The sequence below is a fragment of the Numida meleagris genome, chromosome 3 (assembly GCF_002078875.1).
Source record: "Numida meleagris isolate 19003 breed g44 Domestic line chromosome 3, NumMel1.0, whole genome shotgun sequence".
NCBI classification, from domain to species: domain Eukaryota; kingdom Metazoa; phylum Chordata; class Aves; order Galliformes; family Numididae; genus Numida; species Numida meleagris.
In genome coordinates, this window is record NC_034411.1 from 30,996,054 (window position 1) to 31,136,787 (window position 140,734).

Genomic DNA, 140,734 nt, shown 5'->3' on the forward strand with positions numbered 1-140,734 from the left:
ATTGTATTAAAAGTGATTTGACAAGCAAAAAGGATTAAAAATTTACAGGACCAAGCAGTTAGGTATCAAATAGCTGCCCCTGTAACTGGACCTCAGTGGTGAGATCAGGAGAGGACAGAGAGGCCAGCAGCACACCTGCACCATCCATCATAGGATCAGTTAAAATACGGATGGGAAAAATAATGCAGCAGAAGAAATAACCTAACAGAACAGGGGGTCAGTAGAATTACTTAACTGTGACAACCACAGTTACTGCAAGGGCAACATCTTCAGAAAGAATTTCACTGTGACTGGTTCAGCAGACCTCTTGCCATTATACGGAGAACATCGCTACTTCAGCACTGACAGAAGAGACTCTAGAGATCTTTTTTTACGTAGCATGTAAAGGCCACTAGCCCACATCTTTTATTGAACTTTCCTTCCCAGGGGCTCTTATTGAATTTTTCAGGGTTACATCCATTTCATTCACATCCCTGACCTCTTCATTCAGGCAACACAAGTCCAACATGATGCAAAGAACACCATAGGGAGAGACAGTTTTTCAGGTACGTGGATCCATAGTCTCAAACAATTCACGTAGAGGGACAGGAAGAGCACAGCCCAACTCAACATCAGCTCATTCCTGGCTTTCTTACCTGCTGTCTGATGCTTCAACAAGGATTCATTGCTTCCTCTTAAGTAGACACTTTTCCCAGTTCTTTCTCTGAATCTGTAAAACACAGATGAATACCCTCTGAAAAGCTTTCTCTGGCACAGAGTATCTGTATTTAATAGATGACTCCTTCCAGTGGACAGCCTCCACCTGGCATCACTCAGATCTAGGTCATCCGCAGCCTTGCCAGACTTGCACATCACTTGCATGCCCCGATGCCTGCCAATGCACTATCTTGCCCATTTAAAAATCCACCCACACTCAATCTTTCACTGCACGCCACGCTGTGTGCTTAAGCTCTGAGGCAGAAGCAGGTCACTACGGTTTGCTGAGATCTTTTCTTTAAAGTCTTCCCATGTTTCCAGGGCTGCTCTCTAACTCCACCGTAGGGAGCACCCCTTGTACTCGAGAAGGCACTCAGGCTGGAAGATAACTTCCCACCTGACCCCCAGGCTTGGCAGATGGTGAGTGCCGCTCCCTCCACCGCAGCTCTGACTGTACCAGTTATGTTCTGATTCCTTAAAACACGCACACCGGCCCACACTCGTTCTGCTTCTCAGCTCCTACTCCAGCACCTCCTGCACAGATCCTGCTCCTCGCCCCTCTGCACCCCACGTCCACCCGTCTCCCTCCGGCAGGGAGAGCCCCCATAGCGGAAGCGGCGGCCTGCGGGACCCCCTCCCGCCGCCGCCCGCCCGAGAAGGCCGGCGAGGCCCGGGGGCAGGGCCAGGGCTCGGTCCCCGGCCGGCCGCCGTCCCCGCTCCCAGTCCCCGGGGCCCCGTCCCGGTTCTGACCCGGTCGGGCTCGGCTCCACCCGGGATCCCCGTGACTTTGCGACCGGTTCGGCCCCGCTTCGACCTCGCCTCGGACCCGCCCCAAACTTTGCCCCCGCTCGGCCCGGCCCCACGCTCTCACTTCAGGCCGCCATGTTGCCGCGGGGCGCGCCGGGTAATCCGGCGGAATCCCCACGCCGCAGCGCGGTGCGTCATCGGGCAGCACGGGAGAGGCGGGGCCGCGCGTCCCCTCCGTCACCACGGCAACGCGCCGCGCGGAAACGAGGCCGGCGGAGGTGAGGGGCGGCGGGGCGCTACCAGCGGGAGGGGGGCGGGATGGGAGAGCGCGAGTGCTGACGTGAGGGGAACGGCATAGGATCATTGAGTAGTTTAAGCTGGGGGGACCTTAAAGCTCATCTAGTTCCAACCCTTGCCGTGGGCAGGGCTGCCACCCACCAGCTCAGGCTGCCCAGGGCACCCTCCAACCGGGCCTGGAGTGCCTGCAGGGATGGGGCACCCACAGCTTCTCTGGGCAGCCTGTGCCAGCACCTCACCACCTTCTGAGTAAAGAATTTATTCCTAACCTCTAACCTAAATCTCCCATCTTTCAGCTTGAAGCCGTTCCCCCTTGTCCTATCACTATTAGACCGTGTGAAAAGTCAGTCCTCGTCCTGCTTGTAAGCTCCCTTTAAGTACTGGAAGGCAGCAACGATCTCTCCTTGGAGCCTTTTCCAGGCTGAACAAGCCCAACTCCCTCAGCCTTTCTTCACAGGAGAGGTGCTCCAGCCCTCAGATCGTCCTCGTGACCCTCCTCTGGACCAGCTCCAACAGCTCCAACAGCTGCACATCCCTGCTGTGCTGGGGGTCTCAGGCCTGGACGTAACATTCTAGATGGGGCCTTATAGGGCAGAGGGGGACAAATGTCCCCGAGGCCACAGATCTCAGTGCTGTCAGTGGGGCCGGGGAGATGCCAAAGTTGAATGGTAAAGCCCACCTACAAGTCCTGAGGACTGCTACCTGCCTCATGGGGGCTGATGGTAAAGGTGAACAAGAACAGGTCAAATCTGGATACAGCTATGGTCATGAACTTTGGTTTCTTCACTCCATTTTTCTACACTTGAAGATTCAGCAAGTTAATATGTTTTACCTTTAAACCAAGGTCATCCCATTTGTTCCATTCTGAGCTCACACACGTACTTTGCCCATTGCCTTCTAGGCCTGTCCTTACCCTCTGTCCCTTCCCTGTCATTGTTTCTCTCACAAACATCTCCCGAGTTGATGTCCGCATGGTGGTTATTTGAGCCAAGTCCAGCAGAAATGGTAACAGCTGAGAGAAGTCCTGATACTATTTGGATGATATTCCCAAGTGTATTACATGTACGCAGCCTTCAGGTCTGCACTCAGGTAGTGAAAGGCTCAGAGTACTGCAAGCCCTGCCTACATAGTGCCTTCTCTTACACAATAGAGGACAGGTGCTCAGCTGGGCCCTACTTCATGACCTTGGGAATACTGTGCAAAACCGTCTGCTGTGCACCCAGCAAGTGCCGCCTGCACTGTGCCACGCGTCAGCAGGGATATTTCAAGAAAGCCTTCAATCCTTGTGCCCCCATAAATTCTCCCAACCCTCCCTATGCTGGAGTCAGATAACAAGCAGGAGGACAATGGCTCCAAGAATCCAGGCTGCCCATCTGCTCCCCACTTCCAGATTCTTGCTTCTGCAGCGCCAGCTGATGAAATTTTCATAGCTGATGAGGTTTCCCATTTCCACGGGGCCTTACTGCCTTGGAGACCTCACAGTTGTGGGCTGTTCAGGTTTCTGTGGGTGTGCACTGATGGCAGCGATGATTAGAGTCCTTTCCTTTCTTAGAGTAGGATCATAGAACCGTAGAGAACCTATGACAGAGGGTCTATGGAAAGGACCTCCAAGCTTTTTACAAGTTTAGGTGCAATAAGCCCTGCAGGATGGAGAGAACTAGACTTTCAGATGGCCTCAGCATGTAATGCTTCTATTAAACACAGCTCTTCTCAAAATCAGATCCCAAGGTCAAACAGCCAAAGGGAGACAAAAGCAGAACTTGGGATGCCTGAGCACCAGTCACCTGCTCTGAGCACGAAGAAAACCCTGTGCCCAAATACAGAAACCTCTGACTGCCAACCCCCTTCCCTCTCTGCCACCACACATATGTACCCTTCCTTTTCATTTATCCAGATTGCTTGTGAGTTGGACTCAGTGCTGCTCTGAGCCAAGAGAAGTGACACGATGCGGAAGCATGACGTTGTATTGCATTATACTCATTTATATAGCACTATTCGTGCCAAAGTCTTGTTCCCTGCTAGAGCCAGTTGCTCACTAAAGCCTCTGAAGTTCAATTAACAAGCACCAGGTAATTTAACACTTGACTCCCAATAATCCCTTTATTTTAAGGGGCCTCTGGCGGATGCTGAAGCTCTCAGTAAACAGTCCTAGAAATACATTTGAGATTCTCCCAAATACCAGTTGAATTTATGACCCTTAATGAAGAGCAGGGAGGAATCTATTCAAAATACTTTCCAACTGGCAGCACTTTATATAGACCTCTGTAACTTTATAAAAGGAACCCCTGCAGGGGCAGGTGCCACCCTGCGGAGGGACAAATCCCTCTGAAGTGCCTACAGTGAAGAAGTAGACACCATAAATAATGTCTCCCCACCAGAAAGCAGGGCAGGCTTGGTCCCCTCAGGTTCTGAGGGGGGAACCAACCTTCTGAGGGGCCAACCCAGGTCAAGCTGGGAAGACAACGGACCAGGCCACCCTTTGATGATCCCTGCCTGCAGAATGTGTGAAGTCCCATTTCCTCCTGCTTGAAAGGACTCTCAGGATGCACTCACTTTTGTACAGCAAAGTGCAGTCAGCCTGGGACAGCCAAACATGTCTGTGGATGCAGAATAGGATGGCCAAACAGTCCCTCCCAGCATGCCTGGTTAATGCATCTACCAGAGAAACATCCCACCAGCAAACCAGCTGCTAGCAATACCCAAGGACAGAATTAAATCAATTCTTCTACGTAAGAGTGGGGCTAAATTTTACTGTGAAAGCATTCCAAAAACACCTGGAATTTGTTCATGGAGAAATACTTTGCTGTCAGGATCACAAGCAACAACGGCCAAAGAACAGAATTTTGCTGACCCAACCAAAACTGCTGTGTTTGTCTTATGGGACTGCCTAAAGGCACCCGTCCACGGTTGGGATGTAATTGTGCTGGGTGCTGTACGGACAGACAAGCAGACACAATATCCTGCCCCCAGGGCTTGAATCTCAGAACCTCTTGATTTTCTTTCAAAGCATCTCTGGGCACACAGGATAAAGGATGAAGGCAGGGCTGAAGAACAACAGCAGCGAAGCACTCGCATGGGACCCTGGCTCCTGGTCAGCTCAGAGGTTTTGTGCCATAGTGAAGTTTGAGCAGAGGGATGCACAGCTTACCCTGGTATATCAAATGTATGTAAGGGCCCTTTTCCCTAACCTGTACATCTGATGAATGCATTGCATATCAACACTTCCCCATTACATCTGCTTCCGGTGCATGTTTCATATATTTATATATATGTACGTTGAAAAATAAAACCAAAAATAATAAAACAAATAGATATCAGTGACCCCTACTGGCCATTTCTAACTAGCCACTACAAAGCACAGCTTGCTGTTGCCTTTTGTCCCCAGCGTCCCCTCCTGGGCGCAGTGACCGGGGCTGTGGCAGCCCCTTGCTCCTCGGCCGAGCACTGGCTCTGCACTGTGCTCACCCAGTGAGCACGGCCTGCTGCCCACCCTGCGCCCAGTGCAGTGACTCCAGCTCCCACCATGTGAGGCTTCAGGGCTCTGCCGTGCGGCCTCACCTCGCCTCACCCAGCCAATGCTCTCTGCTAAGCCTTTTTGCCCCTGGGGATGCCAGTGCCAGCACAGGTGTACCCTGCAGTGGAGACTGAGGAAATGCCATCTTTCCATGCCAGAGAATTAGCCTGGTGAAGGGGCAGAGAGAAATGGTGCCCATGCCCAAGGGGAAGAACAGCTGCTTGAGTGCAAGAGAAAACCCTACCTGGGAGCAAAGGCTGGAGTAATGGTGTCAGCCTCAGACCCAGACTCTAGGGCTTCTAAATCTGTTCCCCTTTGTTGAAACTTGTTTAGCTTGTCATGCTAATAAAGGGTTTGAAGTGAGCTGAGCTACAAGTATGTGGAGAGGAAGGGGGGATGCCTCTCAGAGCCTGCGTGGGGCAGCGGGTAGGGCTGAGGTGGAGGCCTAGGGCCTGACATGGCGTTGGGCAGAGCACTCACCCATACATGAGGGGATGTCGTGCACTCATCGTGCACATTAGGGCAGTGGTGGTCGTACCTCCCCGGAGTGCACAAATGGGGGGAAGGATCCAGCCCCTCAGTCCTCGCTTCCCTCTGAGGGCACAGTAGGGACTCAGAGTCTCTTCCAAGAAGAGGCATGTGGCTGTGTGCTGTCTCCTAAGGAGGCTTTCTGCATGCCTGGCTTGCTTCTCCAGCTCAGAGAGACTTTTTTTTTGGTGAAATCTGCAGCGCTGCCTTCCCCATGCAGCTCTTGTTGTTTATAGGGACGGGTCCAGGCAGGCTGGGGAGGAATTACCTTTCCCTAGGACACGCTTGGTGCTTGGCTGAGCGCACCACTTCCCTGCTCCACGAGAGCTGTTGAAGGCCAAGGAGACAGTTAGTCTGCAATTAGCCTCCCCCTCCAACCATCGTCCGTGCCCCCCAGGGCTGGTAATTATGGACTCCCATCCTTTGTACCCAGGGTCCAAGTCTTTCAAGGCATGGGCTCTGGCTTCATGAAATGACCTTGAAATTCACTGCACCAGACTCCTGCCAGATTTCTCTGCAAACACAGAGATACGCCAACCTCTGCAAACACCTAGGAGCAAGCTCAGAGACGAGCGCTGAGGTGGCTCCAAACATTCTCTTCAATAGACTCCCATTAAATGCTCGCGTGGTCCCGGTGAGATAGGGAGGTTTTGTTGCTAGAGCTGCCAGCTGGAAGAAGACAGGACAGGGCAAGGCTGGAGGTGGGCTTCGAGGCACCCCATGGTGCGTGCCAGGAAATGGAAGGCCTGGCAGAGGTCCTCTGCCAGCTTCTCCTTCGTACCTGATCTTTCCCAACCTCCCCTGGCAGTGGGAGGCTGCAGGGAGAAGAGGTGCACCTCCTGAGGGCCGTGCCCTGGGACAGCTGTGGCAGTGGCTGTCAAACACAGAAAGGGAAGCCAAAAATCACAGGGCAAAACAAGATCTTACACAGTGAACTCATGGGGGCTTTCTGGAAGGAGATGGCTCAGTTTTTTGAGCTGTGGGGGCTAAAGGTGATACGTTATTTCTCCAGCCACCCACCATATATACATGTCTCTTTCCCTTCAAGTGTATTTGAAGTTAACTAGTCAAGTATATACTTTTTTTTTTTTTCTGGTGGCTCTGTTCTATCTTGGAAAGAAGTACTCGACTTGTGATCAAGGAATCCATATCTCACAACAACATGTGACTTTTCCAGCCCCATAGAGCTAGTTTGAGGCTGACATGTAGCTCTGAGCACTGGGAATCATCTCTCTGGAATATCTCATAGAACTACTAAAGCAGCCATCAAGACCTTGGCCATGGTGATGGGAAATGTCAGCTGAGCCACTCTTCTGCAGCTGCTCTCCAGTGGGTGCGTGTGGATGGTGCCTCCTCACACTCAGCACCCTTCCTCTCCCAGGCACCAGTCCTCCTGATGCAGGGGAAGGTAGAAGCCTTACCCCATAGTGTAGTGCTCATCTTCAACACCCTGGAGCAGGAGGGTTTATAGCTCTTTGGGATCCATTACTCTTCATCCTCACCATCTATATAAATGTCCAGTCATTTTTGTAAGCCTACTGAACATCTTTTCATCTGGCAATGAGTTTCCTGGATCATCAGTGTTTAGGATAAAGGGGATCCTTCCTGTCGTTAATTTTGATTGTATTATTTCTGATTTTCCTAAGTGTCCTGCCAGGCCACAAAGGATCCAAGTAAAAAAGACTGCTGCATCTTGACAATGTTCCCAGGGACTTCAGGGTCACAGGGAATGTGACACTGGGCTTGGGCAACATTCCTGAAGGCTTTGGGAAAACACAGAATATATCCTGGGGTAGCCCAGGGAGGCTGCCCTCACTGCAGCACTAACATGGAGGAGGGTGAGTACCAGAGAAGCTCGCAAGACCTCTTGCAAAGCCACCAGGACTGAGGGAATTGAAATCTTGTCTTAGAATCATAGAACGGTTTGGGTTGGAAGGGACCTTAAAGCCCATCCAGTTCCAACCCCCTGCCATGGGCAGGGCTGTCACCACCGTCTCAGGCTGCCCAGGGCCCCATTCAATCCAGCCTTGATCGTCTCCAGAGATGGGACATTCACAGCTTCTCTGGGCTGCCAATGCCAGTGCCACTTCCATTCCCGGTGCCATTTCTGATGGTCTCAGCCACCAGTCCTAGAAAGTTCTGAAGGGCTTTTGGAGTATTTGTACCACAGTAAAATATAGGGCAGTGTGGAACTCGATGGATTCACCAAGACTGCACACCTCTCTCCTCTCCATCCTTCCCCAGATCCACCACCAGTCCTGCTGTTGCTGTTGACCACGTGTGTTGCTGTGTTTCCTCCCATCCGCTCTCTGCGGGGTGAGAGATTACTGAAATGGTGAAAATCACACGGGAAGAGCCAGGAGCTCCTCCACCCTCCACCCTCGACCTTCACCCTCTCCCTGCCCCTCTCTCACCCACCCCCTCCACATCCCCACTGCAGGCACAAACACCTACTGCCCATGGAAGCTATTTCTAAGCAATCTCGAGCATCTGGGGAATGAGGCTCTGAACAAATATTGGAGCGTGCGCGTGCAGTGAGTGCACACACACACATCCACACAGAGACGGTGCTGCTGCAGAGTCAAATATAGACCTTGGGGAAGGGGAACAATGGCTGGGGTTGGGTTACATGGCTGCAGGGCCAGCGAGCTGCTGATGTTTGTTGTGGGCTGGGGTGGGATGGGAGAAACAAGGGGGGTGGCATGGGGGAGAACATTTGTTTTAACCCAGAGACCCCGGGCCGGTGCTGCACAGCAAGCGTGCATACGGCGGAGAGGGTCACCCCGAGCCACGGGAGAGGATGATGGTGTAAGCTGGCAGCTCAGAGGTGTTTGCAGCTGTCCTCCAGCTTTTTCTGCTGCTCCTCTGCCTCCCTCGAGGGACTGCAGTGGGCAGGAAGGGGTGAGTTTTTCTAGGAGCCTGCACAGAGAAGAGTTTCTTTCTCTTCTTGCACTGGGGAAGGTTCCTCAGTGGAGGAGAAGACGCAGTATCACCCGCTGCTGCAGCCAAGCATCCTCACCCCTGATGTCCAGCTGTCTCCAAGGCGCAGGCTGCAGACACCGGAGGAAAGGCAAGCAGCCTCAGCTGGCTTTGACAGGTAACTTTTTCATCTCACTGGGAACGATGGTTCTGCGTCAGAAGGATGGTATGGGAGGGAGCCTGCAGCTGGCATGTGCAAGGGAGAGGCTCAAAGGCACTGTGGTGATGGGGCATTCCCAGTCCTGCTCTGAGTCCCTGCTTTGTGGGGTTTCCTTCATAGGACGGAAGAGCACTGGAGGGATTCTTATGGCTAGGAAAAAATCCTTCCTAATTCTGACCCAGCAGCTGTTCCATGTGAGACGCCCCTAGGGATGGCATGGCAGGGATCAGAGCGTAGTAGAGCCGGGTCCAAGCCAAGCGCAGGAATCCCCTCCTCAGCCCCCGTACATTGGGTCTGCAAATAGAGTCACCTTGCTGGAGTCATCATGGGCAGCCTGGGGACAGCCAGAGCAAGGCTCAGAGTTTGCTGGGGGATGGGACAAGAGCCCTTCAGTGATGAGGAAGGAGCATGCTTAGGGTCCATCATGCTTGGTGTGCCTGTTGTCTGATCCCTTCTGCACCCACTTTTCTATGCCCACCCCTCCCTGTCTGTGATCCTCACACCAACAGGAATAAACCAAACCCCAGATCCCATTTCCTCCAATGTGTTCACTTCACCCCTCTGAATCCCTGCCATGGTTTCCCTTCTCCACTCCCCTGCCCCGGCATGCAGATCTCCAGCAGCCGATTTCCCCTCCCTAGCCTTGGCCACAGATTTCACCTCGGAGAGGACTGTTATGGGGAAAGCCACGTGTGTGGCTCTGCTCACTGCAATCCAATCCCACCTCCCCCTCCCGCACCACTGCTGTTGTGGATACAGATGCTTGCGGGTAGCGTCGCACAGTGCTGATCTGCAAGAAGTTTTTCTAATGTTCATTCAATCAAGCAAGATTTAGCTGCACCCAGGTATGGCCTTGCAATATGGTGCAGTGCTCAGGCAGATATCCACAGAGCAGAGTGAGAGCAAGATGGAAAACTGCAGGAAGCATCCCAGAGCTGGTGCACCTCAGTCGGCACCTGAGCAGCAGGAGACTGAGAGCTGCCTGGTCCTCAGGGCCTCTGGAGCAGTTCCATAGGGTGACCAAGACAGGAGGAGGCAGGCAAAGAGAGGAATGGTGTTCCTACCTGACAGGAGAGCAGAAGGGAGACAGAGAGGAGGCACATGAGGTGGGAGCCCATGGTATAGCTTCATAGGGTTGTGCTGTCCAAGCAAGCTGAGGTCTGCAGGCAGATGAGGTGCAGAGCTTGGACTTTGATGGGGCTAAGAGGGTCGTGGGTGCTGCAGGAGGTGAGAAAGGGAGGGCAGGGATGTGATGAGCTTTGTCCATCTCAGTGAGGAGACAGGAACCGGTAACACCCTCACAAGTACCAGGAGCATTAGGTTATTCTTGCTTCCTGGTGGAAAGTAGCAAACTTTGGGGGCCAGCGCGGTATGGAAAAGGGGTGGAAGGAGTCTAATTAAGGATAGCTAGGCCTTGGAAGGTGGTGGAGTAATCCGGTCTTGTCGAGTGGCAGAAAGGCCGTGCAAGGTGAGGAGAAGCACAGGCAGCTTTTCCTCTCAAAGACTTGGCTGCCCAGCCCCTCACAGAGGGCTATCTCCATATTGGAGCACCAGTGTCTATGCCTTGTGAGTGGCAGCAAGAGAAGCACTGGGGACCACAGCTTAGTGGAATGACTCCTTCCTGGCAGCTTGGCAGGATGCCTTCTTACTGGGGTGCCTGCCTCATGTTGCTCCTCTGCTTTAGAACTTTAAATCCCAGAGTTTGAAAATGGAGGTGCTCTCAATGGAGGGCTTGGAGCTGGCACGGAGGGTCTGGGGAGGCATTTTCACTCCCCTCAGTATCTTGAAGGTTTGCGAAGCCTTTGGGGGGCGGATCTGGTGGGGTTTCCTGGCGCACGGGCAGAGGTGCTGAGCAGGATGTGACCAATACCGGGCGGGAGCCCGGCGTTGCCCAACTCCAGCAGTGAAGCCTCCGTGCACGGGGACGTCTGACCCTGCCCCCTCCTTAGGTGTTCCTCTGGAATCCGACCCTCAGCCCGGGGCTGCCCGCATTCGTGGGTCCGGGGGCTCAGCCCGGCCCGCGCATTGACCGTGGGTGGGGGTCCTGCGTGTGGCCGCCCCTCGGAGGCAGCAGGAGCAGGGCAGGGGTGAGCGGGCAGGGCGGGTCGGGCCGAGCCGGCCCGGGGGGGCTGCCTGCGGTTTGGGGCTGCGGGAGGCGGGATGTCCCGGGGAGGGAGCAGGGATGTGCAGGCACACGCAGCCGCTGGCAGGCGGCCGGGGCGCACGGCGGCGGCGGCGGCGGCGGGCGGAGCGGCACACGCGGCAGCTCTCTCCGCAGCCCCGCGCCTCCCCAGCCCCGCCGCCGCCGCCGCCGCCGCGCCGGGCATGGCCGCCCCTCGCCGCCGCGCCCCGCGATAGCCCCACGAGCCGCCGCATCGCCGAGGTGAGCACACCGGGGAGCGGGGCTGGCCCCGCTGCGCGGCCCCGCCGCCCGGGGGGCAACGGGGCCCGGGTGCTGCGAGGCCCCCCGGCCGGAGAAGGGGAGCGGCGGAGCGGGCACCCCCCGCCCGGACCCTCTCGGGGGTGCGGGGGGATGTGGAGGGGTCGTGAAGCCACGGGGGTGGGGAGGGTGGGAGGGCGGGAGGGGAGAGCCGCGGCGGCGCGGCATCTCCCGGCGCATCCTGCCGTGCCCCGGTAGCGCCGGGCTGGGGGACTGGGGAAAAGCCCTCGTTCTGGGGTTCTCCCTGGTCGCCTCCAGCCCGACGGCGGTTCCCGGTCACCCGCGAGGGGGTGTCTGTAGTAGCCCCCGGGGGGGCTTTAATGCCCCAGGGCACTAGAGAGGATTAGGGAGGGGGGAGTGGGCGCGTCCCTGCTCCCCAAGGCCAGGCCCGCTGGCACCCCCATGGGCTCCGGTTGCCCCCTGGGATGCGGCCACCGGTGGCAGCACCCGGAGGTCTGGAGCTCGAAGGGGCAGCAATGGGGAGCCTCGCGCAGCGAGCTTTGCAGTGACGCGCGGTGATCGGAGGTCGGGCTTTCAACAGCCCTAAGGGATGGGCTGCCAACTGCTCGCCCATCAGCCCTCAATTATTTTATAAGTTTCCTAGGCATTGCTTCACCCTCCTCTGAAATGCCGCAGCTGTCCGCCACTGCCCAGCATTTTGGGGCAGGAAGCAAAGGACAGTCCAGTGAGCACAGTGACATGGGGAGCATGCAGAGGGAGGATGCTGTGATCCCTGCTGGAATTTGGCTGGGACGCTGATGAGCACATCCCACAGTCTCTCTGAAAATGCTGCGTCCTTTGTGTCTAATGTTTTTTTTTTTTGTGGTGAGATGCTGTGAGCAGCATCACTGCTTAGGGCTCAGTGTGTGACCTTGTCTGGTCCAGGTGGGTTGAGCCATTAAAAGGGTCCCTGGCGCCTCATCCTGCAATGGATGTGGATGTGGGGGGACTTCTTTCCAAATCTGGGCAGCCTTCCATGTAGCTACAGACCCAACACAACCTTCTCTCACTTCAGAGTGGCAGCGGCACGGCCCCTGCCCATCACACCCACGCAACGGGACGGAGCTTGCTCCATGCCACGCTCCTCATGGAGTGGCTTAACCCCTCCCATCTCATTATAGTAATATCCTTATGATATCACCCTAGAATTTCCTGCCCTTAACAACCCCAGAAGGCTGGGAGGGATTGAAGTGTTTTTGGAAAGTGTTTAACGCTCCTTTACAAGGGCGGGAGGTGGCTGGAAAGTCAGGGGGTGCAGGAACTCAGGGTTCACGGGGCTCTCTGCCTCTCTGCCATGGGGCTGAGGGAAAGGGCTGCACCCAGCAAGTGAGCACTGCTCAGGGCTTCAGCCCTGGGACCTATTGCTTCACCCCCTTCCCTAACAATGCTGTTTTCCATGGTGCTACTTACTGCCCTCTCACCACCTAGATCCACCCGACTCCCTGCCCTCCTAATTGAGCCAGAAGGAGCTTCGCATCTTAGCCACCGGCTTATGAGGTTTGCTTGCTGCAGGCAGTGAGTCTTTGAAAAGCAGCCCAGGTGCTGTGAGCATGGGATAGATGTAGTGCAGGGACCTCACATCTCGCTAAACATGGAGCTCAGGTTCCCCGATGCGGGGAGGGAAGGTAGAGGTCCCCATGGCAGCAGTAGTGTTCACAGGGCCTTGAGCGGAGGAGCGGTGTAGCAGCCTCAGCTGCTGTGCATTCAGCACTGGGTGTATATGTTTAGTCTCCTGTATGCACGTGTTAGAAGGCTTTTTGGTTTTTAGTGCTTCAACCTTGCCTTAGAGGAAGAAGCGTGGAAGGACAGAGAAGTGTGCTGTGAGAAGCCCATACAAAACTGAATGTTTCAGCTCATAACTCCCAGGTAGTGGAGAGGAAGGGATGCACAAGGTGACGCTGCAGTGTGAGCCAGAGGCCTTTCCTCAGCCAGCTCTTTTCATCTCCATAGGTGTTCATCTCGGTGGGGCCACACTGACCATGCTCAGGAGCTTCTGCCTCCAGCTCATGTCCTTGCTTTGGATCCTCTTGGCCCATCACCAGCTTGCCCAAGGTGAGTCTCTGGGTCCTGCTCTTCTCTATCCACCTTTCCAAATCCATCCCTGGCATGGACAAGACTCCTCAGCTCATCATGCAAAATAGAGCTGACCTGACATGGAAGACCAGAAAATGCTGCTCTGTCATCCAGCACCTGGGAGGTGACTAATGGTGACCGTAAGGCCCTGTTATGCTGGGAGCTGGGTGGCAGTGCTCGAGCAGGTGGGCAGTGAGGGGTTCTAGTGCCTCACTTCTCAGTGGGATGAGCCCGTGGGGAGAGGCAGGGTGAGAGGGGGAGAAGATCCTGACCCCAAATGGCTAATCCTGGATCCTGTGAGGCAAAATCCTGAAGATTAGCTTGCCCTTCCCCCACTCCGGATAAGTGCTGAATTCCCAAAGCCATCTGCCAGGAGAGGTGCTCACAGGCAGGAGGGACAGTGATACCCAAGCCTGGGCCAAGCAGGTCCAGCACCACTGCCCTGGTTGGGTTTGGGAGGCTCATGCCTCCTGGATGAAGGGGCCTGATCAGGGCAGGTGATCACCTGCTGGCCTGGGTGCACGCTGCGCTCCTGCGGAAACCTCTGAGCAGGTGACGGGGCAGAGGGGGAGGTTGGGGTGAAAGCAGACACTGGGCTGGAGAGAGCAGGCCGACGTGGATCAAGGGTGAGACATGGCATGGCAAGGCCATGGCTCAGTTACAGCTTCTTTATGGTGGCCTTTAAATAAATAAGCAGAACTGGATACCTGCTCCTCAGGGTGAGGGGGGGGTGCTCGGGCTCTGGCTTCAGACTGCTGCATGCAAACAGTTTTCCTCAGGCATGGGAACATCCCGGAGACACAAAGGACCCATTCTTGCTACTTCTACCTTTGGTCCCTTTGTACCGTGTGTGTGCCTGAGCCTTTTTGGCCCAGTGGTCAAAGTGCTGTAGCACAGGCTGCAGGGTCCTATTCCTCCTACATACAAGCCAGCAGGGCTGGAGCAAGTCTGGGGTCAACCATGATCTCTGCTTAACCTCAGCCCCCTGTCCCTGCCTTGCAGGTGATGACTGCAGCGAGCACTGCAACCTGGCCCACGGCAGCTGCGACCAGGATGGGAAGTGCAGGTATGCCCACCTCCCTCGATGCCTTCATCTCCCTTCACCCACACCCCAGCCTTGGCAACGCCCAACCGAAATCGCCCTCTGCGCAGGGAGACTTTTGCCCTTGCAGTTTTTAGGCTTTCCCTTTTGGGAAAGGAAAGCAGCTCACGCCTCCTGTTTCTGCACCACAGTCTGTGGTACCCAAGGGAAGGGGTGCTTGCTGCCCACTCTCAGTTTATCCTGAGGTTTATATTCATGCTGCTTTGTTTATAGCTTCTGCAGTATCTGGTGCCACCTCCGCTCAGCCCTGCTTCCATAGAGATGCCCTCTTTTCTTAGAACTTGCTGAGAGCTGACAGGGTGAGGGAAGGCCACTGGGACACCATAGCTTTGTTTTGCTGATGGCTGTGGCCACCGCACTGCTCCTCTGGGGCCAGAGGGCTCGTTGTATCCTGCAGGGCTCTGTTTTCCCACCATGCTGCACCCATAAGCCTGTAGACTCACAGAGTCATAGAATATCCTGAGTTGGAAAGGACCCGTAAGGATCACTGAGACCAACTCCTGGCTCCATCCAGGACTTTTCAAACTCAGACCATATGTCCAAGAGCGTTGTGCCATGACCACTGCCCTGGGGAGCCTGTTCAAGGGCCCGACCACTCTCTGGTGAAGACTCTTTTCCTAACACCCAACCTGACCCTCCCTGTAGCTCAGTGCTTTCCAAAGCACGTGAGCACTCACTTGGTGACCACCCACTCCAGTACAGGAGCTCTCATCTCATTCCCTGGGGTTTTTGGTGTTGTGGACAAGGCTTCTCTCTGGCTGTGTGGTGGGAGATACACAGGGGTTGCGCAGTAGGTACAGAAGAGCTGGGTGTCGTGATGCTGCCCTGTCCCCTCAGGTGCGACCCAGGTTGGGAGGGCGAGTACTGCGAGGAGTGTGTGCGCATGCCGGGCTGCCTCCACGGGGCCTGCCACCAGCCCTGGCAGTGCATCTGTCACAGCGGCTGGGCCGGCAAGTTCTGCGACAAGGGTGAGTCCCGGGCTGGGCGGGTGGCTCTGCAGGGGACAAAGGAGCATGATCCAAGCTCATCCCCATGCTGCGCTTCAGGGTGCTGCAGCTAAAGCCCAGCTCACTCCGCACTGATAGGAGGGATGGCACAGCCAGAAGCCACGTGGGGGATGCAGCTTGGGCTGCCAGGAGATGGGATGTCCCTTGACTGTTCCCAGCTGCATGGTGGGAGCTGCATGACACCTGCTTCCCTTGGGCTTCTTGCTGTGGCCAAGTGCTGTTATCTGGCCTAACAGTGCAGCACCTCTGTGCCACCACCATGGTGTGCTCCTGCCGGCTGGCACTCACAGCACCAGTACATCATGCAGGCCCGTAGGGCAACAAGGAGTCTTCTTGCTACCTCTAGGCCTGGGCTGCTAGTGCCTGTTGGAAGGAAGGAGAGAGGAGCTCTGGCCACTTTCCCATCCCTGCTGGGCCTGGCAGTGTGTGGGAACTGAAGTGGCTGCGCTGATCTTCATTTCTCACTCATTCCACCTTTTCCTCCCCCCTCAGATGTCCACATCTGCGAACATCAGTCCCCATGCCAGAATGGGGCTCAGTGCATCTACGACCGAGATGGGGACTACTCCTGCCTGTGTCCAGAGGGCTTCCACGGGAAGGACTGTGAGATGAAGGCAGGGCCATGTGAGAAGGCAGGGTGAGATACAGCATTGTGATTACAGACAGCATTAGCTGCAGCCCAGCTTGGCTCACGGTCTCCGGATTTCCATGTACTAATGGAGTTAAGCCAAAACCATCTTTAGCTTTAGTTTAGCTTGGCATGCTGCAGTCTCACTGGGGCTGTGATCTGAGCGGGTTCCCATCCCTTGTCAACGTGGATGCAACGAGCTGACACCAGTTGTTCCTTGAGGAGCACCAGGAAGGCCCGCATCCTCCTCAGATCCTTGGCCTGTGGCCTCTTCCCATTGGGCAGCTGCCCTGTGCCTTGGGGACATCCCACCCTTGTCACTGGGGAGGCAGAAGCTCTGCCTTGTCCTCCTTTTGGTGCCTGCTCTGTGGTGTGGCAGCCAGCTCCAGTAGTGTGTTTCTATCTCTGGGGCAGGGGGAGCTGCTTGCTCTCAGGGGCCATGACCCATCTTTCTTCTCTCCCTGCAGGTCTCCATGCAAGAATGGGGGGCAGTGTCAAGATGAAAATGGCTTTGCCAGCAACTTCACCTGCCGGTGCCTCGCTGGCTTCGTGGGGGCTCTCTGTGAGCACGATGTGGATGACTGCCTGATGCGGCCCTGCGCCAATGGTGCCACCTGCCATGATGGCATCAACCGCTTCTCCTGCCAGTGCCAGGTGGGCTTCGAGGGGCGTTTCTGCACCATCAACATCAACGACTGTGCCAGCCAGCCCTGCAAAAACGGGGCCAAGTGCTACGACCGCATCAATGACTATGACTGTTTGTGTCCTGACCGTTTCACTGGCAAAACCTGTGAGATCTCCGTCCCCGAGCCCACCTGGGCTCCCCCCTACCACCCTGCAAACCACGAGAGCAGCTGGGCGATGAGGAGCACCACCAGCGAGATGCCCGAGGTGACACAGCCAGAGCCCGTGAGGACTGCGGTTACGGGGCGGCGTGTGGCCAACCACAGTGAGAAAGTGTCAGGAGGAGGATTGTTAAAAATCTCTGTGAAAGAGGTGGTGACCCAAAGGGACTCGGGGCTGAGCGAAGCCCAGCTGGTGACAGTGCTGGTGTTTGGGGTACTGACAGCGGTGCTGGTCCTCATCACTGTCCTGCTTATCCTGAGGAACTGGCAGAGGGGCCGACAGCGGTCGAACTGGTGCCAAAGCCCTTCGCAGGCTACCAGGAAGCTCCAAGATCAGGAGTGCCAGGTGGGCATGTTAAACGCAGTCCTGATCGAGCCCAGGAAAACGACAGAGCTGTAAGCACTCTCAGCCGGGCCCCTGCAGGTCATCGTACTGGCAGACCCCTCGAACTGCACCCCTGGCAGCTGTTCTGGTGCAAACTGGGCAGTAGGGAAGGGCTCCTCGGGCAGCGAGCACATTAACAAAACCCCACGGTGCTGAGCATGGAGCAATGGGCCCAAACCATCTCCACCCAGCCAGCGCCTGTGCGAGTGGAGGTAGGGCTGTGTGGGGCCAGCCCTACAAGGGAGCAGCACTGGTACCGCCCCAATGTGAGTGCTTGGAAATGGGACTGGGAGTGCTGGAGCGCCGTCTCACAACTGTCTTCTGCTAGGTCCTCTGCAACTTATCTCTGTGACTACTTGGAAGTGGCTTTGCCCTGTTGTTTCTGCTGGTGTTGGGAACGTTTCTTCTGGGGCCTTCGGGATGGCTGTGCCTGCTCAGGGATCCCTGCCCTGGGACAGGGTCTCCCAGCTCTTTCTGGAGGTTGTAATTTCAGATGCCATGTTCCAAGGGCACAAGCACATGCTCTTGCTCTGTGGCCTTGTGGTCGTGTGAGCCAGTTTGGAGAGACTCGGGAGATCATTTAGGGTCTCCTGCTCTTTTTCCGCCCTGTGACACCCCCTCCTCTTTGCCATCAGACTTGGCATTACAAACATGTTCTGTACCTTCCTCCCGATGATCCGTGGGGTCTCCTCCCCCCACTTATCAAGCCGTCCTTTCTGATATGGACACAGACAACAAAGCTCCTTTCCCACTCCACTGTGCACTTCTGCTTCTCTGTTTGCTGATGGGGAAGTGCATGGCCTGCTCCTGTGTGGGGCACTCAGGGCTTGAGCCGGTCCTTCTCACGTGCCCTCACAGGTGAAACTGGAGCTGGACGAGGCTGGAGATGTGCTGCAACTGGCTCAGGAGCAATACAAGATCCAGATCCTCATTTTCCCTGCCAGTCCCTCCAAGACAGGCTGCTGGCATTAACCTCAAACCAGCCACTGCAGTGTTTCTTGCTAGTAACCAGGCTAAGCTCCCTGCAAAGGATGTGAGGACAGGATACAGAGCCAATGATGACTGTGGGAAGCAGATAAGCACTGCGTTCTCCTTGCTAAAGCGAGGCTGAGAGGTACTTAGCCTTGGTACCAGCTTTGCTCTGCCTTTTCTGGTCTGGTGTACAGCAAAGATGGCCTCTCTGCCAGGGTTGGGATTTTCTATGCCTCGTCATAGCAATGAGGGGTCAAACAGTGGAAATCTTAAAACCAAAACAACAAAACCACCCCTGCTACTGGCCTGTAGGGTCACAGAACAGGGTTCAAGGTCATGTGCAAAGAGCACTCAGCCAGGAGAGAGACCTGGGAGAGGGGACTGGGGCTTCATCAGAAAGATTATTTTTTTAATTCATGGATGGATAATGTACCTTTATCAAATAAAACAATTACAAGCCCAGAAACTGTATCAGAGGATGATAAAATAATTTAGGTTGAAGGGATTTCTGTACATCAACCTCCTGCTCTCAGCAGATCCAGTTATATCAGGTTGCTCAGGTACTTGTCCTGTCCAGTTGTAAGTATCTGTATTTTCATCACTGCCCTCAAGAGTGCAAACCCAAATTGTGGCACGTGGACTGTTCCACCCCATGCTCTGGCCCAAAGTCACCATAAACCTTTTGCCGCCTGGCAGCCTTCAGCTTCGTTGCTCTGGCACTGTCCTGCTGGGAGAAATTCAGAGATCATCTCAGGGCCTCTTTGACCTTAACATCTCAAAAAATCAGAGGCTGCTTAGCTTGAGGCCAGCATTACCTGTCACCGAGCAAAGAGGGACATGGCTGCAGTGGGTAGGGACCTGCCTCAGGACAGGGTAATATCTGCAAGGTGTTGTCTCAGAGTGGTGAGGAGAAGACGAAAAGCCAAGAGTAAGTCCAAGGGCGCTGACAGGAAGCTGAAAGAAGCCATGTGTGTGTGTAGCTGGGAGCAGCGGAGAGGTCAAAGGGAGTTCCCCTAGAAAAAACAGTCTTGGAATAGATTAGCCTTAAGGACCCTTAATGTCATTGCATTCTGGCCTTTTGGAGGGAAGTCTCCCCTGTAAGCCAGAGAAAGAGCAGCAAGATCCCTGGGTACAACCTTCTGGGGTATTTGGAGAGGCCAACGGTCCCCAGAAGTTCTAAGAAGAAGGAAGGGTTATCTTAGTGCAGAGGGCACCACTCCTGCAGCTCACAAGCAAGTCTATGTTTGGAGGCAAAGGGGAAAGGGACCCAAATAACAGAAACTTCACAAGAATGTTTCCTTTTTATTTTAAATTGCATATGTGAGACTGAGTCTCAGATTAGGAATCACTGATTCTTCAGTGAGCAGAAAAGCCCTTTGTAATCTCAAAGGGAAGCCTTGGAGGGGAACAGTGCCCCACCAGCCAGGCTCGCATGGCCCTAAGCACCAGTTCACATTTTTCCTACTAAAGGAAAGACTACAGTGCCATGTTTCCATTCCTGAGACACACAGTCATTGTCAGCAGGAAGCAGCAACCCCTCCTCTCACCTCAGCAGCTCCTGGCCCTGCAGGGATGGGGTTGACAGCTGAGGCAAGACGAAAGGCAGGCATGGACCCGGAAGGGCTGCCTGACCTCAGCCCTGGAAGGAAGTCACTGCTGCCCACTGTGCAGCAGGCGCTGAAACAACGAGCCATCCTTTTTGCTTAGGTAGGCAGGTGAATCCAGCTCTGCCACTCTTCCAGCCTGCATCACTAGCACGCGGTCTGAGTCCAAGATGGTGTTCAGCCTGTGGACAGCAGATGCCAGGACGCACATTAGTGGAGCTGAGGAGGAAATCCGCACACTGCTTCACCTGCTGTCAAGAACTGGCCCAACACATGCCCAGCACCAAGATTCACAGAGCTGCTCCTCATGCACTCAGGGACATGCTACAGCCCAGTTCTCCAGGGATCCTCTGTCCACTATTGAAATACAAGATATTTCTATCCTCACAGCAGAGTTATTGAGTTGCTTCTGTTTGCCCATCCAATTAATGGCTTGCTCAAAACTGAATGGTGTGGGACAACCACAGGTACAAAATCCCATCATCACCTCTCCCTCCTTACTGCTCTACCCTGTCTCAATTCTAGTGGAAAAGAGGCTAGGGCCATTTCTGACCCAGCCTTGCTGCTTTGCCTTCTGTCACTCCCTCCTCTGCTGGTTCTCCTCAGTAATTGCTCTTTCATCAAAGAAAGGTTGACCGCACCCCAAACACACACCTCAGCCCACAGTGTGCCTACCTTTCTACTCTAGCTCTGCATAATCTTCCTAGCGTTGGAATCACGTTCCCATCTCCTGCCTCCTTATCTAATCCACTTAACATGACCCACTCAATTCCCTTGCAAGGCCTGGCCCACCCTGCCTGTTACCCACCACTCCCACTTGACAACAACCCCTGTCACCTGCTTGTCTGATTTTTACTTTTGTGGTAAACCTGGTGCTGGGAAGCAGTTCCCTTTAAAACATCCTACGTTCCACTGCATGACCTTCCTCCAAATTCTCTTCCACTTGGCAGCAGTGGGAGCGTTCTGGGTTGAGACCACAGCCAACCCATCCCTTCTCAATATCCAGAGCATTTGTGTTTTGCACTCCTCTGTCAGTGCCCATATTCTGCTTTGACTCTTACATTAGATCTCTTGGCTGTAGAGCAAGCACTGCTGCTGTGTCTTGTCTGGGCAATGTCTAGCCTGTCAGCATCGGATGCAGGCTGGGACCAACACTCATAGGTCTGGAAAGCAGAATTACCAAGCGCTCTGCCTCCCCTGGCCAGACGCTGTCTGCAGCCCTTCATCTTTGGTTGTCCTGCAGTGCCCTCTACTGAGCCAGAGCCACCTGCTCCACTTGTATGCCCAACTGCTGCTTTCTGTGAGATATTTCTCCATTGCTCCTTGCCTTATTATGCAGAACCACACGGTCTAGTTCACCCCCAGTCCCAGCAGACAGCGTCCAAGAGAGTCATTGGCCATACAATATTTCCCTCTGCTGTCACCCAGTTTCTAGGTACAATGTTTTAACCGCCCTGCTCAGCTCAAGCTCCAGGCACGGCAGGCACAGCCACTGCTCCTTCTGAGAGCATAACACTGTGTCAGGATGAATTTAGACGTGGAATGATGGTTCCTCCATACCTGTGAGCAATTGTCAAAACAGTTTTGTCAGCAAAGCGCTGGCGGATGGTTTGCTGCAGCAGCTGGTCTGTCTTCTGATCCACACTGGCTGTGGCCTCATCGATGCACAACACCTGCCATGGACAGAGAGTGAAGGGGGCACCCAAGCATCAATGGGGAGACCCCAATCTTTGTCAAGGAACAGTGTGACAAGGTAGCATAGGTCATCCATCACCACCACACCCCACTCCTATGGAGCACCCTACCCTGTTGTGCCAACACAGTCATTGGCAGCTCACTCCCTGCTTTGCTGGAGGCAGGCACTCACCTTGGCCTGCGTCAGGAGGGCTCTTGCCAGACACATCAGCTGCCTCTGACCCACAGACAGACTCTTTCCTCTCTCTCCCAGCTCACTGTCCAATCCACCTGCAGGGGTCAAGCTGAGCAGTTACCACACCACGCTCTGTGTAGACAGCTCCCCCAGTCTGGGTTTATTCCCAGCAGCACTCAAAATTCCAATCCTGCTAAGTCCCAAGCCTTTGAAATCAAAGCCTTTCTGCTTGGATGCAAGCAACATCTGGCAGACACAAGATGCACTGCTAGTACCATGGCTATGGCATCTCTGAGGCTCCGCCTTAGCATCCACTGGGGCATAGGCTCATCAGCAATCTTCTGCCATCCAATTTATCACCTGACAGTCTCTTGCTACTAAATCTCTGGGAATGCCACCGGGGTCTCACTGGCCTTTTCCCACTGGTGCTAGCGGGACCTCATTGAACCAATTCCCTACCACAACTACCTGATCCCTTTTCCTCAGCTTCCTGAACAGAGGCTTTCTCTCCTCCTCCAGTAGCAGGGCTCACCACCTCTCCACACTGGCTCCAGACTCACCCATCTGGGTAACAGCATCCCACAGGTGGCACTGCTCTAGCACCTCATGGAGTTCAGCATCTGTCCGTTTTCCCTGAGGGTCCAAGTTCTCTCGGATTGAGCCACTGAATAAAAATGGATCCTGGGGGATGATGGCCAGTCTAGATCTGCAAGCAAAGGAGAGCCGAGGGCATATGGAGCGGGTTCTGCAGAAAAGCAATGGCCTCTTTTTTTCCCTCTCCTGGGATGCTTTGGCTGCATGTCTTAAAGGCACAGAGATAGGGCTTGGGTCACATATTCAACTTGGTTTCCTTAGCACAGTTCTACAGAAACAACAAAGTAACTCACAAGAAACTGCCACAGACAAGAGAGTAAGCCCTTTCCTCCTGACTCTTCCTTTTGGCGTCCAACCAGTGACAGCCTTCAGCTTCCAGACCCCCCTGGGCTGCCCCCTGCTCTGCTCAGCCCTCTGTACCTCAGTTCCTCCAAGCCCACCAGCCGGCTGTCAACACCATCCAGGAGAATACGGCCTGCTTTCAGCTCCAGCATGCGGAACAGTGCCAAGAAAAGGGTGGATTTTCCAGATCCTGTGCGACCCACGATCCCCACCTTCTCTCCAGGGTACACGGTGAAGCTCACTCCATCGAGTGCATTAGGAAGGCCTGCTCGGTAGGCCAGGACCACCTGCTGGAACTCCACAAGCCCTTGGCTTGGCCAGTCAGTGGCAACCTAAGAGAAGAACCAGAGTGAGATAGAGCATGAATGTGGCTGTCAACTACAGCTCCACATCCACACAGGCCAAGCCTCACTCATCCCTTTGGATGATTGCCTGGCTTTTGAACAGACTCAAGGTGCAGCTCAGATCTGTCTCCTTATACACTTTTTTTCTCTCACAGTTTAGCCCTAGCACCCTATTCTGCTTTTTGACCCTTTTACATCACTCTGGCCTTCAACAACGCCTGTCCTGAGGTTCGTATCCCTGGGGATGTACTGGTAAAGGATGAATGATTGAAGCAGATTCTGTGGGTGAGTGCCTTTCAGCCACTCACTGGAACCTTTTGATCTCCCTCAGGAAGAAATCACAAGGCAGAGGGCCAGAAGATGGGCCAATCCCTGAAAACATGTTTAAGCTTTTACCTGGACCAGTTTATCCTGGAGCTCCATGGGGATGTCTGTGGTATATTCCTCTGTCCGCTCCACGCTCACCATCATGGTTTCTGTTGAAGTGAAGCTGGAAATGAGGCCTGAGAGCAGGTTTGTGACAGACAGGGCGTATGAGAGTGCCAGGCCCACAAGTCCTGAGAGGACAAAAGCATAAGCAAGTATGTTAACGGCATGGAAGGAGCTGGGATCTTGGTGGTAAGATAAAAAAAACAGGAGAGTGTGGGATCTCACTGTCAGATGGACATGTGTAGAAGGAGGAACAGGAACCAAAGCATCACACTGTGGGGGACATGCAGAGTGACAAGGAGCAGGAGATCTGGATCTTTCTCTGGTATACAGAGATGTGCAACTCTGAGCTGAGAGAAGAGGAACCCCTGGGACACAGTTTAAGGGTGAGCATAGAACAACCCCTGGCAGCTTACCTGGATTTCCGAGCTGCTTCTGGTGCTGGATGATAGCAATTCCTGCAATAGCTGTAATCACAGCAACCCCAATCATTTGCAAGCGAATGTCCAGCCACTGCATTGCTGTGTTGCTGGCAAAGAGGCAGCGCTGGTTCTGTTCTAGGCGCAGCTGATTCTCCAACTCAAACCTGGTGGAAGCCAAACAGGAGTTCATATCAGACTGTGTGCTACCCAGCCCTCTCTGCTACTGCCCAAGACCATGGGCATTCCTGCCACTCTGTAACAAGCTCCATGTCAAGATGACACTGATTTGTAAAGCCAAAACTCCAACTCTCTGGGTGCTCTTTCCTTCCACTCACCTCTGTGTTGCCCGCATGGCTCTGATGCTGCTCAGTCCTGAAAGTGTCTCTGAGAAATGAGTGTAAATGGGAGACAGGGTGACACTGTAAAGGCGCTTGAGCTCCCGTGATGTGCGCCGGTAATAGCGCTGGATGGAGAAGTAGAGAGCAGCCAGCGGGAGTAAGACTAGGCCAATCCAAGGGAGACCATAGGTGATTATCACCAGCATTCCTAAAAGCCCATACATGTTGGCCAAGAAAATGTTAAGGATAAATGGCAAGCTGTCATCCACACAGTATAGGTCTGAGGAGAAGCGGTTCAGGATCCGGCCTGTAGGTGTGGTGTCAAAGAAGGTGACTGTGGCCTGGCAACAGAGGATTGAGAAAGCAAGAGACAGTCAGGGGCACCTAATCAGCTCATCAGATAAAAACAGCAGAAACCTACTTCTCACACCCTTACTCCAAACTATGAGAAGAACATCGGAGCAGAATGACTTGCAAGAACCCTGTCCTGTTCTGGATTTTCTGACCATTACCTTTATAACTCTCTGGAGCAGTCGTTTGTGAATGACAATGGCAGCACGGATAGTGCCATAAGCAAAGAGGAAGGCCCGAAAAATGGTGAAGAGAGAGTTGGCCCCAGCAATGCCCCCATAAACTGTCAGGTAGAAATTCACATCCACCGAACCATTGGACGGGATTGGGGCTGTGTCCAGAGCTTGAATTGGAGAGCTAGAACAGAGAAGGAGGAAGATTATGAATCTGTCAAGGTCCCCGTGGCAGTAAAATCACACTCAGGGTATCAGAACTCAAAAGCAGACTCAAGGGGAAACCAGGATACTTTAGCCTGATACTCCTCTTTTGCCCTGCTGAGACAAATACTGATCACTATGCAGCCAGAGGTTTTCCATCAGCCTCAGGTTACAAGCCCTACACGCACCTAATAAATTCCCTGTCTGGCCAGAGATTTCAATTCTTTCTTTCTCAAAGCAGTCTTACAGATCCCCGCCCTGCAATGGGATGGTCTCAAGAAGGGTACTCAGGAAATGCACAAGGGCAAAATGAATAAATGAGTGTGTTTCCTTCGGCATCTCCTGCCGAGCATTCACTTACACAAGCCCAACAACGGAGAAGAGAAGCAGCTTTGTGGAAGGCAGGGAAGCTGAACAGACCATCACAGAGCTATTTGCAGTTTGAGATATGCTGGAGATCCAGTGTGAGAGCCACCAATCCGAGATATTTCTGGATGCTACAGAGAGAGACAGACTGCATAAAGGATTCAATTTTCAAGTCAGCAAATACAAAGCAGAAATGTTGGAAGGGAAGCAGCTGGGTAACTTCTGTTATTGTCACACTGCCCTGACCAGTCTTGCCTGCCTTTATTCTGCACTGTTACTAATAGAGCAGGAGCAAGAGAACTGCCATGATCTGCAGCAGTGAAAGGGAGCTGCTAAAGGAACAGACACACAACTGCTGCAGCAAATGAGAGGCTAGATTCTTTTCCCACATATTCTCCCACCATTCCCAACATACTATTTCAGTTTGTGGAAAAGTGTTCTTCTTGGTACAGGAAGAATGCTCAAAACTCCAACTCTTTTCTTTCCCTAGATTCCACAGAGCCAGGAAAAAAGAGGACAGGAATATTTAAAGAAAGATGTGCTCTTAGGTCACTGCCTCACCTTGCATCAGGAGCAGTGAGAGGAGGATTGATAATGCTAAGCAGCTGCCCACCGCCAACCAGTATGCCTTGTAGACCTGAAAGTCCAGAGCCCCTTCTTTCTTCTCCTCCTCCTTGTGGAGGAGACATTTGTCCTGGGATGATTCTTCTGTCTCTGTCTCTACAATTTCTTCTTGGTCCTGCTCATCAGAGTCTGTCGGGACAGAAGCAAACAAAAGTCAGTGTAACATTGATACCTCCTGCAGCTGCTCCTTGATGCCAACAGAGCAAGTCTAGGCTACGAGGAAGACTTCTATTCCCTCCTCTCTCCCCTTTCATGATAGGTACACCAATCCTGGCAGATTTTCACCCAGATCTGAACCACGAACAGAAAAGCAAATTCAAACACTGTTCCAGACCAATAGCTGATGATACCTAGGCCTTCTCTTCCCCTCTGGACACAATACCCACAGATCAGCTCTGCCATAGGTGGTGAGAGCTCTGCTTCAAGGCCAAGAGCCATCAAGTATAGGTTCTGTCTGGGTGCTCAGATGATCCATACTGTCCCAGCCACCCCCAAGCTTGTCAGTCACACACCTTTATCATTCCGCCTCTTGTTCATGTGCTTGAATTTGGGGACAGATTCCACGAGAGGTAGGATATCAGCTGGTGGGCCTGCAAAGAAAGACATGCAAATGTTTCAGAGCCTGAGATAAACAGATGATTCTTCCTGATTATTGCTATGAAATGGCCCAGGTTTGTTCTTATGACATTCCCTATTTTCTCTCACAGCAACTGTCCTCTTGAAAGTTCTTCTCCATCTACCCTGCCATGACCTTCTCCGTTATCAGCTTTCCATGTTTGTATCTGTGGATCCGTATGCTCCCTTCCACACAGTCTTCTTTGCCCACCTGCAGAGTCCTCAAGCTCTTTATCCTTCCTTGGGTTTCCCACTAGTTACTCCTATTCCCTAATGGCCATCTTTGCTCAAGCCACTCCAAAATGGCACAAACGGATGCCTGTGAAGACAGCCACTGTACCTGTCTTGATTATCCTGCCATTGTCCATCAACAACAAGGCATCAGCCTTCTCCAAAAATTCTGTCCTATGGGTGCAAAGGATCCTGGTCTTGTGTTGGAGAATTCCAAGAATGCACTTCTGCATAAGATGATTGGCTACATCTGCATCAACTGCAGCCAGGGGATCATCAAGGAGGTAAAGCTCTTTTTCCTGAGAAAAAGACAAGAGACAAGGATACAGCTCCTGCCTGCTCAGGGCTGGAGAGAAAGCTCCAAGTTCCTCAGCGAGGCACACTGCCAGCACCTTTAGGCCAGCATGAAGTGGTTTAAGGCACGCAGCCAGAGCACAATGTATATCTGCATGCTTCCAACTTCTTTACAACCAACTTGGCACAAGGCACGGCACAGCTGCTTTGCTATTTACCTGGTAAACAGCCCTGGCAAGGGCTATTCGAGCCTTCTGACCCCCACTGAGCGTCACACCATTTTCACCCACCTCTGTCTGGTCACCTGCTGGTAAAATCTGAAACATCCAAGAAAATCCATTTAAAAGGGATAGGAAACTACTGGGGACTAAAGATGAGAACACTGAGATCCCTCTTCTGATTCTGTCAGTAACTCTTTGGGTGATACCTCACAGAAAAGGAAACAATGCAACAGTACATACACTGGTTCTGCAGACAATTGGCAAGCTTGGCAATATTTATGCCACTAGACTCTCTTACGTTCCAGAATAGGCGCCACATATAAACTACCCACTGAGCAACTTCTGGTCAAAGAAGCAAATAGGAGCTCCTAGTTCTTGACGCTTCAGAAACTCAGAGTCTGGGTTATAAACTCGGAGAAGGAGGCTAGCTTCTCACCAAGTCTAACAGCAAGTTCATGGGCTAACATAGCCACAAGCTTCAAATGTTCAATACATGCACTACTGATGGAGGGACCACAGACTCAGAACCTCTGATCCAAAAATACATCAGCTGCTGATAGGTTCTGGTTGAAAAACCTGGCAGTCAATGCTCTGCAGGAATATCTTCCATCAGAATCAACAGTTTTTGGCTTAGCACAGAGGAAAACATCCAAAGTGCTAACAGAGCGACTTTACACCTTAAAGAAAACTGGTGCTGAGTATAGCCTGGGACTGTTAATCATAGTAAAGCTGTGCAACTGGGACACTGGAAAAGTGGGTTAAAGCCCGCAAGAACGAGAACTCCTCCCAGTGAATCTCAGGCAGAATGTACAGCTGAGGAAGCCCGAGAAGTTTCACAGTTCAGGCACTCACATTCAGATCCTCAGAGAGGGCACAGGCCTCCACCACCTCCTCATACAGCCTGGCATCATATGGTCGCCCAAAAAGGATGTTCTCACGGACAGTGGTAAATTGGATCCAAGGCTCCTGTGTGGCCAGACCAAATCCTTGCTCCAGGTCACAAATATATACTTGTCCACCTTGTCTGCAAGCACACCAGAAGTAAGTGGAAAGACAACAAAAGTAAACTGTTGGTAGACCAAAATGACCAATAAACATGAGTAGCACTCAATGGTCCCTGCCTGCCATGGTGTGGAAGGACCAGGCAGGGAGAAGTCCTTATGTTACTTACTTAACGAGCTCTCCAGTGATGGCTGCAAGCAGAGAGCTCTTGCCAGAGCCAACCTTCCCAACAACTCCCAGGAGCATTCCCTGTAAAGGGAAATGAAAAGGAGCAACCTGATATGCTAATACACAGCATGGATTTCCTCCAGTCCATCTCAGCTCTGAGAGACATTATATGTGTCCTAAACCTCTGGGGCAAGAGAAAAATCTGTCTTCACATATGGCTCATAAAATCAGGAAAATGTGCCATCCTAGTTCCTCTAGTGCCATCTTTCTGTTTCCTCCTGCATTCCTGCTTACCTTTCTCACTGAGAGGTTCTCAATGTGCAGTTGCAGAGTGCCTGTGGATACAGGCTGGCTGGTGCTTTCTTCTTTGACTGGCATCCATGAAAAATCTGCACCTCTTATATCTATGGCAGAAGCTGTACCCAAAGAGCTACCTGCAAGGAAAAAACAGCACCTACAGTGAGAATACCATAGAGTGACAAGAGCTTGGCATCACAAATACTATCAGCTTTGCTCCCAAATGGAAGAGGCAGAAACAGAGCACAGCCAGGATGCCCTGGACCCAACCCCAGAGTAAGACACTTGCCTACTGACTTGCCCTTAAACTTATACCTCTTTTTCTCCAATCTTCTGTTCTCCACCTCCCAGCGGACACACATGGTGACCTGCTGGCTCTCAGTGAGACACTGTGAGGATAAGCTGGTTTTATTGTTGAAGGTGAAAGAACAGCAGGGAGCTAGAAAAAGGCAAGGAAGGAGAAAAATGGAGTTGTGATGATTCAGGAGAGGACACTCAAACCTCCTTGCCAAGGCAAAGCTGGGGTTTTTGATGGCTTCATTATCAGAGGAGCTTTGGATGGAGGAAGGAACAGCTTCTTTTAAAGGCATACTAATAGTGGGATTCTTTGAGGACAAGCAATGGCCTATGTTTGGTAAAGAAAAATGCTGTAGCCTTGTCTTCTGTTTTTGACAGAAACGAAGAGCCTACAGTCTGCTTCTGACAACTGGAGTCATGACTCATGGTGTGACAGACGGCTGCTCTCCAATGCTGCCTTTCACATCTCAGCTCTTTGCTCCAGATGTCTCCTGCCCTGGGTCCCAACCCTGCCAGCATCCTTCTCCATTACCTAGGGCATAATAAGCTTCCAGGTCCTGGTCCACGAGTTCAAGGAAACGCTGGATTCGATCCAGGGAAACTTTGGCTTCCAAAGTCCCATTCAAAACCCATGGGAAGCTGTTGAGGGGGAGAATGAGCATCCCCACAAGGGCCAATGCTGTGAACACCTGCATGGGTAGGGAAACAACCATGAACCAAAGGCAGTACCTCCCCTGCATCTTGTATCCTCCAAATGGCTTAAAGAGTGAGAGCCCAAAAGGCTGTGGGGAGACACAGGGTGAGATCATTTCTTAGAGAAGATGCCTCAGGGCTGCAGCCCTACTGCAGACTGTCCTCTGCAAGAGACAAATTTGGAGCTCTACTACCTACAGTGAACAGTGCTGTCACTTGCGATCTCCCCCTTCACTCACCTTTGTGGCAGTGAGTTGGTGACCCATCAGGACATAGGTGATGAAGATGACAATGGAGACAACAACTGGCAGTGCTGCCCACAGATAAACACACACAGCATCCAAGTACTTGATGGCTCGCAACTTCTGCAGCTCTTTAGCCCGACAGGCATTTATCCTGGTGCTGAAGTGCTTCTCCCAGGCATAAAACTTGATAACACGAATGCCACTTAGGAACTCTGTCATTAGCTGCAGCCAAAGAGGAAAAGCACAAAGTAGTCAGCGTCTGCTAAACACACCAAATGCCAGCTAGGCTTCTGGACTGTGCTCAGGTTTGCAGCTGACTCCTGCTTAAGGGCCAGGCTACAGATACCAGGGGCCTTTTATTGCTGACAGAAATATAAACTCAAGTGGCAGCTGCTGGGAACTTTGCTCTCATTCATTCCACCAGCTTGCTCAGCTACCTGTGCCTGAAAGGCTCACGAGAAGGCAAAATACTATACAACTTTCCAGCCAGCCTGTGTCCAGAGCCAAGAGGCTCATATCCAGCAGCTCTGGTATCCCTGCAAATTATTCCCCCCCTCACTCCTGCTCTCACGTCAGCATGTGCAGAGCAAGCCGAGATGTGCCTGTGCCTGACATGAAAGAAAAGCAACAAGAGAGATGCTTAGCAAACTCATCTTGAAGTAGCTGGAGGAGGTCCAGCACATCCTGTACTACTAGATACACCTTCTGTCATGAAGATAAATATCTCAATAGTTCCAAACAGCTGTGGAAAAGCTGACTGAGGGTGCCAAGCTAGAGTGAAATAAAACCACCACATCCATGATCGCTGCATTTGTCCAGAGTGCAAGACACCTCACCACTGACAGCATTACTGGAGTAATGGGATGGAAGCACCTCTAAAGGAAGCAATCAGGAGCCTCGCCTTAATTACTGTATGCAGAAGAGGAACCTTGCAAGAGAACTTCAATTTGTCCAGGGGGAAAGACAAGCACTAGAGGATCACTATCTTGTGGGTGGGGAACGTGCTTTACCCTGAAACACTTTTGAACCCCTCTAGCACTTTGCCCGATGGTTGTGATTCAGTACTACCACTTGAGATTCACTGCAAACAGCCAAAAAAGCCTATGTTCTGGGGACAAGCGGGGAGAAAATATAACAACAAATTCACTGAGCCACCAGCTTCCCCTCACCTTGACCCGCGTATCCTTGTGCTTCAGCATCTCTGCGTTGCTTATCATGATGCGGTTGGCTATGACCTTGTTGATGGGCACAAGCAGCAGTGCCAGGGCCAGGCCTCCCAGAAAGGCTACACCCACTTGCTGGTAGAGGAGATAGAGTGTAATGGCAAACTGGAAAGGTAGGCTCCACACCTCGTGGAAGCTGAGACAGAAGTTGACCAACCTACTGGTGTCTGTGCTCATGAAGTTGACGATTTCACCCACAGTGAAACAAGAAAGGCTGGTGCTGCCAACACGTAGAGCCTTGCGGTAAATGGCAGAGATGACAGCAGCCCGCACCATCAGCGTCACTTTCTGCACCTCATAGCTGAACTGGTTCCGCAACAGTGCACCCAGGAAGGAGCCAGCAAAGAGCCCAAGGGCATAGAGCACCCCATGGCTCAAGGGCTCCTGCCGTGACTCCATGAAGTTCACCAGCAGGTTCAGAAGCAGAGGGCCTGAGAAACCGAGCAGGCTACCGGCCAGCTTGAGAAGTCCCAGGGAGTAGAAACGAAGCCCAAATGCTGCATGAAGCACTGAGAGGAGTTGCACAGCCTCCTGGGCATGGTGTGAGCTGTCCAGGGCATTGCTACTTCCATCACATCCAGCAAGGATTGGGCTAGTAAGAGACACTGTCTCCTCTACTTGGTGCGCAGCTGCTTTCTTCTGCCAGCAGGCATAGAACTGATCACAGACCCTGGCAGCCTGCAGCTTTTGAGGAAGCAGACAGACATCTTGTGGTTGGTTCAGCTTCCACTGATAGCCACGTTTCATAAGAGGGTTCATCCAAGCATAAAAGAAGCGTGAGAGCCAGCTCTCACCATCTTCTGCCACTCCCAGCTGATCTGACACTGAGATCCCTGACTCTGAGACGAGCTGATCCTGCTGCCAGGAGCTGTTAATGGAGAGAAATTCTTGCCTATCAGCAGCAGGTAAAAGGTAGCTAATCACATACATCAGCAGAGAGGCCAGTTGCAGACAGAGAATGGTGAACCTGGAGGAGACAGCAGGGTGGGCAGGAGACCAAGCTGTCCCATTTTGGCAATATCGCACCAGTGTGATGAGGAGGGAAGGCAGCGGTAAGAGAGTGAGGAGAGCCAGGGCTGCAGGGCCCCTAGTGGAGCTGTGAATGGACCTGAAGAGCACGAGGAGAGCGAAGCCATGAGTGAGCCACGTCAGTGCAGCAATGCCACTGGCTAACACTTCCAGGTATACAGGGCCCAGCTCCTGCTGAGAAATGGTGGCTGGTATTATATCAGCGAGGAGTAGGCCAGCAAGTACAAACGAGGTGGCAATTCTGCATCTCCAGCCTGGCCTGTGAGACATCCCAGAGCCAGATCTAGAGGAGGAAAGAGCAGAGAAAATCTTCACAGTTGATATTCCATCATGTCTCAGTCAGCACTCTCCTTTCTTTCTCCCCTCATCCTTCCTTTATCCATTCATTCTTACTTCACCTCCTTGTTTTCAGTTCCCTAGCTATCTAACTTAGTCAGACTGTAGGCATTGTTAAACTAGATCAGGTCAATAAAGACCAATATCTGATCAATATCAGAGATCCAGATGCTATAGAGAATAGCCTTTCTCTTCAGAAATTTGTTTGCAAACTGATGTTTTGTGGTCAAATGAGGCTCCAATTTAGGATTAACAGAAAAGTATATTTAACCTCTGGATGATCACATTCTGCATCACATTTCTAAACCTAGATTTCCTTCATCTTTGCAATATTTTCTCTAGAAAGATTATTTTCTCACTTCTGCTTTCAACAATACTGTCTAAGTAAAGTCCAATCTGTTGCTCTGCAAAAGATTTCATCATCATTTGGGGCCTTTCAATATCAGTGAACATTGTCATGCTTACAAATTCAAGAAGACAGTAAACAAGAAAACTATTTTTAACTGAACTCCTCATTACCTTACATACATCTTCCATACAACCTTGTATTTAAATCCTCGTCCAGAAAACTTCCAGTTTCCTCAACCCTCATTCACAGAAATTCTTTTCACTATTTTTTTTTTTTTTGTTATTTTATTCTCAATATTCTCTATTCTTTCTGGATACCTTTCTGCAAAGGGGCGACCAGAGCTGAACACAGTACTCAGAATTAGGACAGATGCTGACAAATGCAATGGCATTACAACATTGTGTCTTCTCTAATGACATAAACAGTACATTTCGGGACAACTAATTTCCAGCCCTTCCATCCCGCCTCCAGTCCTGCATAATAACCAAGTGCCAGACAAGTGAGTTGTCATACCTTGGAGTGCCAAGGAAGCAGGCGCTGACCGCAGCAAGGATCACATGAGGAACCACGTTTAATGCCAGCTGATTAAAGCAATGGCCAACTCTGCCATGAACCCACACAGGGAGTGGATCTTCCGGGCTGGTCCCACACAAACCAGCCAGGATGTTTTCCATCCTTCACTGGGAGCAGAACACGAGAGATGGAGCTCCTGAGGTTGAAAAGAGCAAACAGCGTGAGGCACGGGACGAGCACAGCCCCGCTCAGCATGGACTGCGATAAGGGATGAACATAGGACCAGAAACAGCTTCCTGGGTCGGGCAGTCCAGGGCTATTGCACACCTGGTGTCTTATCAGCTGCTCTGCAAAACAAGCAAGCTCCAGCTGGAGCTACACTGCCTCCTGCAGCCACCCAGAACCTCACTGCTCCGGGAATGCCGTACTTGCTGCTCACTTCCCGGCGGAGTGCTTGCATGGCCAGCTCATCCTGCCAAATTAACATCAGGGAGCATTGGCCTGCCTGCATCCCGCCTCAAAATATTTTGAGCTGTTTCAGCTATCATCTACCAATAGCATTTCTACACATACTCAAAGGGGTACGCACAAAGGTGCTCCTTAAAGCAGCGCGTAAGCACACCCTTGTGCCGGCATCCGTGCAGGGAAAGCGGCAGGATTTGCGGCCCCGTGCTCTGCTTTGCAGACTGAAGCACACGCGGGCCGCTTCGGGCCTTACACCGTCCGACCAGGCCCAGCCGAGCGCTGGGGCCTCTGGGTCTCTCCTGGTCTGCACCAACGTCGCCCCGGGGCACGCAGCCCCGCGAAGAGCCGGCATGGCGGCGCCCTGCCGCCGCACGGCCAACTTTGACCCCTGCCACCCACCGTACCTCGGCTGGGCCTGGCCCTCCCCCGGCTCCGCGCTGCCCACGTGGAGGAGCGAGGGAAGGGGCGCCTCGCACGCCCCCTTGCGGTTGGGAGGACGCGCTGCTACTGCTGACTGCACAGCAGGTGCTCCGCGTACTCAACTTCCCCAAACCTTCCCTCAGTACTCTCTCTTACCAGGAAAAATTAGTGCATCTCTGACAATAATTCATCACCGCTAACGAATTTTACTTTCAACACACAGCTCTTCGGGGAGGCAAGCGTAATCTGTGAGGTGCTGAGGAAGCAAAATGCCAGTGACATTCCTGTCTGGGAACACAGAGCAATTCAGCCAGAGGAGTGAGGCAGCAGAGATAAGAGCAGGCACTTGGACGCCACAGTACCCTCTAATCATAGTTTCCGAAAGAAGTAGGAGGAGACAAAGACATAGCAGCTGGCACCACCACAAGGATTTCTGCTGTGGGTTTATGAGGAAGGACAAAGCATGGGAAGACTCATCTGGGTGTCTGCCATCCCTACAGGAATCCCCCACAAGTTCAGGAACTCCTTCCACATCACACCATTCTCTGATTTTGTTCTTGCCATGTGAGAAAAGATTTTTTTTTTCCCTCTTTTGGGCAAGCTTTACTGGTTCTCTGTCCTCTCTGCAGGAGATTTCAGTACCCTCTAGTCTCTGTACCCATCACATCAGAGAACTGGCTTTCAAGTGGAGACTGAAGTCAGTGCCAATGTACTGCTCCTTCTTGGAGATGTACAGACACTTAGCTGTTATGAAAACCATCCTATAGAGGAACAAGGTGGCATTCACTCTGATATTCATTACTGAGAGCCCTTATTGCCTTAGAATATATAAATCTAAAGAGGGACAAAAATTTCTGCTCTGGTACATATCAACCTCTTGGCATAGCACCACTTTCCTAATTCTTTGCACAACATTGTTTACTTTTTGTCTTTGAGGATTCTTATTTCTTATGGTCCTTAAAGTGTCAGAGTTCCAAGGCTGCCTTTTCACATCCAAGCAAGCTACTGATCTATACTAGGTAGGCGCCTTTAGTCAGGCTGCTCTTCCTTCCAAAAGCCATTCAAAGGCTCCTAGAATAAACTTTTCCGTGGAGGCCTTGATAATTAGTTTACATCCTCTGCATCCAAGGAAGCTTCCCTTCAAAAAAATGAAATAAGCAAATTCTCAAGACAGCAAATAGAGACATGAGAGTCTGAATCATGATCTGCACACAACTGAAGCTTTCAAATCTCATGGTTCCAATGTCTTATTTAATTCCAAATGAAAAATAAATAAATAAAAGTTCCCCAGTTTTGTAAGACACCAAAGAAGTCCTCAGATACCAGGACTAAGGATCACTCTCTCTCCCTTGAACTTTTCCACTTGGGCTGAAAGATGATCAGCTTTCAGATGCCTCTGAGAATACTAATCCACCCCAGATAATCTGAAATCACTGGTGCCGCTCTGCCTAAGTACATTTAAGTAGGAGCAAGGCCAGAATATAAACATGCCTCCTTTTTATGCTTCCTTTCAGCTATTTCACTTTCCTGAATACTGCTGTCTGTGACATTTACTGCTATGTGTTTGACTTAAGATATGCGCCATGTGGAATACATGGCTGTGGGTGTACTGCTTACCAGTAACTTGTGCTCTATAGAGATACACCTGACATATATCAAATAATCACAGCATTCAAACAACAACCAAAAAAAAATCACGTTTAATAGCCTTCCCCACAGGCCAACATAGGCCAGATTTTATTAACTGTATATTAGTCAGAGTTTTTCCAACAGTCTAGACTGAAATATCTACAGTGAAGTAAAATAATTTGGCAAAGAATGACTGTCCCCCCACCTTTTCATATGAGTTTATTTTGTAACAGATTATTTAACACATAATTAACCTTCCCCAGGACTTGGAGTCAGGAAAGGACCGTAGGCTCCATGCCTATTCCACTTTCCAGCTAAAAGTAAATACTGAACTAAAACAGAAGCCAGTCTAGACAAGCCTTAAATCCAGAAATACCAACCTTGTGATTACAAATATAAAATCTCTGAAAGCAATTTTCTATTTGGATGTATTTTCTGTGCTTGCAGCCAGGGCTCCCATATCAGTTGAACCATCCTCAAATTCTGTGACATCATGACAGAAGTTGACTTGATTACTTGGCTCAAACCAAAATCTTTCAGGAATGGATTACTTTGCCTGGACCTGAAGACACAATATACCTATTTCACACTGCTTTCCAAGGGAAAAAATAATGCAAAGTTCAAAAGACATAATATTTTCCACTACAATTTCTCACAAGAAAGCATTCATTTTGTCATAAAAACACAGAATTCTCTCTCTTTTTACTAGTAATCCAGCATTTTAACATTAGAACTGCTGTGTGGCTGCCTCACAGCCCTGTCTATTCTCAGCTCAAACAAATGACAGTAAAAAACAGTAATTAAGATATGTCTTTCTCTACATTGTTTTTTACTTGCGGCCCAAACTGAATTAACATCAATTCTGATTTTTCTTTACTCCTTCATGCATTGCTACTGCTGACTTTTCTTACTTTGTTCTTTCACTTCTCGATGTCATTTGCTCCTGTGACTTTGAGGCCCCACGAGAATTCAGACACCTTAGTACCCCAACTTTGCCCTCAGCATCCAATTAGCTAGCATCTCTCCAAGCAACAGCTAATTGCAAGTTCCTATAACCAAGATGAGTTTTGTAATCCCAAACAGCAGCTTGGGAGCTGAACAGTACAGCAGTACTACTGTACAGTAGTACAGCAGAGTGACTGGCACTTCCTTTGTTCAGTGTGAGTCTGGACCATCTGTCACAGAGTACAACAAACCACTGCAAAGCAGGTAAGGACTTTGCTTGACTTTTGACCCTGAGTACCTTCTCTTGCAAAGAGCTGAGAACTTTGAATTTCCTCTGCACCACTGGACCCAAACTTCAGTACTAACCTTAATTTAACTGAATCCCACCATGGATTCTCAGTCTCCTTAAAAACTTGTTTCACTAAGGCACATGACTGTAAAGTGACACTACAGTAAACACAGAATGAGTTTAGAAGGTGTAAGGTTACATTCAGTAAATTAAGAGGGTGTTAGAAATTGTTATTAAGTACAAGCCATGCATTACCCTCCAACCAATGAATTTTTCTCATTTGAACTTGTTTTTAACACCACAGTGAATACACTGTTTCCTTTTTTTCCCTTCCCTCCTTTCTTCCCTTAAGCAGTTTACTTGCTAACATGTAGCGAAGTTTTAGTGAACTTCCTGACCGGTTTGAGACATCTGGATTCCTTCAAATTCCAAACGGCGCTTATATCTATCACCATAAACCACCAATCCACTTTCTTTAGACCTCCTTTGGATACAAGGCCAAAAGAAAGTTAACAAGTATTTTACAGTCCTAGAATTTTGCAAAGATTTTTCAATATTATACATGTAACATTACATGAAACACTGACAAAAACAATTTACTGGGTCTCTTGGTTGTTTATTTTTATACCTTTGACTGTTTTGAAACCAAAAAAGTTCAAAGCATTTTCTTTTTGAAACTGATGTAAAGAAAGCAATGGTATGGAAAAGATGTCCAAAGCCAAATGAGTAAATTCTCTGTCTTTTTAAGCTGTTTTTAACTTTTTTCAGTTGATGAAACTGAGTGCTTGACACAGACACCCACTGAGGCAAGAAAGTGAAAAATCAGAACATGCCTAAGATAACAGTATACTCCTTATAGTAAGTGGCTAGTTTTATATCGTGTCATCCAAACAGAGGAGAGATTTCCAAACACACATCAGCTCTGTAGTTACCATGAAGCACAACCTTGTGCCCCTCCAAGTGTAACCCTGTCTGCTGCTTTGGGTTCTCAGCTGGAAAAAGTTCAGCATTAATTACCTCCACCACCATTATGTTCTCCTTGCAGAGGAGGCAGACTTGCAGTATGCTGGGAATCTTCAAAGAAATTTGTATCCCAAGACACTTATAATTCAATTCAGGTCATAAATTAAACATTATCAACCACTGGAGAGAAGGAGGTGAGTGGACAATGGTAACGGAAAGTAATAGCTTCTGCTTCCTTTGATGACTGGTGTTAATGGAGTGTATTTCCTGAGTGTGGTGGCTCAACTGCCCCCCACCTTTTTATTAGGGCTCTGGTGCTTGGTGCAATTCCTCTCCTTAGACCACATGCCAGTCTTGGCATAAATAGTGAAAGGTAGAGGACCAGTACGTGAAGGCATTCCTTGTGCCTGGCCCCTGCTTTCCTGTAAACTGCAATAAGCAGCAGACAAGCGTTAAAGCATCCCCTTATCATACCCAGACACTTGCTTCTCCTCCCATCACCTGGGATGGATCATCTCCTGACAGCCTAATGCATCTGTACCTGGATCACAACTTAAGGCAGGTAGAGCAAAATTCATGAATCCAGCAAGCTCTGGGGGTTTGCACAACTGGTGAGATGTACCAAAATTTTTTGCCATCCAAGGGGTCTGGTACAGAAAAGTACCTGACAAGAGTCAGTTAAAATTACTATTTATAGCTTCCAAGGTTAAGTGAAACTCATAAGAGTTCTTCTGGATCACAACAGGCTGTGACTAGCATCTCCTGAGTTGGGGCACCTCTCAGACACTTCAGATCCTCAAGGCCATCTATGGACAGATACCAGTGTGAAGTCATTCTATTGCAGTCAGCCTCAATTAGTGCCTGTAGAGGAATAACAGCATATTGCAAGCGTTTGCTCTAAATGTGAGTAGAAGGAAGCTTTACATATAAGCTAAGCTCATTCTTCTTCCAGCCATCTCATTTTTTGTATGTTTTAACGAGACATTTGTTTCATAAGCATGGGTGTTGAGATACTTTACAGGAGTCACACATTTCTGTGCATCTGTATGAGTACATTTTGCACCTGTACCTACACATCAATTTAAGATATCCTGTTATTAAGTTTGTGTGAATCTTGTCATCCACAAATCTCTAATCAAGTCACTGGTTTAATGATCGCTTACTTCATTAAATCACTTTATTAATCTTCAAAATGGCTAACGATTAAGTTTTGTTGAAATCTAACCCCTTTATTTACCTCATGTCACCAATAAATCTTAAACTGTTGCTAAACATAACCAAGAGGGAAGCCTATTTTTATTTCCAGTGACAACACCAAGCCCGTGCAGTGGAGCACTCATTGGGAAAACGTCAAGGCAGGGCAGTTAGTTTTAGCATGCAGTTGCACCTACCCGCCGCCAACAGAAACACACGAGAGTACCAGACAGACCCCCACCCATAAGCCTGATGTTCTATTTCGCCCCTGTCAGTACCAGCGCATCACCACTCTTCCTGAGAAGAAATTCCTCCTAGTAACCAACTTGAACTTCCTCTGGCGCAACTTGAGGCCATTACCTCTCGTCCTATCGCTGTTACCCGGGAAAACAGACGTAGGTAAACCCATGACACAAATGCCCAGCACCGCTGGAGCACAGCAGCAGCTCACGCCACCTGCCACACCGGGGACACACACAACCTCTCACTGGCGGCCGCCATTTTGTGCGGGCGTCCCCCGAGTCCCGCCCCCCGCCCCCTGCCGCGCTCACCCCGCCCCCCCTGCGCCCGTGCGACTCGAGGGGGGGGTCGGATCGGGAACGCGCGCAGAGTGGTCGGTGGCGCGCACGCGCGGGGAACAGGGGGGGGCCCCACGAGGTGGGGGCCGGGTCAGAGGAGCCGGGGCGCCCGCGCAGGCCGCTGGGACCCCCCGGGCCGCCGCCGCCGCCATCATGTACCGCTCCAGCAGCGGTCGCTCTGGCCCCTCGTCTTCCTCGTACTCCCACCGGCTCAAAGAGAGCGGCTCGGCGGGGTCCCGCGCTTCCCGCACCAACACATCGGGGCCGGGGCCGGGCCGCGGCCGGCCTCCCCCGCCGCCGTCCCCCACCGCAGCCGCCACCGGCGCTTCGCCGCCGCGCCGCCACCGCTCCCCGTCGGGCCACCGCGGCGCCTCCCGCCGCTCCCCATCGCCACACCGCAGCCGGAGGCCGCCGTCGCCGCCGGGAGGAGCGGGGTCCGGCGGGACACGGGGCCGCCGGGGGAGCGAACACGGAGACAGCAACAGCCGGGTAACCGCCGCCGGGCTGCGGGCGGGCTGCGGGCGGGGGGCGGCTGTCAGGCCTCGCTACCTGATCCCGGCACGGCCCGGCCGCGAGGCAGGGCCCCACGCCGTCCTGCGCCGGGAGAGGAGCGGTTCCCCCCGCGTCCTGAGGAGCTCCGCGGGGGGATCGGTTACCTCCACTTTAAGGAATTTTTTTTTCTTTTTTTTTTTCCCCGTTATATTTTTATGTCTCTTTTAACGGCTCAAGCCGTTTTGGCTAAGTCTGGATGATGATGCTTTTACTGAGGGAAAGGATGCAGCTGATCTGTTTCCTCCACCTGTCACAGTGTTGTGTTATTGTATAAATCTTTTATTGATGGAAAGGTAACTTTCTTGGTAAGGTGTTGAGTGAGTGTTTTGTCTGAGCGCTTCCTGCTGTCACTGATGTGCAAAGGAGGCTTTGTTACAGGTACTGATCTTGAGATAGGCACTGCTTTGTGGCTGGGGCTGCGCACCAGGTGTGCCACTCTTCTTACTCAATCCATGCAAAATCTGACTTGGATGTGAAGCTATGATGTTGCAGCTGAAGTGACACCACCATGGGTGCTTGTGGTTGTACCTTTTTTTTGGCAAGTGGCATTCATTCACTCAGGCTATCTGTTGCTCTTGGTGCAGAAATTGTCCAGTAGCTGCTGTCTTGGTAAGTCATAGGTTTGCTGTGTGCTCATGTTGCTCTGAAAGAATTTTGTGCTGTGATGTTTTAGGGAATGGTTCCCTGGTCATTTAACCCAGCATATGTACAATTAAAAGGAAGGATGCTCTCAACGTTTTCCTCTCGCTCTGCACTATATTCTGTACTCATACTTGTGTTTGTGAAGTTGCAAAAGTGAGCTGCTTCGAGAGACTGATTTGGCTGAAAGTTAATTCAGCCAGCATGTTGTCTGCTGTGATTCAATGCATGGTTGGACCCCGAGAGAGTGGGATTGGCCTTTGTGATGGTGGTAGACATTCTTACAGGATTTCCTTGAAGCTGCATCTATGGAAGAGATGGCAGATGACTGTAGTGGAGTTAAAAGTCAGCTATTAGTAGGTGCTGGGGTAGCCCATCCTGAAGGTGTGGAAAGATAATACTGTGTTTGACAGTTAAGCTGGGCTGAGCAGCTTGCCTCTGGCCATTTACTTTTAGGTGTTGTTCACTATTATCTTAGCCCTATAAATTGTTGAGGGAGTAGCCTTGCAATTTGTCTTGCTAATGAGATCGCAATTGAAAATAAGTTTGTTTGTTTCTTTTTAATAGAATGGATTTTTAATATGATTCATGTCATTTTACATTGTAGCCTGATGGACAGTGACACGGTCTCAACTAAGGGGATGGTAAATAGGGATACTGCAGCAGGACTTTGTGAGATTGGTGTTATCATCACTCAGTGTCTTTTTGCTGTGTCTGCATAGGTTGGGAATGTGAGTAGGCTTTCACAAAACTTCTGATGCTGAATGTGTTGGTTCAGACTTGGAGAAATTTGAATCAGAAGTGTTTGATTTGCAGCCTCTCACTTCTTCAGAAAACAAACAAACAAGCAAAACCTCTCTTTAGACAAACACTGAAAGAATAGTGTTTGTCAAGAACAGTGTTATTTTGCACCCTTCTGGCTCAAGTTGCAGGAGTCACTGCAGCAAGTCGTTACACATTCACAATGTTTTTCTTCCCTATTCTAACTTCAGGGAGAAGGACTGAAAAAATGATGATTCCTAGAAGTTAGGCTCTAGTAAATTAGCTAGTGCTAAACTGATAATCCCAATAGGTTTGTTGTTTGTTTACAAGAATGCTAGTGTGTTTAGGGAGAAACTTTCTTTCGGAAGCAGCTCTCACTGTGTCAGTCAAATTGAGATGATTTAATACAGCTCTTTAACTTGAATTTTGCACTCTCTGGCATATGCTGAAGCCAAGTTTAGCTAATTCTCTGAATATGTACTGTGAACATTTTTTCCATGGAAGTTTTTGCCCACCAGGAGGTGTTCAGTCAGCACTACTTCTTATTTAAAAGTGATGTTAATGCATAAGATACATGTATGGATTGTTTTTATTTTTTAGAATGACTGTTTACAAAATTAGAGAACGATAAAAGCTGGGAGTATGCTGATGTTTTCCAGACAGTGGAGCTAAATGTGATTGGAATAAAATCAACAGCAGATTTGTTGGGTCAGCGTGCTCTGGTAAAGTTTTAACAAAGTTTTCAGACCTGTATGACTTCAGACCCCCTCTGCAAAAGCTGAGGAAAAGTAGTGAGTTACACAGTAGTGTTAATAAGTGGCATTTTGGAGCTGTCACTGAAAGGAGATGAATTCAGATGCGAGACTGAGAGAAAGAGGGGTTTAAGCTGCAGTGAGGAAGGAGGACTTGGAAGAGGGGAGTGTAAATGTAGAAGACTACGCGTGGAATGCAGACACTGATGGGATAAGGGCATGAGGCTGAAGAGTAGAAAAGTTACCGTCCCTATGGTTTATATGAATTGGAATATGGAAGGAGCATCCTTTGAGATTTCTTGTTCCCTTTTCTTGATTCTGGGCATTGTGTTTTTGAGATGACAGGCATGCATTCCCAAGGTATCAGCATCACTTTCGTGTGTAACTGAGATGTTGACTGTATATTGGACATCGGAAGTGTGGATGTTGTAAGTTTCCTAGTAGCTGGGGAAAACTGTATGGGAATTGGAAGAGCATGGAGTGGCAACAGAGGTTTGGGGTGAGCACTGGAAAATGTAATGGAGGTAGAGGAAGGTCAGAGCTGTGCAGCAAGAGAGTTTGGCAGACTGTATGTGTTCTTGCAGGGCTGACACATCATAGTGCTTGTATTTTTGCCACTGGCATGCATGTTTGTTCTTTTTATAGTCTTTGTCAGCTCCTTTGCTTTCTTGTAAGAAAGTTAGCTGAAAGTGGAGGACTGGGATATTTTGGGTCAGCAGAGAAAGAAGAAATTAAGTGCTGATATGCAACCAGTGCATTTTATATGGTAACGGTAACTGCTGTTTGAAAGCCTGAATAGGAAAGGAAGAAAACACAGTGCAGGGCATAGGTAGGATTGATTGGCGGTGGCACTCCACCATGCAAATGCTCTTAAAACTTTAATTTCCCCGTCAGAACAAAAAGTTAAATACCTTAAACACCTTAAGCGCAGTCTCTAGGTGGTCTGTATGGCAGTCGTATACATCCTGAACTAACTAAATGTAAACTATTTCCCTCTTTTGTCCAGAAGTTCCTTCTAAGGTATAATCATCACTTCTCAGTCACCATTTTCTGGAGATACTGTCATATATGTGCCCACCTTGCCGTCAGCCTTGATGGCAAAAAGGTGCCATTCAAGATAATCGCATCTCCAGGGAGCCCTCAAAATTCGGTGTTAAACGGGGCAAGTTTGAGCCTTCCAAGTGCGTTTGTGTGAGATGCATGCACCTTGTTTATGTTGTATTTCAGCCAGACTGGTCCAGGATGATATTGTACTATATAAAACAGATGGTCTTAGGAAGTCATTAGGGCGTATTCTGATAAACGCTGGGATTCAGATTAATGGAGAAAAACAAAAATCAGTTTGATTTTACCTTAGAACAAGGAAATGCACAGTGGATTCTAGCGCCGATTTGTACTGCAATTAAATTTTGTTAGATGAATTTGTGAGGCAATCCTACTTTCTTGTTGTAGGTTATGGAATGTTCTTTCGTTCTCTTGGAGGATTGAGCTCAGTCTGCTGCAGCTTCCTGGGGCGGGCAGCCTGGATGCAGCCAATGTAGTGCACCTGCAGCTTGCTACTGCTGTGAAAGCACGTGACTGGCTTGGCAGAACTGAAGCAGGTTCTTTGTTTTCTGTTAAGCAGAATATAAACCATGGCTGTTTAAAAAAAAATAAATCAAGTATCTCTGCCTTTAGTCTGCTTCTTATGGAACTCCCTTACCTTGGTCATTCCCGAATTTTGGTACCATGTTCTGAAAGGATACAAAGCATTACTTAACAGTAATGACATTTTCTGTATTGGGTATGTCTCCAAATGGAGATCTGTGCAGAGCAGTTAGCTCAGGTCTTTTCTGCTGTAGTTTTTTCAAGGGTAACTTTACATAACTCTGGTTTGGTTCTACCGCTGATAATGGGGTAATGGAGTTTCTCCAGCCACTGACAGTTTTAGTATTAGGTTGTGCTTATCCACTGAAAGCAGCATGAGATGAGGAAAACTGCTGAAAACATCACTGCTAGGAAAATCTTTGTTTGCACTGGTTTATTCTATGCACTGTGTTGTTATTAGGGATGGAAAGGGCCAGTAATGCAAGCATTTTTATTAAGATATTCCTGGCACTGTTTTTTATGTGATATTTGTTTAGCTGCTTCTGCTCTAACGAAGAAGAGAGCACAGCAGCGAATCTGGGACTTGTTGAACTTCTCTGATTTTCCACCTTCCAAAATGGTAGCTTATTAAAGGTAATTTTGTGTTGAAAATTTCCCTTTTAGATAATATAAATATAGAGCTTATTGCTGGCAGCTAAGGTGAGAAATGAAATGCTCTTAGTATCCTCTCTTTAGTAACTGTAGGCTATTGAGATATTTGGAACAAATGTTCATCTAGTTTTTTTTTTTTGTTTTTTTTTTTCAATTGATCCATCCACTCCAAGTCTCATTTATTAAGCAGAGTCTCTTGCCTTTCTGTAGCTGAGATTAAAATTCCCTGATTGATGGGCTTGCACTCTTTCTTCAATTTACAGAGACGTTCACCGAGTCTCCGCTCTGAGTCTTCACTGGAACAGAGTTTGCGGATTACTGTTGGTAATGACCGGTATTGCATTGGCACGCCAGAGCGAAGGAGGCTGCCTGATAGACTGGGCTCACCAATTGATAACCTGAGTGACAGGTATGGTCCTCTGCAGATGGGAACTCAAGTGGGTGAAACAGTGAGAGTATGAGAATGGCTGTACTGGGTGAGGCCAAACGTATAATTGGCCCAGCAGTCTGTCTGTCTGCTAGGGATTGACAGTGAGTGCATAGGGAACAAGGGTAACAGGGTAAACGTGTAGCGATGCCTCCTTGGAATACTCCCCCAGGCTCCAGCAAGCTTTGGCATGGGGAATTCCTGAAGAAACATTGCTGCCTGTGTTCATGGTAGCCCCAGACAAGTGTTTGTTCTCTGACTTCTGTCAACTGTTTCTTGAACCTATATCAACTAAAAGTGCCTAGAGTATCTTGCAGGAAGGAGGTGCTTCATTTGACATATCACAGCTTCAGTCACCTTCTGTTTCTTATGAAGCAACCTAGTCCTAACATAAATTAAGGCTGTGTATGGATAGTGTAAATCTTTGATTTCCTCATTTACTGGGAGGAATAACATACTTTCTTGATTTTTGATTTTTAGAGCTCTAGCATAGCTTGAAGAAAACCTATTATTTTGGCTTCAAAAATCCTGCGGAGGGGAAGTGAACACAGTCAGACAATCTCGTACATGATAAAGTGTTAGAATTCTTAGGGTTCCTTGATTGGAACTGAAGAGAAACACAGTTAATGAAGAGAAGTCAGTTGTGTTATAAGTACTGCTGTGAATGCTGAAGTTTAAATATTAGTAGGTACTGTTAGAAAATCTTTGCCTACCATGGAAGAACAGGTAGAATCTGGCAGAAGAAGTAAAATAAGATTATCTTGTTCAACTGAAATTGTTTGCTTTGTTTTGAGTTGTAAACTTAAAGCTGGGGTACTTTGTGCCCCAGAGCAGGCATAATGTAATTTCAGATCAGGCTCAGGCCTGCAAAGCAAAAAGGCACAGTAACATCACTTTTTGATGCAAATATCCCCCAGCTGTTTAAAAGAGAAAAAAAATTTAAAAAGGAAGTGAGCAGAATAAGTGAATTTCCTGTCTCTCAAGTGTAAGGGTAAGTCTGCAGGTGTGGAAAAGCGAAAGAGAGTTTATTTTTCAGTACTGTCACTTTTATGGCTTTACGTCAGTTCTTCTGGAATCAGTTTTTGACTTGTAAATTCCCTGTACAGTCTGCAGTCTTCTAAACAAGATGAGTGCATGTGCCTGGAGAGAGTACAGTGATTGGAAGGAGCAGGAAATTAGAAGTAGGAGAACTGGCTCTGTGCTGCTCCAACAAATTTAGAACATGGTGGTGTTGCCCCATTACTTCATTTTCTGCAGCGAGGTTTTATATGTAACCTGTTTTGTGGTTATGCTTCCTGGTTAGGAATAACCATAAAGCGTAAAGCATAAAGCAGAGTTTTATTTTAACATGAGAATGAAAATGGCTGCTGTGAGGATCTTCACTCTCTTGATAAGCAAATAACTTTCACTTTATCTCTGTTACTGGAAGAAAAATGGTAACAAGGTAATTAAAAAAAAAAAACACACAAAAATCATGTCAGAGTCAACTCCTGAGAAGGTACTGAGGTACTGAAGTGATGAATTGGAATGAGAATAAGAAGTCAGACAATGTAGACCTCAGTTTTTAAGTGACTTGCTATTTAAGTGTAGGTGTGAAAGAGCTCCATGTGGTTAAGTTTTCTTTTTGTTTCATTTTGTGGTTTTTCCCCCTCCATTCTGTTTGTGTTGTCTGTGCTTGACTGAGTGGTGCCACTGTCCAGAAGCTTAACATGACAACCTAGTCATCCCTCAGCTTTTCTAAAGCCAGTAGATACTGCTTATGGCTTGCAGATTTATTCACTATTTATTATTTTGGTTGTTTTAAAGAGACAGTTGGTAGTTGGTTAAGGATATTGTTTATCATGTTTTTTTTCCTACTGTATGATTGCCTTGGTTCCCAGACACTGACTTTATCACTGAACTTTAGAGAGTAGCTCTTACTGGTGATCATCGTTGGCTTTAATATTGAGCACATCACATTCATATTGTACACACAGTCCCTTCTTGTTCCTATTAAAAAAAAAAAGTATTTTATGAAGATGTGTTTTCTGATTTTGAAGTAACTGGAACAAACAATTCTGATTTTTGTTATCCTCAACTATTTTTCCTGCCTACTCGGGTTTGAAGCGATCTCTTCTGCAAAGGGTTTTGGGGTGGCAGAAAGATTCATTAAAATAGAAAGGAAATAAAATACCAAAATGTAGATATCAAGCATGCTTTTGGATTCTCCTGCAGACATAGATTTTTGTGATGCCCTAGGAAAATTTCATGGGGTGTGTGTCTATGTGCAGATCCATCCTGAAACATCTGTAAGAATTTGTTCCAAGTTTTTAGGCCTCCTGCGCATGTCTAAGTAAGGTTGCTGAATGCTGCTGGTCTGTGACTTTGAGGTCACTTAAACAGTTTGTCTTCTTTATCAGATTAGTCTTTTTTGTTTCCTGGAATCTTGCTTTATCAAAGTGAAGTATGTATATTATTTACCCTCCCTGTCTTTCATCTCTTTCTATCTGAGCTGGCATAAGCTATACAGAGCATCCCACCAATTCTTTCATCTGAGATTAATGCTGAAGATTAGACCATATCACTGTGGAGACTTGGCCTGCATTAAGCTGTGTTCTGAAATAGCAAATTTTGGCTTGATATCAAGAGTGACAGCTGGCTTGAATGTAAACAGCTCGTCAAACTTCCAATTCAAAGACGGTTAAGATGGAGTCCTATTGGTTGCTCATAGCAGAATGCCATTGTTTATTTCTGTTCTGATGTATATAAACACACAAATATGATAAAAAGTAAACTTACCTCACATCAGTTTTAATTCTTTGAGGCATTGTCTCTGTGTAGTCTATGGTCTGATCTTTGATACTGCAATTTCCAGTAGTTCTTAGACTCTGTGTTGAGGAAGGAATTGGGATGCTCAGTGTGGTACCACCTTGTATCCTCTCCCAGGGATGTAACATACTGAGTGGACTTTACTGACTGAAAATTGAACTATATTTACCGAGTACATATTTCAAAGAGCCATAGTTTCCATAAGGCAAGTAAACCTTTTTCTCACACCTGTATTTAATCTTTGGGTTTTAAATCTGTGTCCTTGGTATTTGGAGTGTATTTAGAACATTCTTTTTGTTTTAAGTGTAGTAGGGTTTGCTGTTCCTGTCTTTCTGATGTATTATTTCCCCTTTGTTGCTGCAGTCAGAGTATTTGGCAAGCATGGGTGCAAACTATTTGCTCAAAAATCAACGGAAGGTGTATGGTGAAATACATCTGTTACTTGACCAGCATGTGTAGGTATAGCAGGCTCTCATGGAAGGTGATGGTGATGCTAAACAGAAACTTTTGCTTTTAAATAGATTATTTTGTATAGGCTATGAACAGCAACTTTATGTACAAAACTTAGCTCATTTGTAGACATTTTCATGCTTTTAGAAGAGTGAAGGTATATGGTTTGATATGGAAGATGTTACGTCTGGTATCACAGATACTGGTGTATGCCATATTTTTGAAGACATAATGGGTCAATAATGCATCTAATAATGTAGAAAATGCTTTGCAGTGATGCAAGTGAGAGATGAAGTGAAATTTCATATTGGTTTTGTTCTTAAATATGCATCTGTGAACTATGAAGATAAAAAAGGAAAAGGCTTATTTGGTCACATTAGTTATTTCTTGGTCTGGTGACTTAAAAAACTGGGACTGTAATTTTATCTGCAGGGTTGTTTTTTGATTTTGTTTGTTTGTGGTGGATTTTTTTTTTTTTTGGAAAATGTTGTCTCTTGTGACTTTTTGTCTCTTCTCAGATTTATTGAGGCACTTTTCTTAGGAGGAGGATGTGATTTTTGAAGATTCAGGCAGTCATACATAGTTTATCTCAAGCTGATGTCTTAATCAGTCAAGAGAAACATTTTTCTAAGGTTTCTGACTCATTGATTTCCCTTAATTGAACACATTTGCTTCCCATTCTTGGAGGATCTTGCTAGATTTTTGAAGTATCTGAAAACAAAGACAGCAATTGGCAGTTTTAAAGCGGTTTGGTTTGTTTCTGCGTGATGTAAATGACAGTGGCAGAGAAGTTCTTAGGGGCTGAGGGGAAAAGGAGTTGGTTAAAATAGTACTCCTGATTGGAAGCGTCTGTAGGAGTTGGTCCATAAAAGGATAGACCAAGAGACATAGCTAGCTATTCCCAGGTTGTACTAGTTGTAGTCCACTGTGTATAATAATGTAGGGGCTGGCACAAAGAAATGATACTCTTACATTTACTATTGCCGATTCATAGATACCATGTAAAAAACTATGCTTCTTTTTTAGGTAAAGCAGATTATGACTTTGACGATCCTGTCTATAGATCTTTTGCAACAGAAAACATTGCTGGAATTTGTGGTCTTCTTCCAGCACTGAAGTTAGAAAGAGGATCTGGTTGCATGTGCTAGTGTGAAAGTGAATTATACCTTGAATAATTCATATGAAATGGGACCTTAGCATCTTGCTGGGAGAGGTGAGGAAAGGGGTTGTGGCCTGAAATATGATAGTAATGTTTTTTAAAATGGATAGTCTCTCTCCTTAACAGAAATAAGTCCATCCTGTCAACTTTTCAAGGCTTGGCTGCAGTGTGAATCGAATTGTTTATGTATGTGCAAGTGACTTCATAGGAGAGAAGCATAACACTGTTAAAAAAAGCAATGCTTTCTGTCCCCTACCATTTAAATACATAAAATATTACTTCTGTTTAGTGATGGGGATGCTATTCCAAATTTGATTTGGAAATTTCTTACTCTTGAGTGAGAATAAGACATGGTTTCTCTGACTCAAGCGCTTATGTTTATTCTACGCTTCTCTTACGCAGGGATGATATGGCTGATGGTCCGATATTCACCAGAGGCCTTTCATGCCCTCGAGGCTTAGAGAGATACCTGTCACATGAAGATCAACCTTCAAGTCCCTTCAGCACGAGACACGATGAAGACTACCGCAACCGAGATGTTTTTCTTCATCCTTCAGATTATAGTCCTCATTATGGTCGTCGAGAAGAGCTGTCTCGTGGATCTGACAGAGATGGTGACAAATTTAGGAAATCTTTCTACCCATCAAGACCAGAAGAGAGGGGACGAGAAATAAAGCGTCCACGGTATGAAAAAGATGAGAAATTGCATTGTATGAGTGGAGAGCATCAAGGTTTCTCATCAGGAACACGAAACTATCGCAGACGAAGCCGCAGCCGCAGCCTTAGCCGCAGTAGAAGTCCAAGCCCATCATACCTGAATGAAGAATTCCGAGAGCTGGACCGTGCCAGGAGAAAAAGAGAAGAGGAAGAACGTAATAGAAACTTGAATCATGATGTTTCAGACAGTGGTTATGTGATCCCAGGCTTGGCTAACACACTACAGACTTCTGAACCTCGGTATACATATAGGCCTGAGGAAGTACCATCCATGCCCAAAAAATCTATCTTGAAGAAAAGAGTGGAGATGGAAGTAGAGTCTCCTGTTCAGGTTTGATCTCTGTCTATGTGTCTGTCTCTTCACTACTCCTTTCCAAAACAGTCACTTCCTGATATAGATTTCCAAAATAGAAAAGTCAAATGCTTACATTCTCCTGTCTTTGAAAGGACAGGTATCTTTTTGCAGGCCTGTACAATTTAGAATTGCACTGGAAGTTTTAAATAGTGAAGGCAATTAATCAAGGATTATATATCTGTAAAATCTGAGGCAGAATGAAATGTTCTTGTTGAAATTTGTCCCAGAACGCTGAGATTGTGTTGAAAAGCTGAGTCTTTTTGCATACAGGCCGTCAGGACATTGATAGAAGCTATGCCTGTCATCGTTCCTCTTTCTGTTTCTTTATAATAGACTAAGAAGTGCCTGATGAATCCTCAGTATCTTTGGCTGCAAACATCTCTGAGTGTCCTTAATTCTTCTCTTTAGACTGTAGGCTCACGTTAACCATACTTAATTTATACCCAAGCCATTCCAGTCGAGTTTGAAAATCAGAGTATCAGCGAAGTTGGGACCACTGTGATAAATTTCTTTTTGCATGTTTTAGCGCATCACTTTTGATCTGCTTATTGTACTGATCAGTGACATGTTTATATCAGGAGGTGCCCCAGTACTGAAGATCCTGTTCTATGCCTGTGTCTATTTCATTTGCCATTAATTATGCATATCTGAAGAAGTGACTGGGAATATTCCCAGTACAGTTACTTTTACTTGTCTTAAAGTGTTATATCCTATTTGTCTGTGATTAAACTCAAAACACAGATGAACTTATGTTGAAGTGTTTCAGCTTAAAAGTTTCATTTCCTAAGCTTGTCAAAAAGTTAGTGAAATACAATTCTGATTTTGTGTGTTCTCTAGGATGAGCTAGTCTATGATTCTAGACTCACTAGACAATTTTTTTTTAATATTCTCTATTTCTCTTCCAACTGTGAATTGCCTTTTTTAACTCTTCTCTTCAAATGTGATCTTGAAGAGAAATGATCGTGTTCTTTTATTCTACAAGGTACACATTCCCCTCAGAAGGTGCTGTAGTGAATAATAACTTCTCTGTCTTTCAGCCCGAGGACTTTTCTAGCGGCTCTGCTCCCAGCAAGGATCTTCCTCTTCTTTCTAGTCATTCATCTTTGCCCCAGAGCAACAACGCAGCTCCATTTTCCTCTGAAGTGGAGAACTTTCTCAAGCGGTTTAACAAAGACTCTGTTATGGAGTCTGCAAACAAAGAGTTACATGATGGCTTATATGAGTGGAACCCACTTTCTGCAGCTCCCAAGGACAGTTTTACATATGAAGAGAAGTTTGGAAGCTTCTTAAGTCACAAGGAGAAAATAGAACCCAAATCAGAGCCTGCTGATCGCCATACTGACTTCCTACTGCCTCATGAGAGGGCCAGTCAGGATGGCAGTGGTTTCTCCCGAATTCTGGGCATGATGGCTGATTCTGTCAGTGCACAGGAGAAGCGGAGGCGTAGTTTTCCTGACATAGAGGATGAAGAGAAATTTCTTTATGGTGATGAGGATGAAGACACTAAAACTGAATCACACCTTGTTCAAAAGCCTCCAGTGAGTTGTAGCAATGAGATGATAAGCCAGAAGGTGAGCCTACCTCCATCTTCTCCTGCTCCAGCTGTCAAGCTGGATCCTTTAGAAGAGCCTAATGCTGAGTATGCCAAGATCCATGACTTACTGAAAACCATTGGACTTGACATTGGTGTTGCTGAAATCGGAAGACTAGCCATTCGTACTCAGGAACGCCTTCATGGCAAAAAGTTGGCATCTCGTTCTCCTGATCGTCGCTCTTCAGATACTCGCAGAACGGACCCTTGGGACTTACGTCGCAGCCGAAGTGACACTCGTTCTCCAGAGTCAGGCCAGCAGCATTCGGCATCACCTCCCATTTCTTTCCAGCAGTCTAAAGATGCATCCTCTCTTCAGAAGTCAGAATATGCAAAGAACACGCCAGGAGGACAGGACATACCTCCGTGTGCGCCAGAACAGCCTCTTCCTTCTGTTTCTCTCATTCCCTCAGTTCCACCAGCTCCCGCTAGTTTGCCACCTACACCTACTTCTGTTTCCCAATACCAAATTCCCAACTATTCCCAGTTCACTACCGCTCAGATGCCCCCAAACTATCCACCTCCCACACTGGCCCCTCCAGGATATGACGCATATGGGCATTACATGGCTTATGCAGCTCCTGGCTGGACCATGTATCCCCCTACCCAGCAGCCTAATCCTGCGTTGCCAGAAGCTCATGGGCTTCTTACTATGGCCATGTCAGCGAACCCCACGCGTCCCAACCTCCGAGTTATTGAGACAGTTTCTATGAGAAAGGATGCTACCGATGTGAAAAGAGATGGTTCTGTGCTCGTTCGTGTCCCTACCACTCCTGCTCATTCCAAAGTGCCCCTTCGTCCATCTTCACACCCTCTCAAAAGTACCCCAGAAAAGATATCAGATGAAAAAAACCGAGCAGCTCAGAAGCAGAAGGTATGCTATATATTCTAATGTATCCAAATATGTCAGACTGCTTGCTTACTGGGCTAGAAACTTTTTAAATGCACTGTTTTTAGCCTGAGTGGTTCCAGTTTAAAACTAGTTGGACTACATTTGCTTTTGTTAAAGATTTCTAGGTACTTATCTGTTTATTCTGTAACAATTTAAAAAGTACATTTAAAATACTCCAAAATTGCACACTTGTAGGTTATAGATTAGGGCCAAACATAAGCTTACAGAAAGACACTTGGTAGCCACATCTCAACTTTATTCCACTGAGCTTTAGATATTCAAATCACTGAAGATATGTAGGTACATAAATACCTGAAAGGGTGGTGTAAAAAAGACAGAGCCAGTCTCTTTTCAGTGGTGCCCAGTGACAGGACAAGATGGGCACAAATTGAAAAACAAAGAGCTTCCATCTGAACATGGGAAAATGCTTTTTTTACTGTGCGGATGACTGAGCACTGGCACAAGTTGCCAAGAGAGGTTTTAGGGATAAACAAAAGTTTTGGTCTGAGATAGCCTCTTTGCTTTTTGTTTGAAATGACTTAAATAGAAGTACTTAGACTAAATGCTATTTGAGCAGATGAGTACATTTTAACTGTTTGCAGAAATAATAATTTCTTCAGCTGACATTGTTGAATTTTTGTTATTAATGAAACTTGGGCACTTCTGAAAGAGCTGCATTGGCTAAAGGTGTGGGGGTTTCCTCCTGCTCTGACATGCACTGGTAGCTCAGCTGTGTGTCTTGGCAGGACTTCCAGGTCTTTGTCTGCACTACTCACACACAGAGTTTCGTGGCTTGGGCTTAGTCCAGTTCTTTGCTAAGTGCCTTGAAATTTAGCAACTTTCCTGCTCCATTTGATGCCCCTGTGCTGCCAGAAAACCCGAAATGACAAAATGGTGTTTTATAATTTAAAAATAATAAAAATCTTATGGCATTCAAGAAGTGGCCTGACTGTGTTGGTAGAAATTCTCCCATTGGTATATGTAATATTTACTCAAGACAGGAATCCTGCTGACACTTATATTGCCATAGTAGTAGTGATTCTCTAGTGAGGACTAGGCCTTGGATCAGTTCTTACTTGTTCGAGGAAGGAGTCCGTAGTAAGCTTCAGGAGCATTGTGAGGGTAGGAAATTGGGATTTGTGTCCTGGAAAATTAGTTAGAAAAAATGAAGGGAGGAAATTGTAAGGATTTCTCATGTTTCATTTTAGCATATTGGCTGGTTTTCTTCGATGGGAGTCAATGCAAACTAGTGAAAAGCAAATGTATAAGCTCCTCCTGCTAGACTTTACTGAGCAAGAAACAAACTTCATCCACGTGTTTAACTGCAGACACTGATGCTTGCAAAATGTTCTTGGTGATACACTTAAGATCACATTGAGGCAGAATCCTAAATGATTGCTAAAATTGGGCAAAGTCAAATTAGGAGAGAAGGTCAAGGGCTGTAAGGTCTTTTGTCAGTGTTGCATTATGCTGTCTGTAGAGATTCTGTGTGAGTTTTGAAGAACTGTTTAACACTGGACTTGATGGGCCCTGTGAGAAGATAGTGAGCCAAGCCTCAGTGCCATGAAGAGTCTGTCAAGCCAGGCAGTTTTCGAGAATACACTGGCCAAGTTACCACATTTAGAAAATGGGTGCTACAGCCTGTAATAGATTAGAATGAGACATGTTTTCTGTCTTATTGATGGCTGAATTACATCACGGGGAACTAAAATTTCTATAATAGTTCTTGCTAGTGGCAGCAGCAACAGTGCTAATAAATTGGTCTGTGTGAATCAGGGCAAGAAAAAAATCACCTTTCTATAGAGTTGTAAGGTAAGCACAGGTATAGTTACCTGCAGATGCAAATAAAGATAAGTATTTGTTGTGTTATAATACTCAAGAACGTTTTGAGAATAGTGAGCAATGTTCTGTGACTGGCAAGCTGAGTTCTTGCTGTCTTGTTCACAAGACCGATTAACTTATGGTAGGTGGAGAAGAAAATCCAGTTTTCTTGCAATCTGTTTAGGTGATAGAAGAGAGAGAAAAACTGAAGAATGAGCGAGAAGCACGGCAGAAGAAGCTTTATTATCTGAAGACTGAACTGGACAGGCTTCGTAAACAGCAAGGTATGGCACGTCTTCCCCCATTTATTTTTTTTTCCACTAGCAGTACCTGCTGAAAGTGAAGACCAAAATGTATCGGCTTTACTGTAATATTTTCATACTCAGGGCTGTGCAGAACTCTTGAGAAACCGATGACCTAATTACTATATTAAAATTAATTATGTCGAAATCTGACTGTTACACTGAAGCAAACAGCTGCTCTTCAGTCTTCTTTAGTAGCTTGGTAGGTTAAAAGAATTGCAGTTTGTGTCTTCTAGTGCTTTTTTAGAAGAAATGACGAATAGCAACTGAAGATGTCAGCATGTCTTTCAATTTTTATGAATCTTATTTGGAGAAGGAAAAGTCCTTTCTAACTTACTAACTTATGTTATTTTAAAACTTTTGTTTTTATCAAAGTAAATATTTCCACCACTCGTAGATTATCATTTCAGATTATAATGTATGATTAACATAGAAAACAATTTTGCTTACTTGATCATACAGTAATTCTTAACTCGGTTCTTTCTCTTGAGGATTGTGCTGCCTTTGTTAGGAGTGTATATTAAGGCAACCCCTACAGAGGTAGATTGTACAGATTTAGTGGTATTGTACCTATGAGTTGGTTCCACCTTTACAACTTCATAGTCAAAATTTAAGTGTAGTATTTTGTATTTGTATTTTACTTGTTGCTGGAATAGCATGCAGATCTTAAGACAATTTTTGTGTTGCATTTCCAACTATTCTATTTCCTTGATTGGCTCAGGAGAGATGTTGAGGAAAAAACGACGTGAGAAGGATGGACACAAAGACCCCTTGTTGGTTGAGGTGAACAGACTTCAAGAGAATATTATGAAGGAGATTTCAGAGCTCCATAAAGAATCTGATGCAGCTGATAAAAAGCAATCTGAGCTTGACAAAGTAGCTCAGATCTTGGGGATTAACATATTTGAAAAACCCCGGAAACCGTCTGTGGAAACCAAAGATTCCTCAGAAAAGAACAGCAAGTCTGAAAACACAAAAGGTCTGGAGAAAGCAACTTCCTCCAATAAGGTAAAATCTACTAGGTTGTATACTAATGATTTTTCCATTAAGAGAAGAGGGAATTGGGGAACAGCTGCTCCCAAACATTCAACAGAAGGTTCATTTTATGGCATTTGTTACCACATCTCATATGCTGTTTTTGATTGTGTATGCAGGTGAGAGTAAATGTAATCAGAGTTTATAATTTCCCGCAGAGTTTGTGCAATTCAGTACCACTTACTGTTTTTTATCTTGGTTTTGTGAGGTGTTGGATGGTTTGAGCAGTAGCATAAGTGTTTGTAGCTGTTAAGTCTCAACTCCATATTGAGAATGACAGACTTTTTTTCTGTACAATATTTCCAGTATGGCCTGCCAAAAAGGAATATTTGTCCAAGTTTTCTGAAAGTTTGGAGCATGTTATTTTTCTCACCAGGTGATGATATTAACAAATCATGGCAAGACTTAAATATGATTGTCAGCTTAACATGATTATTACGTATATGCTATGTGTTCTTTCTTAAGAAATGTCAGTATGTGTTGTGGTCGTCTCTCTGACTTGGTCTCTAAGTGGTGGATACGCTAGAAGAGGCTTATCAAGTTCCAGATTTTTTTTTTTTACTCTGGAAGTTGTGTCTGGTGATAGTAGCATCTGAGAGGTTGTATGTGCATTCAGGACTATATTGATGTTGCTTTCTGATGTATATTCAATTATGTCACTGGTATAGATGAAGGAAGATAGTAGATGCTTTTTGTGTACGCCTGACTTTACTGTGTATTTTTTTGCAGAAATTAAAGTGTTATTAGGGCCAGAGGTGAATCCTGTAAACTTTTCCTTATGTTTCATCTTGGTCTGGTTCAGGGAAGTCATTAGATGTCTTTCATTTTAAGGCTTGTTTTTGTGTTTTATTTTTGCACCAAAATCTAGTATCGACTTATTTTTTTACAAATTATTTGCATCAAACACCACATGGTACAAGTAAGTAGACAAGAACATCTGTTAAATCCTACATTGCATTAAGTTATATTGCTTTCTTTTCATGAGAGAAAGTATGTGTGAATGTATCTTTCATTATTTTTACTTCCATTGTTTGCATTGTCTGAACCCATAATGACTTGTCCCCCTTTTATTGTTCCTTATTTTAACATGGAATGTAGGATGCTGACCTTAGCCTCTGAGATTCACCTTATAATTCTGATTGTTAACTTTTGTTTTTGTGAAAAGAAAGATAGTGCAGACTTTTGGACACTGAGATCAGTTTGCTTGCCCAATCAAGGGGCAAAAACATTTACGCCTTTCTGCATCTTCGCAAGCTATTTTGTGGTCTTTTGCTGCTGAGCTTGTGTTTGTGTATTGTAGTTACAAATTGCAAAGGTGAAACTAGTCTTTTACTAAAAAGACATCCCTGAGCTTTATCCCAAGTTTCTGTTGATGTGGAGGTAAGATACTGTGATCTAAAAGTTGTTTATGTTTTGCTAATTGTAGAAGCACAAACGAGTTAGAATTGGCTGTCACTCATTTATTTGAGAAGCATTGTGTTTTGTAAAGTTCTGATTGAGATAGTATTTTATAGGATATATTGTATGGGTCTGTAAATAACGTAAAAGAAAACACTTCTTAGACATCGTGAACGTCCTTCCATGCATTTCTTACTGATCATAAGTTGATCTTCTCATTGTTTAAGAGAATGTCAGCTTTGCTATGTTCTTGCAGATAGAATATATGCAAATATTCACTGAATCACTTCTTACTCTGTACCAAGAACTAGATTGCATTGGGATGTGGAGATTTCTGAAGCGCATAGTGGCGTGGATATTTCTTCATTGCTTGTGTTACTGTTTAAGTTGCATGGAATGGTATAAGGAGAGAACCTGTCCCTGTTTATCAAAAGGAATTTCAAGTAAGGCAGATGTTATTTGTTGGTTTTGAGTCTGCTTAAGTAAATTTGTTTGACACCGCTACTAAATAACTTGGAAATCATGCAACTGGTTTGGGCCTGCTAAGTTTGGAAAGGTGCTGTTCTTCTCAGAATGCCATGCAGATTAGAAATGATAACGTGGTGGGCTTTCAGCCACTGGGAATGTAAATCAAAACTCAAAATACACCTAGTACTATCCACTAGTATGGTAAACTCGGTTAGCAGGGCTTGTTCATTGTCTGTTTCAGGGATTATTTCTTTTGCTACTCACAGTGTTAGCATACATCAAGATTCTGAGCAAAATGTATTGATTTTGGCTAGTGTCCTGAAAGGTCTGTGCATTACTGTATGCCATCTTTCTGTACAAATCAATGTAAGTATCACATGCTTAACTCGCAAGATGCTTCTCTGTATGTACTTAGGTAATTAACTGAACTTTATTACTGTTAAGCAACGAGTCTTCCAGAGAATTCAGGCACTCAAATAATCTGATAAAATAATTGAGTTAAATACTTTCAGTCAACTAACTTTTACTTCCTTTTTCATTCTACTTTCATCCAAGCTACTTTTACAGTAACTTCTAGGTGTTTCTAGCAGAACTTCTAAGTGCTTTTAGGTGTTCCAGGTACTGTTAGCTAGTACTGTAAATTGAAACTATTGAGATCCTTGTGTGAAACCCATAAAGTGGGAAGGGTGCATGCCTTAGGGGATTTGTTCATTTGGTTCCTTGATTACCTACAACCATCCAGCCATTACATCTGGGATTCTTACTGGAAGCTCTTCACTGTGACCACGCTGCATCTTTATCGTCAATACCAGCTCTCTGAAACAGTGGATTTAGCCTGGGCGCTAAAAAGCAGGTGATATATACTTTCTTTTTGTGCGTGTGGCTTCTGCTGGAGGCAAGATCTGAGTTCCAGAGCATTATGTCTGTCCTACCTTGTCTTAGATAAATGTTTCCTTTTGTTTAATTTAGGAATCAAAACCAACTAATGAAAAATCCAGAGGCAGGAGCCCGAAGCCAGCAGAATCCTCTTCACAGTCCTCCAAACATCCTTTCCAGTTGGCCAATATTTATGAGTATTATGATGCAGGGAACCACTGGTGCAAAGACTGCAATACCATCTGCGGGACCATGTTTGATTTTTTCACACATATGCATAATAAGAAACACAGACAGGTATGTGACAGGCTTCCTTCACTACATGCATTTCATATTGCTATAAATATTAGCACTGAAACATACATCGCAGAACTACATTTGAAAGAGAATCTGAAGTAATGAACGCAAGAAGCTGTTTATCAAATTCAGAAATATTGGACTCAAGCAGTTTGTACAGCTACTGGTGTGTTCTGAGTAGTGTAAACAGGGCTTGTATTCAGTTCACTTGGGACCTAGTGTTTGATATTTTTGTTTTGTGTTTGCCTGTCCTTCGATATTGTTTATGTCTTACCCTCTTCACAGGTTATTCTCACATTATAAATTACAAAATGGGGGGGAAAAGTGGAAAACCTAGCTCCTGTATATAGTTGTACATTGATTTTAATATTCAGTGTTCTGGAAGGATGTTAAAAAGGAAAAAAGAACAAGTGTAGTTTCCTTGCTAGTGTAATATGTGAGCCTGTATACCTCTGTCACTGTGCAAATAGACCCTGGATCCTTACAACAGACCTTGGGCTTCGAAGACCCAGAGTGAGACCAAACAAGACTCCATAAAGCGCATTGATAAGATAACTGTTCCTGCCAAAGGTATGTTAACTTTTTTAAAACTTGCATTTCTTCTCCCTTAGCCCTCCAGCAGGTTCCAGTTACTCAGGGAAAGGAATTTCAAAACTTCACATAGTTACGGGAGCACGTATAGATACTGTATTATTAGGTAAATGGCAGATGATGTAATTTCCTGGTTCTTCTTGTGGAAAAGGAGCAAGAATGTAGGAAAACATAGTACGGTTCCTTCTTTTCTCTGTAGAATTTAGTTTTTTGTTTTGAATATTGGGTGACTTTTTCCCAGTGTAGTTCTGAAGTCGTTTTTACTAACATATTAGAATTCAGATCAGAATATGACCACAAAATCTTGCTCTGTTTGAGCACATCTTGTGGAGTACTCCACAAAGTCTTGCAACAGACTCTTCCATTGAACGTATTTAGTATAGAGGTCTCCCTGAAAAAGTACTGATGAGTACTTGGTAGGATCTGCAATGTGTTAGATAACTGCAGGAGGTTCTGCAGGCACAGGGATGCACTTTTGCTAAACTTCAATGTGTTCTTTTTATAAACCAGATGTTTATTATTTGAGGAGACTATACCACAAAGATGGAAGATAGATGAAAACTATAGGAAGTATTAGCCTATTTGTATAGAGGATAGCTGTTATATTGTGAAGAGCAATGACAGTTTTGAATCACAATAATCAAGCTTCTTCACTTTACATGATTGCTCCTACTAGTGGTATTTACCATTCTGTAAGCATAAAGACCACCAATTTCTGTTTCAAAAGTGTGAACAGGAACATTGCTGGAGGTTTTGCTGTTATTTTTTGATGCGTTTATTTGGCTTTGTTAAAAGCTTAGCATTTTTTAAACTTTGCTTTCTCTGATTGTTCCCTTCGGCCTTTTCAGGGTCTGAATTTCTGATTCCCATCACTGGTTATTACTGCCAGCTCTGTCATGAATTTTTTGGAGATCAAATCTCAGCTGAGCAGCATGTGAAAAGTCATCCTCACAATGAAAAATACAAGGTTGGTAAATGATGTACCAGGAGTGAGTGATTCCTTTTGTTAGCTTTTATTTGCTCTATCATCTTTTCCTGAAGAATTACATTTTGACATGGTGGGTTGGGTTATTTTCACTGTTTTGCACTGAACTGACTAAGCAGAGCTTCCCACTGCATAGAGATCGATCTTTCTTCTGCATAAGGTTAAATTGTGTTTAAGTACCAGTGTTGATTTTCAAACTCTACAGAAGAGTGACAGCACAGCTGGAAGCCACCACTCAATTTGCATTAAACTACAGAATGTGGAGTTTATAGCATCTCAGTTTCTCTGTAGGAAAAAGTTCTCTGCTCTCTCAGTGTTGAGATGGCACTTACTTAACAAGGCAAAGCTGTTACAGAACTGAATTGGTGTTATATTTTTCATTGAAATAGTTGCTAAAACAGTGCCATTTATTTCCTTAGAAATACATAGATGAAAACCCACTTTATGAAGAAAGGAGAAATCTAGACCGTCAAGCTGGATTGGCTGTAGTTCTGGAAACGGAGCGCAGGCGGCAGAATGAGCTGAAGAGGAAACTAGTTGAGAAACAGAAAGAAGAGAAGGATGAGAAGAAAGCAAAAATAATAAAGAAAGAGGAAACAAAGAACATCCCAGAGCTTGGAGAAGGAGCTAATGAAACTCAAGACAAAGTAGATTCTTCTGGGCGAAAAATGGGTATTAAGCTTAAGCTGAAGAAGGAAGAGAAGAAAGAGGATAAAAAAGAAGAAAAGAAGGAGGAATATAAAAAGGAATCACCAAGTCAGACATCGTTTGGGAAATTCAGCTGGAAAAAGACTGAGAGAGAGGATAAAGCCCCAGGAGTAGCTATTCCAAAGGAGGAGAGTATGGAGGGAAACAAAGAGGAGAACAAGTTTCAGTCTGGGAAACTCCATGCCAAGTCCATTGAAATCAAGCTGTCTGGGAAAACTGTTATTCCACACACTAGCCCATGGACACCAGTTGCTTATACATCAACACAATCAAAAATTCTACCCAATCTACCAGTCCCAACTATGATTTTCAGGAAATCTACTACTGCAACAGTTAGCAAACCTGCACCTTTGAACACCTTTTTATCCATCAAATCCGCTGGAGCCACCACCAAACCACTACCTGTGGTAAAAGAAACCAATGCAGATCTTCTGCTGCCTCCAGATATCATCTCAAAAGCTTTTGGAGGAGAAGAGGTAATATTAAAAGGGTCAGAGGAGGATTTGAAAGCACCAGAGAAAAATGAGTCTTCTCAGACTTCTGATATACCACCTCCTCCACCTCCTCCACCTGCAGTCCAGCAGGCTGCTGTCATCCCTGCAGATGAAGTAGCTCCAGGTGTGTCTGAAAGTGAACAGACAATGCTGGCAATGCCTGTAAAGCCCCCTCCTCCTCCTCCACCACCACCACCTTCTACTGCTTTTAGTGAACAGGCAAAAAAGATAGAGAAACGAAACTCTTGTCTGGCCACTGCCAATGCTAAAGATCTCTATGATATTTTCTACAGTAGTGGTGGAAAGGGTTCAGCTGACAGCAAGCTTGCAAGTTCTACGCTTCCAAATGGAGAAAACTCTAACCTAGCTAAACCTGCAGATTTTCCTGCAAGCTCTGTAACAGTCAGTAGCTTATCCTCCTTTAAAGAGGAATCTCAGAATGTGGCTACTGAAGTTAGCCAGGCCCACTCAGCTGAGAGAGGCACAGTAATGGAGAAAACTGGTTTTCAGGAGTGTTTAATACCTAATTCTGAGACGAGTGGTGACACTGAAAGTGATATTCAGAAGGACGTAGGTAAAAAATCCCAGGCTCTTTCAACAGATACTCAGATTAAATTGAAAGAGGGGGATTCTACACAGTGCAGTAATAAAGTAACAGGCAGTTGGATTCTTGATGAGAATCACGCTGAAAGGAACAAGAAGATATTTCAGCCTCAGCTGCCAGAAATGTCAGTCACAGAACTGCTAGAAGCAAAACCTGCTTCTCATATTCAGATGCCTGCAGAAAAGGGACTTGTGGATGTAGCAAGTCGAGTGCAAGCAGACAGCAAGGAGTTCTGTGATCTGCAGACAGCAGAGATCCAAGAGAAAGTTGGACAGGAAGATACAAATAAAATTGCAGTTGGTAACACAGATGTCCCTGGCACTTTGGAGAAAGGTGAAGTGAAGAAAGATGGGGAAATAAAAGCAGTAAAGCCTGAGCTTAGTCTAGAACAGATTGAAATTCAAAATTTGGGAGATCCCAATTTGGTAGAGGAAAATGTAAGTGATAGCTGTAGAACTGTTTCAGAAACTGATAGTCCACACTTGCTCAGTGATTCTCAAAACACTTCAAAAGAAAAAGCTTTAGTAGCAGTAATGACAGAGCAAAATTCTACTGACACTTCCTTAAAAGATGTGAAACTGAACAGTGTGGCTTTGGAAGCACCCGGAGTCCTTGGCAAAGCTCCTCAGATTTCAGAAACCCAAAATAAGATTTCAGAATTGACAAGAAGTCCTGCTGAATGGGATGCTTCTGGAACCAACAGAGAAGAACAGGTCATGGCAACCAGTTCTTACTCTGAAAGTGGTTGGAAATTATCAAATACTCCTAATGTAGAAATGAAAACCTGTTCTAATAAAATTAGTGCTTCAGAATTGACAGAGATAGAGCCAGAGACATCTCTCAATAACACAAAATCTGGAAGTAGCACATTAGAAGCACAAGAAAAGGTTAGACCTGAACTGTCAGGCCATGCAGTATTAGATAAGCAAACCCAAAGACAGGAGGTTGCTTGGTTAGTCAATGCCTGCTCAGCGAGCATTGTTGAACTTAGATCCAGTGTAGAGTTAGTAGTTGAAGTTGAAAAAAAGTCACTAGGACACACCGGATCTGGTGAAACATTAGATGATATTTTTGCTAAGAGAGACAGAAAAGAAGTAGGAATAGCAGGGTTTTCTAGGGCTTGCTCTGATCTTGTCCAAGAGTCAGCAGTTGCTTTATCAGCAGATTTCAGTCAGCATCTTTCAGAAGAAGCTGTCAACAGGCAAACAAAGCGTGAGGCTGTAAGAACCTCAGCAGACAATGACTTTCATCTGAATACCACTCACTCAGGATTTAATACTGAGCAATCTGAAAGGCTCTCTCCAAGTGTTAGTGTGGATAACAAGAAAGATTCCTTGAGATCAGAAAATACGAAACGCAGTGAGACTCCCTCTGAAAAGGCAGAGCTCGAGTTCAAAAGCACAGATTTTCATTTGGGAAATACTAAGGCAATACATGAAGACATCAGTATCCTTCCAGCAGGACTTTTAAATACGAATGTAAAAGAAGTTTCAAAACTAGAAACTATTGCATCTGTTAAACTGGGGTCAAGCAAACTGAGCAAGGTGGGCATTGGAAAAACAGTGGATGAAGCAGAGATTACTGATTCTGCCACGTTTACTTCTGGTAGCTGGGAAGGGGAAGATAAACTTTGCACCCAGGTTTCTCAAACAGCTGCATCGCATCTTGGATTGCAACCCTCAAACAATGACGCTATGGAAGCAGTCATGCAGGTTCCAGAAATGCAGGGCATTTCTCCCATGTCCGAGACCCTTTGGCAAGTGGAGCAGAGAAAAGGTGGTGCTGTTGAAATGCTGTCCCTGAGCTGTGATGGAGGCAGCAGACAAAGTCAAGCATCTGGATGTGTGGAAACGTTCCTTCCTGGGCTCAAAGAAACACACGGAAAGGAGGATGGCTCAGGGGGCAAGGGAGTATTCACTATCCAGAGCAAGAAGACTGAGCAATCAGAAACCACTGACAGTAGTTTGGAAGCTACAACAACTTCAGGAATTACTGAAAGCTTAGCAGAAAGCCCAGTGGGTTGAAATGAACCCAGCCAGCCCCAATATTTGAGGAGCCAGGGCTGGGGTTACGTGTATGTTTTTTTGTTTGTTTGTTTGTTTTGTTCCAGTTGAGGGGTCTGGGTGCATTTTGCATCATAGGACATGGCTAAATTGAAACTGAACATCATCAGAAACCAGACACATATGTTATTCTGTACATAGTTAATTGTGTAAAATGTTTTTTCATGTGAATTTTTTGCCAATTTCTTTTCTACACTTCTGCTATTAAAATGGAATCTCTCCTTTATAATGCGTGCGTCTTTGTTGTTTATTTTGGGGGCTTCTGTTCTTCGAACACTTCTGGATGATTTCCAGCTCACCTTGTTTCTGTCAGTAGCATCACAAGTAGTCCAACCTGTGGGACGAGCTCAAGAACAGCAATTTAGAACTTGAGGAAACGGAGACTTGCAGAAGAACTAAAACTGAATATTTCTTTAAGCTGTAATGCATGGTTTTGTTTACTTTCATTGTTTGAAATGCAAGAAATGTGATTAGAGTTAATCTTTTGTTTGTTTATCTGTCTTTGTGATTTGTAATCACTGCTGTATTACATCTGTACTTAAGCTGTTTCATGGAATCATAGAATTGCTCAGGTTGGAAAGGACCTTCAAGATCATCAAGTCCAACCGCAACCTAACCATACTACTCTAACCACCCACCACTAAATCATGTCCCCAAGCACCACATCCAAGGTTTCAGTGTATTGTATAAGCACGTTTATGGATGCCACATCACTAATCAAGGGGAGAAAATCTGTCCAACTGGCTTTTGGAGAAGAAGACTAATCGGTAAGGCTCTGTGGCCTGACACCTGGATCAGACATATTGAGGTCACTTACATGTTTTGAAATGGGCTTTCTTTCATTGTATTGTGATCCAGTAACTGTTTGTGTTAAATCATTTAGCAGCTGACCAGCTCTGAAGAAGTAGAAGACCAGAACCCTGGTGTCAGGAATTGGACTCGCTTCATGTGATAGAGACACATGCATGCCTATCCTGAATGATCCTAGAGCTATCAAAAACTCTAGAGTGATGGTTTTCATTTGTATAGCTTATTAAGGACTAAAGTATTAAATGTGTTTGCTTGGATAAAATGAACATTTGAATTTGTAAATTGTTTAAAAAATAAACATATGGTGTTCAACAAGACTTTCTTCTTATTTCTTTTTTTGTTGTTTTGTTTTTTAGCTCTAGGGAAGTGTTTTATTTCAAGTACTTTCTACCTCCTGTGGTAGCTCATAAAATTGAGAAGCCGTAGACAATGAAGATATTCAACAGTTAGCCTGCTCAGTAAAAACCTGATTTATTCTCAGCTGAAGTCAGTGGAAGAACTTCTGTCAACATCATCGCTGGAAGTTTGTTTGAAATCCTAAGCCTTTTGTAAAGGAGGGAGGGAAACAAGCAGAGTTAATATTTCTGTGATCACTACCAGCACATGGACTTTCAGAGGGGGAAAAAAATGACATTTTTTCTTCTGTTTCCATGACTGTGTAAAGATGATATTAAACATTTTTCAGAGTTGTTATTGTGCTTTTTATATTAGAAATATAAGAGCATACAAGAGTGTAATGTGAATTTGTAAAACTAGAGAATGTGGTCAAATCACCAAAGAAAAAAAAAAGAAAAAAACAACCCCAAAACAAGAAAGAAAGATGGTCCTGAGAGAGCCTTTTTCACAATTTTAAGCAGTTCCTGCATGGAATGTAAGGAGAATTTGTTAGTATCATTGCCCTACTTTCTTCAAATAACCATTTGCTGTCAAAAACAAAGAAAACAAGGTTTGATATGCTTTTGATAATTTTTAAGTGGAAGTTGGGTAATGGGTAGAGATTGTTTAAACTCTGTTTTTATTTTTATTCTTTTTTAAAGTTCTTTGTAGTTGTTTCTCGGTATTCTATAAATGTCTGATTATATATCTGAGCTTATTTGTTCACAGTTGACAGCTGAATATTCTACCTCTGTGTTCTTTTCAGTTTCTTCGGTGAAGTGCCTGCCCTTGTAAATCTAACATGGAAGAGGGTGGACCTAAGCTTGCGTGCCTTGTATTGAAGGATAACAGTGCAGGGAAGGGAGATAGGAAGGGAAGGCTGTTTTTTTGTTTGTTTCTGGTTTTTTTTTTTTTTTATGCTTTTAAATGATGATGTTTTGGAATACTGACCACCTGGCTAGTTTCATTTCTCAATTCATATTCATGAAGGTCTCGGTATATGCAACAATAGAGAAACCCATTTGGACAATCTTCTTCAGACATCCTCATTCAATGTTGTCTTACTTGTGTGGGAAGTGCTCTTTATTAACTTTATTTTGGTGGAAAGGACATCAACATAAACGCAATATCCTTTTTATCAGTTGCTTCTACAACTAACGTTGGTGGTCAGCGCACAGCCCTGCTGGCCAGGAATGAAGAGCACCTAGCACCAAAGGAAAGCAAGAGCTTTGCAAATGAGAAACTAAGAGTTGTTACCTTGTATTTGTCTTCAGCTTTCCAGAAGCTAAGTCTTCATTTGATACGAGTTAAACAATACTTCTTTTCATGCCTTTGGTCAAATAGTTGTTCTGTGCCTGAGTGGTCTAGGACACTATTCTGCGCTGAAAGTAAGATTCATTTGTTGTTTTTTGTTTTTTTTTTAAGGTAGGAGTAAAAGATACTCCCGGAACTGCTGGAATGGGCAGGAACAAAATGAATGGTGTGGACTATGACATGCAGGCATATTGGTGGAGGCATTTGTTGTTTAAAAGTTTTTGAAATTGCATGTATATTTTTTTGATCTACCTATTTATTTATTTATTTTTGCTGTGGTTTTCAGAGGCATGCAGTAAATGATTTATCTACTGTACTGATCCCCTGTGCTGGCAGAGCTGTAGCGTAGTGCACTGACTGGGAAGCCTTAAGTTCTAGGCTGGCCTTGGATGCTTGACTCCAGATCCTCAGGAGGAGGGGTGAGTTAATGGAGGGGGATTTACTTGTATGTTTGAATGGTGCAATATGACATTACCTCTCCTTCCTGACCTAGTTCTTCACAAGCTCCATACGCGATAAGTTGCCTTTCTCCTAATTTTTAGAAAGCTGCTGATAGGGAGTAAATAAATCTACTTGATTTTTTCTTTTTTTTGCACATTTTCAAAGCAGACACAAATACCTAGTAAATTACAAGGGTGATGAATTAACTCCAGGCATTTATTTTATACTGCAACTTTTAGTTTGCCATGTTGGAGGCTGGCAGAAAGACCTTTCTCTTGGATGAAGTCTGTGGCAGAACAGCTTTTTATTTAGAGGCAGTAAAAGAAGAGCCATGGAAAGGCAACTGGCATTCTGTCTATGTATTGTAAGCCCTGGTTTTTTTAAATGTTTTTGCAGGTTTCTTTTAACACCTGTGGTCTATTTAGAAAGTAGAAGCAGCTGTCAAATATTTTAATTATGCTGAAAAATTTAAAAGCAGAAGTCATGGTTTAGACAAAATTATTATTGTGGTAGTCTCTTGAGTATGCATATCTTGCCTCTAGCTTGCTGGAATCAATTCTTTGAGATTTTACTAAGCAGCATATGGGCTTTGGGGAGGGTTGTGTGTTTGTTTTAAATGGCCTTGTGAGTGGAAGTAACGTACCAACCAGTGTTCTGTTACTAGTTCTTTCTAATACATGTCTGTTTTACTGGTAGAAATGACAAGTAGGAGATTAAGATACAGGGTCACTGATACTTCTTAATTCTTGGCAAGTGTGGAAATAAATTCTTATCTAAGGGAAGCCCCACGAAGATCTTAAATTTTCCCCGTAGACAGAGATAATTTGTATTTACCAACTTTCTTAACTATTTTTTTAGACTGGTAGATCCCAAGTGTTGTTTTTTTTTTTCAGAAATATCCAGTATCTCCCAATAAGGGAGAGCAATGATGGCAGAAGTAGGTTGGTTTGTTGGTTTAAAGAGACAACTGTCCACCAAACCAGTACACCCCAAAGCATGCTAAAATTATACTTCTTTAGTGTAGTGACAAGTTTAGGGTTGAAAACTTATTTCATCTGAGACTAGAATTACATGACCGAGAATGTCTGTCTAACATGTTGCAGAACTCAGACTTTCTTCCCCTGAAGAAATGCAAGAGATACCACATGGGATAGGTTTTTCTGGGGGCACTTAATGTGTAATTGTGTTGGTTTATTACTCTCAGAATGTTACAGAAAGGCAAAGGGAGCAAAGTCATTATCTGGGATAGAATTAATTCCTCTTTTGCCCCCTACATGGAGTAAGTGGAACTTCAAGTTCAAGTTTATAGTTGCTAGGCCACCTTTTCTGTCAACCAGTATGGATGTATTCTTGGCTGTAACCACCCTGAGCAAAATAAAGCAGCTGCAGTCTGTTACTTTGTCTTAGAGCAGAAAACTGAGACTCTGTACTTAGTGTTAATTCTTGGGGTTTGGTTTGTGATCCTACCACCACCTCTTCTTAGGCTCTTCTTGGAGTGAGAAGACTAAGTACTTTTAAGTTAGCATTTATACTTAAGTTGCTGTAATCATTCCCAGAATGCTTGTATAACAACTGGGGATGCAGAGAGCTGAGGCATCAAAATTGTGAGAGTACATGGTGGAGGATGGTCGAGTAGCTACAGCAAATAAAAGCTGTATCAGAGCTACTTCATCTCTTTTACCAATAGGCTGACTGCAGAATATTCAGTTTACAGAGAGCAAAGCACACATATAAGGTATTGTTTTCAATTCTTAGTAAAATACTTTGAGAAACTTCTTTGTGAGGGAGCTTTAGCTGGCATCTAAGCAGCAGTGAAATAGTTGGGAAACAACCCTGTTTAGTTTGATTGATGAATGTAGAACTTGAATGTTGAAGCAAAATAACACTTCAGTAGCAGTAATAGCTGTGAAGACTAGTAACGAAGCGCAAAAGCTTGGTAACAGGTACCCAATAAAGAAATGATAGGGATGATCCTCACATCAGTACACACATTAAGCCATTCATCTCCTGTCAGATATGAAAACCAGAAATAAAAGAAAAATGCCAGATGATTAGATGAGAGGACTCAATATCTATGTACCTGAAAGATAGGTATCTAGAAATACCTGGTTTGCAGAAGAACAGGACAACAAAGTCCATCAGCAAAGCATTGTCGGTGACTGCTTTTTCTTATAAGAACTGAAGGCTTAATGCAATTAAACCCATTTAATATGGTGCTTTCCAAGGACTTTTTACAGTTTAGGTCCTCTGGCAGTTAGTTTCATAGATTATGTTACTTCACCAAGTGTATAAGAGAGGCTTAAAATCAGTATATCTTGATTGTATGTCTAGCCAAACATCCAAGATAAGATTACAAAACTAATTCATACCTGTATTTCATGCATTCAGTGCAATGAATTAATGCAGTGGATTCAATTTGGCTGCTGGGGAGAAATTCCATACCTACATTTGGTACAGTACTTTATATAATGCACATTTGATGTATTCGGCATTTCGTAGTAGACAAGTGTGGACAGCCTACTTGAAGCTGGCTACAATGTCTATAGAAGAGAGATCATATCATCAAAGATACTAATATACCTGTATTATTCCTCTGAGGGTCAAATTTGTGTTTCAGAACTCAAGAAAGATGTAAGATAAGATTAAACACGGTACTTAATAAGGTTAGCATCCAAGACCAAAGCATCAAATACATAAATTCTGGTATCCTAGTTCTTACAAATCCTACTGTGATACCTGCATTCACTGTATGTTCAACCATAGCTGTTTTCATTCTGTTTTAAGCTTTCCAGACTTCTTCCAGACTATTTTAAGTCCTTTTGGGTTTTAGAAAGGCCTCAGACTTGGGAATATAACAGCCAAACTCACCAGATGGTCAGAAAGAAGGATTTTAGGATGAGCACTGAATTTGCTATAACAAGCCCATTATTCCCTTTTTTGGCTTTTGGTTAATTTCCACAGGAGCTATGAAAATGTTATCTAGAGCTGCTGGGCTTCTGGAATCCTCTTCTGAGAAGGTGGGTGCACATTTGCATGCCTGGAATAGTATCTCTTTGATTTGGTATGAGAGCACATTCTTTGCATTATTAAAATGATTAATCAGTGAGGATTTTCTGTATTAGATGTTGAACATGGTGTTCACGGGTCTGTCTGTAATGTAAGTTCTTTTGCTAGTGTCCAAGAAGACCGTGTATGTGTAGATACTTTTTTCTCTTGTTTTAAACAGTACTATTTTAAAAACAAACATTAAACATTTATGAAATAACACTGGACCCTGAGTGCTTTTTGTTTAAAAACTTTTTTCTAAAGAGGATGAACAGTATGCAGGCTACTTCAGGATTTAATAGTTGCAAGAGAAGGAACTTGTTTCTGAAGCTTGTTGATTCACTGGGCCTTTCTGGCTCTATAGGATCTCTTGGAAGAGCTGCTCAAAGGAGGGGAAATGGCTTTTTAAACTACTTCACTACTTAATCTGGAATCTTACTGTTATTTTGCAACTCAGCAACCATGTTAAATTGCTCATGCAAACTTTTTTTCTCATATGTTCACAGAAGTCTTGTTAACCCTTTCCGCAATTACTCTACCTGGGAGAGATACTGCTGTGTTTCACCAACAGAAATGTTCTAGCAGCAGCTATGAAGCATGCAGAAAAGTAAACACAACAGGCAGACTGACTTTTTGCAGATTTATTATAGAGGTTGATTATCCTAAAAAATAATGTGTAGTAGATTACTTTACAGTGTACAGATATGCTCATGCTATTTTATCTCTGTGATGAGAAAACATAAACTAGTTAGCTGCTGCTGCTGTTCAGGGAAAGACAGCACTTCAGAAATAGTTGTATTCCCTACTCAAGCTCTCTGTCATGCTAACGTGATTCCTAGCAGCAGTGCCTAGTAAGACTTGCCCATCTGTATAATCTGAAGTACTGAATGGTCCAGTCTCTGCTTGCTGTTGCATTAATTTGCTGCTGCAGAGGCTGTTTTGTAAACTAATTTTCATAGCACTGATATCTTTTATCTAGTAGAGAAGTAATGTGAGGGTGGCTTCAAACACCCTATCTAGAAGAGACTGACAGTACTTTTATCCCTTCCTTTCGTAACCAAAGCTGGAGAGCAGAAGAGATCCAGCTACTCTAGAAAGCAAAATAAGCATGTGTTTTTGCTGATAGGTTTTTCAGGAACATGGTATGCTACAACCAGTGAAAAGATTAACTGCCCCACAAAGGCTGCTTTTTAACCTGGCTCTTAACAGAAGTTTCCTACTGCCTGCAGTAAGAAAAGTCTTGGTTGGAGTTGCACAATCTGGGAGCCTGGCAGAGGCGAATCTGCCTGCATCTCACCAGCTCCTGACAATAGCAAGGATGAATTTGTATTCTTAGTTGACATGCGCACACAGACTTGTGCCTATGTATGCAGATGGCCAGAAAACAGCACTTGTGCAAATGGAAACAGCGCCAACACCATCCTCTTCCTCTCTCTGTCTGACTGAGATGAAGGTCCTTAGCGGAAAATTGAGGCATACATACAATCCCTCCTGTAACAGGCTTTGGCCTTGAGATACTCGGTTTATCCAGGATCTGGCCCCCGCATTCAGCTGCACAAAGAGGCAGAACATAACCCTTGCATCAGTGAAGTGTCACAAGTCTGCTGCAGTGTTGAACTTGGGGGGAAAGAAACAGTCCCCCAGGTCCCGATCACAGAATAGCTAAACAGAGCATCTGAGATGAATGGACTGAAGTAAAAGCAGGACATTTTTATTGACAAGTTTAGCCCAGCAATGGTAGGGCAGCTTGCTGGGAGCCTTAACTGTGTGAGCTGGATTTGTTTGAAGTTGGAATAGCCTGTGGCTACTTTTTATCAACTGCTATCTAGCTAGAAAAAAATAAATGCCCACATTGCTCCTTTCTCATTAAGTTGTGGGTCTTTAGGAGGTATTTTCCCTCTAAATCAGTAGATTGACCTGCCTTTAACAGCAGAAGCACTGATAGCGGTGTTAATGAAGAATTATTTCCAGCCCCTTGAGCTACTTCAGCTCAGGAGGCGGCCTAGAGCAGAATGCTGGGAGTTGTGGTCTCCGCGGGGCCGTCGGCGGCGAGGAAGCGCTCTGTCGCTGAGGCATTTTGTCCCTCGTGCCGCCCCGTCTCTCTCCGCCCGGCGCCGCTCATCTCAGCGCATTCCAGCGTGTGTTCCGCGGCGGTGATGAGGGGGTCCTTCATTCGGGGCTGCCCAAGACGGAGCCTGAATAAAATCATGGCATCCTCGGCTCCTTTCGTGCTTCCGCCCCACGAAAAGCAGCCAGGCGCTTCCTCTCACACCCTCGTCTCCTTTGGGCAGTGTGCCCTGACGCGGCGGGTGGGTGGAGAACGTCGCCGAAGGAGGTAGCGCCGGTCAGGCACATTTTGGGGCAGCCTGGAGGCTTGCCACCGCCCGCCCGCCTCCCCCCCCACCCTGACATGCCAACCCGGCAGTCGGCGGCGTAGCGGCGTGCGGGCAGCGTACGTGGAGCGGTGGCGCGTGCCGGGGCTCGTTCACCTCGCTGCGGGGCGCGGCCGTTGTTCTTCAGAGGGGTCCGGGAACGGGGCCGGGCGGTTAACGGGTCTGCTGCGGGTAACGGGGCGCTGAGTCCCGCTGTTGTGCCGCTGTCGCGCAGGTTTCCCCCCACCCGCTCCCCGCCGCAGGATGGAGTTCGAGCTGCTGGAGAGCGACGTGCTGGAGTCGCTGGAGGACCTGGGGTAGGTGAGGGGCGGCGGGCGGCGGCGTGGGATCTCGGCCTGTGCCCGGCACGTCGGGGCTTCGGCCGAGCTGCCAGCCCCGCCGGCCGGCCGAACGCTGAGGCGCGGTGCCCAGCGGCTGTGCGGGCGTTCTGGCGCTCTTCCCGCGCGCTAAGTTGTGGTGGTGCCGTCTCCTCAGTAACCTCGGTGCGATAGAGGCCGGAGGTGGGGAAGGGAGAAGTCAGGGGGCGGGAAAACTCCTAGTTTATATGTTTTGGAACAATAATGGCAACAAAAAAACCTGTTAATGACTTGGCACTTTTTCTTTGCTGCTTTTTTTTTTTTTAAATTTTATTTAACAGAACATAGCACAGGAAACTTCTATAGTTTAAACCTCTTATTCCATCAGAATCTGTAAAGGTTATGTAAACATGAAGGAGAGCAAGCAGAGTGTGTCCTGCTGTAAGCTTGCACATCTGAACTGCTGGGAGCTCAGGGCAGAGGCAGTCGTGGCTTCACTACTGCCGGTTCTGTGCAAACAGCTGTATTTACTCACCTTGGCCACGTTCCCATAAATCACTTTGTTGGAGTGTGACTCGAGCCACAAAGCTTATATTTCCAGGCTAAGTTGGTGATGATAGCTCCCTAGCTTGACAAATAGGCTTCTGTTTTGGCAGGTATTGCGGGGACTGAAATGTGGAAAGATCCCTGCCATGGTACGCATGCCATGGTCAGCTGCCTTTTTCTGCTGTACGTTTGAAAGGATATTATTGGCTTGAAGGACCAAAGACAGCTGACGATGTAGTGCTACTAAGAAAACGTAGCTGTGGAGCATAGGCAGCTGTGGGAGCACGAAGAGAAGTAAGAGGCTGCTCGCAGTCGCAAGTCTGCAAATTGGATTGCTAGCCAAAGAGCTGTGTACCTGAAATCATAGTTAGTGGGTGATATTACGGTTAAGATGTTGTATCTATCAAAGGAAAATACTAGGAAGAGGGACCTTTAATGTGACAAATGTTTTAAATGCAGATCCTGCCAAAACAGAAGACTTATAATCGCTTCATTTCCACTTGAATCTATAACTTGATGTTTCCACTGAGTTATGTATGTGCCCATGTATGTGTGGGACAGGACTTAAACTTGCTTCAGTTAGCATGTTGGAATTGTCTGCCCTGCTGTGGTGTGGTAATCTGATGCATTATATCCCTACTACAACTTCTCATCAGCTGCTAGTAGATTAACTCTCTGTCACTTGTTAAGCTGCTCTGTGGGGGAAAGTTATTTTTGAGTGTAGCTCCTTTGCATTGGTTGGATGTTAACACACTGTTGTGATGGAGACAAACCCTTTGTGTGTGACATTAACCACGACAAGAAAGAGTGAAAGTAGCACTTATATTTGCTCTTTGAGAGATGTCTTTCCACTGAGATTTGTCAAGAGTTGACTGAATTCACTGGGTTGCTGTGACATTATGGGTGACTTTACTCTGGAATTTCAAAAGAATGATTGTGGTTGATTATTCTTGCTCTTGGCTGTTTCTGTTTTGGGTGCAGTATATAAAAAGGAAAAAAAAAAGTCCTATGCATTTTCAAGACACGCTGGTAAGCTCTGGTTTTGTGCTTCTGCCTAATTTTCTTGCCCTCAATAGGGTGCCACTACGCAGGTGAGCTCAAAACTGCATCTTCTGAAACCGATTCTCTAGAATTGTGCTTTTTAAAGTTAGGCCTGATTCTGCTTTATTTTGTTTATGCAAAGAACTATCTATCTCCTGTTTGTTTTTCTGGTACCCATGTAAGAAGGTAACATTTCCAAAGAGGATATTTAGAATCACTTTGGTATGATTTGTATCAAAGTCCTCCTTCCTTTAACACTGGATAGGAAGTGGCAGAAAAGATGCACCAATCTAGTAGTAATTGTTCAACATACTATAAAGCAGTGCTCAGGAACAATATTTTAGAACTGCAGTTGCCATAGATAAGTATAACACCTCCAAGAGCTGGAGACAGAGAAATTGCAGCTGTATGTGGTAGCCTTCTCCAGGGTGAAACATTTGATTGTAATATCTTGTGGCAGAGTCTCAGTGCCATTCAGCTAATGTGCATGGACAGACCGGGCTTACTCAGACATTTACAGATCAGTACGGGAATTTATCTTACAGTTTTAGGTGTTCAGCATTTCATATCAGACGAGGGTGTAGCTCTCAATACGTATAGAGCGTAAAATAAATGTGCAACAGGACATCGGTCGCAGTCAACTTTAATAAACTGTGCTTTTGTTTTGCTTGTCAGTTACAAAGGTCCATTGTTAGATGACGGAGCACTGGCTCAGGCAGTCTCTCGTGGAGCCAGTTCCCCCGAGTTCACCAAACTCTGTGCTTGGTTGGTATCTGAGTTACGGCTGTTCTGTAAACTAGAGGAAAACGTGCAGGCAACTAACAGTAAGTAGCCATAACTCTAGTGCAAATGTGCACTTCATTTGTGTTCTTGCATGCCGTTTTTGAGTTGATAACTGCTAAATCTGATGTACCAGTGAGTACTGTCTGCATGCTGTCAGATTTCTGGTTATTTTCCATCTCAGATTTCAGACTCACCTAATGAGCAGCCAGTAGAGGCTGAAGCAATAGCAAGGATCAAACAGTGTTCTGGTAATAGCTTTGTTTAATAGTACAACCATAGATGTTCCTTAAATTCTGGGAATGGATTTAAGGAAAAATTGGTTGTTTTTTATTAGGTCATGAGAAGGCTTATTTTAAGCCTTCTGTTTGTAATTTGGATGTAAGAAATATTTACTGTTCAAGGAAACATTCTCATGACTACGGCGGCTGTATTTTCATTTTATTGTTGGTTACCATTACTCTGTCCATGCTGTGTACTTTTCCCCCTTTATGAAATACCCTGCAGAAAAGAGTTTGCAAGTGTTTCTTATTTTGGTGGAGGAAACAAACTCTCATTTTTCAAAAATGTTATTTTTGGTCAACTAGATGTGAAGTTCCGTGGATTGAATTGTTAAGTTGTTGTGATAACTTGTACTTCTGAATATCTAGCATATCAACTCCAAATGTGAGTTTGATTTCCAGTCTACTTTGTTCCCAAAGATTGCTGTCTTTTACCTCCACATGCTATTTTCCTTTTTCTTACTGTTTTTGACGTGCATTCTTTTGTGAACGTAATTGACTTCCTATCACTGACAACATAGCCTTTCACCTCCTGTAGTAGTATAAGTTTCCTTCTATATGTCTTGTGTAAAAATACAGTTTGGCAGTATTCTAAGCACCTATTTCAAATTGTGAACATTTTATTTGTTATATAATTCAGTCCTTCTTTTTGTGTTACTTGAGTTTAACCCAGGACAGTCTGTAATTTACAGTCTCTCTTCAAAAGAAGACTGTTACTTTATCCCCCCCACCCCCTTTTTTCCCCCATAATCTAGCATAATAGATTCAGGCTTGTTTCACTAGTAGCGCTTAGATTGATATTTGCATCAGAAACAAAACTTTAGCTTAAATGACTTAATTATTTTTAAAGGATGGTAGTACGAAATAAGATCAACTGACAAATGTGAGCTGACTTATGAAATTAAAACACAAGCACTCAGAAACCGTATTATTTGTGACCATACTAGGTTTATTTATCATGTTTATAGTGGGAACAATCAGTTGATACTTAAAATATCCTTGTAAAATTTATGTTGCTTTTAATGTCCCTTTTTGCTGTGGAATTTGCCAGCAGCTATCTGTTGTAGCTGGGTAAAGCTTTCAGTGAAAGACAGTTTTACAATAACGAGGGACAACGAGCCTGTAAATAGGCTGGGCTGTGTCTTTGAAAAACCCAAAGAACACATTTAGCTTCTGTTGAAAGTAGGAGTTTCATGTTAGAAAGCAACTGAAGCAAAGCATGATTATTTTTAAGAGTAAACTCACTTTAATCGTAGCCAGAGAAATAAAGCTGTAAACAAATTGTTGTTTTTCTTCTAAGGTCCAAATGAAGCTGAAGAATTTCAACTCGAAGTGAGTGGGTTGCTGGCCGAAATGAATTGTCCGTACACATCATTAACATCAGGAGATGTGACAAAACGCCTTCTTAACCAGAAGAACTGTCTCTTGCTGCTTAGTAAGTTGAAATTGCAAGCACATTTGGTTTTTGTGCGAAGACTCATATTCTTATGCTTAGTGAGATGCTGTGACAAGGTGTTTTGCTTCCTGTAGTGTATAAAAACAGCTACCTAAAATTACTAATTATTTTTCCCTGTAATATATGGTGTCAGAATATTACACTGGGGGGTCTTATAAATTTACCAGTCACTCTGTAGCCAGTACATGATGATATTTTGAGCCTTCTTGCATTTACTAGCAAAAAGCTTCTCCTGCTTCTTAAAAGATACTCTGAAGTGGGAATCATGTGAGACTTCTACCAATATTTAGCTGCTGAGCTTTGTTCAGAAAGGACATAAGAATGTCCACTAACATCAGATGCATTGTCATAATGGAGCCCCCATCAGGATTACTTGCAAGGTGCAACAGGACTTGCATTTTCCTATACTCCAACAGTAATTGAAATTGTTATGAAAAAGATCCCAGCTCAAGTTCTTTTCATTATCTCCCTTAATAAACACTCTCAATATTACTTTCTGCTGCTTCTGAAGAGACGAACGATAGTGAGAGTGATGTCCTCTTGTCACTTTTCCATCCAGTACATCTGAAAATCTAACTTGCTTTTATTCCTGTTCAGGAGTTTTAAGTGTGGAAGAAATAGTACTGAAATTTGGAAAAAGTGTGTGATGTTGATGTACATATAAAAAAAAAGATAAAATTACAAGTGTCAGAGTTAAGAATTTTGATTCTAACTTTAATCTGATCTTAAATTCAATACTTGTTTTATTTCTTCATTTGTTGCTGGTTCTTTAACTATTCAAAGCAGAAATATCATTCTACCTCCAGCTGAGATGTAGGAAATGGATTACAGTGTAGGTCCTTGTATTGCAGCAGCTGGAGAAGAACTGGTAGTAAGGCTTAAATCTGAACTCGATTTGATAATATGTTCAAAAAAAAATATCAGGCGAAGTGAGGTAATCATAGCATTTAAAATATTTTGTAGTTCAAATGCGTTTGCCCTTCTGGGCAGTTAGAGTTAGGGTAGTAAGGTTAGGTTGTGGTTGGACTTTATGATCTTGAAGGTCTTTTCCAACCTGAACAATTCTATGATTCTATGATTCGGTTTGTTTGCTGTGAGCTAAGCCATTCAGTAAATTTGGCTTGTGCACGACCGGGCTTATCCCAGAGATCTTCAGTGATGTATGTGTTGGTAATATAAGGTTATGTTCAGAAGCTGAACTCGAGTGTTCCATCTGGCAGGAATACTTTGTTTACTGTTAAATGTGGACTTGAAATTGATGCCAAACTCTTTCTGTGTATAACATAATCCTAATACCTAAAACTTTCACATAACTTTCATTACCTGCATCAAACTAACTTATTAGGTGTCCTGTTTTATGTGAGCCATAAACTTATTTTATTTTCTTTATCTTTCTTTCAGAAAAAGATTTATGCTCTATGTGTGAATGCCAGGGTATTTTTTTTTAAATATATATATATATATAAAAACAACAATGCAGCATGTCTTATGTCAGTTGAAAAACAGGACAGTATTCCTACTGTTAGGAAGCACAGTAGCACCAACTAAACGTAAGTAGGAAGGACTGTCTTGGTGAGCAGCATCACTGGAATTTAATGCAGTACTGGCATATGCAAAAAGAAATTGCAGTTTTGGAGGTAGTGAGCTTTATTTTTAATACGATAGTTTTATATATTCACGAGTCTTTTTTTAATCGCTGTAGCATCTAATTGTTCAATGCTTATTTTAAGAACCAATTACTTAAACTGATGTTAAAGACACCCAGTGTGATTCAAGACAAAAGTATTGTTAAATGGGTTTATTTTTTTAATTCAAACCCTAAAGTTGTGAAAACTGCAGCTAAAGGCTGTACACTAGCTTTTTATTACTGTAACCTACATCGCAATGCTGCAATTACAGATGCAGACCCTGTTCAGAAATTCTGTGACTTTTTTCATAGAATGGTGTGGGTTGGAAAGGACCTTTAAGATCATCTAGTTCCAACCCCCTGCTAGAAGCAGGGACACTTCCCTCCAGACCAGGTTGCTCACAGCCCCATCCAGCCTGGCCTTTCATGCTTCCAGGGAGGGGGCATCCACAACCTCTTTGGGCAACCTGTTCCAGTGTCTCACCACCCTCACAGCAAATAATTTCTTCCTGATACTTAGTCTAAATCTACCCTCTGCCAGTTTAAAACTATTTCCTCGTCCTCTTGCTATTTTCTTTTTTTTTTTTTTTTTTTTCGACAAAGGAATTCAGATGTGATGATAGGCTCTCACAGTTCTAATGTTGGGGAGCCATGCATGCATTCTAGCTTCAACTTTATCAGTTGCTGTTTTCTTTTCTGGAATGGTAAACCTGAATTCTCAACGGTACTTTAAAAAGTGAGATTGTTTTTCCACTCTGCATCTTTCCTGGGAGAAGTAGAAGAGGCTCATCCAGCATTTCACTTTCATTTACTCATGTCCTTGTTTTGTTTCCCAGAACCTCAAGCAGAGTTTGCCTGTTTAGCTTAAAGTGCATGTCCTAGTCTCTCATCCTGCTTATTTTCTTGTTCCTAGTCTCCTGTACTTGCTGGGCAAAGCCTGAAGGAAAAGAGTTGTGCTCTGAAATCTGTAATAATACCTGTCAGAACTGTAGGGATTTCTTTTCCAGGCTTTAATTCATTGCACTAAACTTTTCCCCTGTTTATGTGTATCTAGCATTGGGCTCAGTGGTTATTAGAGATATGAGTGTTGTGTGGATACCAGAATTACAGCTCTAACTAAGCCATGCCATTTGCACATTAGTTGATTGTGAGCACTTGAGTTATCATTGGTTCTAAAACATTTTCCTTGGCTGTATCTGATGCTGAAATCTAATTTTTCTTACCCCAGCATACCTCATCTCAGAACTGGAAGCTGCCAGAATGCTGTGTGTGAATGTCCCTCCTAAAAAAGCACAGGAAGGAGGTGGCAGTGAAGTCTTTCAGGAGCTAAAAGGCATATGTATTGCTTTAGGCATGTCCAAGCCTCCAGCCAACATAACGATGTTCCAGTTCTTCAGTGGAATTGAAAAAAAAGTAAGATCCAAAGGAACAAAACTAGAGTACTTACTATGTTGCTGTTTTAATGGAAAGTAGTTCTGCTACCAAGGAGAGATTTGTCTCTCTCGAAATTCCAGTGTTTGAATTGTGATGGTTTACTGGGTATGCCAAGAGTCAGAATTTGGAAAATGAGTTTAAAGGCTTTTTCCATGCCAAGGCACGAGGTCAGGGACTACTGCTATCATTGCCTTAAAGGGTGAGGTGCTTCTAACTCTGCTCTAGGTTTTAATGTCATCACCTGTTGCAGGAGACATAGAAAATGCTGAGCTTAGGCCTCGGGATGAATATTAAGGAGAAATCTATTTCAAGAAACAGACCTAAGAACAAACTTCTACGGGAACCTTCTGTTAAAAATGTTGAGATTAAAAGGCGTTGTTGTAACTAAAGTCAAGTTTACATCTTTTCCCTGAGGCTTTATCAGTTCCTGTGGTTCCATTTTTGTTTCTTTACGTGTATGTGTTCTCCAGATTGCTCTTTGTTTTCTTAAAGTTTTCCTTTTGTTCAAGCAATTCTTATAAAGCAGAAAAATGAAGTGGAATAGACAGGATACAGTGCCCAGAAGCATAGTTTTTCTTTTGCAGGGGGAAACAGAACAGCAGCAAAGAACTTTCGAAAACTTTAAAGAACAGATGTGTTCACATAGCTCCACAGAATACTCTGAGAAGTTCTTTGACTAACCCTTTAGTTGCATTGTACTTAACCAAATTTAAGTGCTTCATTTCTTATCCCCTTCCCCCCAAGAAAAAGAAGTCTTGTTTGGTTTGACCTGTTAAAGAAGAGAGTGGTGATTTTTTTTTTTCCATCAGTCCAGGATGTGGAATGGAAGCAGTTTGTTTCCGGTTTTGATGTTGTCTTGGTCATTTGGCAGTTAGATGTATAAGAAATCTGTGCTTTCGTTTTCAGTAAAAGCTAGGAAATATTCGTAAAAATGAACAGTGCTAGTAAGCTTTGGTGAAAGACACTGTAAAAATACAAAATATAAAGTAGATCAGAATCTTTTTAATGTTTTGTTTTACCCTCTTATTGACTTTCCTTGTACATTGTCTTGCTTTAAAGCCAAACTTTCACACACCTTGCAAAATCGTTAAGGCTAAATGTTATCTTGTCGATTTAAATCCATAGGTTCTATTACTCAAACTGAACAGTCCTTATAGTATAATAAAATAAAAAATTTAACCTACAGATCAGGCTCTGAGCAAGCTGATCTAACCTTGTTCATTGCAGGGGAGTTGGACTAGGTGACCTTTAAGGATCCCTTCCATCTCAAAAGATACTATGATTCTGTGATTTTTTTTTTTTTCAGAAATACTGTATAGCTTACAGTCCAAACATGTCAGGTATTGGTAGTGTTTGAGGAGAAAGTAAAGCTATCTAATTACTGAGAAACATCTCATTTTGTAAATAAAAATATAACACAAAGTTGAGAAAAATGTGAAAACTTAGTTGAGTGAAATTTTCACTTTAAGGTGATAGCTACAGCAAGAAATCACCCTCAAGTTTTCTTGTTTTTAAAAAGTGAGCCTTGCAATGGCAATGCTTTGAACTGCAGTATGAAAATCAACCTACATTTTTCATTGTTTGTGGTTTGGTTTTGGATAGCATCTTTGTATAGTTGACTTGTTGTTAATGATCCACGCCTCCGCTATTCTGTTTAAAATCTTTGTTTAACAAATGGGACTCAACACATATTGGAAGACGGGGTCACCAAACATGTTAAATTCACTACTAGAGTGAACAGCTGAGGAGGTTGAAAAATGTGGTTTGCAGCAGTGGAAAAGTGAAACTTTGTAATTCCAGCGTACTTGGATCCAAGTCCTTATCCTTGCTACTCTGTTTCTTCCCCACAAAGTCCTTAGGTTATCTTTCCCATCTCAAAACTTCCAACAGTTGTACCCAAATTTTTAAAATCTAAATGAAATTTAACTTCTCATTGAATACCTTTTCCTTTTGATTGTGAAGAGAGGTTGTTTTTTAGGTTCTGTTGTTTCCTGTAGTCTAAACATTTTTGGTACAAGTTTTTGTTTTTTTTTCCTAAATTAAAAGGATGACATATAGAATATTTATATTCAAGGAGAGCTGTAGCTCATGGAAACTTATTATTTTAAATGTAGATCTCTATAATCCTCTCTCTCTTAATTTTTAGATAATTGTAGCCAGGACTACCAGAAATACTAAAATATTGTTGCTTTCCAAAATAAGTATATTTTGTTCTCTGTCTCAAAGAAAACAACTTGATATTGGAGGCTACTTTCTTATGTCTGTTACCATTTAATAGTTTTTTGCTGTAAGCTGAATCTTGAAAAGCTATTTTGTAGGCAGTACTTATATTTTGGCATGTCTCCTAACAGCTGAAAGAAACCCTAGCAAAGGTTCCGCCTAATCATGTTGGAAAACCTCTATTGAAGAAACAGCTGGGACCAGCTCACTGGGTAAGCAATTGCAGGTGTTAGCCTGTTTCCCTTGTTCACTTATATAAAGATGAAAAGACAGTTTTTTGCAGTATTTTAAAATGTATGCTGATACAGTAAATCCTCAACAACTGCCGAAAGATCTTTCTTGAGCTCATGAATCTGTATGATCAGATGCATGCAAACATATTTTCCAAAATAAGGGAGAAAGCTACTATTTATAGTGGGACTCTCTGCTGAGCTGTATGCTTGTGCCTTCCTCTTCTGCCGCTTTCCAGCACTGGATGATGTTTTGCTGAAATAATATGTAGCACCCCTTTTCGTAGCTTCTTTCTAGCTAACCTGTGGGTCCTCTTCTCATTTCTTCCTCTCTTTCTGTGCTGCTAGAGCAGTCTTCTTCCTTCATAGTCTCTTCCCCACTAAGCAGTAGGTGTGCAGGTGGAAGCTGAGAAAGGCTGTACACCCAGGTGGCAGAACCATGATCATCTCCAGTCAGGACTTGGTTTTGTCACCTGCTGCTCTAGAAGGATGTTGCCTTGGTGAGGTGCTGCTGCTGAATAGCACAAAGCTATTGATAAGACTCTGAGTCTCTTTTCAAGTCTTTGAGAAAGAGGCTCAAGACTTTCTATTTCCAACAGCCTGTATCCTTGAATACTTATATTGTCTGGGCTGAAGGTGGGCCCCCACCACTTCCCTCCAGCCAGGCTTCAGTCTGCACACAAATCATTTCCTTACTGGTTCATATCTCAACTGTTGCTCTGACTAGACCATTGTGTGCTACCATGTGTATTTCTAGTGATGGCTTCTACGTGTAGGGCACTTAGTTGTTGTGTCTGTATGCAGATTGTGTTTTAATCAAGATCCTCTTACAGTACTTTACTTACTTTTAGTGCACTATCTTTGGCCTTAAGCTTACTTCTTTTTAAGCAGGCAAGGACACTTTGGTCCCTAGGATTTAGGTTGTCCTTGCATCTCCTTCAGCTTGTTGCATCTACTCTTTTCTCACTTTTTGCTTCTCTGTCCTGGGAGTATTGAGAAATGCATCAACAGTGTGCAGCTTTAAGTCCCTTATGAGCAACAGACAGCTGTGCCTGTTAGAAAAAGTACAAGACTGAATATGGAGGTAGCAGCCTATGAAGCCTTTGGGAAAACATTGTCAGCAGACATAGCTTACATGGACCCATTTGACAAGATAGTTGATTGCAGGCTTAAGCCCTAGTTCGTGTCTGTACATGTCCGGTTCTCTTTTATCCAAGTAACTAATTGTCTGAAGTAGAAATGTTTTATCTCTAATCCATAGGTTATATTTGCAAATTTTTGTTTCAGGAAAAAATTGAAGCAATTAATCAAGCCATAGTCAACGAATACGAAGTCCGAAGAAAACTGTTAGTCAAACGTTTGGATGTTACCGTGCAGTCCTTTGGCTGGTCAGATAGAGCTAAGGTACAAGTAACTTCCTGTGAAGTCCTGGTTTGTAGTAGTTCTTTAAGTATCCCTGGAAAACTGCTTCATTGTTTTATCCTTTGAGTAAGATAGTTATCTGGTTTTGGTTTGAGTTTCATAAAGAATTTTATGACAATGTAAGATGACCACCAAATTTTACTTAAAACTGATTTGTTGGATTTAAAAGCAGCGTGTGAGATGAGAAGATGGACTGCGTATAACATACACCAAAGCCAAAATCTACAGTTACATAGGCTGTGAGAAAAATAATAACAAAAGATTACTGATTCAACTATTTGCATTGAGAGTACCTCAGTGTGAATCTCTAAGCGCTGTGTCTGCGCGATGGTATAACAGCATCTTTCTCTTGATGCCCCTTTAGCTTTGTGCTGTCCACAGTGATCAGATTTCCTCATAGTGTCTGCAAGCCCAGCTCAACAGATGCCCATGTGAAAAGCTCCTAAGGCACTACTTGTACTTTTACCTCACAGATGGAGTAATATCTTATGCTGCTCTCGGCTTTGAACTGTGCAAGTGGCTATGATATGAGCTATGTTTTCTTTAAGTAATATGATAGTTCTGCTTCTAAAAAGTAATTACATATTTTCCCCATTTCCTATGTTTTATAGTTTAAAAAAAGAACAAACATATAAAGTATGTCAGGATCTTAAAAATGGTATGTAACGCTTATTTTCTAGGGCTAAACCAAATCTGCTAATGCGCTGCTAGCAGTTTTGAGACTGAGGTGTGTTATTAGTCATAAGTTGTGACATAAGAAGTGTCAAATGTTTTACCTTGGTAAATGGTGTATTCAAAAAGCAACTGCGTTTTAATTGTAAAATGTGACTGCTGTCTTGTAATGAAGTGAATATTTTCCTTCATTTTGAATAAATTCTGTTCTGCTTGTAATGTAAAAAATACAAGCTCTTTGTTCTAAAAACTTACCTGGAGTCACTCGGATATGCATATCTCCCCTCTTATCAGTTCCAGTTTTCTGCTTTTAGACGAAAAATAGGATTTTAGGATTTTAAAGCTTGTTCTTAAATTCTTGCCCTGTTGAGAGATCTGTTGGAAAAACCTCTCTTGCCTGTTTCCACTGCTGTCATTTGAGGTCCAACTGTCTCTGCAGCCATTTTGGCTGAGTATGGATTGCAGTCTGTTTTGTCTTAACTACATCCTACGCAGTGCTTTAACCACACAGACGTAACTAGCATATTTATTCATGCAGATTTCTGTTACCTCTGTCAAATGGATAATTGCTATCATGCTTTAAAGGTCTTTGAAATATTAATACTATAAAGCAGTAGAGGAGGAGAGAGTGATTCCAAAGCAAAAGGGAGTCCTAAGATCCACTTCCTAGCATGGGCTGTACGGTATACAAGACAAAGAACTGAAATGAGACAAGTAGTTGAGAGATTTAGTTCTGCCAGTACCTCTTGATGGCTTGACTGTGTGATGATGCTGACTGGAAGAAAGACTCCAAAAGAGTGATTGCAGCCTTTTTCTAGTGATGCAGGGCTGGGGACCTGGTGATACTAGTGTAAATAGAGTGGATGTGGGGTAGAGATTTGTGCGGGCATGGGAGGAGGGCTTGAAATGGGTTCCAAATTTGTTCCTCTTTTGGTACCACATTAGTGGTATTTTATAATTATATGACACACCTATCCTGTGTTTGCCTGATTTATCATGTACTTGGTTGCTGTTAAGATTGTCAGAAAATCAGCATCTTTTCAGTTGAGGCAGAATAGTGTTTCTTCTATTACATAAGAAATTAATTTGACAAAAGTTAGCTTTGTAGTGGTGATTCTTGGCTACAAAGCGATTGCTACTGCTTTTATAGTCACTTTTTTTTTGTATTTGCAGAGACTTTTTTTTTTTTTTCAGTGTTGATTCTTCTGGCAAGATGTGTCCCATTGCTTTCCCATGGCTTTACCTGACTGGGTTTTGTTTTTCTTTTCTTCAACAGAGTCAGACAGAAAAACTGGCTAAAGTCTACCAGCCAAAACGTGCCCTCTTATCCACTAAGTGCACTATTTCTGTTGCAAATCTTTTGGCAGCTCGGCAAGATCTGTCAAAAATTATGAGAACGAGCAGTGGGTCCATACGAGAGAAGACTGCGTGTGCCATTAATAAGGTACCTTTGGTGACAAGTAACTAACATCACTTTTTATGTCATGAATATTAAAGTAACTTGAATGCAGTAATAAATCCTACTTTTTATGATTGTAAGTGGAAGTTGGAAATAAGGGATAAAAATCTTGGTGTCTGTGTACTCTAAATTATACATTAGCGCATTACGAGGAACTGCAGTTTTACTTGTTAAGGTTCATGGTGCCCCTTTCTCATGGGCACTGGAGAAAAAAAAGCTGAAATATATTTGGTTATTTTCAGTGGGAGTTTCCTGCTCTATCTTATCGACATTACTGATATTCATGCACTGCTGCTACCTAATTCTGTCATGATATCTAAATAACACCTCCACAGTAACTTTCTGTCCTGTATAAATAGAATCTATTAAAATCTTTGAGTATTGCACAAGGCAGATTTCGCTCTGCACGCAAATGAGAGATTCTAGTCAAGTGTGTACTTTTAGTAATGATATAGTAGAAATACAATTTTGACTAAACAGTTTCCCATGTTTCAAGAATTAAGTTTTTACAGGCTCACAAAAGTACATGTACTGAACTTGAAGCTCAGGAGCTGTGTACAGAAGTGTACTTTCAAAATTGTGTGTTCATACGCGTTTTTCTCCATCTTATAGTTCAGGTAGTGTTCTAGTTAATTTAGGATGCAGTAGTGGCGTAATTTGACCTCCCACTCCAAATAATTTTTGCACCTTTTTAGTATAGTTGGAGTGTGAAATTTAAAAGGACATAAGTGGGAAGACAGGTGTGACTATCATCAGATTATATGTACGCTTTACTAGGAATGCAGCACTGCCCTGCTGATTATTTGTATTATCTCAATTACCAATATTAAATGTCTTTCAAGACAGTAACAGAAACTAACAAAATAACCTGCTTCTGTGAGATCTTACAACTCCTAAGGTAGTTCTCCCTTTCCCTTTGCAGGTGCTAATGGGCAGAGTGCCTGACAGAGGAGGAAGGCCCAATGAAATTGAACCGCCGCCTCCTGAGATGCCACCCTGGCAGAAAAGACCAGAAGCTGGTCCGCAACAAAGTGGTGGCCGAGGAGGAAGAGGTGGCTATGAATCCTCGTATGGAGGGCGAGGAGGTTATGACCATGGGGGTCATAGCCATGGTGGTCATGACCGAGGAGGAAGAGGAGGCTATGACTCATCGTACGGAGGACGAGGAGGTCATGAACGAGGGGGTCACGATCAAGGAGGCCACGATCGAGGAGGGCGAGGAGGACGTGGTGGTTATGATCACGGTGGCAGAGGAGGTGGAAGAGGAAACAAACTCCAAGGAGGGTGGACAGATGGCGGAGGTGGTGGCTACCAGGATGGCAACTACAGGGATAGCAACTACAGAGATGCAGGTTTTCAAACGGGTGGCTACCATGGTGGTGGTGGCGGAAGTGGTGGCGGTGGCTACCAAGGAGGAGGCTATGGTGGCTACCAGTCATCTTCATACACAGGAAGTGGCTACCAAGGGGGTGGTGGCTACCAGCAGGACAACAGATACCAAGATGGTGGGTCCCACAGTGACCGAGGGGGTGGGCGTGGAGGAGGGAGGGGTGGCCGTGGTGGTCGTGGTGGCCGTGGAGGTCAGGGAGGAGGCTGGGGAGGCAGAGGTGGACAGAATTTTAATCAAGGTGGGCAATTTGAGCAACACTTCCAGCACGGAGGCTATCAGTATAATCAGTCTGGTTTTGGACAAGGAAGACATTTCACGAGCTGAGGCTGCTAAAAACTTTTGCTTCAGCAGAGCTCAAATAATAGAAACCTGGTTTCAGAGTCCTGGCTTAATCACTTTTGAATTAGTACAAGTTTGTACATGTCAGGCAGAATCTTTGGGGGTGGGATGTTCTGTGTTCAACTAAGTACAGCTTTCTGTAGACTTTTCTCTCCTTCCCCCCCCAGTCTCTCTGAATTGAATGCATCGTAACTACTCACTGCACTTCACCTAATCATAAATTAATAGTCATGCTTTTTTGATGTTGGACTGGCATCTGCTCGAAACACGTTGATTCCAAAACTACCTGCTGTGTTTTGCTTGACACTTTGATTAAAGAAACATGAAGACGGGTCTAGTCAAAATTACATGTTGCAGTGGAATTTCTGCATCCCCCAACCATTGTTCAATTATACATGATCTAAAATCAGTGCTGAATATTGCTTTTGGATTGCTGTCCTGTTGTTTTAGTTGAAGGTACACACGTATGCAGGCCCACACAGCAACTTCCCTCTAACAGACAGGTTTGTTGTCTATTATATGAGCTCTGCTGTAGATGCCATGTTTGGTAGCCTTATCTTGCATTAAACAAAGTTTTTCCCACCTGCTCAAGTCTGAAGACTTAACCGCCGCCAAAATCTGCAAAGATCATTTAAAACCAAGCTAAATTGTGAACTAGTAGTGTACATAGGCCTGTAGTTAGGTGTAGCAATTCAAACTGACCTGCATCCATCCAAAACAAGTTGCTCCCCCTTCAAACTTAATTTTTACTTGAAATCAGCTAGAAAAAAAAAAAAGACAAACTGAAATTATTTTATTTGCAAGTTAATACCACTGGCTCAGCAGATCTAGGGCAATTTGTTTTGGGGGTTGTCTTTTTAAAGAAATGCACTACGGCCTGGGAAGTTTAGTTCCTGCCTGGAGGAAGCCCTTTTATTATTGCTGCAGAAAACAAAGCCTGGCTGAGTTTGATGTTCTAATGTATTGGTTTTTTTCCTTTACTGAAAGCCACATAATGCTTCTTGCTGGGTTTTTTGTGTACATAAACATTGTCAAGCTGTGAAAGAAAATGGCTGAAGGTTTGCTGTTGTATAAAAGGTGAGCAATAAAAGTATCTGTATGTTCCCCTTTGCTTTTGTTTCTTTTCCTTCTGGTGATGAGTAAAAAGCAGTTTCTACAGTGGCTGGGAACTCTTAGGTATTTCTGACTGCTTCATCTGTTTTTTGTTTTAATCTCTTAAATGGTCTAATCATCTCAGATGTACTGTGCATTTTGCCTCCTTAAAAGCTATCAGAACAGAAACGAATGGGAGGAATGGATCTTCGTTGTTTTGGGTTTGTCCTGTTCCTCCTCTGATTTGGTGTAGCAGCACAGTCTTTCTCTTGAGGTCTCTCTATGTGAGTTAAGCTCTGTCATCATCAGTCTCGCAGGCTGTGGCGCCTTCATGCCACGTGAAGATGTTATGCTTCTGGGAGCTCTACTGATGCTGTCCAGGCTTCTGGGAAAGTTGGGTTCTTGCCTGGGTACTGTAGTAAAGACTGTCCTGATGGCAATCTCTGGGCTACTTGAAATGGTCAGAGGGCTGAATTCAGAGGGATGCTGATAGAAGTTCCTTGGATTACAGAAGTAACATGAGCATTTGAAGAGAGCGTGTAACGCTGGCCTTGCTGTGATTCAAGCTGATCCTGTAAATAAGCTGATTAAAATGTTTAGAATCTGTCTCCCTGCATTTCACTGCCTGACCAATCTGAAAATGCCCTATTTATTCGGACCACTAGGTGCTGCTAGTGATTCACAAGCTGGAAGTGAGGGTCTCTAAAGGCGCTTGGGAATCTGTGTTAATGTCTACTGTAGGTATTTTTTAGTGCTTCAAACAGATCTAATGAGGCTGACAGGAAAAAGGTTTCTGTATTGAATCCATGTCATTGGGGTCACTGAATCAGGTTGATCTCAGCGTAAGTACAGTTCAAATCATAAACTTCATCTAAAATGAACCTTCTTCATGAAGGTGTTGGTTTCTTGCAGCAGGATGATACAGATAACGCATCTCTGTTGCTGAGAGAGTAATACCTTGTGGTGAACATTAGCTGGTGACTAGTTGCATTCATGTAAGAATAATCAGTTTTTAATATGTTTTTTTTAAGAAATAAGATTCTTGTAACTGGGGCAGTCCTGGAATGATAAAGGTAGATTGACAGAGGTAAAGAGCCTTTGTCTGGGAATGTAATGGCATCAAGCTGACAGATTCTGCTTTTTCTCACACAGCTGCTCATGTAAGGAGGCCGATGTTCTCTGCCAGTGTGTTGAAGAGCTGCAAACCTGTATCTAGTGAGAGGTAATCCAGCAGGCTCTTTAGAGAGCCTCTGGTTGAGTTGCAACAGCACCTTCAGAGATCTATCTGTGGTAGAGCTGCCAGTTTCTCTGCACGGCTGTGACTTGCTGTGCTGGGTGTTGTCGGCTCTGCACGCAGAAATAGTGTGGTGAAATGCTGGGGATGAGGGGACACGGATTCCCTTCCCCCTTGTTTTACCTGACTTGTTCTAAAAATACACAATTTCTCCTCCCGCTTTGAGGACCTAGGGTGAGCTGACTTCAACTTTATTGTTGTTTGAGGGGAGCAGTCTTTTGGGGGGAGGGAGAAGGGTGGAAGAGGCAAAACAGGAGACTTCACTCTTCCAACAGGAAAGAAAACGCTTTGCTTCTACCAGCTGTTGTTGTTTTCCTTACTCTGTTGTTTCCTCCCAGTGTGCTGTGACTTCTTTGTTCTCCGGAGAAAACAAACTTTGTTGGGAGAGTAGCCTTTATTAATGAAAGCAAACAGCCACTGCTTTGTTATTGTCTGTGTGATGCCCTGATAGTGTTTTGCAAACATAATTCTTCCTATGCTACAAGGAGTCTCATGACTGGAAGTTGGGAGAGCAGAGGTGGCTTGTGGAGGTTACTGGGCTTACTGTGGTTTGGATGTATGTACTGGATTTCATTGTGCAATGATCGAAAGCAGAACTCCAGGAGATCAAGAAGGCAGCTAAGTAAGCAAGCATTATACAGCGGAACAAGATGTTCTTCCTTTAAAGATGGTCATGTTTGATGCTCCTCTTTTTCTTCCACAAGTTTTGGGCATCGTGCTCTGTTTTTCTTTGCTTTTCTTCTTCTACAGTAGCTTTTATTTCCTAACGTTTCACTTGCATTGCCTTCCTACTGTCTCTTAGGATGACCCTTTCTCAAGTGTTGTCATGGTGCTATGAAATGACCATGGGGAGTAGGATGCAGTCCTGGACACGCTCTTGCTTCCCACATCTGGACGTTGGTACATGTTCTGTATACGCTTTGGTCACAGCTGGATTTTCCTTGCAGCTCTGAGAAACTGATAAAAGTTAATTCCTTATTGTGTGCGAACCTGTAATGCAGCAAGGGAAAGGACATTAAGCTGAGCTTCCACCTGCCCTAGGAAGCCTTTTGTAGCTGTTTCGTGGCTCATTTATTGTTTAGGGTTGGTGTTGGTTGGTCAGACAAAGCCCTGAAGTGTGCAGCTTCATGGTGATGTGCCATTACAGGTAGTTGCCCCAGAGGGGCTCCCTAGCTCCAGGTTGGATTTCTCAGCTAGAGCATATAGGTAATCTGTTCTAACATGGTGGGGGCTTTGACTACATGTCTTCATGAAAATGCTGTTCATGCATGAATTAATTAGCGCAATAAGTGCCCCCGAACACTGGACCGTGTTTCTTGGTGCTTACTAAGAAACCACCCTTATCAGTCATGTACTTTAAATGGGACTGGGAAGAGGCAGAAGCAAGATTCATGCCAGTAGACTGGAGCATGAAACGTCCTGTGTCATGAACGTGTTCCCTATGATGGGTTGTGCACCTGGGAAATGAAAATTAAACATTGCTGATTTGAGAAGAGTTGCGGAGGGAGTAGAGGACTCTCATTCAGACCTGATGACTGTGCCAGGTGTCCAGGAGACTTGTGTGGGTTCTGGGAGCGTAGATGTTAGTTCAGTTCCCTGTTAGGCCGATGGAGGCCAGCACACACAAAGTCTCACCTTTGTGCTCATTGCATGTGACTTAGCCTTAGTTCTGCCATGTTTAAAACTGCAGTGTTGTTACTGCTAAAGACTGCCAGGCCTTTAGTCCTGCTGCCAGTTTTTGATCCTGCTGCCTCTCGACTTCTGATTTTCTTTGGGCAACAGGCATGCTACAAAAACATGTCTGTATTTGAAGAAGATGAGCATGATTTAGCAATCTCAAACAAGGTGGCTCATGATAAACTCCAAGCTTAATTTATCAGCCTCTTAAAGTACCCTTATGTTAGAATCACATCAGTGCTACGACCAGCCAGTAGTATGTGACGTGAATGTGAACTTCTGTTTCCTCTGTGCCGGCTCTCAAAATATTGATGTGTTGTTTGTTTCAGGTTATGCCTTTTCAAAGGGATGTAAACTGAAAAAGCAAGTGCTATTGCCAGCTGCAAACATTGCCTTCTCCTCTCTTTGGCTGAAAATAAGTAGTACCTCTAATGGCTAAACAAACAAGGTTAGAAGGGAAAAAATATTTTTTCTCTTGTGTTTACTTTGTGCTTTTTACAGCTCAGAGTGCTGTCAGTGTCATTGTTTCCCCTTTATTGTCCAGTAATTTCCCCTCTCGTCCACGTGGGTTTTTCCCACAACAGAGGAGAGAAAAACAAGTACAAAAAGTAGGAAAACACTATTGTAAAACCAAAGAAAGAGTGAGTCTGCCTGTGCTGTGGGCAGGTGGAAGGTCATAACTCGTTTTCACACATGAAGCAGAGATGAAGGTGATAAGGACTCTTTAAACTTTCCGGCCTTGGCTTAACTCATGGAAAAAGCAGGCTTTTTGGCTAAATAGAACAGTGCCCCAGCAGTAGCCTTTTGCTGATGGCTTTTCTTTCTCTTAGGACTGGGCTGTCAGCAGCTGTAAACAGCAATTTGGAGTTCAGCACAGATTTTCCAGTGAGCTTAGCCTGAGAGAGACATGTTGGCCGCAATGTTTATTTTGAAAATCCAGTTCAATTGGTGCTGATAACTCAGAAACTCGTGCCAAAGTTACATCTGTTTCTCTGGTGTCCCTGGGTTGGCAAACTCTATAAGGACTCTTGAAAAGTACTTGGAGCTGTTTTCTGTGTTGTGTGAAGGCCCATCAGTTAGGCTGATGCTGAGTGAAGCAAAGCTTGAGTAGATATTTGTTTTCTTTGACATTCACAGGACAAGGAGCCCCTGTTTCTCCTGCCTCTTGTCTCCCTGAAATCTGCAGTCAGATCTCCTTCCTTCCTTCCTTCTTTCCCCTTCTGCTTGGTCTCCATTGGGATCCCCTTCCATTCTTGGTGTTGCGTAGAGGAGAGCACTCTTAGCACTCTTCTTCCCACACTTAGTCCCCATCTGTCTGCTCTTTGTTCTCTGTGGTGGTGTTTTTCCTGTGTCCAAGTTCCCTCACATGCAGATATTTCACATAAGAGACACCTGAAACATCTGGAGTTTGTGTCCCAAGCAGGAAGGATCCCCATCTGGCTGCTCAGGCTGCCCAGGCAGAGCCATCCAATTCCCTATGGAAAAGCACTGGGGGCTTCATCAGGATCTGCATTCACTTCAGCTTGCTGAGAGGAGTCCCTGAGCCACGGGGCTCTCCATTTCAGAAATGTGAAATTTTAGGCAGCAGCTACTCCTAAACTTACACTGCAGCTCAGCTTTCTATCCTCTGTATTAAAAGGAGAGAGGCCCAGCTCTTCTAGTCTGTGGAAAATTCTTGCCCCTGTTCAGGAAAAGGCATTGACTGTGAAGCAGGAGAGAGAAAAAGGCTTTTTATTTAATGTATTTGGGCTTTCTCCAGTGTAACGAGCTCCTCTTACACCAGCTTCTGAAAATGTTTGCTCCTTCCCTGCGAGCTATCCACACTCTCAGTTTCTTGTAGTGGAACTAAAAGATCAATGTTCTGCTGCAAACCGCCTGTTAATGCATTTTTTTGTTGAACAATTACATTGACTGATAAGTCTAGTTTGTTTTTCTTTTTCAGGGCTGGCTATATATATTTCTACCCAGTGTCTTTTTTCTCAGCACTCTTATTACTCCCCTTCTCGAGATGCTTAAAGCAAAGGGTTACCAGCAGGAACCACAACATTCTCAAGAGCCCTCCTTGGACATCCTAATGCTCTTCTTAGAAGGATCAGCTGAGTGTGTGCACCAGTCTGTGTTTGATCTACAACTTAACTCCAGCTACTGCTGAGGTAAGCATGTAGCTGCCCAAAGCTGCTGGGCTTCCAGGAGATGCATTAATGAGATTACTGCAGTGGACAGAAACTCAAGCAGTCTACTGGCTAGCAGAAAAGTCACCCAAAAAGTGGGAGCTGCTTCTGTAAAGGACATGACTTTTTGCTTAAGTGTGAGTCTCTCTTTTGATAATGGTATACATAGTCATATATAATATGTCCTTGAGAAGGCCTTCCTTGGAAGGACGTGGAGCACCTCGTCTTTTGAACAACTTAGACAAGAAATCTGTAAATATCTTGAGGAGTTGCTAAGTTAAGGATTGTGTTCTAGAAACTTTCTTGTCCAACAGAGAAATACAGATGCGGGCGTAGATCATGGGCCTGACAGGACAGGAGAGCAAATACCTTTCAGACCAAGGACTACCATTAACTTTCAGAAGCTTGTAAGAAATGGCCTGAGATGTGCGGACTGAGCACTGGTTAAAACTCTTGCATGATGTGAAGAATGGAGTTTCACACAAACATTTCATTTACGAAGTGTTAAAAGGCTTATCTCGACAGATCCATCAGCAGCCTGGATCGCAACCAAATTTCTCTATTCAAATGTTCTACCACATCATTTTCATTGTGTGCAAGCTGCGTGCTGTAACGGTGCCTGAGCAGTCGGTGTGTGGTGACCCATCACAGGAAACACAGGTTGTATTTCTGCTCATGTCTGCTCTTTGCCCACAGCAGTGAGAGCAAAGGATGCTTCTGGCCCCAGTGTTTGCTGTAGTGCTTATTTCTCTGTGTTTTAAAGCAGTAAGAGCACCTTCTCTGTCTTTTCTCCTCAGATTTTTACCATCATTACTAGGTGGGTAGGAAAACAAAGGAAACCTGAACAGCTGAGCAGGCCCCATGTTGTCACAGCATGGTGTACAATTGGATCACCACAGAGGAGTTGCTCAGTTTTGGTTAGGGCAGTCAATGGAAGCCCTCCTTCATCCAGAGGGCTTGACCCCTTGGTAAAAGGTGCAATGACTTGAATTTTGTAGGACGTCTTATACTCAGGTTGCTTTGATTCAGAGCCCATGTCCTGCACATCAATCTATTTCTGTGGGGATGTGGAGGGGGAAGAAGATAATGTGTCAGTTAATTTGGACAATGCTGTTCAGGTATGAGCTTTCTCTTGGGTTTTATTTTCCTTGCTTTTTCCGTGTGAGGGCTGTGCTCCTCAGGCAACTTAATGCTTCTGAGAAATCCCACTTTGAACCTACTTCTTCAGTCACTGCAGATGGACATGTTAGAGCCTACCTTAACAAACTTAATTTGGATGAATTGTTAGTGTCATAGTTTAGTCTTAATGTGTGTGACTTGCTACCCTGAGGAAAATTAGGAAGTATTATATGCACAAATGGACATGTACTTAAAACTAAGACATTTATTACATGCTAATTCTACCATGACCAGTGCTGGCAGAGAGGACACCTCTCCCTTGCAGTATCACCGGACACCTGCACGATGTCCTGGAACTTCTTCACTCCCAGCCATGTGCTTGTAGGATCCTCCCTCTGGTAACAGGTATCACTGTGCAGGACGTGTGCTCACTGTAGCAATGTAAACGTGTCCAAAATTCAAAATCCCCGGTGTGCAAGGGATTTCAGTGTAGAGGACTATTTGAAAGGGGTTGTGGTTTTTCTTTTTTGTTTGTTTGTTGAGATTTAATCAACATCCACGCCTACTTCTTTCCTTTAAGAGATCTTTACAAGCCTCTGAAAAAGGGGTGTTATCAAATGAACATAGATGGTTGGCTGCTGTCCTTGCCGTTGTTGTTGCTGGCAGGCATACTGAGATGATGCAGTACTTTTAAAGGACGCCAAATATATCCTCGCTGGCATGTAGGGGAAGTTTCCACAAAGTCATACAAGAAAAAACAGTGAGTGCAGGGATCTGTTCTGCTGTGTCCGTGCAATGTTCATCCAAATGGCTTATTCATGTGCGAAAATAAATAGTGCTTTTTTAACACCTATCAGCTAGGAAAACAGGGTGATGGCTGAATTTAGAAGTATGAGGTACAGGAAAACTTCCCATGACCAAATGTGGTATATGGCAGTCTGTCAGCTTTTGCTGTATTACCGTTGTCATCTCTGTTTTTCGGTGTTTCAGGGTGAGCAGTCAGCTATCCTGTAACCAAAAGAAAATAGGCACTTACATTCTAGCAAAAATGACCATTCAAAGCATGAGGCCACGAAAGCACAAACTGTGTGGGTGAAAACAGCAGCAACCAGATCCCTAACCTGCTCTCACCCGTGCCTACATGTTAATAAAAATGCTCCTTCTTATGGACCTAATGCAGAGCTAAGCAGTATGAGAGCACAACAGGATTTGGTTAGATATGTTAATGATTCTCAAAAATGAAAGATTCCAACTCATAGAAGCACTGTCACTCAGAGCCAAAACCCCATTTACAGCGTTACAGTAAATACACGCTGCTGTGTAGAAAATAGTTTTCTGTGGATGATTTGGTATTATGATTTATGAGGCTATGGTCTTACGGATTAGCAGAATGTAATCTGTCCTGACTTCTGCTCTGCTCACCTCAGATTCCTGTCTTTCAGGAAGCGTTTCTATGCCGTTGTGCTCCAGGATGTGCTGAGGAGCCTCAGCATCTATGTCTACATCAGCCTGCACGCTGGGCTTTTCATTCTCCCACTTTGCAAAGCCTTTGTTCTTTCCAGCTTTGCCGTGGAACTTAGACTTCATTTTTGGGAAAGTGTGGGACCCTGAATCGCTCCAGCCCGGTTCGTGCCACAGCGGCTCCGTCTGCGTTGCTTGGCTGGCGGTCGCCCTCTGCAGCCGCACTGAAATTTTCCGGGAGGAGCCGGTGACGAGAGTGATGGCTCTGCTGTCGAGGTCCTGGTGTTCTGCATCGACACTGGGAAACTCAAACACTTCATCCTGGGCTGAAAGAGAAGGTAATTTTTTTTTTCTTTTAAAATATTCTCCTTTGAGATCTTTATGAAGAGATATCTTAACCCTTGGTTAAGGGGTGAGGAGGAAGGGATTTAAGGGTTCAGAAGAAAATGTTTGTTATTCTGGAACACTTATGGAAGCTTTCAGTAGTTAGATCTCTTTCGAGATTAGGGCTCTATGTGCCACTATATGTAACTGCACGATGTTTTGCAGTGGTGCGTTGGTACAAAGGGAAAATGACAAGTGCCAATAAGGACGCTGCCATTAAAGAGGATGCCAGAAATGATTTATAACAGAATCAGAATTGTTTGTGTTGGAAGGGATCCTTAAAGTTCATCTAGTCCAACTTCCCTGCAATGAGCAGGGAAAGAAAACAGAAACAAAAGGGTGCTCTCACCTGGCGGCAGGGAGGGGCTGCTGGGCAAGGAGCCGTGGTTGCTGCCCACAGAGGTTCCTCGGGAGAATTTCCTGCAGGCGAGCACAAGCAGGTCCCTGCACTGCTTGTGGCAGTTGGCACCGCAGTCTGTAGGGAGGGAATGGTCAAGTCACCAAAAATCAAGTCACAGTCACTGGGCGATCCCTCAGGGCCATTAGCACGTGTGTTCTGGAGGGACTTTGGCCAAACAAATACAGTTACAAGAATGGATCATTTACTGCGTTAAAAAAATTTAAATAATTTCACGGCAATCGTTGACAGCAATCTAACAACAGAAGGAAAGAGGGAGATGATATTGTCATCAGAAATGATGGCTTCACAATGAGCAGCGGGTAAGAGTTCTCATTTCTCCCATCGGTTTGTTCCTATGACTGGTACTTCAGGGCCTTCCCTGCTGTGGTTTTGCAGCGGGTGGTACAGATGGGGACAGGCACTGGCTGCACTTGTTGACCACCAAGATCTGAGCAAGCAGCTCGACTTTTACCCTCATGCTCCACTGCCTGTGAGTTTTGACTGCAGAGCTGCTTTTGCTCTCTCCCCCTTGGGCCATGGTAACAAGCAATGATGCAGGACAGCGCTCAGCTTTCAGATCTCAAGTTGAATTTACAGAGCTGCTGTGGCAAAACTTTACCTTCCTTCCCACAGCCTGATGGTGAGAGCACGGCCCACAGCTGGCTCTGTTGTATCTGCTCAGGCCATAGGCATGTTCCCCACCCCTGCAGAGGAGATATTCACAGGTGGGAGAGGGAGTCAGGAATAGGGAGTGTCCTAAAAAAATGAACCTGACAATCCTTCGCTCTTCTCCTGGGAGCCAGGGCAAGACCAAGGGGAAGGAGCTTGCGTATAAATATGACCATGAAGCCCCAGCATGAGCATTCCCCTGTGCATGACGGAGCTGCAGCCAGAGAATTAAGCGGGTCCAGGCCTTTAGGGCCAAGGAGGACCGCTACAACTTTCTTGTTCTCACCTGCTTGGTACAGTGCGAGTACTGTGTGAGCAATTAAACATTTAGTGAAGGAAAGTGAGAACTATCAGAGCTCTGGGATTTTTTTTAAGCGGAACTTCTGCAGAAGATCTTGCAATGAGATCTGCTAGGCAGTCCAGAAATTAAATATTTGCCTATTTCTAGCTCAACCACTGATGCATTGCATGGGCAGCCAGCCTGCAGTACAGGCATGGGGATATACATGATAAGGACAGCGCTGCCAGCAGACCTTTTCCTGACCCCAGGTCTCAGGGGATGTATTTCAGGATGTCTCCCTGCTAGGATAAGGACACTTGGCTTTCCACCATGCCACTTTTTGTTGGCACAAAGTGACACCTTGCAGAGCCAGGGGCTGCTGTGGGCCTTCAGCTCCCAGCACTGGTGTTCTCCTGCTGCAGTGAGGCTCTGTGGGATGCAGAGGGTCACAGCCAGTACGGGCTACTCAAGCAAAATCTGGGTGAGCAGCTGCCATTCCAGTGAAAAATACAGTTGACTTCTACTGAAACCCACTACTTGAACTGTGAAAAATCCATGCATTATATTTATTTACCTTTGCATTTGTAGCCTTGTTTGATTATACCCCAGAGCTGCAAAGAAAGACCAAAAAAAAACCGTCAAGGAATCAGAGAAGAAAGCCGGACGGAAAGCGAGGTCACAATGAGGAAGTACCAATGGCTACAGAAGCACAAACAGGATACAACTGCTCTTAACACCCTTCCTGTCAGGCAGGCCTCCTCCTCTAAATGTGATAAGCCTTGTGTGGCTTCCCCCTTACTTCTCCTGCCTGCAGTGGGACTACCAGAGAAGGAGTGGCACAGCTGATGTGTACTGCCAGGAAGGGGTGAAAAAATCGCTGTCTTATAAAGCTCACTGAAACCAGCAAAGCACATTCTGCTTCTGCCTCACTTCATGCTATCTAGGGGATCATTCCCATGGCACATCCGGTCTCCAGCCACATGAATGGCCTGTGCTCTTCAAGCATGGCAGACAAAAACACCACTGAGGACAAAAAATGAAGTGGCTTTGGAGCTGGTCCCCAAACAGGGGCTGATCCATTCATCTGCCTTTTTCCATTAAGAATGGTTGAAGCCTAAAACAGACAGAGAAGCCACTGAACTCCCTCCCAAAAGCTGTCCTTGCTGAACACTGATCTTCCACTTGGCAGCGTGTGTGTCCTGCTTTTAGGAAGCTGTCACCGTGATGTGAGTAGGATTGCTTGGAAGTGGGGAAAAAAAATCCCCTGCAAATTGTTATCTGTGCACTCAGAAGAGAGGTTACTACAATAATGGTATTATAAAAACAAATATTTTCACTCTGAGGCAGATGGAGAGTAGTCCAGTTCTAAAGGAAAAAGATGAGAGACTGCAGTATTTATTTATCCTGAACTCACTGAAAACATAAATAGGGAGGGTAAGCACATCCAGAGAGTTGAAGCTGTATGTGGCTCCTTGTTCTGCTTCTATGAAGGCGTCCAGTGTGTGGGAGGAATGTGCTGAGTAAAGGAATGGCTGAAAGGAAGAGCCACAGATTGTTTGGAGCACAAAGGAAAGAGTAAAATAAGACAGAACTGCTTTCTCTTTTCCTATTAGAGCCAAGAATGTTGTGCAGAACCCTATAAAAAGCCTTGCTGAAGTCCAGGTAGATGAGTTGCTCTTCCTTTGTCTACTGCTGCCATCACTCCATCGCAGAAGGCCACCAGACCAGCCTTTTCCTGCAGATGCTGTAGATGTTCACAGTGACCATGGAGCTGTGGTTGGCTTCTCCTGGAAGAGCAGCCTCTGGGTATTTGCTTTCCCCAGCTTTCTCTGCCAGATACACCTGATGAGATGGGGACTGCTTTTCCTTTTGTCGAAGCTCTTTTCTGTTCCCACTGAAGAGCTTTCTCCTTAACATAATATGAATCCTGACCGAAAGCTTCAAATTCATCTGACATAGCTTTGCAGCAGAGCTGGTGTGAGCCAGGCCCAGGGCACGAGGGTCTGTGGAAATTTGGATGGCTGAGCTGGAAGGGATGGCTGCTCACTCACCCTGATATGCGGCGCAACTCAAGCCGTGGGTCGGAACTGAGACCAGCAGCAAGCATATCGATTTCACTCTGTGAATGGCATTAGATTTTAGCTTGACCTTTAAAGTTCACCTCATTTTAATATTAGATACTTGGCTGGATACTGGGGCCAGTGTGCTGTCATGTCCACTCATCCTGCTGCACAGTCAGTTCACATTTTTTTGACTGTGAATCACTATATCGGTTCAAAACCATTTCCCCCCATGGATGGATGGACATGCTGAAATGCACAACAAACACACAGCGCATTCTGTGGCTGGTTCCTGTCCTATCAGCCCAGCTCGTCCACAGGACAATGCTAATGAATGCAGTGAGCTGTCAGGAAAAATTACCTTATTTCCATTTCCTGCAAAACCCCTTACTCATTTTTATTCCTGCTCTGGTTGTAATCACGGAGACATGGAAAAAAAACAACAATGGCCAGCCAGAAAACTGATAAGGGAGAAAAATATCAGGTAAAGAGGACGTTGCAGGACACCCCTCACCCTGGTTTGGCGACGGAAGCCTTCCAAGTGTGAACCAAGTGTCACAAATGCAATGACGTCTTCCCAAGGCAGCAGGCAGCCCAAAACAATAGGCTCAGGCCAGTTCCCAATGTTCTTTCTATTGCAGAGCCTGCCTGCAGGCTTCTGAATCAGCACTGACTCTGTCACCACTGGAGCTTATGCAGTTCCAGCGGAAGTAGGCAGAATTCCTTCTTCTCCTGGCCTTGATCAGCAGCTGCGATAGGGAATGTGAGCGTCCTGGTGTGATGGGCGCAGAGCACAAGTGGGGGAAAAGGGCCAGTCTGAGAAGAGGCACGTTTTTGGACTTGGTAGCGCTGTCATTATTGCTTTCAGCCATGAAGAAGTATGACTCAGTGGGAGAGGTCACATAGCAGAAGCAGGATATTTTGCTGCTGCTATCTGCAGCAGGCCAGCCTGGGGCAGTAAGGACGTGCTCTGCCTTCACACCCTGAGCTGCATGGGCTACACATGGGCAGAGAGCAGGAACCTCTGCCCTGGTGGACTCCAGCCCTGCTCACTCCTGCAGGTGGCCATGTGCAGGCATGTGGATGCAGCGGACATGCACACTGAAGTGACATCTGAACCACAATAATTCATTTTTCTTCACTGCACTTGAAGTGGAAAAAGGAGAGGTTTTCAAGCCACACAAGTGGTCACAGACACTTGTTTGCCAGCTTTGTATACAGCACTCTGATAAATGGCTTCTTATAAGCTATGACTGAGAGAAAAAGCACCTTAAGAAAACAATGCATTCAAAAGTTTCTCATGTTGTAGAACAGCTGAAAGCCCATTTCTTGACAAAATTAGAAGTTCTGTTAATTCACTAGAGAAAGGATTAAGGCTGTTATGGCCGCTCAGAGAATCATGGGCAGAGCTATGTTGCCATGTGCTATTTCCTGAGACAGAATGGCTTTTGCTTCATCTACATCCTCTGTTCCAGACATCCATTTTCCCTGAAGTTTGTTTACATGAGAAATGAAGCCACATTAAAGAACTTAAGATAAACCTTGTAAGGCCATTCATACAGTCCCTAATGTCCTTTAGCTAACACAGTTCACCTTTTTACCTGCAACAGCAATTCTTACAAACGTCAGTATTCAGGAACCACCAGAACAAAACTGGGTACTGCGGCTACAACATGAGGAAATACCTTGTGCTTCTAAATGCAATGAGACATTTGGTAAAGCTGAAGAAACTTTAACAGTGCATGGAGCCAGTTTCACCCCATCTGTGCTGGAGTATAAGAAATAGTGTTTAAGGTTTACTATTGCAAAAACATACTTACAAAACCTGCACAGTGTTCACAGAAAGTTGGTTTAAGATAGGTCATCTCCTGGAAGTTGTGAATAAACCCAGGTCCCATTTTACACTGGAACTGGGATTTAGCTCTCAGGAAGTAAGCCATCATTTCTTCTTTGCTTATAAGTCCATCTCTGTTAAGAAAAAAGTAGAGCGGCTCTGTTACTGGTAATGATGCTGAACTCATCAGTATGTATGTTCTCACTGCAAAAAGCAAGCAGCACACAAAGGACGTTCTTTGAAAGTCTACAACAGTCCTGGCAGAAGAAACAAGCTTTCCCTTAGAGCCTTTGTGGTTTTTATTCTTCATTAAACTGCAAACACTGAACTCATAGCACGGGCCTTGGTCCCTCACCTGTTTAGGATTTCAAAACATTTGGTGGTGCAGAGCAGGCCATCATGTGAAGAAGAATCCTCAGGCCCATGGCCACCACTGCCCCAGCCAGCCATGGAGAGCTTAAAGGCTGGGGTTAGTCACCAGCCCTACCAAACAGCAATCAGAGTGTATGATGGCTATAGCACAAGAGGTCATGAGATGTGGGAACTTATCTAGACAGGACCTGGAAGCTAAGCGCTAGGTCCAAGCCCCCAGGTAGTCCAAGGTTTTACTGCACACAGTTAAACAAAACAAACAAAAAAACCTTCATAAGTTATTTAAACAGAGCTTTTAGCAGCTTCCCAGGCTGTGAAGATCCTCTGTTCTGGTAAGCTGAAAGCCTCGGCTGGAGGCACCCAGCTGCCAGACATACCCACAGGTTCACATAGAGCACTGCAAGGGAACAACGAACTGGGCATACTGGGGATTTAATAATGAAGGGGCTGCCCAAGCACATCCTCCTGCTGCTTGATGTCCTTTGAAGCATATCCTTACATCACAAGTGACTACAGTCGGTTCTTCCCTTGGCAGAGGAGGCTGTGTCTATTTGAATATATGTTTTTTAAAGTATCAGATAAAGGAGGACTCCAGTCTGGGTGAGGTTATAGGACCTAATACAGCATAAGAAATTAAAAGAGAACAGAATTCAACATTCAGTGATACTCATTTCCTTAAGAGAGAAGCCAGACATGAGAGGTTTGGAGGCCTGGAAGACATTGTCCCTTCAACATTTTATTTTGAAGAGTTTGTAAATTAAGAAAAAAAAAAAAAAAAGCAAAAAGAAAACAAACAAACCAAGAGAGCTCCAAACTTACTGGTCTTTGTCCAGCACACAGAAGGAGTCCAAAAAGGGAAAGTTTGCAGCTATACTTTCAAAGTCTTCCTGAGAAATGTAGCCATCATGGTCATGATCATAGTTCCTAAAGACAGACTGGAAACAAAAGGAAATCAATGTCATACCACCCAAGCTGTTCTGAATCCGTACCATTTCTTCAATCTCATATTTACATTAACGTTCAACTTGACTTATCACATGTTCTATCCATTGTTTTATTCCTATAAATGCTAAAAATGCATTCTATATATATATGCGTAATTTATATAAATATTATATTATATATTTATATTATTTATATTTATTTATATTATTTATATTATATATATATATTATATGCATTATTTATATATATTATATAAATATGCAATATGCATATTTACTGGACTGTAAAGGAAAAAAAATGGCTAATTTTTAAAGAAAACTTGACCTCAGTATTTAACTAGTGGAATTCCTCTACACCTCTTTGGTCATAAGTTGTTCATGGTTTTGTTTCTTCTTTTTTGGAAACGTCACTAAAATTCTGCCCCATGTGACATATTCCCTTTGTTTCATTAAGTATGTTTTTAAGTCACAAAAAGGAAACCAAACACATGCAACTGAACAGCAGATTTCTCATGAGAACTACAGGCATTTTTAGTTTCATTTTGCTTTTAGCCAGTCACTTCTGCTCTACCACAATACTGTTTAAATCCTATTTTCTTACCAATACTTTGACATCTAGATCACAAGTACTTTGCATCTAACAACTACTCCCTCCCTCAACCAACTCCATAGAATCACAGGACCAGAGCTACACCAAGTAAAGATAGACATGGGATCAAATTCAAAGGACTGCATGAAGTTTTGCAAGCCCTCTTTAGCTGCTGAAGAATTACTATATCCTGTCTTACAATAATTGTGGAGATCTGTAAGGGGCATTAAAGCATTTAGTACTGAGACCAACACATTAAAGCACAACCCAAAGCAGCTAGTAAATGACAAAGATTTGCAAAATACAGATAGTTGTACAGGGTGGTGTGGGTCTTTTCATGAGCTGTATGCATAACCAATCTATGTTTTAATTCTGCAATATTCAAGATCATATGTCTTGAACAAGGCCAAAGTTGCGGAACAAGAGCCTGCATTTACCTTGACCACCACATTCAGGAAAGATGAAGGAGTTGCAACAGATGTGGTTTAAATAAAGAAAGTTTTGGATGTGGAGTGATTTTTATCAACACAATGATGACAACAGCAATATAGGAACAGCATGCGCAGTTCCGGCATCCCACAATTAAGAAAAAAGCAAACTTTCTTTAAAGAAAGAACATCTACAAAGAGGTAACCTCAAAATGTATGTGTACTCTGAGTGGGAGACTGAAGACTTTAATTTACCTTACCTACATTACCTTACACAAACCCAATTATTGACCTGTAATATGGACAAGATCAGAATTTAATAGTTCCCCTCAGAGTTAGTCATTAATTTATAAAAAGCAGAAAGAGGTCTTGCTTCATTATCTACAACACGTTCCTGGTTCCTCACCAAAAGTCCCTCACACGCCAACACAACAGGGCTCTGTCTCTCCAAAGGGACCTTCTGCTGTGTGGCTTTGTTTGCATCACCCAACATGCCACCTTCAAAATGAAGCTGCAAGACCACAGCTGGAACTCTCTGCGACCTCATACCAGATTTTCAAAGTGATACCAAGACAGTACTATCTTTACCATGCATAATATGCTTTGGACAGCTTGGCCACCAGGCACTGACACACAGACAGCAAGAAACCTGCCTCTTGCCAGCAGATAAGAAGAGTACAATGCTTGGTCCAGGGGAGGCCTTCCAGAGACCTTCTCTGGACCTAGCAATGTGTGAGTCCTTGAAAGTTCGCCATTTTTTGCCTCTGAAAACCTGCTTACTAAGTGTTATTTCTGATTCCAGGACTAAAATAGAAATATTTCTGAAAGTATCAGCAAGAGCTCAAATTTGTTAGCAGATATTTAAAATTCATCCCCACCACAACAATTGCTCGAAAACCTTGAATGAAATTATTTACAATGATGACAGTATCAAAGTGAATGTTCCCTTTGACCAATACATTCTTCTGAGTACTTACATCCACTAACTTTCTTATGTGCTTGTTGATGACGGTTGGGTCAGGCTTAGGTACCACTCCAGATGCCCACTCCAGTGGCACCACTGGTTTGCTTGGGGTCGTTGGGGAGGTAGGCTGCTGGGAGACAATCAAATGCAAAGATGTTAGAATTTAATTAGAAAATGTGATTTCTCATAACAAGCAGCACCATATGGCAGCGCTGCAGCCAGCTTCAACAGCAGCGAGACCTGGGGGAAGAGAGCAGGAAGGAGAGTCTTTGGACACAATGGGAATCAGAAATAGCACAGAAACCTACTTTTCTCCACCCTAAGAAAACCCATAAGGAGCCCACCAACACGAGAGAGAGATAAATAAGCTAACCAAAAATGTTATATTTATTATTGTGTATAATAAGAATATTGTAGACTTTCACATTGAGGCGAAAAATGGTCACAAGGTCATACTATACTGTGTTTTTTAGGAAAAAAAAGAACGGATGTGCTCTTCACTTACTATACAAGTGTGCTCAGGTGAGTTTAAGAAGAAAACAATCTATATCCAGAATTCAATTCCAACAAGAAACAGGGAACGTGAACACCCAACTCATGTCAATAGCACTTACAGAACTTTTAGGATTAAAAACTAATGCCACCATACAGTGATGAAACAACCTGCTGGCAAGTGTTTTTGCTCAAAAAAACCACACAGAAATGCAGTAATCTTTTAAAGACAACATGTTATATGGTAACACACAACATGCCAATATTGTGACATCCTTACAACTGTGGTCAGAGAAGAAATTTGATGTGTTCCTTCTCTTAAAATATGTTTAGGTTAATGGGACTCAAAGCATCAACACACTGGTGCTGGACTACTGCAGACTCACAGAGAGCTCCTGCTGCTCTGAGTGCACAGTGGCAGAAAGAGACCGAATCCACTGGAGCATTCCTCTCTCAACTATTTAATTTTAATTTAATATATATATATATTTGGTGCCAATGCTAATATGTTGGCATTGAAATCCATTGCACTCCAAAGCAAAAAAAAAAAATCTATGTTAGTGCATCCTCAGTGGGAGAACTGTGCTGGGCAGAGATGCCTGCTGGCCAATGGCTGTGCAAGCAAAAAAAACCCAGCTATGTCTTCACTGAACACAGCATGGAAGTCTCCAGTAACAGCTGGGTACTGCTAAAGTTCACAGCACTGCTCATACTGCTTTTGTCTCTCTGTAAGCTGAGGTGTGAGATCAAAGCAGCAATGTGGTAATTCTCCTCACTTACAGTGGTGACCCACTGCTCCCACAGCACAGAGCTGTAACTGCCCAACCTCAGTGGCAATGAAGGAAGCACAAGGGAGCCAGAATGACTGCGGCAAAAGGGAACGGTTGTGGTCAAATCACATTCAACACAGACAGGAGACTCAGCAGTGAAATTCCAGGTGTTCAGACTGAAATAGTGCTGACTGTGGATCTTCTCAATATTGTTCATTATCCTCCATTGAAACCACACACACACTATCCTCAAGCTGGTCTCCGAAAGTGATGAACTATCCTTAAAGTCAGAGAAGTTCTACACTGGAAAGCTAAGGGCTTTTTCATCCTTGTTTCTCCTTTTAAGAGCATACAAAAGTATAAACAGCACTGAAAAGAAAAACCTCCCGGTACTGGTCTCCACCTCTCACACCCCAGTGAACATTTCCAGTCACCCTTAGTTTTGGCTGGTGTCAGACTGGGAGCTCAGCCTAAGAGGATCATGTGCTGGATGTGACAGGCAGTGAGGGTGCTGAAATTCTCACAGGGCTGAGGAAGTCCCAAAAGCTGATAGCAGGAGAGAGAGCAATCCTTTAAATGAAATGTCAACTGTCAATTAAGACATTCACACGTGACTTATAAAGCATAATGTAAAATGTACCAATGCAGCCTTATCTTTAGCAACACACCAAAAAATCATGAGATATCCGTTCCAAGGTGTTCAGACATTGCTCGAGAGCCCAACAGAAAGTCAACCGTGAATAAGCTAATTTAAAACACTGTAGCGAATGTCATGGCTTACCTGAGACACATCTTTGGATTCAGTGTGTTTTTACATAACTGCACCAGCATCCAGAAAATGACATAATGGTCACACGATAAATAACTGATATGATCTTAAAAAGGATATCTTCACATAAAGCAGAACTCTGCTTTCTGGAGACTTCGCTGAACTCTGGCATGTTTCACTATTTACTTCTTTACTTTTACAATCATACGCAATATAAAGTTTAAAGTGAATATGAAGGAAACTGACTAATGGGTATTCAAAAATACAAAAAACTTCATGCAGAAATAAGAAATAATATGAAAAAAATTCAGTAAAAGAAGACCTACAGATTTGGAGTTCCTTGGTTCCAGCACCAGTGAGAGCTTGTAGATGTCATCCTCCGTGTGATAGAGGTCCAGGGACAGCTATGGGTAGGAAAGAGAGAAAGCCAGTAATATTTATTAGACAGGGTTGGATACAACAGGGTTTTTAGCAGAAAGATACCTCCCACTGGTACTAAACAGCAGAGCAGGTGCCCAGGGCCATGCCCAGGAGGCTTTTGAAGACCTCCAAAGAGCAGACTCCACAGCCTCTGGGCAACTTGTGCCAGTACTCTGTCAGCCACACAGCACAGAAGCGCTCCTGGTGTTCAGAAGGAGCCTCCTGTACTCTGATTTGGCCCACTGCCTCTTGTACTGGTTCTGGCTCCATCCTCGTTACCAAGGATACTTCAGTAGTCCAGCCTGGCCTGTTCCTGGTCTCCTCACACTGAGCAAGACAAATTCCCTTTCAGCTTCTGTTTCTAGGTAAATTAAAGACTTCTCTTCCATGTACTCGTTTTCCCTAGAGGATATGCAGAGGGAAAAGAAAGGGCTTAAATACAGTGGAAGTAAAATGAACGTTTGCTTTTGCTTTGGCAGCTGTGGTCTTGCAGTGGCACAAGTCTGGAGTGAACTCTTCCTTCCTGGGGTGATGAACGAGAAAAGTGATCACCGCTGTGGCTAGCTTTATGCAATGAGAGATAAGCATTGCACGTTTCCTGTGGTCACCTCCTTGCATCAGTTGGCTTTGGATTAATAGGCATAATTTGAAGTTATCAGCTATCTTCCAAATCCCCAGTTAAGCTAGGATGTTTCACAGCAGGCAGATGGCATTACTACTGCATAAACAGCTGTAACAGAAGGTTATTTTCAGGGAATTCAAAGAGTAGAGTTAGTGAGGAGCAGGACCAGGCCCAAGAACCATCTTCCCTTGGGCAGAATTCTGTACAAATAGCAAGACAAGGGTTGTGCCCTTCTCCCAGGATAGGGATGTGTCTGAGAAAGAACACATCGCTTTAGGGATGTCTGGATTTTGCATTATTCATTCTGTCCTGCTATTACACTACACTGAACTCCATGCTTCACAGTTTGGTCATGGGCAGCAGCAAAAGCCCAACCCTCCAGCAGTGACTATGTAGCGGTTAAATAAGCTGTCTTTTCATGTTTCAGCTACAGTTTTGTGCCAACAGATGAAATTCAATGACTTTTCTTAGGACAACCTTTACAGTGGCAGTTTCCAGTCTAATTTGACACCCCTTGCTGTCCTGTTTCCCTCAGTAGTTTGGGCAGCGAGGGGGGTGAGTGAAGCAGAGGGGGATCAGAAAGGCATGGCTTTTTTCATACGTGGAACTTACTGAAGAAAAGTTGGGGAGGGTGACTTTCAATTTGGCTGTTTAGATATTTCTCATTCTATTCACTAGACTGTACAAGTGATGGGGACTTTCCAGCCATTTGCATACAGTCTCAGAACAGGTTGGTTAAATAGCTGCGGAGACCTAAAAATAGCGGGGGGGAAAATAGTGGCACCAAATAAGCTGTAACTCAGTATAAATCCATCATGGACTAATGAAGAGACTAAGGTCCTCCTCCTATCCATAGAAAGTGATGGAACATTTACCCTCAGGCTTTTATTCATATAGAGAAATAAAAACAATGTGGAAATACTGCACAGCTGGTAAGAAAATCATAGAATCTTTCAGTTGGAAGGGACATTTAAAAGTCATCTAGTCCAACTCCCCTGCAACAAACATAAGTTTTCTAATGATGAACATGTCTCTAGAGCCATTACTCCTCGTGTACCACCAAGCTTGTGCTTAGGTTCACTTTTACCACTTTTGCTTCGTGGATCCAGGTTTCAGATGCTAGGATGTGGGATGGGTGCAGTCAGTGGGGATGGAGCAAGTGTAGGTGATAACTCAGGAAAGGAGGAAGAGGAGCATAGGCTAAGAGCAAGCATGTAACATGCTCCCAGGCAGCCGAGTCATGCTACATTCAGGTCTCTTGCCCACGTAACTTGGTCTCATTTACACATAACCAAGTGAGTATTCACATCATTAAAGCTTGCTCTCAGCCTTTGCAGCCTCCTGTGCCACTAAACCTGGTGTTTGCCTCACTGCCCTCCAAACAACAAACCATTACCTTATTTGTGGAGAGAACTCCAATCCCCCTGAAAAAATGGTCATGCAGCAGCTACCACTGAAACCAGAGATTTAAGGTCTCTTTTCACCCATTCAACTTGATCAAGGGGCCTGAGGTTTACTACCAAGTTCTCTGCCCCAGCTTTTAAGCCAGCCATCACTCTATAGCTCTTAACACAGCCTTCACAATAACCATTTCCAAAACACTTGAAAAGATCAGCTCCCCCAAAGCAGACAGAGCTTCACCACCGTGGAAAAGAAAGGTGAAGGCAAATTCCCATATGTCTACTTAGTCCATGAAATGCCCTTTTTATTGCATTGTGCAAGCTATTGGCCCAGGAAACCAGCACCCAGAGATGTACTTGTCAAGCCAGCACAGCCCAGACTGGTGGTACTTGCTAAGTGTGGTGTAAAAGGCAGCACTGCAAGGGATGGAGGCCAGACAAGAGATTTACACGTTGCTTATCAGGATAAAACACCTACTAAAAGCTTGCCCAGAGAGAAGCGGCTTAATGGGAAAACAGCAGAAGTGAACAAATAGCTGAGCCAGCTGATCGATGTACAAATGAAGAGCACAGCATGAGCAATGCATTTATATGCATTGACCAGTTTTGGAAGGGAGTTCCTCTAAGTAACTTAAAGATGAGAAAATGTTTACAGTTTATATTAGAGCAGAAAGGCATAGCAATAAACTGAATAATTACTTCTTCCGACTCTGAAAACTGGGGATGACTTTGGCAAGGGAGCAAGGGAGGCTAAATCTGCTAAAAGACCATTTGCACATCCCAAGGTCAGCTATTTTCAGCCTGCAGTTCCTATCAGCTTTGGGCTGCAAACCCAGCTTTTCTTTTCTGACCTCAGCCTATAATTTAAAACATTCTTACTAATAAAAAGATTGTTAGAAACGTTTCATCTACTGCGTAAGTTCATTAATACTGTTCAAGAGACCACTGTTAAAAAAAAAAAAAAAAAAAAAAGGACTGAAACACATTCATATGGTACAAAGGAGGACAAAACATACACACTGGAAGAGAAATTGGAATATTCATAATATTATGAGATCTACCAGAATTCAGGTCCAGGTGGTCTCTTGTGGAAATTTGTTTCTAACCTTCCAGGAGTTGCTGTCTTAAGTCAAAACTTCCATACCACTCAACAGACAGAATTACCCTGGAAAAGTCTTAGGATGCCTATGGCCGTCTTCATCACTACTAAACAGGTACCACCATGGAATCATGACAGCAGACAAGAATTGGCGCAAGTTAATTTTAACCCCTGATCGGGTCTGGGACTAACACTGCAGCATGTAGCTTTGATTATTTACAGTCAGATTGGCTCAACTATTACAAAGCCAGCAGAGCAATATGAGGAACAAATATACATCAGAGCATCATGAGCAAAGAAGTACTTGTCTTATACTCAATTACTTCTCCTGGTAAATGAAATAGATTGAAAAAATATTATGTAAAAAAAAAATAAAATCTCTCTCATTTTGCTGAAAACAAACAAAGGAAATATTTTAAAAATGGAAAAATGGGTAAAATACAAGAATTCATGCTGATACAGTGACGGACATCAACCTGCAAGCCTCAGAAAAATCTGATGCTTTCAGCTCCTTTTGGAATCCAGACTATCACCCAAAAGAGAATGGCAGCTAATGAAAATGACAGCAGTAGTTCAGCTTCCATTTCTCACTTCACATTGTCTAATTTCTGCCCTTGGGTGCTCAGTTTCTTATTCCTCAGTTCTCTAAAATCTGAGGTTCCACTTCCTCCTACTTGCAAGCCAAGTCTGTCAGAAGCCGTGAACTCAAGATAAGAAACAACTCTCAATCCCTACTAAAACAGAACAAGATGATAAATATCTATGATCAAATTAGAGAGGCATTACCATGGGCTATATGTGGCCCCTACTCTTCCCTGCCCCACCAATTGTGATTAGGACATGTTCCCTTTTGCTTCATAGAAAGTCAAACAGAAGAAGCTCATCCAATTCCCCAGTGAAGTGACACCAGATCGGTAGCTCCAAGCTCAAGCTCATTTTTGTCAGCCTCTGTACTTGATCCACCACGAAGTAAAGCCTCTGCATAATTTCTGATACATATATCTTCAAGCATTTTAAAGTAAAGCATGAAAGGAACAAATCCAAGCTCCTGCTCAGTATCCCCCAGTTAAGGCATTCACATAGAAGGAGACAAGTAAATGAGATTCAGCCCAGGCCCATAACCTGACTGAGTAAAAGCTGAAAATCAGCTCCCTCCAATCCGGGCAGTGATGAGCACAGCAATTCAGAGAGCCAAAGTCATTCCCTGGCTTTGATCTAGCTTTTGTCTGTCATTTAAAAGAGACAAAAGAAATCTGGAGGAAAACTTGGTCTAGAAAAGTTCATGCTAGCCAATAAAATAAACAGAATCACTGGAAAAGTTCTCAAATCTGCCTTATTCTGTCTCGGGCAGGCCTTCTTGATTCTAAGTTTACTTAGAAAAGAATTCTACTGACTTAATGACAGCAAGCAGCTTCTCTTTCAGTCTGGATTAGAGATCTGATAGACAAAGTGAAGTAACAAGAACAGAAACAGCATAAAATGATCACACAACAGGAAAGTCCTTTTTACCTAATGTGACATGTTTCAAACAGCTCTCAGATGAGTAGATGACTCGCTTTTATCCGCGTGCAACATGAGCTGTTTTAACAAACAACATTCCTTTCCTCCAAGTTTCACTGCTCCTGCCTTTAACTCCAACTGTTTTGTGCCTCAAACAAACCACGGTGCTGGATCTAATGCTGCTGCAGTTAAGATCAGTGCTTACTTGAAAAAATTTCAGAAGCAGGATTCGGTCAGTAGGTTCAGGGGGCACACTTCAGTATGTTTTGAAGCTAAGCATTGTATTTATTATCAAATGACACTAATTGAACTACATATCAAAAAGGGGACTTAAAATAAATCCCTTTTAGCACTGACACTTGTGGTTTTTGCAGGAACTATTTAACATCATATAGGGATACATTTATTTACGGGATAGGAAAAACACTGTATCATTTACAAAGCACAGGGAAGAGGGAACAAAATTACTCCCAAGTTAGAACTTCATTGATGTAAGCACACCAACACATTGCCCGCACTTTGCAAAAACGTAAATTCGAAGTAGTTAGAACTTAGTTTTTACTTCTCCCAATACACATGCATCTTTTTCCATTACCTTTAAAAAAAAATTAATTGTAGCAATTGTTTTCCGTTTCTGTATGCAGCCATCACATTCTCTCTGAATTTATTCACATCTCACATGAACTTGTTTCTGTTTTGCATTGCCTCTTTTTTTATAACAATCTGCCCTCTGTGCATACTACTTTGTACTGACATTCAACATCTAAATAACAAAGTGTTAAAAAACGAAGTGAATTGAAAGTTGCACAATACTTACTGTCAGCAGGTTAATTAAATCCATATTAGGCTCTAAATGATGAGAGGCAGTTTGCAGGGAAACCAGTTCGTTCAAGGTGATGGAAAGCTGCTGCATTTTCACTATGTTTACTTTATTTTCATCTATCCAGTCAGGAAAAATGACATGGACGGCAATCAAGTCTTTCAAATGAACTCCTAAAATAGGAATTTTGAAGCCAACACAGTCAGCAAAAGCCTTGCGGTAGTTGCAGTAGTTTCCATTGGAAGAGACCAGCTCTGTCATTTCATTCCAGTCCTACAAACAGCCAGAGAAGCAAGTTCCTGTGAAAGCATTCATAGCATTTCCTTAATCTGTTTTAATGAGCATAACTCATGGCTGGGTGTCAACAGAGTTAATTTCCTCTCTAGCACAGGCAATCAAGCAGAGAATCTCTGTGAGTCAATCCTTCTCCACTGAGAGAAACCCAAGCCAAGTCCCTTAGGATGCCCTGCCATGATCCAAGCATTGTGCTGGTGAGACCTGAACTGCAGAACTCATCAGACCTTCAAGAAGGGATGTTCTGCTCAATATCTGTACATGCTGTTGTCCACCATACCTTTGTGACTTCTGAAGACAGATGAGAATGAGTCTCTTTCAGGCGAGAAATAGAGCTATGGCTAAGACCTCCCACAACTGCCATCAGCGTGTTGAAGTTCTGGAGATGAAGGAGCTTCTGTAGGAGAGATGGATCACAAAAAAATAAAAATAAGGGACATATGTATGGCAGCTATCCACTATCACACAAGACAAACTAAAGGAAACATCCTATCACTGCTGCACTGGAAACTACTAAGCCAAGGGATGTAAGGGAATGGTTCAGCATTTATTTTTTAAATTACATTAGTTCCACAAGAAACACACAATAGTGACAGTTGGGAACCAGAATACAACACAGAAAAAATACATTTTATTGTTTTGTCTGCTAATTAAAAAATGCAGACATGCCACACCTGAAACAAATAACTAGCAGTTATGATGGACAGGCTTTTCACTCAGGAAAATGCACAAAGCGCACCCAGTTCACTTGTTTCCTGCAATCTCTATATTGTTGTTTTATATTGGAGGAAGGAGACTCCAAGACTTACCTGGGCAACATTGATAAACTTTGTGATTACTTCTGCCCTTTGCAGGGGTGTTGGCTTGCTGAGAACCATGAGCTGGACCCACTTGGAGATACCGTTAAACAAAGCAATAGATCTCTCCAAAGTAGGATTGTTCTCCAAGCAGCCGTGGATCACATAGCTTTGGTAGTCTGTGAACTGACAAGGAAAGACATTTTCAGTAAAATGGTGGACAACTTAAGAATCAAACTGAAACTTTGATATTTTTTTCCCGTTAAAGCTCCTGTTGTTTAGAAAGTGACTAGAACTCAGGCTCAGCAGACCCTTCTGCACATCAGTACTTTCTTAAAAGATTTTCTTTTGTCTTACTTATAGTTCTTGTTGTATCACTTAAAAGTTCAGCATTCATATGCCAGGTAGTACTAAGGAATGCATGATGAATATGATTATTAATTCTACAGAATCATTTTATCCACAATTTACTCAACACTTATTTTGTGCAGTTTTATTTGACATCCTCATACAATGATAAAACGATACTGTATAGGAATGACTTAGTGCTACAAGCATGAAGCATATAAAAAGGAGCTTTCACCTCACTCCGATGCCTGATCAACTGCATTATTGATGTAAACAGCAAAATCTGCGCACTGCTGAAATCAACAGGAGCTCCTCACAGGAGCCTGAACTGCAACTCAAGAAGCTGAATATGTACCAGTTTTCTTCTTCCTATGCCTTCCTCCTACCTCAACCAATCAATCTGTAGCACAAAAAGCTAGTTCTGCTAAATCTTGCGCATTCTGATGTTGTTCGTTCCCTGAGTGTTGGTGGATATGGTTCTACATGAGATAGCTACCATTCCCAAGAATTAGATTTCCATAAATTTCTGGAAAGTATTCTTCAGCTCTCCCTTTAAGATGGACTTTCAGAAGCTTAAGACATAACTTTAGCTTGTGTAGGGAGCTGTAGCAATACCAGCCAACACTGACTTCTTGGTCTCCTTAGCTAGTAAAGAACCGCCTGCTAGAAGACAATATGACAGCATATTCTCTTACACAGTAGATGAAATGTAAAAAAAATGTTTGTTAAATCATATGAACACTCTTTTTTAAGGACAGGATCCTAGCTGCAAACAACAGAGTTGTAGGCCTCTTACAGAAATTCTCCTAAAAGATTTATGCTCCAGAAAAGTGAGATGTTCAGCTAGCTCAATGGGCTCCAGATGATCAAACAGCAGGCAGGCTTTTCCTTTCTTAGAAATCTTCTTCCTTTGTGTAACTCTTCTCATCCAGTCATAGGAAGGTCTGTAACAGAAAATTAGGCGCAATTCTCATTTCTCTTTGAGTGGTAGCCTACAGCTTACATAAAATTATCAAGAGATCTATCTGTGACCTCTAGCAGATAACACTCAGCATAAGATAACATTCAGGTGTATAATGGGGGGTAAAGATTTCAGTTACTTCTGCACATGATGCATGATAGCAGGTGTCCATCAGAAGAAAAGAACAATGTACAGGAAGCTGTACTCCAAAAGTGCCTTGGAAATACAAGAAAAACAAGTCACATCAAATTCTGATTAAGAAAAAAAAAAGCCACCTTCAGTAACCTCAAGTATTAATTTTAACTCCGTAAGACCACGGGTCCATAAAATAATAGAACAGCAGAAACACCATCAGTCAAACAATTAACAAAACAGTAAGGTGTTTGTGCATAAACATGTAAACCATTTCCTTGCAAGCAGTGGAATAATTCCTACCCAAATGCAGCCAAGGCACTTCTTAGAGCAGAAGGAGGTTGCTAACTTAATATTTCAAAACTAAGATAGAGCTAACATTCATATTATTCCATTGGCATTCTTGCAGAAAATCTTGCAGCCTTCACTGAGATTAGTTGGGCTGTCCTTCCATGTTGCTACACCAATTTTTAAATAAGGAAAAACAAATTTGACTGTGTCACATTTTAAAAGAAAATCTACAGTATCAGGCGAGACATAAAAGCCTGTTTGGTGATGTTTAAGGGGTAACTTTTGGGAAGTCACGGAAATAGTAGTATAATCACTTTGATGCAAGAAAATTACACATATGTGCTACAGATTATTGAATTCAACAACAGAAAAAAGCACACAGAAAGGCATTGGGAAAAAATAGACAGGTTACAGGTAAGAGAAAAATAAAGCTTCCATAAGAAAATACAAGATTTACAAAATGTGCCAATCACTGCATTGCTTGTCATTCTGTATGAAAAGTTATAGGAAAAAAAGTAATGTTAATCATTTAGTTAGCACTAGCTTTCTCAAAAGGATCAGGACAATTATTTCTTTACCATTTGTATTAAACACTTATGTATAGATAAGAGACCTCACTGTGGAAGTATGTGTAGAATTTCAAATTTAGAAGGTAAGAGAGTTTTTTTTGGTAAATGATTGTTTGCTCTCTCAAGATGAGGATGGCCCTTAATACTTTCAAATTTTGCACAGAATTAGAATTCTGCTGCTACAGGGGACAGAGAGAAAGATACTGAAGTTCATGACATTCTTACATGCTGGAGATATCAATGAGATCGATGTGATCCTCATAGCCAAGCTGGCTGGCTAATTCTCGAAACTCTTCAGTCAAACGAATCAGCCCAAGATCCAAGTTAAATTCTGCAGGAAATTCCAGAATCCAGTATCTGAAATGGACAGAAAACAGTTCAGAGAAGCTGAAGGGATTCAGATGTAATACTCAGTGGCTGTGCAGATATATTTTAATCAACAGAACTTATGAATATTTCAGAGTCATTGGTTTTAGGGCAGAGAAGGTGGGCCACCCCAGCCTGCTGATGCTGTACTTCTCTCTGATGCTGACGACAAACACTTTAAAAATAAACAGTCACAGACCTAGAAAAACAGGGGCTGTACCACCAGCTCTTTTACTAGCTGCATTAACAGTCTCAAATAACTCCAAAATATTCCAGCTTATAACTGATGAAAGGATCGGTGACATCGTGCAATCAAATTATTGTGTAATTTCCTTCAGTTAACTCACCACAGCACAATGCGGGTGCATTCTTTTGAAATGCCAAATTAAAAGATGCATGAGGTGATACACACAAAAGGCAGCCACACCTGCCCCAACTCACACTGCCAGGACACCCAGATGACTCTTGCATTTGTCCCTGATCTAAGTGAGACAAAAAGATTTTCCAGTGAAAATAAAAATGTGAAGTTAAAGTGGCAGCACTACCATGATAACCATGTAAACATGGTAATTCCTCTTCTATTTAAGAGGGCAGGGAAAAGGCTTTATCAGTCCTACTTTCAGTACCTCTCTCCCATTCCTCCACAGTGATACAACTCAGTCCAGAGGAGGGAAGAAAGAGCATTTATTTGAGGGAAGCAGGTTGTATCATGTTAGCTTAAAAATTCATACTTTCTGTTTTATGGAGAACTGCTCCTATACAAGCACAGCCTAACAAGGGAGAGCTTTCCTGTAGAAACAAGGTCAGAGACAGTGCAAAGATCAGAACAAACCTGATCTGTAAAAGCTGTGGCATCACTAACATACTCCTGTCATCATAAATTATGCACAGGTTATTTGAACTGAAGCCAAAAGCCCAGAGATAAACTTCCTCCACCAAAACAGATCATATATGGAAGTAAAAAGTGTCATTTTTCTGTGCGGTACTGACCTCATCTCCCCCTAAGAGGTGTCACACTCCAACACCAGGTAATTCCTAGCACAAGGTTTCAGTCAGCTCTGTGCAGTTACATGACTTAACCACTGGTTCAGCTGAAACCACTGCTTTCAAAGCACAGTAATTCACACCTTGCTATGGACTAGAGATCAAATTAAAACAACAACTTTTTTAAATATTAGGAAAATAAATTACAATTATAGTATTCACAGCAACTCAAAAACAGAAGCATGCCTACCTCATGAAATAGCAGATTTTTAATCTGAATTCATTGCAGTTCTCCCCACCGGCATCTCTATATGTATTCTAGTTAAAGAAAGCTTTATGTGCCTTAATTCAGTAATGTGGTTTTTATCTACATCAGACAGTGACTTGAGACCAGCTGAACAGAACCAGTATTAAAAACTTTCCTTCAACAGACAACTACAGCGTGATCTGATATTCATTCACTTACACAGTAGCTTAAGACACTGACAATTTCTTGGCTGCCATTTTTGGCTTTTGCTCTAGCAAAAATGCCTCTATTGCACTATCCTGAGTACTCTGCTGAACAGTTTTGAAGACATGCAGGTACTTAGCTACCACTGAAAGCTCATATTAGTCCAACACCAGCCTGCCACCATAAATCTGAAAAGTTATCTTGGCAACATTTTTCCATTTATTCCAAGATAATTCAAAGCATACTTCAGCAAACTTGTTCTTACGGAAAATATCTACAACCAAAAGCAGAAGGAAGCTCCCAGATTTCCACTTCTTGGGGTGAAAAAGTCAAACCTTGTTTGTCACTAATTAAATAACACATTTTTACATGCAGTCACAGAAACAATCTGCTTTCAACATTGTAATGCCGACTTGCAAGACTTCCTAAAAGGATATGTAGACAGAAGCTTGACAGCCAGCTCTGTGGAAGGCAGGTACCAGCGGTGCATTAGAAGAAAGATTCTTGGCAAATGGCTGGAGCATTGATTTCCTCTGTCATCTGCAAAAGAGCAACAAGTGAATGAACTAACTACTTAGTTGTGAACAGACAGAAGCTTATATCCTTCAAGTGGAGATAAAAAATATCTGAAGTTAGCACACAAATGCTCCTTTAGAGGTAAATATTGCTAGACTATAGTGCTGTAAGGAAAATAAAGTATCAGTAGACAATAGGCCATAGCTAGAAAAATGGGGCACGGACAGCACTAAGCTAAACATCATACAAAGAGGCAGCGAGGTATACAAATAACAAATCCAAAGCTAGTCCACCAAAAGGGCAGGAAGATGGTTTATCCAAAACCACTTATAAGATTTGGTTTTTTTGCAGCTACATATTAACCATTAGACTGCTTAAAAAGGGGGATCTGCCTCAAAGCAACACTTTGGTCCATGTGAGGATCGCACCTCCAGCTGCTGTACAGACCCTCCCATCTGCACACTGTAGCCACTGAGACTATGGAAAGTTACTCCCTGGCAGGCTGGCTGACCATTCAAGCTCCTCAACACCCACAGTCCTGTGTTATTTTATCTCTATTACTATTTCAGTAGACAATAGTCCATATGTGTGTATGAAACAGGAACTACATATGGACTACAGTTGTCAAGAGAGCATGTATACATGGAAGAGAGGCATTACTTCCAACAGACATGAAGTATATCCATTCTGTTACCTCCCACTAAGTATATAGGACAACAGGTCTGATCATGGTCTACAAAAAGTCGATATACAGAGATGCACTATGCTCAGGAGCAAAATCTGGCCCTTAAATATTTAATTTCTCTCATCTTCAGTTGCTTGTTTCTCTCCAAAAGGGAAAAAAAAAAACCAACAACCAACAACCCTCAATCAAATCAAATTCTGTCCTGCATTCCAAGAGACTTTAAATGTAGCTTTGTGAATTAAGAACCCATTTCAAAGCATTTAAGTATATCCATGAACTCATCTCATCCGGCTATAGGGTGACATAAGCCTTGATTAATGGTGCTGTGGATCAAGGTCTACTTCATCACTTCTTTCCCTCAGACCTGGTACATTACATTTTAATAAGAGTAAAAAGATTACATGAGCCTTGAGTCATATTATTTCCAATTATTGCATGACAATTTGGAAAACCTTTTGGAATAACAACTGGTCAGAACCACTGAAGACAATGCCAGAAATAACGCCTTGAATCATTCAGCTAAACATTTGTTTAGTTTTAAAACCACTATACCCAACATTGCGCTTTATCTGTATTAAATTTTCTTACCACAATATGCATATGACTAAAATTCTGGCCGGTATAACTCTGGGACAAAATGAAACACGGAAAATTTTACAGGATAGAAATGTCGTTTGCCAAGGGAAAGACTGGCTAAATCAGAGAACAGCAGGGGTTATGCTATAAGATGAATTCAAAGAACAACAGCAAAGCAAAATATTGAGAGCACCTACCAAACATTTCAATACAAGCGTTCAAAAGCTCATCCAATGTTGCAGCCTTCCCAAGTGTGTTCGACCCCATTGTTCTTTAATTGTTGTCAAAAAATAAGAGACATTTTCACCAAGTAGAAAAATTCTTCTTCAGCTGCACAGTTTTTTCATTTTATTGTTGGTTGCATTCTTAGCTGGGCTTCTAGGAAAATCTGCAGAAAGAAAGTAAAGGAAATCATAGCTATGTGGCTACATGAGAGAGTTATCAGGATGCAGTGTTTACAGTTCAACTCATCTTCTCTGTAAACTGTGTTTTTCCTCGCACCACACAGACCATGTGAGAGACTGCTCTAAGATTTCCACGCATTCCAGCTTGCGTTTTCAAGTGTTTTCCAATTGTTTGTCCACTAGCACAAAACAAATCCCTAGCAGGGGGTCATAAAACAGAAACCAGATGGCAAATGAGGGCATGCATGTATGCTGACGCACACTTTGTTCTGATCATTTTATTTACACTTGATAAGTCACTTTTTTGTTAATAACCCCGCTTTCATGATCAAAGCATAAACATTTGTTTTTCCTAAGGTTACTGGCTCATGGCAGATATCTTTTTATGCTAATGGTTTTAACTGGCATAGGCCACACAAGACGTTTAATGAAGGTCATAACAAACGCTAACCTCAGAGGCAATTTTTCAAGGAACCTGACGATTGAATGCTACAGTTTTTTTAAAACAGATCTTTCTAAAGTAGCTGAGCACACACAGAAGGCTGAATGTGTGCAGAAACTTCTAGACTGTACCATACATCTACGAGGCATTTAATTAGCAGATATCCATTTACCTGAAAGATGAAAAAAATACTGATCCGAGATTTCAGAAATAATTACAGATTATATTTAAAGAATTGGTATTTCAAAACAGTTTTTTAGTCAATACTTTAAAAACAGGATTGAGTAAAGCTATGGAAGTTTCTGTCTATCCCTTGAAAATTGCTGCCCATGAAATATAGGAGGGGAAGCAAGTTGGTCTGAATTTTTTAACCATTCCCTATAACATACAGCATAGGGCAGCATCATCCCTAACTTCTGTTAACAGTGTTAAGCCACCTGTATAGTAATCAATAAGTAATGCTCCATGTAGAATTGCAGTGTGTTTGTTTTTAATTATATGACAGCTACTTAACTAGTAGATACCTAGATTCTAATGCTACATCCCCTGAAAAAAGCCTATCTGACCGCTAATGGCTTTTATGCTCATAATATTTCTGAAAGAAGGATGTAACATTTCCACTGGAGGAAGAACTGGCTGAGTGGGGCTAAGCCACATATCCTCAGCTGAGCCAAAACATTATATCATATCTCTTGATCACAGCCTCCAACAACCACAACCATTACATCATTATTTGTGCGATTAAGCACTGCTGTTCTATTAGAATAAGAAAAGTCTTGTCTAGATTGTGCCATAAATAGTATCCAACCACAACACCACATCTAGAGATGGATGAGCAGAGCTGAGCAGCTGCCCCATGTCAGAGCAGAGCCAGCTAGCTCCAGCTGCTCCATAAAGGACCCACCGCTGGACAGAGCCGACCCATGAGCAATGCTGGTTTTGACTCTGAGAGAAGATTTAAGAAGGGGAAAAACTGCTGCACAACAGCAGCTGGGAGAGAGGAGTGAGAGATGTGAGAGAAACAGCTCTGCAGGCACCAAGGTCAGTGCAGAAGGAGGGCAAGCAGTGCTCCAAGGAGTTCCGTGCAGCCAAGGAGGAGCCCAAGGAGCTGCAATGAAGGCCTGAAGGAGGCCGCAGCCCATGGAGAGCCCCCACAGGAACAGCCCTGGGCCAGAGCTGCAGCCTGTGGAGAGGAACACATGGTGGGGCAGGAGTTTAAACAGTCCCGTAACATTTTCCTATGATCCAAACTGTGCTGTCAAGCATGTCATACTTTATTTGATGACATATTACCATTACGGGAGGCACAATTCCTATTTAGGTGGAAAGCAAAACTATGCAGCAATGTGTCCAGAGGTTAAAAGTCTGTGATGGACTGACCCTTTAAATGCAGACTCCCTTACAAGTCTTGACCTCAGCATGATCACCACATGTGCACAGCTAGTCATTTTGAGCAGAAAGCTTTCCTTAGCACTCTCACGCAGCCTAATTGCATTTCTTATTCAACATTTTGGAAGTCCTAAGATGGCACTGTGGACTGTCCTGAGAGATGTTTTAAAATGAATGTGCAGGCTGTGAGCTCCTGAGACAGATGCAGTCAGGTGTAATGCCTTATTTTTTAAAGAAACAAGACACACTGTCAGCTAACTTGTGGTCTTATGCAAAAGCATCAAAGGGCAAGAACAGAGCCGGTGGCACCAGTCAAGTTTTAACTGTTGGCTATTATTATTAGTATTACTAGATCACTTTTACTGCTGGAGGCTACTAAGGGGAGGTCCCTGCCTTGAAGCTACAGGAGTTTAACTTAACACTGCAATGTCAAGCCAATACAAATCACTGTGTGGGCACTTTCACGTGGGTTCCATACAAGTTATATTGGTTACAGGTGCAAGCTAAACCAATAAGCTGGGTTTAAATAGGCTCACATTTGACAAATGGGGTAATATTTATTTAGCTACATTGAATTAAAACAGCTTTTTAGCCAAACCAAAGTAAACGTAAATGTAACATTTTCCCCCATCAGTTAAAAATGTGTTATTTTTCTTCTGCTTAGGGACAACAAATAGAGCCAAGCGTAAACAGTTCAACTTTGACACACGGGCACCTGTATGGGTCTCAGCTCATATGTAAACTTCCCAGAGACCTGCATGCAGGAAACTCATATTCTTTCCAAGATCAGGACATTCCTGGGAGGTTGAAGTAAGTCAGACCTCTCCTTTTCTCCCCCTCCTCCAATGAATGCTTGCATTAGATGATTTCCACCACCTGGCTGCTGGACAGAAACTGCTGAATGTGAGCAGCTGAACAAGGAAATCAAATCAGTAGCAGTACGCAGAAAAATAAGATGAAAAAAAATGAAGATTCTCATGAGAGCATTTATGGGAAACTACCCTTACTGCATTTTTTTTTGCTTTATCCTGTCTTATTCGTGTCTGTGGTAAACTCTTCAGGATTGACCTCATCTGCTCTCCTTTAAATGTAGTGGAGGACCTCAGTAAGAGGCCCTTTCTTGTTATTAGTGTCCAATAGATTAGTGTAATTACCATAATATGAATCCCAGATGGGACACATAAGGCTGCACCTTTGCCTACACTGGAGCAATCCAGATATCTGTTTGGGCTCAAGTTAACACACGTTGCCTAATGCACGGTTCCTTAAGTTTACGCTACCTCACGAACAGGTAAATATTTCTTGTAGGTTATCAGTACATGGATGATGGTTTATTTATTACAGTACATGCAACTCAATATCTAGAAAACTCTAAGCAAGTGGCATCCTTGGTCAAGTTTCTCCAGCTGACACATGCTGAAGATGCGCTAGGCAGGAAAGCACAGTGACAGTAGGCTGTCAGGCAGCCTAATGCCACCGTTTCTGTCCCAGTCCATGACCTCAAGCATCACATGCTGCAGGATGGCACATCTGGCTTACCAATGACATTTGTCATGTGGCATGGAAACACAGAACAAGGGGAAGATTGTTGCATTGCCCCATGCATGCAGGATATCAGCCTTGCTGGGAGTAGGAGAGGAAAGAAAATTAAATATGAAAGACTTGGGCTTTTCCAGTGTGATTCACCAGTATTCATTCACCTTTGCTACACACCTTCAGACAGCAGTTATCCAATTAACCAGGAGATCCTCAATAATTGCCTCCACCCTATTACTTTAATTCACTTTTTCTGGATCAAAGTGGAACTTCAAAAGGCACTAAAAAGAATGGAATGTCCACCTCTCAGTGGAGGAGAGGACAGGGGCATGGCTAAGTGTATACAGCTGATGGGTAGCTAAAGCCAAACCTCATATTAACAAAAGACATGGCACAGGGGATGTTAGTGATTCTATGCCTCCATAGGCTCAACAGGATAGTTTCAGCTACTCCATTTCATTCACCTACTGCAAACATTTTGGCCCTGGAGCGTGTTCAGAGGAGGGCGACGAAGCTGGTGAGGGGTCTGGAGCACAGGCCTTATGAGGAGCAGCTGAGGGAGCTGGGATTGTTCAGTCTGGAGAAGAGGAGGCTCAGGGGGGACCTCATCGCTCTCTATAACTACCTGAAGGGAGGTTGTAGTGAGCTGGGGGTCAGCCTCTTCTCTCTTGTAACTAGTGACAGGACGAGGGGGAATGGCTTCAAGTTGCGCCAGGGGAGATTTAGGCTGGACATTAGGAAATACTACTTTTCTGAAAGAGTGGTCAGACGCTGGAACAGGCTGCCCAGGGAGGTGGTTGAGTCACCGTCCCTGGAGATGTTCAAGAAACGTTTAGATATAGCGTTGGGAGACATGGTTTAGTGGGGTTGTTGGTGGTAGGTGGATGGTTGGACTAGGTGATCTTGTAGGTCTTTTCCAACCTAGCTAATTCTATGATTCTATGATTCTATGATTTTTAACCTCTGTGTTGGGTTGTCCCTGGCTAGCAGCCAGGCACTCACATCCACTTGCTTACACCCCATCCCCTGCTGCACAATGTGCAGAGCAAATAAGAGGAATGGGAGCAAGAAAACTCATGTGTCAAAATAAAATCACTCATCAGTTAGTGCTACAGGCAGGCAAATGTCATTTGGTGAATTTAATTGATTTCCATTTAACATAAATATTTAATTACTGACTTGGGTATTGGGAAACAAAGAAGACCAACATTAAAACACCTTTTCTCCTCCCACTTTCCCAGACTCAGCTTCACTCCAGACACCTCTCCTTCCCCTTTCTTATTGATGCAGATTACACTTGGTCCCTTCAGTGAGATACTGAGCAGTGTGGGAGGTAAGGATCAGTGCAGAACAGTTTCTACCTGCTGCTTCTTCCCTTTCACTCTTGTCTTATGCTCCACTCTGGCTCTCTTATGGGCTGTAGCCCCTTCCACAAGAGTACCTGCTCCATCAAGGGCTTATCCATGGGCCTCAGTTCCTTCAGGGAAGTACCTGCTCTGCCACAAAGCAGCTCCTAATTTTCTGACCTTGCTATTCTCTATTCTTCACTCCCCTTCATGTTTTCTGCCTTTGCTCAGACATTTTCACAGAGGCACCAAGAGCCTGGCTGATGGGCTCAGCTGTGGCCCACAGTGGGTCCTGGCTGAAGCAGCTATGTCTGGCACAGGGAAGCCCCTGGCCTCCTCCTCACACAGAGGTCCCACCTGCAGCCCCCCTGCTGTCAAGCCTTTCCTTGGCATCCAACACAGCCTCTAAGGGATGACCATTTGCGGCCCTAAGATAAGAGTAAGCAAGTTAAAAACTGTCAAATATATTTCATTGTGTTCAGCTTTGAGGGAAGAGTCCTTTGGGCTAACTACTTTCAAGTCATCCTACGTCACAAAGGTGGGTGTTATAAACAGTTTAGAGGCCTTCTGCAGGAACAGGGCTTAAATGAATAGGACCATAGCTAAGAAGCCAAGTGGCAATATAGATCTGCTCATATGCATTACCAAACCATTAGTTCAGAGCCACGTTATACCTTGTAGAGGTTCATAAATTAGAGTATGGAGTACAATACATACTGACTGAAAACAAAAGAGAAGCTTACAGAAATCACGAGGAATGCTAATGGATAGTCACATGACCAAATACTTTCAGTAATCAGAAAGTCACTTGATTAAGACTCAAGCTGCTTAGACATCGCTTTGTTTAGCGTTCTTATCACTTACTGTGAAATATAACCAAGATTTATGACATAACAGAAATAAAAACAGGTTTCCTCATATATGAGCTCTGCAAAATAATGGTTGATAACTGCATTTCTAAAAACAAAGCTTTCATTCTCAACTGCAATTTTAGTGTTATGCAATGTTATCTAGTATACAGTTATCTACCATACTTTGGCTTTTTCCCATTCACTTCTGTATTTGCTTCCTCAATTTACTGTGTTGGCATTTGTTTCTGTAGCTGCAACTCCAGCTTATAACAGCAGTAAAATCTGAACATCTGAATGTGCATCCTTCAATTATTTAATGTGCTGGAATACAATGTATTTCCCCTTTCAAGGGTCAAGGTACAACAAGTTTCAAAGAAAGATTCAAAAGAGGACTTTATTTCACCTTCATAATGGGGGAAACTTCTAGCCACACTTCTCAGTAGATTTGTCATTAAAAGGTGTATTGCTATTCTCAGTAGAGCAAAAACAAAATTACAAATATCAGACATTTGATTAACATGTATGACACAAAGGGATACAGCTTTTCTGAGAATATTTGCCCTTCAGACACAGTAGAGATCTCCACCACCAAAGTATAACTCATCAGAAGAGGAGACCTAACAGCAGTAAGAATCTGTATGCTCCTATGTCCTTTTTTTTTTCTTCCCAGAAACTGAATCAGTACACTATCGATACCTCTTACAAGTTATGCTACTACTCGTAAGCCTCAAGAAAAACTCTTGGCAATTACCTTTATTATTGACAGTCTTGCTTACAACTTTTGACAGTCTTTCATGAATAAGCTTGGTTTGTTAACCTAATTAAGCCGGGGGGGAAAAAAGCAACACTTTAGGAGCCTATATTCTTGACTGGTCATGCTGTTGTATGTCTTTATCAGACTGTTTTTTCTTTTCCCAAGAGAAAACAATTATTTTAAGTTATTTTAAAACACATATGGGGAAATAATCATAACTTCAGTTCTAAAAGATAAAAAGTCAGTATTCATTTCCATTTATCTGTAACAAAATATATTAATATTTTATTATTATTTACTACTGCCAGTTTTATTCTCTTCAAGCCAAGCTAGAAAAATCAGACCTACTAATTAGCTCCCTAAGAAGTCCTAGGTCCTATTTTCCTAGGTCTTCTGTTACATTCAGCGTGGAGATTTCCTTTTTCCCTCACAAGATACTTTTTTCTCATTTTTAACTAAGTCAGAATTCTCATACAATAGTATAGTCCCTGGGCAGTGTCCTTTTAAGAAGCTATTAAATCTTCCAAGACTTACGACAGTTTCAAAAGTCAACACTACTCCCAGTTTCAGGCTAGCTTTCAAACAATGTTAAAGCCAAGAGAATTAGAAGAACCTTTAACTTCTAATACAAGTCAGTAAATTTGGTGTCAAAGTTTTTGTCTGACAAACCCATGGCTTCCAAAGTAATCTTCCCTTTGTAGAAGCTTTTTCCCTACACCAAATTCAGTAACTTCTAGTTATTTCCCTCTGTAGATGTTCCTGACACAAAACATCTTAGGCCCACATTGACAGCTGCATTGCAGATTGTGTATACACACACACACACACACACACACACACACAATGTTCATGCATTATAATGATGCCAAAAGAATTACAGCCATTTATGGAGTATGTCAAGCATCTAAATCTCTGCAGCATTGCAGTGGTCACTCAAAACAGAGAGATTATTGCTAAGTGTCCCGGAAAGCAAGATGTTCAAACATTTCTCCCTTCCTCCATCTCTTCAGCTACATTTTAACAAGAGAAGAAATCTGTAATCACAGATACTAGCAGAGGGAGACTTCCACACCCACCTATCTGCCATCCTTCTTAGCATCAATGACTGTATCTGATTTCTCACTCTTCTGGTTTCTGGCATTTTCCTAGCAACTAGAACAACTGCAGTTACTTTACATCTAATAAAAACAAGGCCAACGCCTTATGAAGAGATGTTAAGCATGCCTTTATTTTTATCTCTTCAGCACCGTTATCCCATACATCACATTTCTCCCTGTGAATTCACAACCTGTGCCCATCCCAGTGTGAGGAGCAGTCTCCTCACGTAGAGAGAGCAGTTTTCCTTCTGTGACCACAATCAAAACATGGGGCAACTTCAGAAATATCTTGACCCCACATTTATGGCCTGGGAAGTACTTATCACTGCAGTAAGTTGAAGGCAGCAACTGGCAAAACAATAAAGGCAGGAAGAGGCATTCAGGGATTTAAGTAAGGAAGCTGGACGACTGAGATGGAGCAAGACAGTAATAAGGACAGAGGGGCAGGACAGAGCTTTGGCTCCTTTTTATCATTTGGCCGTTGCAGTGAACTTCTGCCAAAATCACCCTTTCCTTTTGCCTTTGATGAATGTAGAGAATGGTTCACACGTAACTGCTATTTCCCCACAGATGTGCTAACAGGACCCAGACAAGGAGAGAAGACGGAACCAGTTGCTAACGGTCAGTAACCCTTCTCATTCTCTAGTGGCAGCATCCCATTTATTTGAGAGCAATTGCTCTTTGAAGAGAAAATGCAAACCAAAATGGCACACAAGAAAACAGTGGCAGACACACACGACAGGAGTTAGTAAGTGCACAATCCCAGGAACTCATGCAAATTGCCGTCTGCTGCATGCTCACATGAATCAAGGACGCCTGCCTGACACAGTGCTGTGGCTTTGTATCCGCAGAAGTTGATGACGACTCAAAGCTCACAATGAAGCAGGCATGCAAAAAGCTGGTGGAATAAAAACACACCTGGAGGTCAGGAGAGATCCAGCATCTTCCTTTGGTGAGCTGTCAGCAGATGCTGGACAGCAAAATACACAAGTAGGTCCTTACATCTAGGTATTTTCTATGAGTTTCTCCTGGGAAGAAGTGTGAAACAATGGCAGGCTTCTGGATTCTTAACGATGCAGAGAGAATACTTTAAACACAGGCATACAGTGTTTCTTAAAGCAGTTCAGAGGTTTTAAAAATAGTAAGCCTCCAACAGAGAAGGGCAGAGAAGAGACTATTGGCACTTTCTAGTGTGTCTGATCTCTCTGACTTGGAACTTATTTCCAGAGGTAACAAAGCAATGGGCAGATGGCTGACTAAACCTTATTTCCTTACTGAGAAACACACACTGGTTAGCATGATCCTATGAAGACACGCAACAAACTTCTTGAACTGTTTATGATACCACAAGAAGTCCACAGAGCACAGGATATGAGAACAGCATCACCACAGCTAATGGCGACAGCTATGCTGTTGGAACAGTGGGTTTTATTAATAACCACGTACCTTCCTAACAATAGCACAATTTGCAGCCAACAAGTTAAATGCTTTATTTAAAAAAAAAAAAAAAAAAAAAGGGTAAAGGCAACACAGGCATTTCTCATCAAAAGGCCTGAAACACAAATGTAAGCTCCTCTGAAAAAGGTGCTATGTATAAAAGTACACGGAACAGTAAAACAGTTGGAAAGGAGCAATGTAAAAGAATACCTGTCTCCAATTAAAAAAAGAGTAAAATGCATCTTACAAATCCTGCTTTAATAAGTAATACATTCAGCAAGTACCTTTTAACTTCAGTATGCAAAGTTCTTTTTGCTAGTTAACTATTTATTATACCAAGGAATATTTAACACAGGATTGCAGCTACACAACTACTGCCCCTCTGAAGCCATGGATCACACTGCTCCAGCAGACTTCGGAGGAATGCATCTCACCAGGAATTCCAAAAGAAGAAGATTTTGAATTAGAAAAAGGATGCAGAGCCCAAATCCATGCTCCCTCTCACTTCCAAGACAGTAATTCTCAGCCTGGTCTCTGCCTCCACAACTCCTCACTCGAGAAGGCGACTGCCCACAGAGCTTCTGGCCTCTTTCTGCTTTTTCAGCATTAAAGATCCCAAATGCTCAACTATGGCCTCAAGAAACATATCAGAGTCAGTAACACCAAGCAGCTCCCCAACTAGGACATCATTTTAAATCTTTTCGGGATCTGTACACCAGAAACTTCTCTGCCTCGCCAATATTAGACATCACTGGTCACACCTAGCTTGTCCCTCCCATACTAAATAGGTGCAGCAGCAACACCCAAGCTCTCTGTCCAAGACCTCTGAACACACTAGAACTGTGAAAGATACAAGATCAGTTATTTTAGTGGAAGGATTGTAGTCCCCCACTTGGCTGAGACAGTAGAGTAGATCTGCCAGAGTAGGTATCCCTGCCTCAGAATATCAACAAACAAAATTCCATATTAAATGAAATGAAGTATCTTTGGGCTTCAGAGAGAAAGCAAGTAAGAGAGTGACTGTCTAATTTAAGAATACTTGTTCAAGAAGAGAAAAAAAGAACATTGTGATATCTAGTTCTTGTTCCAATGCCTCGCTGAGATAAAAATATATGGACAGTCATAAGGGCAGAGCCTGGAAACCAAGAGTTTTAGGAAGGGTGGCATCTGTTCCAGGAAGTATGTGCTCATGAGTTTGGTAAAGTAGAGCATGAGTAAGCAAGCTAAAGTAGGCAAGACATCTTTAACAGATGAGATTTTTTGGGGTCTTTTAAGGAAGCTATTTCATGAACAGTGTGATAAAACCGGAATGTCATGGCTATTCTGATTTGGACAGAAAAAAACATAATATATGCAGCTGGTAAACTGACTCAAGCTCTAGTCCAGCAAAGATTTTCTGATGCAATTTGCTCCACTGGCAATCAATTACATCGTAATATCACCTGCACAAACTGCTTTTTCTTCTTCCCACTAGCAAAACCAGAAATTTCCAAGCAAGCTCTGTGTTCAAACACTGGGTTGTGCAAAAATAGAGCTCACTTATGCACATCATATGAACCAGATTATGGACTGGGTGGACCTAATTAAATGACGAGTTATGAATGGAAGCCTATCTATAATAATAATATTTCATATTAAGGAGATTAAATTTGATGAGACCAGAGCTTGTGCTGGAGAAATATTAAGCCTTTTTAAAGAATACAGAGAAGAATATAGCATTATGACATAACAAACATGCAACCTTGAGTCAGTCATCAAAGAAATCAACGTGTTTAAGCAAGCATGCAAATGTACCCACTCTAGGTCAGATTCAATCTGTTTCTACTGTATCATCTATTATTTACTCAAACAGTAGACTCTAAGACTGTTTTCTACTTGGGAATCATCAACAGCCTTCAGGTACGGTGAGCAGAATACATGTCAACGGGAATGGAAAATTCTTGTTCATTGAGAAGAGCCTTTTCCTGCACACACTTCCCGTACTTCAGGTTCTCTTGCACAAGCCCATCACTACACTGAATGAAACATCTGTTTCCATAGTAAGGGCTGAAAAGAGAAGCAGTTTCAACAGTGGCTGAAGGAGTTGTATATGGAAGAGCAATTGTATTTCACATAACGTGTAAAATAGTACGTATTAGCTACTGTTATATACTATGCTTGGTACGAATTGTGCGGTCAACTAAAGCAGATGTATTGTTGAATCACTAATTAATTTAAGATGATATGGTTATTTTCTGTTTGCACAAACTAAATATATCGGGTATCTGAACAGGAATAGCTCAAGTTTCACTAATTTTGTGCAGTTTACTATGCGTGCTGCTATTCTTCAGGTATTGAAGCCTTCCCCCTCTAGCCTGTGAAATTCCAGATCATTAGTAAAGAGAATATGCATTAGTCACAGGTGTGAGAGCACAGTGCAGAGAGAGTCAAACCATTTCACCTATTTGAATGCGGTCAGAAGGCACAGCAGCAAGGGGAGCGGCTACTCAGAGTGAGACAGCAGATGGCCACCAAAACAACCCGAGTAATTCTCAGGGGAGACCAAATTTTCTGCTGAGCTGTAAACATCAGTTGTGTGGGTATTTCCACACACCCACACTTTGATCCTGACCACATACACGCTTATTGTAAGCCAAACTTTCTGATGAGAAAACTCATGACTTGAGGTCAGCAAATATCCATGTGTTTGCAGGATGGGCCTTTGTAGCTGAACTGGACTTGCCAAGACAGTGCATTGATCTTGCTTGTAGCTGACATTCTTTTAACTTCACTGCAAGAGAAAAGTTCTCCCCTGCCCCAGTGCCTCTGATCAGGTGGCTTTCAGACAGGCTACTCCACTAAGCAAATCTACCAGTGAAAAAGTAACAGTACATTGACCATTCACATTGAATAGAAAACCCCCAGTGGAGACCAATGATCAGAAAAATCTGAAGACCTGGACATTTTTATCAGCTTTTTTATTCAAATGCTTGGGTATTAGACACTGCCATTTGTGAATTAAAAGAGAGGGCCAACATGAAAACATTTCTATCAAATTTAGCAGTGAAAAGTGATTACACTACAAGCATGTTAACAGAAAGCATTCTTTGCAAAATATTTGGAGTACCTATAAAAACGTTCCATAATCAGACTCAGACAGCTTAGCAAAAAAGAAAACCACACAAGTACCCCTACAGTATTTTTAAAAGTAGTTTCGTCTCTTTATTCAGGAACATCCTGGGAGTGGCTCCTGTGCATAATGGCACTTTCAACTACAGAAGGGAGCTGGCAAAACTGTGGTTACTCTAGATGTTTTCTCATAGAGCATAAATATGCCCATTCAGAGAACTGCTCTAATACTTCCTTGGAGTAAAAGGAAAGAATTTAATAGGAATCTTGAAAAAGGCTCTCATTGATATGTATATGTACTGAACATCTGCAGAGGGACAGCAATGTTCAGGCTGTTATTGAATCTCCTCTACTACATAATAATAAAAAAAAATAACCCAGGGTGAAGATTTCTGTTAGGTATCAGACTTTCTGGATATGTACCTATGTCAATGGCAAATGCAAAGGCTGAGCATCCCATGACAAAGGATGCAGAAATCCAATCCCTGTACTACATCGTGCCTATGCAGAACTGCCTTGACTTACACAAGCATAATTTGGGGGTGGGAGTGTGATACTCAAAAAGCTGAGCACATGTGTTTCTGGGAGATCAGAATTCTAAGTTATAAAAGAGTGGTGGTACAGTGGTTGTGTCTTTTGCTCAAGTGTAAAATCAGTATGTGCCCCAACAGCTCCAACCCATCTCAGGGTACTCCCATAACAGATGTTGCAGTTGGAATTCATCAGAAAGGCCATAAAGTGAGAAAAGCTTGCAGACAGCAATATTCTAGTTTCTCAAGGCACACTCTCTGTGTTTAACGGTAACTATCGCTAAAAAAGTGACTGGTGATAAGGACCGAAACAACTGCAGCCTTGAGAATCTTGTAATGTTGATCAAGCTTTCTTTACTTTGTGGACAGAGGGTTTAAAGGGTTAGTTGTTACCCTTGAATTTCATTCAAATTAAGGTCTAATAATGATAGCTGGGCACTGTAAATACAGCAGGGTTGTTTACCTTAAATTTTGCAGATCTCAGTGAGGAGTTATTTTCCTTCATTGTAAATAACCTTAAAAACCAATAGCATAGAGGCACAAAACTGAACTTTCCTCACTGTTTCTTTGAGACAATTCAGTGTCAGCTTTGACAGTGTATTTCAAGACATACCTTATACTACCTGAAGGTGAGCTCAGCGGTGCAGTTACAGAATTTTTACCATAAAATCTTCAGTAGTTTCCTCTTATACTTCACTCACCTCGCAGAAATGCCTGACAAAAAAACCAGCTGCACAAGGTACACATGCAGCAGGTTAGTGATTCAGCTGATGCAGGACCATATGGCTTTACATCAGTCCTCTGCACCAACCCTGGCACAGTGGTTGTGCTAGAGAAGAAAGAAAGCAAGAACAGTCTGAGCTACTAGCCATTTTTTTCTGGTGAATTTGAAGTTTAGCTTATGTTCAAAGCATGGTCCTTCACAACAGACAGGCCCATGAGGCACCAGTGCAGCCAGCAACCCTAGAGGACTATGGGCTCCTGAGCACAAAGCCAGGAGGCACCTCAGAGCCCCATAGCCTGCAGCACTCATGGCTTCACATGCCATTTGTGTGGGAAGGCTGCGGGGTTACCACAGTTGGTAGTACTCCAGATCAAGGTTCAAAGGCAGACTACCCTCAGACACAAGAACAGGCAGGAAGCCAGGCAGACTTCTGGTTTTGTAAACAATTGAAACAGATTGACATTTTCCTATAAAATTTCCAGTTAACCAGCAAAGCCATAAACTATGGTTAAAAGGAGAATTAGAAATCTTCAGGGAGAAATAAATGAAGGTTCTCTTTTTATGTGAGAAGTGAATGAGGATTATTCTGCTCATCTTTAAAGGACTGACAACATGATTCACTAAACCAAACCTGCCAGTGTTCACTTTTGATCCCATTCTGAAATGTAGGTCTTTCTTTCCTCAACAGGATCCCACTGCTCTCCACCCCTGCCCCTCCCAGCCTTCCCCAAAGCACCTGGCAACCCTCAGCCTCATCACATATCAAACGCCCCACTACCTGCTCATTTGTTCCAATTCTTTCTCAATCTTACTCAAAAAAAAAAAAAACCCACCAAAATGAATAACCGCTCCACAATAACTCATCTCTACATAAATAATTGATCAAAAGTTCATTTACGTATCCTATAATTCTTGTGTTTTTAAGCAAAACTTTAGACCAGAGCTTTCAAAATTTATCAGATGGGGAAATCAATCATTCATGAAGCAAAAGCATAAAAAATGCAAGCATCTAAAAATAAAGTGAATTAAAGACCTGGAAATATTTAGGAGACTCACTCCCTGTTTTTAGGGAGGATTTTTTTAATCTTCACAAGCTAGTTATGCATTATGTTCCACAATCAATTGTATCTTAATCAGTGCATCTTCACTCTTTTCCTATATTTCTCTGCTACTACCGTTTTCTTTCAAAAAAAAATCTTCCTCTTTCAACCCCAAAAACTTGCCAGTCACAAGCAAGTTTCCTGAGGTTGATCACACTATTTTGGTGGGGTACCTTTGTCAGTTCCTTACACAACTATTTTTAAGCCAAATGCTGAAATTGCTGTATTCTCAACTTGCATAATTACCTATTCACTAGCTCTACAGAGAAAGGAAAACACATTTGCCATAAACAACCTCTTCACAACATCATCTAAGTAAATAAACACAATTTTCCATCCCCAACTAGCATGAGGGCAAAACACGGTACCTGTCTTGTTCCAGCAACTGTGAAAACAATACTATTGTTAACCACAGATCAGAAAAATATAGACATTTGGAGCATGAATGACTACTTATCAATGAGGCGACAAAAATATGCCTCTCTCTTAAGTGTTTTTACAAAAGGTCTCAGATGAAAATAGGAAAGCAGTGGTAGCTCAGAAAAAAATGAAAACAAGGAAAATCACTTACTGTACTTGGTTCTGCAGAGGTATTCAACACAAACATCACCCTTCCTTGTCCAGCTGCCAAGTGCTAAAGCATGAAATGAGCAGCTGTTTCCTTCAAGCTGGGGCTGTGTGTCTTAACTAGTCACATGCCCCTCCTGATAAATCTCACTGCTGTGCCAGGAGGTCAGAATCTGAAGATCATTATTCCCCTTATTAGAAAATCCTTTTCATAACAGCAACCTTTGCTAAAGCATTTGACTGGAACGTGGCGCTATGTGTTCCATAACTTCTCTTTTTTTTTTTTTCCTCCTCTCTAAATGACTGACGCCGAACAGTAGATAAGCCTTTATCAACAGTAGGGGCAGTACAAATGGAAAGTTAAACAGATCCCTGTTGATTGCTTCAATTTTGCGCCTGACTTTATGATTTGCTGCATTTAAATTAAGTCCTCCTGTCAGGAACAGAACATTTTAAAGCACGGTGGTATTCATAGCATCTGTAAGACCTGGTCACTCCACTGATCACACAAAACATGGGAACAATCACACTTTTGGGGATTAGGTGTACTTAAAGGGCAACATCACTACTTCTTCTGTTTACATAGCAGAATGATTAGTGTCTTAATAATACTGCAGATAATTTTTATTCTGGTATCTAGAATTTTTGCAGCACAGAAACAGGGCCCTATTGTGTCATACGTTGCCTGGTCACATAGGGATAGCTCTTCTGGGGTGGGAGCTGTCAGTCCAAACTGAGTCAACAAAATGGAAAACAAAAGTATCCTTATCTCCATGTTCCTAGATGTTGGGCAAATGAAGGAGCAACTCTGAAGCAAAAAAAATGACAGATTCTAATAGAATTTTCCACGGAGATATGCAGCCATACATTACTGACATTCAGGTGAGACTTTGTAGCTTAATTCCCTACAGCTCGGCCACCTATTAATAGATATTTAAGTATTTGAAGGTAAAAAGCACACAGTCAATGGAATTTTTCGGGAGAGATGCAGAACTCAATTTTCTGAAAAGTTTAATTTCTAACACACATATAGGAAATACCAGGCTGAAACTGTAGTGGTAGTTTATACTGAAAAACCTGACAGTTTACCACTGCTGTACCTCAGTATGGGGTGCAGTAATGGTGGATGGTATTTTATGGTCTTGCAAGCAAACTAGACCTTGAAGGATCACACAGTCTCACGGGATTATAAAGGCATTTTCCTGAAATACAAGCTCCACTAATAGCAGTGTATCTGAGAGTTGAACAAATTCAAGGAATTGCTCAGAGCCAAAAGGCTGCCCATTTATTTCAATTATTAAATTACTATTGCATATCTAACTGGCACATTTGTCTGGAATCAACAAATGCCCTCAAGTCACTGAAGATGAGGGCTGCAGCAAAAAAAAAAAAGGGGAGGGGGAGGGGGGGCAATTCAGGTTTCTTGCATTGACCCTAGCCAGCTCTTCATGTTATATAAGCTTGCACATGATTATGAAACCACATAACCCTCAGTGCTGCCAGCACAGCCTGAAGGGGGGATGAAGCCCTCATGATCATTATCCATGCATTTGTGGGTCTCTTGTGGGTGAAACCGCTGGGTTTCCTTGAAAAGATTTAATGAAAAACTTCCTGCTTCTCATCAGCCAGCCAGATGAAGGGGTAGCAGCCTATCACAGGGCCCTGTCTGCAGGCTCAGAGTTGCAGGACCCCACAGCCTCAGTTAGGGGTCTCCTCATACATCTGCAGACCTGAAACCCTAGCCTGTCCCCGGCATTGTGGCAAGGTGCCTGCTTTGTCCTCGCTCATCTCTGCACCTGCACCCTGCTAACACACATACACAGCAGATAAATGAGAACGAAGAGTTAGCTCAATGTTTCTTCAGTTTATAGCCAGGGAGACTCCTTGGTTTCCTCCGCAAGGACGGTTCTGGTACAGCAGCCTCCCTCCCTCCCTCACTGGCACCAGGGCAGAGCCTCTGGGATGCTCCCAGCCAGCCATTAGGGCTCTCGCAGACAAGGAGATATTTCTAGAAGGCTTCGCCCTTTCAGCCTACCCGAAATGGGACGGATCGCAGCCCCCTTGTACCCCTACGGTCCCTCGTAGCAGCAGGGAGCAAGGTGTTGCGTGCTGGCCCCACAGCAACCCCCAGCGGCCTGAGCTCCCCAGTGCAGTGCAACGCGACCCACTGCAGCCACCTGCGCCCCGCATCTCGGCGGCCATTTTCCTGCCGCCACCTGTGCTCCTCAATGCAATGCACCTGGAGCGCCAGGTCGGCCATCTTGTGTGGTGCTAAGTGGGGATGGCAGGGATCGTGTGCTCGTCCAGCAGCCGAGGGTTGTGCACCGCTGGGAATGCAAAATGATGGTAAGTCTCAGCTTTATCCTTGTAAGCAGGTTAAGTAAATGTGGCATGAGGAGGGATGCTTCTGGAATGGCAGTTTAGTGGCTAAGTGGGTGGTTTATTCTAGTGTGGGGCAGGGCATGACAACATGGCGACAAGTCGCTCCTCTTGGAAGTTGCTTTCCTCTGCATGGAGACGTTGATCTGGTCTCTAAGGAGAGTGTTCCCACGTGTGGGTTCTGTGTGAGGTTTTTAAGCTGCTGAGGGTGTTTTAAAAGAGTAAAGAAGATTGCAAAAACGAGGGATTTAAAAATGAGAAATAAGGCCGTGAGGAATGAATTCCTTTAAGTTTAGGACACTGGGAAGATAATTTCAAAGAGGGACTTAGAGCTGTCCCTGCAGAGCTGGGCTGCAGGCTGCTGCACACCTTGCTCTTGGTGTGCCTCAGGGTATGGCCCATTGACCACGAGTTACCTTTGGTAAGTGCCATTTCATTCCTCCTGAACACTGTTCTTCATTTCAAAAGAAAACAGTGGAGCTTTTTACATGGTTTTATGAAAGAAAAGATCATAAATTTCATTAGAAAATTAATTATAAAATTAATCTCTGTTTGTATTTAAGAAAGCATGATTGAAATGTGTTCTGTAATAGTCTGTCAATCCCCATATACTGTTACAGTTATTTTGTCCATTTCTTTGATTATGCAGTATCTGTAGCACTCTTTTAGATCTGTCAGGGACCTTTGATGTTTTCCATTGATTGAATGCTGCTGGTACCTTCATGATTTAAAATAGGATGCAGAGCATTCAGTCATTGTTGGCCTGAACAGTTGCCGTTTTTATTTGGTATTCAGTGCTCCACACAGGGCCATAGTTTGATAATAGCTCCCAAATGGCAATTTTCAACAAACATCTTGGGGTATGCTCCCTAAAAAGGTAAGGAGCCTGTGTACTTTCTGAAATACGTTATTTTATGTGGATCAGTAAAAGTGCTGTCTACTGATTGTGGTTTATGTGGGGAAAAAGTTTATCAGGTTTTCACATGGAATGGTCTTGATTTAAGTCATAGTGGAAAAGAAAAACAGACAATTTGGGTATAATTCTTGAAAATAAAACTCTGAAAAATTTCATGAGGGATTCTTTTTCTTCTCTCATTTTGTGAAAAAATACTAATATTCAAAGCAGTAAGGTAGCTGGCACAGACACAGTGAATCTACAAATATAATGTTGTATTCCTACATCTATCAGATTACATCTTTTGTATGTAAAAAAAAAAATGCTGTTTATTACATAACAGTGTATTAGTTTCTTATGTTGAGAAAATAGCTCATATCCTTTTGATAGAAAAGGATATAATTTTATTTGTGGAAACTGATGCTTCACATAAAAACTAAGAAATGAACGTTTCTCGGACATGCGATGAGGAATATTGAACAGTAATAAAAAAAGTATAGCACGAAATTGTGATAGTATGTTTCATGGCTGGCTTTCAACTGTTGTTGCTCTTAGCTTTTTAGACATACTTGGCTATGTCTTATGTGTCATTTCATTAACTATTTGCATTCATTTACAAATTCAGTACTGATACAAGGTTTATCTCAGCATCAGTGCTTTGATACTGTGCTAAAATATGGATAATATAATTGTTTTCTGAATATGGCAGTTATGGAGTTGCCTGAAAATGTCTTTTTATGTTAGTGTGTGCTGCAGTTTGTGCAACAGGAATTAAGATCCTCAATGGACGTTAATGGACCCTTGGAGAATGTGAGTCAGATTATGCTAACTGCAAGACTACATTATTGCATTTGTTTCTTAAATGGTTACACTATGATTTGGTTGCTATCTTTTAGAGTATTTGGAATGTGTAGCTAATAAACAGTGCCTGGTTTGCTGGTCTGCCTCATTGCCCCAGATACTATATAGCCTTCACTTTTAGCAGATATG

The 140,734-nt window shown here is 44.0% G+C and overlaps 6 protein-coding genes and 2 long non-coding RNA genes across 29 annotated transcripts in view; 5 read left to right on the forward strand and 3 right to left on the reverse strand.

The window, feature by feature from the left end:
- Positions 1-1,666, reverse strand: part of TJAP1 (tight junction associated protein 1) — a 38,573-nt gene extending 36,907 nt beyond the window's left edge. For 6 of the 8 annotated variants that reach the window (XM_021390799.1, XM_021390803.1, XM_021390801.1 and 3 more), the window contains exons 1-2: positions 1,447-1,585; positions 636-709 (exon numbers count right to left, since the gene is read on the reverse strand). The gene's annotated coding sequence lies outside the window, so the exon portion shown is untranslated. Of the gene's footprint in view, positions 1-635; positions 710-1,446 lie in introns of all 8 variants that reach the window. The other 2 variants (XM_021390800.1, XM_021390805.1) reach the window with 1 other exon arrangement.
- Positions 1,581-5,057, forward strand: LOC110395856. Its single transcript, XR_002436655.1, has 2 exons — positions 1,581-1,721; positions 2,037-5,057. It is a non-coding gene; the product is annotated as an uncharacterized LOC110395856 (long non-coding RNA).
- On the forward strand, positions 8,748-19,182 carry DLK2 (delta like non-canonical Notch ligand 2). Of its 2 annotated transcripts, none has more exons than XM_021390359.1 (6): positions 8,748-8,879; positions 13,312-13,413; positions 14,437-14,500; positions 15,374-15,504; positions 16,036-16,180; positions 16,639-19,182. In XM_021390359.1, the coding sequence occupies exons 1-6, from the start codon at positions 8,807-8,809 to the stop codon at positions 17,414-17,416; spliced, it is 1,293 nt and encodes a 430-aa protein (XP_021246034.1). In that variant the 5' UTR covers positions 8,748-8,806; the 3' UTR covers positions 17,417-19,182. The 2 variants fall into 2 exon arrangements, with proteins under 2 accessions (XP_021246034.1, XP_021246035.1); XM_021390360.1 differs by lacking the exon at positions 8,748-8,879 and adding an exon at positions 11,264-11,304.
- On the reverse strand, positions 19,656-39,968 carry ABCC10 (ATP binding cassette subfamily C member 10). Of its 8 annotated transcripts, XM_021390342.1 has the most exons (23): positions 34,121-34,410; positions 33,875-34,019; positions 33,548-33,743; positions 31,267-32,632; positions 30,092-30,319; positions 29,692-29,848; positions 28,860-28,999; positions 28,567-28,646; positions 28,248-28,419; positions 27,393-27,491; positions 26,990-27,179; positions 26,547-26,624; positions 25,972-26,163; positions 25,406-25,541; positions 24,829-25,024; positions 24,314-24,657; positions 23,973-24,142; positions 23,524-23,684; positions 22,862-23,115; positions 22,408-22,553; positions 21,845-21,942; positions 21,538-21,650; positions 20,024-20,159 (listed from the first exon to the last, which is right to left on the reverse strand). In XM_021390342.1, exons 3-23 carry the CDS (start codon positions 33,706-33,708, stop codon positions 20,024-20,026), a joined length of 4,617 nt encoding a protein of 1,538 aa, XP_021246017.1. In that variant the 5' UTR covers positions 33,709-33,743; positions 33,875-34,019; positions 34,121-34,410. The 8 variants fall into 8 exon arrangements, with proteins under 8 accessions (XP_021246021.1, XP_021246017.1, XP_021246022.1 ...); XM_021390347.1 differs by lacking the exons at positions 33,875-34,019; positions 34,121-34,410 and adding an exon at positions 39,813-39,968; XM_021390345.1 differs by lacking the exons at positions 33,875-34,019; positions 34,121-34,410 and adding an exon at positions 34,417-34,553.
- On the forward strand, positions 40,043-71,219 carry ZNF318 (zinc finger protein 318). Its single transcript, XM_021390334.1, has 10 exons — positions 40,043-40,519; positions 45,237-45,382; positions 50,220-50,865; positions 51,927-53,354; positions 55,378-55,477; positions 56,217-56,503; positions 59,366-59,569; positions 60,040-60,139; positions 61,009-61,127; positions 61,565-71,219. The coding sequence occupies exons 1-10, from the start codon at positions 40,184-40,186 to the stop codon at positions 64,973-64,975; spliced, it is 6,777 nt and encodes a 2,258-aa protein (XP_021246009.1). The 5' UTR covers positions 40,043-40,183; the 3' UTR covers positions 64,976-71,219.
- Positions 73,384-89,689, forward strand: FAM98A (family with sequence similarity 98 member A). Of its 2 annotated transcripts, XM_021390357.1 has the most exons (9): positions 73,393-73,451; positions 73,607-73,688; positions 75,951-76,099; positions 77,637-77,771; positions 80,648-80,832; positions 83,205-83,285; positions 84,591-84,707; positions 86,674-86,841; positions 87,779-89,689. In XM_021390357.1, the coding sequence occupies exons 2-9, from the start codon at positions 73,636-73,638 to the stop codon at positions 88,568-88,570; spliced, it is 1,680 nt and encodes a 559-aa protein (XP_021246032.1). In that variant the 5' UTR covers positions 73,393-73,451; positions 73,607-73,635; the 3' UTR covers positions 88,571-89,689. The 2 variants fall into 2 exon arrangements, with proteins under 2 accessions (XP_021246031.1, XP_021246032.1); XM_021390356.1 differs by having other exon boundaries at positions 73,384-73,688.
- RASGRP3 (RAS guanyl releasing protein 3) overlaps positions 96,184-140,734 on the reverse strand; it is a 52,185-nt gene continuing 7,634 nt past the window's right edge. Inside the window, exons 1-17 of one of the 6 annotated variants that reach the window (XM_021390352.1) lie at positions 136,475-136,734; positions 121,383-121,573; positions 119,846-119,948; positions 119,208-119,270; positions 117,833-117,964; positions 116,451-116,598; positions 115,319-115,492; positions 114,790-114,906; positions 114,213-114,488; positions 108,681-108,758; positions 106,337-106,450; positions 104,218-104,333; positions 103,013-103,160; positions 99,707-99,743; positions 98,133-98,258; positions 97,361-97,725; positions 96,184-96,946 (exon numbers count right to left, since the gene is read on the reverse strand). In XM_021390352.1, the coding sequence (XP_021246027.1) occupies positions 96,938-96,946; positions 97,361-97,725; positions 98,133-98,258; positions 99,707-99,743; positions 103,013-103,160; positions 104,218-104,333; positions 106,337-106,450; positions 108,681-108,758; positions 114,213-114,488; positions 114,790-114,906; positions 115,319-115,492; positions 116,451-116,598; positions 117,833-117,964; positions 119,208-119,270; positions 119,846-119,948; positions 121,383-121,452 (2,076 nt within the window). In that variant the 5' untranslated portion in view covers positions 121,453-121,573; positions 136,475-136,734 and the 3' untranslated portion in view covers positions 96,184-96,937. Of the gene's footprint in view, positions 96,947-97,360; positions 97,726-98,132; positions 98,259-99,706; positions 99,744-103,012; positions 103,161-104,217; positions 104,334-106,336; positions 106,454-108,680; positions 108,759-114,212; positions 114,489-114,789; positions 114,907-115,318; positions 115,493-116,450; positions 116,599-117,832; positions 117,965-118,963; positions 118,985-119,207; positions 119,271-119,845; positions 119,949-121,382; positions 121,574-134,692; positions 134,713-136,474; positions 136,736-140,734 lie in introns of those variants that run through there. The other 5 variants (XM_021390349.1, XM_021390351.1, XM_021390350.1 and 2 more) reach the window with 5 other exon arrangements.
- LOC110395674 lies at positions 97,599-100,152 on the forward strand. The gene is made up of 2 exons (XR_002436570.1): positions 97,599-97,737; positions 99,721-100,152. It is a non-coding gene; the product is annotated as an uncharacterized LOC110395674 (long non-coding RNA).

Excerpts from the sequence above, each read along its gene's own strand:
- FAM98A (XM_021390356.1), top strand. The coding sequence starts at position 73,636 with ATGGAGTTCGAGCTGCTGGAGAGCGACGTGCTGGAGTCGCTGGAGGAC. Across the intron at positions 77,772-80,647 it reads GAACTGTCTCTTGCTGCTTA|CATACCTCATCTCAGAACTG; the intron begins GTAAGTTGAAAT and ends TTCTTACCCCAG. Across the intron at positions 80,833-83,204 it reads TCAGTGGAATTGAAAAAAAA|CTGAAAGAAACCCTAGCAAA; the intron begins GTAAGATCCAAA and ends GTCTCCTAACAG.
- ABCC10 (XM_021390346.1), bottom strand. The coding sequence starts at position 33,708 with ATGGAAAACATCCTGGCTGGTTTGTGTGGGACCAGCCCGGAAGATCCA. Across the intron at positions 29,849-30,091 it reads ACCAACTCACTGCCACAAAG|GTGTTCACAGCATTGGCCCT; the intron begins GTGAGTGAAGGG and ends CTACCCATGCAG. Across the intron at positions 23,685-23,972 it reads GAAGCAGCTCGGAAATCCAG|GACTTGTGGGCCTGGCACTC; the intron begins GTAAGCTGCCAG and ends TTGTCCTCTCAG.
- ZNF318 (XM_021390334.1), top strand. The coding sequence starts at position 40,184 with ATGTACCGCTCCAGCAGCGGTCGCTCTGGCCCCTCGTCTTCCTCGTAC. Across the intron at positions 60,140-61,008 it reads GATAACTGTTCCTGCCAAAG|GGTCTGAATTTCTGATTCCC; the intron begins GTATGTTAACTT and ends CGGCCTTTTCAG. Across the intron at positions 61,128-61,564 it reads CTCACAATGAAAAATACAAG|AAATACATAGATGAAAACCC; the intron begins GTTGGTAAATGA and ends TTATTTCCTTAG.
- DLK2 (XM_021390359.1), top strand. The coding sequence starts at position 8,807 with ATGTCCAGCTGTCTCCAAGGCGCAGGCTGCAGACACCGGAGGAAAGGC. Across the intron at positions 15,505-16,035 it reads CGGCAAGTTCTGCGACAAGG|ATGTCCACATCTGCGAACAT; the intron begins GTGAGTCCCGGG and ends CTCCCCCCTCAG. Across the intron at positions 16,181-16,638 it reads GGGCCATGTGAGAAGGCAGG|GTCTCCATGCAAGAATGGGG; the intron begins GTGAGATACAGC and ends CTCTCCCTGCAG.